Here is a 139,275-nt window from a genome sequence, read left to right as displayed (position 1 = left end):
GAAGTGGCAGCTGGGCTTCTTTGGTCCTTTGGTATCGTGTTGTCCATAATTTGCCCCAGCTCTGCAGGTACGCAGGTATTTTTAGTCCCTCATAGTTTCTTTGTTGCTGGAGGAGACGTCTCTCCAGGTGCAAGCACTGCAGCAGAGGGTCCCAGGTGCCAGGTCCCAGCGTGTCTCAGCAGCAGGCAATAATAAGAGTGAAGAAGGATGACACTGGGCTTAGTCTGAAGGCTGGAGGATACAGGAAGAGAGAAGAGAAGGCCTGTGGCCGAGGCCTTGAGCAGAAACGTGGGATCCCCCTCCCCCACGAGTCACCACCTCCCACCCGCTCAGCTCAGCCCTCTGAGTGCATGGCCGCTGTGGCTGAGGGAAGAAAAGGGGCCCCTGACAGCTGGAGATGGGTCGGGCCCTGCCAGCCAGGCCTCGGTGCTGCCAGAAGCCGGGCCTGGTTCCACGTCAGCACCAGACAAGGCCACGTGGTTGTGGTGGATCAAGAAAAAAAGAAGCCCAGTCAGTGATCAAAGATGGAACAAAGACAGAAACGTGAACGTGGTCCAAACCCCCAAAACGAGCCGGCACCCCATGCTGGCTCACGTGGGTGACTGCTGCTTCCTTACCGATTCCAGGTTTTAGCTTCACTTCATTCCTCCTGCTTTTTAGACAAGATTCATTAAGAAAGCCAATCATAAAATATCGCTGCTTCCAGGGACTTCCCTGGAGGTCTGGTGGTAAAGAATCCGTCTTCCAACGCAGGGGCCGTGGGTTCGATCCCTGGCTGGGGAGCTAAGATCCCACGTGCCCCGCGGTGCGGCTTCCAGATAGCGTGCAAGTCCAGAGCCATGCTCCGCTCCCTGATCCCTCCTCACAGCCACCTGACACACTGATCTCACAATAGACCCTTCCTTGACGGCCCCTCACGGACACACGTGGTGGGCATCCTCCCTTCAGCTGTGACTAGTAAACCACAGGTGTGTTCCTGGTGGGCCTCGGCTGGAGGTTGCTGACACGGCACGTTTGAAGGGGCCCTGTGGTTTTTTTGTTCAGGGAAACCAGGACGGAGAGAGCTCTGTGGTCATGGCCCCCTTTGCCTCCCCTCTCTGGACTGAGAAGAGTCATCAGCAGGGAGAGACGAGAGACACCCATCAGCTAAGTGATCAGGCATCAACATATGTCTTGCCCATCGCGAACTCCTGCAGTGGTGTTCAAAAATGTTGAGGATAAAAGACCCCCAACTACTGATGTTTTCAAGCATGAATCTTAACATGCTGTCCCCTGGCCCTAATCCCTCACCAGAGCTCTGGGCTTGTAGACCCCATTTACCCTGATGGCCAACTGTTCATCAGCCACAAGCTTCCTGCCGGGATTAGTGACATAAACGTTGCAAACTCTCCTCTCTCTGTGCTCTGAGAATCAGGCAAGAAATCAGGGTGACAGGATCAGAAGAAACTGGATACAATTGGAGAAGAACTACAATTAATTTTCTGGAGTTAAAGAGAAAAGGTATGATTTCCTTCCCTCGATAAGAGGGCGGAGTGGTGGGGGAAGATTGCAGAACACACTGGGATTGGAATGAGTCTTCTCATTAGATTTTAAGAATATTCTTCAGATCTGATGAAGTTTTCAGTGAAAACAACATTTCTCTTGTCATTTCATTATTCACTTCTATCCTAAGAAAGTACGTTTAATCCCAGGGGGCAGCCATAGGCCAAAAAAACACACTGCCGGAGCTGTTCTTCTTAACCTTTATTCTTGTCTTTCTCCCCCTGGGGTTAAAATGTAGCGTGGAGCATGGTAGGTAGAAGTAATGGACTTCAGAATCCTACAAGCCTGAGTGCAAACTCTGGCTCTACCGTTTTCTAAGTTGCGTGACCCTCGCCAAGTCATTTAATTCTCTCTAAGCCTATGTTTTCTCATCTTTAAGATGGCCATAGCGGCAATCCCTGTTTCACAGGCTTGTTCTGAGGATAAGATGGGATGGTGCCTGGATACGTAGCACTGGGCACAGTGCCTGGCACCTCGGAGGTGCTCAGGAGACATTAGTCATGGTGACGATTGATGTTATTAATGTTCGGTGTCATGAGTTTTATTTATGACTTGGGCTTATAGACTTTAGGCTAATTGTCCTATCTGGAATCAAACACAGCACAAGAGAACACATCACAGTAACAGCCATGGTTCCCGAGCGTGACATCAAAGCTTTTCACAGCAGAGGCAAGGACTTGGCACGACAACAGTCAGGACCACATCATCTTTTTTAAAAAGTTTTCTTTTCAGTTAATTCTGGACTTACAGAAACGTTGCAAAAATAGTACAGAGAGTTTCCATACACCCACCACCCATCTTCCCCCCCGTGTTAACAAATCATGTAACTATTGCATCGTTTGTCAGGATATTACCACCGGTAGAGTACGATTCAACTAAACGTAAGACCGCTTTACGTCGACATCCCTCTCTGTTCTGGCATCCCATCCAGGACTCCACCCAGGACCCACGCTGCACTCAGCTGTAATTTCCCCTTAGTCCCCTGTCCTGAAGAGTTCGTGGTCAGTTGTTTTGCCCAATGTCCCTCACTTTGGGTTTGTCTTATGTTTTCTCATGAGTGAAGTACATTTTTGGCAAGAATGCCACAGAAACGTTGTGTCCTTCTTAGTCATTGTCTCACACGGTTCAGGATGTGGATACTGATGTCTTGTTACCTCGGTCACTCAGTTCAGGTGGCTTCTGCCACCTCTACTGCGTTCTGCTTGCTCTACTGTGAAGTTCCTATCTTCCCTTGTAGTTAATAAATATCTTGGGGGAAATACTTTGGAACTGTGTAAACTCTGTCCCTCTCGAACTTTCACCCACTGATTTTAGCATTCATTGGTGGGTCTTGTCTACAACAGTTATCATGGTGATATTTGTCTAGGGCTGATTTTCAATCTCTCTCTTTCCTTCTGCATTTATTAGTTGGAATTCCACTGTACGGAAGGGCTGGCCTTCCTCCCCCATTTATTTAGTTAATGGATTATTTAGTTATGTTAGTGTGAACTCGTGAATGTATTTTATTCTTTGGGGTTATAATTCAGGACCATCGTCATTCACTTTTTTGCTCAAATTGTTCCAGTTTTAGCAAACCATGATTTGTTGTTGTTTAGTTCATTCCACTTGCTCCTTTCTTCCTTTTTGGTGTGATCTTTGAAAAGAGATTCAAAAGGTCAACAGGGATCAGAAAGGTCCCTCACCCCTGTGGTTAAACGAAACTATGCCCGTTAATTTACAGGATCTCCCGAGGAGAGGACCGCCCCCACAGGCCACTCCCTTGGCCAACTCATTCCAATATTGAAACCAGTGCTGCTCGGAAATATCCTTTCTGAAACGAATCAAGCTCCTTTGAAAATTTATTTGCTCTTGTTTCACTCCTAGGAGAGACCCAAAAAAATTGTTGGGAGACTAGATCATGGCATGTTGGCATCTAAAAAACCCAGGGTCGGGCTTCCCTGGTGGCGCAGTGGTTGAGAGTCCGCCTGCCGATGCAGGGGACGTGGGTTCGTGCCCCGGTCCAGGAAGATCCCACATGCCGTGGAGCGGCTGGGCCCGTGAGCCATGGCCGCTGAGCTCCGCAGCGGGAGAGGCCACAACAGTGAGAGGCCCGCGTACCGCAAAAAAAAAAAAACCCAAACACACAAACAAAAACAAGAACAAAAACAACCCAGGGTCAATTTGATAGAAACCAAGGCCTCCTAGTCTGCTTCTCCAGGGTCTGCCTTGTTTCGTAGATACGGCTCTGGGAGGACAGACTCCAGTCACCCTCACTAACGATCTCAAGTGCGTCTTGAAACTTAGCAGCCTCTTGAGAAGGGAGCCTTGAACGCTGATTCTAGCACTGTTTCCAGTTCCCGGACCCTGCACCCAGGAGACCCAAAGATGCTGGTGACCCGAGGGAGACAAGGCTTGTCCTGCCGGACTCGTGCTCGACCCCAGACAGAGTTGTGAGGAGCTGTCGTGCGCGCTCATCTATCAGGGTTCTCACACTTCTTTAAACTTAGTCAGCCTAGGCAGGGCAAAAGACCTACCGCATCGCTCCTGCTTTATAGAGAAAAAGAAATTGGAGAGGAATAAAGCTTTGGAGAGGAACGAAGTGGCAATCAACATGGTAACGTGGCAGCAGTTATGCAAACATAATAGGATCAACAAGAAAAACCAGACATTGCCTAGTACAGGAGCAGCAACTCAGAACTGACTCAGACTTACCCCACTGATCCTGGACACTGGGATCCCAGAGGCTCCCCTGCGTCAGGACACAGGAGGGCTGAGAAGCATCGCCAACAGCTGCGCGGCATCCGGCTTCTCAGAAGACCTCGGTAAACCTCAGTTATCCGGTGACTTTAGATTACAAGTGCCAGGTCATTAGTGAGTACGGCTCGCTGATAAGTAAGGATGGAAGTTAATTGCTTTTGAAGATGGACTTTTTTGCATGAGTTTGCAGCCTTTCTCAGGAAACCCTTGTCTATTGCTTTGCACGCTTAAATTAGACAGATGGATGGTGGTGGGGAGAGGGAAGGGGCGGCAGAAACGTTAAGAATAATCATCTCCACGAGGCTCCTTGGGTGTTTTCAGGATGTGCTTCTGCGTCCTAGCTGGGGGATGGGGGATGAGGGATAGAAACTGCCCCAGCGGCTCTGATTTACGCCCCTCACTGGCACATCTGTGCGATCCCACTCAGTCGCCCCTCACACCCCCTGACTCTCCTTCTGTCTGGCAGGAGCCGGCTTTGCTCAGGGGTCTCTCAATCCCGTCCCCTTCAGGAAACTTCCTTGCTCACCGTGAATACTTTCTTAAGGGTAAATCAGGGCTTGCTGTGTGTTAGGCCCTTTACTCAGACCTCCTGAAACCTCCCACAACTTTGCAAGGTGAGGAATATTCTCCTCTTTCTTTTTTTTTTAATTTTTATTTTTTATTGAAGTATAGTTGATTTACAATGTTTCAGATATACAGCAAAGCAATTTGGCTATACATACACATATGTATCTATTCTTTTTCAGATTCTTTTCCATTATAGGTTATTACAAGACATTGAGGGACTTCTCTTGTGGTGCAGTGGTTAAGACTCCGTGCTCCCAATGCAGGGGTCCTGGGTTTGATCCCTGGTCAGGGAACTAGATCCCACATGCATGCCGCAACTAAGAGTTTGCATGCCATAACTAAGGAGCCCATGTGCCACAATTAAGGAGCCCTCTGCCGCAACTAAGACCCGGCGCAACCTAATTAATTAATTAAAATTTTTAAAAAAGAACACTTAAAAAAAAGATATTGAGTATAGCTTCCTGTGCTATACAGTAGGTCCTTGTTGGTTATCTATTTTATATATAGTATGTATATCTGTTAATCCCAAACTCCTAATTTATCCCTCCCTCTCCCCTTTCCCCTTTGGTAACTGTAAGTTTGTTCTCTGTGTCTGTGAGTCTGTTTCTGTTTTGTAGGTAAGTTCATTTGTATCGTATTTTAGATTTAGGATGTAAGTGATATCCTATGGTACTTGTCTTTCTCTGTCTGACTTACTTCACTTAGTATGATCATCTCCAGGTCCATTCGCTTCTCCTCTTTCTATAGGTGAGAAAATAGGACTCTTGGAAGCTGGGCACCTTGTTCACGGCCTCAGCCTGGGAAGGGGTAGGAGCAGGACCCAGACCCTGGACCACGGGGCCTTGGAGCCCGAGCAGCCTCCACGCACTCTGCACATCCGCCCTGGTGGGGCTGGGGCTCCGATGACTCCACCCTCCGCCATCCTCTTCCCCATCTGTCAGCTCTTGTGCCCTGATGGGGGTAGGACTTCGCTTTGCTGTGAACCTTGACACTTCCTTTTCTGTGTTGGTGGAGACAATTATTTAAAAAATCAATTCTAGCACATTATTTAAAACTTCAAATAATACTAAAGCTTAAAAAGCTTTACTTCCTCTCCTGACCCCAACCCCACTCTCCAAACGTAGCCACTAATAACCGTTCGGCGAACACTTCTTCGGACTTTTCTATATGCAGGTAAGTGCAAGCGCGCTTGTGCATGTGTGTGCACGTGTGCGTGCGTGTGTGTGTGTCTGTCTCTGTGTGTCTCTGTGTGTGTGTGTGTGTGTGTGTTTGAGTGTCTGTGCAGAGCGGAGCGGAGCGGGGTGGGGGGGGGCAGGGGACGGAGGGCGGAATGTGGGCGGGGTCAAGTTTAGAATTACAAGTGCCCGAGGAGTGGGAGCCACACTTTAAATAGGCAGCACCTCCCTCCCCCCCGACAGCTCCTCTCCCCTCTGACAGGACCTCTGGTGGCAGCTGCGCTGAGGTTGGTGCTGTTTTCTTCTCTTTTGCTCCTGCTTCTGGGTCTCAGACTGTAGGTGGGTAGGATTCACGGGACCTACAGCCAAAGCGTTCTGGGACCCTCTCCTGGAAACTATGACATTTATGTGTCATGTGCAAAGACTATATGCTATTGTCTTGACTTTCTGGAACTGCAGTGGGCGCTGATTTAAGGGCCAATGTGATTTGGAGAAAGAGACCAGACGGAGAGGAAAGACATTTGGGTTTACTTCTAAGAAAATCAAGGCTCTCTTTTCTGCGACAAGATTGAAAGTTGAAAGAACATAAAACTTTTGACAGGATTAAAAGAAAATAAAAATTTGAGTGCCTGTTATACTATGAAGTGCATATATATATATATATATATATATATATATATCTCCTCATTTAATCTTCATGGCTAAGTGTGTCCCGTCACCCTCGCTTTTACAGACGCACAAACTGAGGCTCAGAGTAATTAGTTCACTTCCTTGAAGTCGTGTGGCCTCGGGTGCAGAGCTATGATTTGAACCCAGGCTTGTCCTTCAGTCGCACGATGCTGCCCTGAGGACTGGTACCCAGCGCGGCTAAGGGACTCAGGGGTCCCTAGGGGTCTGTTCTTCTAGGGTCTGGGGAAATGGAGAAGTGAGGGAGATGGTGCTTTATCATTGGAAGACATCCATCAGCCCCAGAACCTGCACAAGACATGAGGAGACCTTCTCCAAAGGACTGGGGAAGCTTCTGAGGGCCAGCTGCTTGGGTTTCTCCTTCTTAACCCACAGTCTTTGAAGCCCATTCATTTATCAAACACGCAATATGTTCCTGACCTCCCTCTGACTTTCTGGATCCCTCGGGGAAGCCCCGCTGGGAAGGCAGAGCCACAGGAGAATCTGTGGCCAGCTGGGGCTCCTGTGAGAAAATTGTGTTCATGCAAACGTTTCTCGGGGAGTAGAAAGAAGTGCGTGTACCCACTTCTCCAGAGAGGGGGCCGCCGTATACGGTCGGGGATGCTTACGCTAGACCCACCAGCCAGTATGACTGCGGGAGGTAAGTGAACAAGCAAGGCAGCGTGGGCTCAGGTCCTGGCTGTGCCACACGGCTGCACCCGTGTCACCCAGCCTCTCTGAACTGCAGCTTCTTGCTTACAAAGCAGAGGGAATACTGCTCACGTCTCAGAGCTGTGTGGATTGAACGAAATAACTATATGTAAAGCACTTAGTCTACAGTAGCTGTTCACTGAACGTGGGCCACATCCAGTCGCATCCTCAATCCCAGTACGAGTCTAGGAAAGGGCCAGGAAGGGTGTAGCACTACGGCTCTGTATTCATTTTATGTTGCCTTCTCTACTTAATAGAGCCGTACACCGGCCACCACCAAAAAAGAAAAAGAGCCCAGAGTTTGGGACTTCCCTGGTGGTCCAGTGGTTAAGACTCTGTGCTCCCAGTCGGGGACAGGGGCACGGGTTCGATCCCTGGTCGTGGAACTGAGATCCCCCATGCCGTATGTGCGGCCAAAAGTTAGCTCATCTTACGCAGAGTGCTTGGTCCCGCTCAACCACTCTCACCCCCTTGCAGGGATCCAAAAATACTGACATTTATTTTCCTATTACAAAATCAAACATGTTCTTCGATGAAAATGTAGAAAATATAGATAAGGAAAACATGCCTATAGCCCATCCACTGGTGGATATCCTAATCTTCATGCATACAAATGCTTTATAAGGTATTTTCCCAGCAAAATCATGTCATGTGTGCTATTTCCTAACTTTTCACTTCACGCATTGTGAACAACTTTTCATTTCACTACACTTTCTTCTGTAACACATTTTTTCATGATTCTATAGTAGTCCATCGTACGTGCCTTAATTTATTAACCTATTTACCATTTCTGAACATTTATATACTTTCCAATATTTGGCTGTTATAAACAGTGAACTTCCTCAGTGCTGAATCTTTACCAACCATCACAATTATTTCTTTAGGGTAAATTCCCAAAAGGGAAATTGGTGACTTTGAGGATACATTCAACTCCTATCCCTGTGACTGTCCCCATACATGGAATGGAGAAACTGAGGCACATGCTAATGCAGATGAAGCTGGCTGTAGGGTGGAAGGGAGAACTCCGACAACCTGGGGCACATGAACACCCCATGTCCACAAGCCCCACCCAAGGAACCTTCTAGGGGAGCAGTGTCTGTGGCTCAGGGTCAGCACTTTCTTCCTGACACATGAAAGGGACATATACTCTCAGCAGCTGTCACCCAGCCTTTACCAGCAAGAGATGCTAAGGAGGACGTGGATCTGCGGACAGGAGTAGGATTCATCTCTTCCAGGGCTCTGTTCCCTCGGGAAGTTCCTGGTGAAGGAAGGGGGCAGCTTTCCTTCCAGGTTTCCCAGCAGTAACAGAGCGCCCTGCTTGTTTTCCAGGTGGAATGGATAGCAGGGTCTCGAGCACAACCAGTAATGGAGAGACAAAACCAGTGTGCCCGGGCATGGAAAAGGCGGAGGAGGCTGGCGGCCTGCAGCGGGGGCACTGGAACAACAAGATGGAGTTCGTGCTGTCCGTGGCCGGGGAGATCATCGGGCTGGGCAACGTCTGGAGGTTTCCCTACCTCTGCTACAAAAACGGGGGAGGTGAGACCCACTGCGTCACCCTCGCCCCCCCCACCCCAAGGCTGTCTCCATCTCACGCACTTACTGCCCTCTGGGGAGTCCCATGGACGCAGAGGATAATGGAGTTGGAAAGGCCCTCAGGGCACTGCAGGAGAGACACCTAGACAGAGGGGCGACTTCCTGGGGGGTCCCTATTGTGGCTTCAGAGAAACATGGGTATAGGCTGGGAACCAGACGGATGGGAGTTTGGGTTCTGCCTCTGCTACTTACGCCCTGTAATCTCAGGCAAGCCTTACCTTGGGAGCTCAGGTAAATGCTGTCAACGGAGATAGTTCTACCTGCCCTTCAAGGCTGTTGTAACGCGTAGAGGTCGCGTGTGCAAAGGGCCTAACGGACGGTAGCTATGCTGAAGAGGATGTCGGCACCCAACTGTCCCATGAGGTCTCGAGACTCCGTAGCCGTGACTTCCTGTCCTCCCCCTGCTCTGTGACATGTGTCCCCCCATGTGTCACCTTTGATACCAGTGGCTCTTCCTTTAAGATCTCCCACTGAAGTGTGTGTGGGGGAGCATGAACTCTAACTCTTTCCCGCGTCTCTCCCGCCTCTCATTCTCGCCATCCCAGGCGCCACAGCCACTCCGCTGCCCCTGTTCTGGTCACTTTCCCACCGGGGCCTCCTCCAGGCACTCCTGGGCCTCTGGGGAGCCCCAGAGGGATTTGCCAGGTGCTGAAGTGCTCTGGCCGAGCAGTGGGCTCGGAAGGTCCCCTCGTTGGTGGGTAGAGCTTAGCGGGGCTGGGCTCCCAGGGCTGGTTTTATGGGAGGCTGCAGCCTGCGCTAGAGGAGGGGAAACGCCAAGGTGGGTCACGGGACAGGCCGAGGGGGTGGGAGTTCTGTGGGGCACGAGGCCTGGAGGGAACCCTAATGCCACACCTACCCCTTTGTGGGGTGTGGGGGCCTCCGTGTGTGAGCCCAGTCTCAGTGGTTTGGGGGAGATAAAGCCCACGATGCGGGGTGGAAGAGGGAGCATGGGAAGGGGGTGACACACAGATGCTCTGAGCCCATAGTCTTACTTTCAGGATTGTGGCAAGCGGGGATTGGCCGTGGGGTTGGAGGCTAACTTGTATTTTTCCAGAGGGGTGGGAATGGGCTGATGTGTTCCCTCTCCACAAGACTTCCTGGCCGGCAGCCTGAAGCCGCAGGACTTAGCTCGGCTGACATTGCGAGGGAAGGAGGGAGGTCCCGACCCAGCCCTGGACCCTCCGCCGGCTTGTTCAGACATTTAGGCCCGAGGGCGGAGGGACGGGGCTTGTCGTTCAGGGAGGAGAAGGAGTCTGGGGGCTAAGCCGGGCCTTGGGGCTCCGTGTCTGGAACCCGGTAACCAGCTTAGCTCCTCACGCGGCAGGAAGGTCGGGAGGTGAGCCGCTTTCCCCAAGCCTCTCAGGAATTGGGTGAGGGTGGCTGGGGAATTAGCAGGAGTGGCACGAAGAGGTGGGAGAGGGGTCCCAGGCTTGGTGCCAACCACTGGGCTGAGCAGGGAAAGAAGAGGGGAGCAGGGCCTGGGCAGGGCACACGGGGTCATCCTGTCGAGGGGAGGCCTACGTCTGAGCTCCGCCCCGGGGCTCTGTGTAGGCTTGTGCGGCCCAGGGAGGTGTGGCCGTGTCTCGGGGGAAAGGCAGGCCGGGAGCAAGCGTGTCCACGGCCCCTGGTTCCTCACGTGGGTGCTTCGGGGGGACCAGAGGCAGGAGGGTGGCCACCTCGTGCCGGGAAGAGCCTGCCCTCCAGCACGCCGGTCCCCACGAGCCGTTTCGGGGCTCACGGAACGGTCCGCGGAATCCTTAGGCCACCACCCCGGTCTCTTCCCTGATAGGGCACAAGGCCTCAGGCTTCCTCTTCTCTTTCCTTGATGGACAACAGCAACTGGAGGAAGTGCTCGGAGGGGCTCTGGGGCCGGGCCCGAGGCCGATGCCCGGGTTTGCTCTGAAGGGCATGAGTCAGCCAGGGCCACCGGGTGGACACGCGGGAGGCGCCCCTGCCAGTGTGAAGGGGACAAACCCGGGACCCGTGTGGCCTGTAGAGGGGCCCAGACAGGCCCGCTTTTCCGGGTTTTGGTGTTCCCAGAGGCTCAACCTTTCTGTCCCCTTTACCCCTCGTCCCCTCCCCCCAGAGCACGGGTCCCACACTTCATCTCGTCACCTTCTCGTCTCTTTGTCGAGAGGGGACGGAGGCCTCCTTATGACAGGACCCTTCACTGCCGACATGGGGAAGGGGGTGGGGAGGACGGAGACCGTCTAGGTTGGTTTGACCCCATCCTCCTGCTTTAGTGATTTTGTTTAAACCCGTGGTTCTCAGATTGGGGCTTGGACTCCTGGGGGCGAGAGGGACGTTCTGAGCAGCTTCTGCAGGAGGGTGCTGGGGTCACGGGTGTCATCAGCCTGCTTTTTTCTGGGCCCTTCCTTGAACTTCATAGCTGTAAGTAGCCACTTTTGTGCTTGGCTGGGGGGATAAACTCGGGACTTTATTATCATTAATGTTTGTTTGGTGGGGAAGTCAGGGAGGAAAACGTCCCCAAAGCGTAATTTCAGTTCCAATCTAAAAATATAAGTGATATCTTCTGCGGTTCCTTCCAGCTTTAACGTTTGGTAAATCCTAATAGAAGTGAGTCCCGAAGCAGGGAAAAGGCTGAGGCAAGCGTATGATAGAAGAACAGGGAAACGGTGAAACACTGTAGTCGAAAACCAGAGATGCTGAGAAAATGGTACCAAGAAGCCTGTCTAAAATCAGTGTCCATCAGGAGACGGGTGCAGGGGGCGCCCGCCTTAGCCACCTCCTAGATAAGCACCCGCCCTGCCGTCCAGGCCTTGTGGCCAGTCTACCCCGAGCACCTGCCCACCCCCCTCCCCATGGCTTTCGACAGTCAGGCCAACCAAGCCCGGACTGTGTCACCCAACGACAGTGACTTACCGTGGACCCACCACCTGCCAGGAATTATTCCGAGTTGTTGTGATAATCTATAAACAGAACAGACCCCTTCCCTGTCCCTGTGGGGCTTACACTCCTTGTCTGTCTGTGAGAGACAGACAATAAACAGTAAACACAGTAAACAAGAAAATTACATAGCATATCAGAGGTTCCTGAGTGCTACAGGAGGGGGGCTGCGGGCGACCACACCGAGAACGTTAGAGTGAAGTCTTGCCGGTGAGTGAGAGCCGGCCATGTGGATATTAGGGGGAAAGTGCTCCAGGCAGAGGAAACAGGTGTTAGTGGCCCTAAAGCAGGAGGTTGGCTGGCGTGTTTGGGGAGCCACTGGAGGGGAGTCACTTTGGGGGGGCAGGTCACCCAGGGCTTGTCAGCCACCGTGAGACTCTGGCTTTCCCTCCAGTGATGGGGAGGCGGGCCAGGGGTTTGAGCAGAGGGGCCAATCTTACACTTGTACACTGTCTGGCTGCTGTGTTGAGAACTGATTGCAGGGGACTAAGGGGGGAAGCAGACTGGTTACAAGACTAAGAAGCTTGGAGTCTCCTTGATGTCCTTCTTTCTCACATAACTGGTGGCTCTGCCCAAATACCCAAGTCCTGGCTGCTTCGGAACCTGGGCCTTCAGCCGGAAGCCCTCCAGCTCCCTGGACCCCGGCTACCGGCAGACTGAGTTGCCCAACACCCAGGCTGCCTGGGGCTGGAGACCCACGTGAGGCTACCGCAGAATGTACCACAGCTGGACCTCTCAAAGCCGGGATCTTAGAGGGAAGGGCCATAGCCAAGTAAAGCCCACCTCTGGATGTCAGGGAGAGGGAGCATGGGGACACCAATGTCAAGGGCATTAGATGGCCCCCGTTTGCCCTGAGGTTGTCCGTAGATATACTAAAGAACGAAGAGAAACAAGGAGCGATTTTCTTCATGTAAGAGTCACGGTTATTTTATGAGTACGTGACAACTGGTCACCACTTTTAGTTAATGAAGCAATGCCAAGTATTGGTCCAGCAGTGTTGATTACAGCATGTAATAGTCATGCGTGTTCACTGCTGTGCTGCTCATGTGGCATATCGTCAGTTTGTCCTAAAAAAATGTCACCTGGAGCCTTACAGGTGACGCCGCAGAATGTGTTCCTATTGAAAAGGGTGTCCAGCAGAATGATTCCTTTCCAGGATGGGCATGTGGTCTCTCCCATCCCATGGGGAAAAATGCCAGGACATTTTAGAATTTGGGCAAGGAGACTAAACGGGGGATTTGGGGAGCAGATAACTGACTCCATCCTCCGTCTCCAGGAGTGGCTCCATCTTTGAGTGGTGGTGACTGGGGCTTGGGTGGGGAAAGAGGCAATGCCCCAGGACTGCCTGGTGGGCACCCGCGTCCCTCCTGGGCTCTATCTCTTCCCTAACTCCCTCCCCGGTTTGGGGCCAGTGACTCGGCCTGGCAGGTGTGGACCTTGTCCCCTCTGGCCAGCTGCCCAGGAGCTCAAGGAGGCAGAGGGGGAGGGGCGCAGACTGACCACCGGACCCAGTGCGGTTAAACATTGGCTCGGTTCACTAGGGAAGAGCAGGGGGCACAAAGATGGGGATGAGGGGCTTGAGCCAGGCTGAAAACTCTCCCCCCTGCCCCCTGTCTTCTCTCTCTCTCTCTGCGATGTTTCCAGCTCCCAGCAGTACTGTTCATATCAGCCACTGGGTTCTCTCTTCCCTAATTTCCCCTTCCTGCCCAGCAAGCCTTGGGCTGATTTATCTACTCACGTGCCTGAATTGTTTACCATCTTTCTTTGCCCTTGTGGTCACCAAGCGTTTCCTTAGTGCCTGAATTACGGATGCGTGGACTAGAGGCAAAGAGCTGGAGAAGCCTATTCCCCACTAACTTTTGTTTTAGCAATTTTATGACGGTATAATTGGCTTACAACAACTTGCACACATTTGAAGTGTACCGTTGGATAAGTTTCGACATAGGTACACGCCCTTGAAACCATCACCACTATCAAGATAATGAAGGTATCCATCACTCCCCCAAATTTCCCCCTTCCCTCTCTCCCACCCCTGACCTCTGCTACCCCATCCCAATGCAACCAAAAACCTGTTTTGTTTTTTAAAAATATAACTATTTTCCAGCTTTATTGATATGTTATGGATAGTAAGTTTAGGTGTAGAACATGATGATTTAATACATGTATGTATTGCAAAATGATTACCACAGTAAGGTTAGTTAACACCTTCATTCCTTCATATAATTACCTTTTTTTTTGGTGGTGATAACACTTAAGATCTACTCTCTTAAGAACTTTCAACTATATAAGACAGTATAGTTCACTGCAACCACCATGCTGTATGTTACATCCCCAGAAATTGTTTATCTTATAACGAAGTTTGACCAACATGTCCGCATTCCTCACACCCCCAGCCTCTGGTAATCACCATTCTGCTCTCTGCCTCTATGACTTAGAGGTAAGCCTAAAACTTAGTTCTTCTTTTTCAAAGTTGTTTGGCTATTTTAGGTTCTTTGCATTTTCATATGAACTTTAGAATCCGTTTGTCAGTTTCTACAAAAAAGTCTGCTGGGATTTTGATTGGGATTACAGTGAATCTACTGATTAATTTGGGAAGAACTGACATCTTAATAATATTGAGTCTTCTGACCCATGAACATGGTATGCCTCACCATTTATTTAGGTCTTCTTTAATTCCTCTCAGCAATGTTTTGCAGTTATGAGTGTACACATCTTTTGTCAAATTTATTCCTAAATAGTTCATCTCTTTGATGCTGTTATAATGGTATTATTTGTTAAGTTGTAATTTATAATTGCTTGTGCTAGTAGAAGAAATGCAATTGATTTTTTATGCTGATCTTATATCTTGTAACCTCACTAAATTAACTTATTTATTCTAGCAGCTCTTTGGTACATTCCGAAGGATTTTCTTTCTTTTCTTTTTAAATACACTTTATTGAGGTATGACTTATGTACAAAAAGCTGTACACATTTAATGTATACCACTTGATGAGTTTGGAGGTAAACATATACTTGTGAAACCATCACCACAATCAATGTCATAAACACATCCATCACGTCCAAAAGTTTCCTTCTGTCCTCTTTTTTTCATTTTAATTTTTTGTGTGTGATAAGAACACAACATAAGATTTACCTTCTTAGCACAATTTTAAGAAAAAAATTCAATATTGTTCACTGTGGGCACTATGGTTAAAGTGGATATCTAGGATTCATTCATTTTGCAAAACTGAAACTTTATACCCTTTGGCCAGCATCACCCTGTTTCCCCCTTCCTCAGACCCTGGTAATCACCATTCTACTTTCTGATTCTATGAGTTTGACTATTTTAAATTCCAACGGATTTTCTACATAGGCAATCATGTCATTTGCAAGTAAAGCAGTTTTATTTCTTCTTTTCTAATCTGAATAACTTTTTTTTTGAATAACAGTTAATTCCTTTTATTGCCTTCTTGCCTTGACTAGAATCAATATTGATGGAGCCAATGTTGAATAGAAGTGGTAAATAGTAAGACTGGACACCCTTGTCTTACTCTCGACCTTAGGGGTTAAGCAGTCTTTCACCATTAAGTATGATGTTATCTGTAGGTGTTTTGTAGATGCCCTTTATTCCCTTCTATTCATCACTTGCTGAGAGTTTTTTTTTTTTTAATCAGAAATGGCTGTTAGATTTGGTCAAATACTTTTCTGCATTTATTGAAACGATTATATGGTTTTTCTTTTTAAATTTATTAATATGATCCACTGATTTTTTTTTTGAATGTTAAAACAACTTTGTATTCCAGGGATAAACTCCACTATGTATTACTTTTTTTATATATATTGTTGGATATCTAAAATTTTGTTTAGAATTCTGCATCTATGTTCATGAAAGTTTGATCTATAGTTTTCTTTTCTTGTCTTTATCTACTTTTGTTATCAGAGTAATGCTAGCTTCGTAGAATGAGTTGGAAAGAATTGCTTCTAAATTTTCTGCAAGGGTTTGTATAGAATTGGTGTCATTTCTTCCTTAAGTCTTTGGAATGTCCCCAGCCTTGCGTGAGTACCACCAGGCTCTATCTTCTTGAGGGATTCTTTCCTCTCCTTGGGTAGTGTCCTCACACGCATGTGCTGACCAGCACTCAAGCTCGTAGGGGACCCTCTGCAGGCACTTGGGTCTCTCTGTGCACGTCTCTCCCCCTGGGACTCTCTCCTGTGAACTCCCCTGCCCAGTTGCCAGCAGATAGAGGTCTATGGTGGAGCAAATGCCAGCATTTCTGGCATCAGTAGACTTGTCTCAGGCAGTGACTGTGAAAACAGAAGCAGAGAGGATTACTAAGGGAAATCTGATTTCAGTCTGCTAAAAGCCCCTCTCTAACATTGAGAGCAATCATTTCCTTGACAAAAATTATAGACTGTGGGCTGTGGGAATGCTCCTGGATATCTGTGACTCGGTGAGCTTCTTCTATGACCACAAGCTATGTGTTATTTGGGCAGCAACTGAAGTTGATGGGGAGCAAACCTTGGAAGGTATAGATGGAAACTTCAGAGTGAAGGAAGTGACTGGCTAGGTCCTAAGTAACTTGGTGACACCTGATCTCTGCCGTGGTTCCAGACATCTAGACAGATGTCCCCGCCATTTTGCGCAGTCCCCATCCCCGGGATTCTGACTGGAAGCATGGGGTGGTAATGGGAGGAGATGACCGTGGACCACAAGGAGGCTAGTGCCACGTAATGGACAGCCTGTTTCCCACCCGCAGGTGCCTTTTTCATCCCCTACCTCATCTTCCTCTTTACCTGTGGCATTCCTGTCTTTCTCCTGGAGACAGCACTAGGCCAGTACACCAGCCAGGGGGGCATCACAGCCTGGAGGAAGATCTGCCCCATCTTTGAGGGTGAGTAGCTCTGCGCCCGACTCCAGAGTCTCTGCACTAGTTATAGTTATAACTAGTTATAGTTATAAACCTTGTTTGGAATAACTGGGTGGTGTATCAGCAGTGCTGATACAGATAAGACTCTGTGTCTTTATGTTAAACCTTCCACCGTGGGCCCAAGACTGAATTACTGCCAGGGAATTCCCTAAAAAGAGAATTTTAATGAGAAAAAAATAATAATTCTACCATCTTTGGAATTCTCTGGCGGTCCACTGGTTAGGACTCTGTGCTTTCGCTGTCAGGGGCCCAGGTTCAATCCCTGGTGGAGGAACTAAGATCCCACAAGCTGCGTGGCGTGGCCAAATAAATAAATAAATAGATAAAATGTTTACATAGCACAGGGAGATCAGCTCGGTGCTTTGTGACCACCTAGAGGGGTGGGATAGGGAGGGTGGGAGGGAGACACAAGAGAGTGGAGATATGGGGATATATGTATACGTATAGCTGATTCAACTTGTTATAAAGCAGAAACTAACATACCATTGTCAAGCAATTATACTCCAATAAAGATGTTAAAAAAATTTTTTAATTCTACCATCTTGACACAATAGCTATTTAAAACTTAGGATGTTTTATTTCAATATTTCTCTCTATATAGGATTTTCTTTAAGATTCCATTTTGAAACAATTATATGTTCACAGAAAGTTGCAAAAGTAGCCCAGAGAGGTCACGTGTACATTTCACCCAGTGACATTTTCATTTTCCTCAATGGTAAAAATCTTATATAGAACAATATCAAAACCTGGGAATGGACATTGGTACAATCCGCAGACCTTACTCAGATCGCACCCATTTCCATGCACTTGCTTGTGTGTGTGTGTGTGTGTGTGTGTGTGTGTGTGTGTATGTGTGTGCGTATAATTCTGTGTAATTCTATCACTTGTGTTGATTCGTGCAAACACCACCGCTGTTCCGTGACCACGGAGATCTCCATCCTGCTGCCCCTTCATAGTCACACTAACCCTTCCCCTCCCCACCCCTATAACCTCTGACAGCCACTAACTTGCTCTCTATCTCTATAATTTTGTCATTTGGGGAATGTTACATAAATGGAATCATACAGTGTGTGACCTTTTGAGACTGGCTTTTTCTCTCGGCATGATGCCCTTGAGATCCACCCAGCTTGCTCTTGTATCAGTAGTTCATTCCTTTTCATTACTGAGCAGTATTCCATGGTGTCGATGGTTGTCCTATGGTTTATTTAACCATTCACCCACTGAAGAACATTTGGGTTGTTTCCAGTTTGGAGAGATTTACTTCATTATTTCTTTCTCTCTATATAAAGTTTACATATCTATTAATATGAAATATACACAGTTTCTGTCGTTTTTGTGTTTTTTTTGGCCACGCTGTGTGGCAAGTGGGATCTTAGTTCCCCGACCAGGGATTGAACCCTTCCCAGCACTGGGAGCGCAGAGTCTTAATCACTGGACAGCCAGAGAAGTCCCTCTGTTTTTGTTTTTTTTTTTTTTTTTTTTTTTTTTGTGGCGGTACGCGGGCCTCTCACCGCTGTGGCCTCTCCCGCTGTGGAGCACAGGCTCCGGACGCGCAGGCCCAGCGGCCATGGCTCACGGGCCCAGCCGCTCCGCGGCACGTGGGATCCTCCCGGACCGGGGCACGAACCCGTGTCCCCTGCATCGGCAGGCAGACTCTCAACCACTGCGCCACCAGGGAAGTCCAGTCCCTCTGTTTTTTAGTTAGTGTTATTTTCAATTTTTTACACGACAATCATGTGATTGCATAAACTTCCATCAAGGGGATATATCATAATTTGCTTAACAATTCTCTGTTCTGGGCTTTCTGCTTATTTTCAATCACTGATAAATTGATATTCTGCTATCATGTATCTTCGTAGAGGTAGCCTTTACCCCCCTTTTTTGGAGTTATTTCCTTGGGATAAATTCTCAGGATTAGGATCACTGGATCAAATGGACAACCAAGTTGATGTCCCTTGACCATGCTTATTAAGTTGTTCTATGGAAGTGTTATGCTGACGTACACATCACCGGACTTGAGTAAGCGTCTTTCCTCCGTATCTTTAACAGCTCTGAGTTATATCCCTGGCTCCCAAACTTGTCTGCACACTGGAATCACCCCAGGACCTTCCAAACATCCTGAGGCCTGTACCCCACCCCCAGAGATTGTTATTAAATTGGTCTGGGGTCTGGTCTGGGCTTTGGAATTTTTAAAATATTCCCAGGTAATTAATTCTACTACTATGTGGACAAGTTTGGAAATCACTGAGTTATATCGTTTGTAAACATGTTCACTAGTGTTGCAGGTGCAGAATGGTAGCTCATCATTTTTCATTTTGCACACCTACGATTATTAGGGAGGATGAGTGTGTTGTGAGGATGTTCATTGCCTGTGTGTGTGTGCTCCTCTGTGAACTGTCTCTTCCTGCTTTTAACGCGTGTTTTTTTTTTAGTTTTATTTTTTGGTTGCATTGGGTCTCCGTTGCTGCGTGCAGGCTTTCTCTAGTTGCAGCGAGTGGGGACTACTCCTCGTTGCGGTGCACGGGCTTCTCATTGCAGTGGCTTCTCTTGTTGTGGAGCACGGGCTCTAGGCGCGTGGGCTTCAGTAGTTGTGGTTCGCGGGCTCAGTTGTAGTTTGCGGGCTCTAGAGCGCAGGCTCAGTAGTTGTGGCGCATGGGCTTAGTTGCTCCACAGCATGTGGGATCTTCCCGGACCAGGGCTCACACCCGTGTCCCCTGCGTTGGCAGGCGGATTCTTAACCACTGCGCCACCAGGGAAGTCCCTTAACGCGTGTTTTTACATTTCAGAAATATAGAATTCCAGGGAACATTAGCTGTTGGAATCTCGGAGTTAGCCTTGTACATTTGTAAGATAGCTTAGAATCAGTGAACTTGCAGCATACAGATGAGAGTGTACAGGCAGCGGGGCAGGGCAGCAGGAGACGGGAGGAAGCCCGGCCTGGCCTGGGGGTGCTGCACGACGGGAGGGGGCAGCGAGCCAGGAGCCCAGACCCCATACCCCGTGTCTCAGGACACTCACAGGGGAGCACAGACCCTCTCCTGAGCAGGGGTGGGCGGAGCCAGAAACCTGCCCCGTGTCCCCAGCCCCGTGTGTCTCCGCCCAGGTATCGGCTATGCCTCCCAGACCATCGTCATCCTCCTCAACATCTACTACATCATCGTCCTGGCCTGGGCCCTCTTCTACCTCTTCAGCAGCTTCACCATCGACCTGCCCTGGGGGAGCTGCCGCCACGACTGGAACACAGGTGAGGTCACCTCCACCTGCTCTGCTGCGGTGACCAGGAGAGGGATTGTCCCCATATCCTGGTCCCCAGGCCCCATCCTTCACCTGGGACATGCTAGAAATCTGCCAAGGAGGTGACAGAGGTCTAATGTCAAAGATAAGAGCGAGAGTCCACCAGCATCACAGGAAAAAGATCACAGACTTTTTCAAAAAATTCATGTGTTGAATCAACGTTATTATGAAGATAGAACTGACTTCTTTTTGTGCATTTTAGCCCTTTATGGGTTTTGATTTGAAACGTGGTTAGTTTGATATATGGATATATTGTTTTCTCATTTATTTATTCTTCATGTCTTCTTTCTGATACTATTTTAGGCCTTTCCAACTCCCAAGTCATGTGGATTTAACCAGGGATAAGCTGTTTTGTATGGCATCAGTATAATTTACCATAGCAAGTAATTTTCTCCCATGATTTTCTTTTAAGACAAGAGCCTCTATGGCGATAGAACTACTAAGTCTAATGAATTGAAAGAAAATGTTCAATTAAAAATACAAATTAAAAATTTCTAGGGTAGTGCTTTCCAAAAGAACTATCTGTGGTGAGGAAATGTGCTTTGTACTCTGATGCGGTAGCCACTGGCCACATGCGCTATCGAGTACTTGAAACATGGCTAGTGCGTGTGAGGACCTGAATTTTAAAGTTTTTATTTAATTTAAATTAATTTAATGTAAATAGCCACACGTGGCCGGTCACTGCCCTGTTGGACCGCGCAGGTGGACACTGTCCTGCTCCCAATGTCCAAACACCTCTCGTGCCTGTCAGTGAGGTCCTACCTGTGCCGTGATGAACCTTTTCTTGTTCAGATAAGTTACTCAGTTCTGAGCTAGAGTGTGAATCTTTTATTCACTTGCCAGGGAAGTGGTTTTGCACGTTTATCCTGGTGTTCAAGGCCCCCTCGCCCTCATATTTGATGCTGTCTCTCCAGGCTTTCATTCCCTTGTCACCACTTTGTCCCACTACTTGTCAAGTGAAAAGTCAAATCTTGGAGGTACCGCCCCTGACACCCCAAGATCTGCTAGGTTCTTCTCAAGTGTGTCTGCTAGTGCCTACACTGGCCCCGGCCCTTGACTGTGGCACTCACCCCGCTTTTCCTCTGTTTGTTGCAAGATCTTGAGGGCAAAAATGGTGTCTTCATCTCTACACCTTTTGTACTTAGCATCATGAGCTCTCAAAAAATATTCATGGAATGAATCAAGTTTTTAAAATCTGTTTTATTCTATTATTTTCTTTATTATGTGTTTTTTCTTCCTTCCCCCTTCTTTCCTTCCTGCCTTCCTTCCTGCTTCCCTCCCTCCCTCGTCTCTCTCTCTCTCTCTCTCTCTCTCTCTCTCTCTCTCTCTCTGCACTAAAATCCGCCCTGCCGGCTTCTCAGATGGGGATTTTATCCAGGTCTCAGTGCAGTTCCTCTTGTAGAAAGTTTCTGCCTTTCTGGTGCCCAGGGGCTTGGCCTCAGGCCATCATCAGGCCTGTGTGCTTCTGGCTGACTTGGCAGGGGGAGCATCTCTGAGGCAAACTCAATACCCAGGGCTTTGGCTCCGTGACATTTTGGGCATTTCTCCTGGTGAGTCTGGAGTCCTCGGAGCCTAGCGTCTTGAGTAGCACAGGACATCCCATCCTGTCCAGAAGGAACAGCCCTTTTGGGTGTGCTGAGGCTTCAAGGAAAGTGACTTGGTTTGGAGGAGAGGGGGCTCCGCTAATATCCCGTGGTTCGGCAGATGTGTGTGGAGCCCTGGCTCTACCCCAGGCTCTGTTCCAAGTACCGGGGACATGCAAGGTGCAGAAACAGAGCTCCTACCCTCGTGGCTTTCATTCTAGCGGCAGAAGACAGACCAGAAACAAAATCAGTGCATCCCATGTGGCATGCTAGAGGCACTGCTGTGCAGAAAACTAAACGGGGAGGAGAGACTGGGAATCTTAGGGGTGGGGTGTAATTTTAAATAGGGTCATCGGGGAAGGCATCTCTAAGAAGGTGATGCTGGGTCATGCTCTGAAGGAGGAGGGCGTGTGGAGGCAGACACTAGGTAGGAGAAGCAGCAGTGCAGAAGTGGGGTGGCATCCAGGGGGCAGCAGGGCAGGTGTGGCCGGAGCAGGTGAGCGGGGGCGGGGCAGTAGGAGAGGGGTGGATGGAATGGGGCCTTGGAGGCCATGATGAGGTTTGGGCTTCTTTCTCTGAGTGTGATGGGAAACCCTTTGGAGGTTTCTGAACTGGGACATGACAGAGCCATGACATGACTGAAGTTTGAGCAAAGCCTCTCTGGCTGCTCTCTGGAGATTTGACTCTGGAGGCAAGAGCAGAAACTGGGCCCATCAGGGAGCCGGGAGCCGTGGTGACCTGCACCAGACTGGTGCTCATACCTGTAACGGGAAGAGTCAGATCCCAGATTTTCTGAAGGTGGAACATACACAATTTGCTGAGCTGGATCCCAGCCTTCATGTCATCACAGACAAGCGATGCCGGGCCATTTCTAAGAAGATCAGCTTTCGTGTGTGCACAGTGGGGAAACGCTCTCTGTCTTTATTGATATTTCCCAGGATTACTGTCCTAATAAAACGTAAAGAAGAGTGTGAACACTTTGTGAAAAGTCCATAGTCGTAGACGGGTAATTAAAAGCCACTATTTATGGAGTGCCGGGCAGTCTCCGCTTATCAGTCCTACACTGGGATCTTCTCATGTACATTTATTTATTTAAATTTATTTATTTATTTATTTTTGGCTACGTTGGGTTGTCGTTTCGGTGCTCGGGCTTCTCATTGCAGTGGCTTCTCTTGTTGCAGAGCACAGGCTCTAGGTGCATGGGCTCAGTAGTTGTGGCTCGCGGGCTCTAGAGCACAGGCTCATTAGTTGTGGCACACGGGCTTCGTTGCTCCACGGCATGTGGGATCTTCCCAGACCGGGGATCGCACCCACGTCCCCTGCATTGGCAGGCAGATTCCCAATCACTGCGCCACCAGGGAAGTCCCCTCGTGTACATTTAGAGACCACGGAAGTGAGTTAGAAAGCCACACAGCGAATAACCAGAGGGAGGCAGGGATTCAAGCCAGAGTCAGTCTTCTGATCTGTACCTGTGCTCTTAGCCCTCAGCTACATCACTTCCCCAGAAGGCATCTTTATTGTTCCTCAAAGGCCACTCTCTACAGGACAGTGGCCCAGAAATGTTCGTATGTTTGAAGCTGATGGCGTGCAAAGCATCTTTCCTGAGGCCGCCTGATGGTGCTTTAATGAGAATGTGCTACACCCACCCACCCCCGCCCCGGCTCCACCCCGGAGAAGTGGGAGAGGGTGCAGTGGCTTTGTTGAGGTCATTATGTGTTTCGTTTTGTGTTTTATTATGAGGCTGTTTTGTTTAGGCACCTTCAGCCCAGATACCGTGCTTCCCAGTCTCCTGAAATTTCGCCCCACTCTCTGCTCATGTTACATACTGGCCAGTGATGTTTCTCTCGCTCCCCGCCCCGCCCTGGACCCCCGGCAGAGCACTGCGTGGAGTTCCAGCGGGCCAGCAGCTCCGTGAACGTGAGCTCTGAGAACGCCACCTCTCCCGTCATCGAGTTCTGGGAGTAAGTGAGGCCCCTGCGCCATCGCAGTGTGGGCGGCGTGTCCCATAGACGGGCGCGGGGCTGGGGACCCCACGGGCTGCAGGGGACGAGTTTCTGCCTCCTCCTTTGGTGGCGCCGTCACCCGAGTGGCTTTTTCCCACCGTGCCTGTATTTGTGGTTAGGGCAGGACTCTTCCCGAGGCTCTCCTCACGCTGGGCCTGCGTCGCTCCCCGCCCCCACCCCCACCCCCACCCCTCCCACCCCCACCCCCACCCCTCCCACCCCCGCCCGCCATGTGGGTCCGCCCTCCCCTGCGGCTGCATGTGTGTTGCTTCTACTGCCCCTCCCCGAAATATTGGCATTCACCGGAGACATGGTTCCTCATATCAAAGCATCCTAACCCTCCGGTTGAGAAAATACGTGTTCGCACCCCCTTCTCCGGGTTAAACTGGTCCTCAGCCTGCCAGAGCAAACCCGCCTGGGAACAGTTTGTCTTTGCCTCCTCTCTGTCTACTCCCATCTCTGGGCTAAGCAGAGCCTCATGGATCAGGGTAAAGGAGCCGACAAGCTTTCGGACCAGAGCCGGAAGCCCGGCTCCGCTGCCCAAGCTGAGGCCGGCGGCACAGGTGCAGTCGCTCACCCTTCTCTCCCCAGGAGGCGGGTCCTGAAGATCTCGGACGGCATCCAGCACCTGGGGGCCCTGCGCTGGGAGCTGGCCCTCTGCCTCCTGCTTGCCTGGGTCGTCTGCTACTTCTGCATCTGGAAGGGCGTCAAGTCCACGGGCAAGGTCTGTGTTCGAGGGCCCCAGGCCCCTCCCTTCCCTGGGCCACCCTGCTCCCCCGGGGGCTCAGCCACCCAGGGGTTCCCCAAGTTGTACCTAGTCGGGGATGGGAGGGAATGACCCCACGAGGAGTTCACATGTCTCTCTTGCTTGATTCTGTGCCTTTCCTGGATTCAGTGGTATGTCCTTCTGGTATTTGGGGAACTGGAATAGGGGAGAGAGAGAGAGGACAGAGAGAGAGAGGCAGGAGGGACACGTGGGGAGGAGTCTGATCTTGGAATGCACCATGCGTGTGGGCACACCGCAGACTGAACACGGTTCACGGCTCCCCGTTTCATACAGCTGTTCTTTGGGAAAGCAATTCCGTCATGACTATTAATCTCAACACGACTGTCAGCCACCCCGAGACCCTGGGGAGACTCGCTGCCCTGGAGTGCATGAGGGCATCCCGAGTTCTCCTGGACTCCCGCCCTGGCGGCCTCTGACCAGGCTTCCCTCCTAAGCTGGCTGCCCGGTTGTGCTAAGCTTGTGAGCTCTGTGGGGACAGGGGTCATGTGTGACAGAGCTTCTTGTCCCTGACGACCCTTGCCACTGTTCTAAGCTTCTTGCTGGGAGCGTGCCTAAGTTCGCTCAGTCACTCAGCAGGAGACAGAGGGAGGGGGGAGGGCTGAAGGCTGAGTGCTGACCAGCTGTGGGGGGAGCGGGAGGGCGCAGAAGGGGTGACCTCTGCCGTGGGCTTGGCGGCTCCTCCGCCTGCCCCCTCCCTGTCCCCCCGCTGCTGGCTGCCCCAGTTCCTTACCTTCTCCTCTGCCCCTTGGCCAGGTGGTGTACTTCACAGCCACCTTCCCTTACCTCATGCTGGTGGTCCTGTTGATTCGAGGGGTGACGCTGCCTGGGGCCGCCCAAGGAATTCAGTTTTACCTGTACCCAAACCTCACGCGTCTGTGGGACCCCCAGGTAAGACGCACAGACGGGGCCGTCCCTGTGCTCAGCTGGGCATCTCTGCTCCTGGACAACCCCAGGCATCCACGCTGAGGGGGGTGTCTCCACGCATGTCCCCCTCCTGGGTTCACAGCTGCCAGGGAACCCAGGGGCCCTGAGGCCCTCGTGGTGTTTTGTAGTGTTTCTGGGGGGCTGTAAATGCGTCCTAACAGCCTTTCCCCCAGGCTCTCCCCTTCCACTACCTCCCATCCCCTCTGGGTGTCTCCTTTCATTTCGAGCAGCCTCTCTCTCTCCTGACCCTCCACTGGCCCCTCTGGCCCGCCCTCTGCCCACAACGCCCGCTCCTGGCCACAGCCCCCAGAGCCTCCCAGGGCCAGCTGGCTGGTGGTGCTGAGTTTCCTGTGTGCTGTCCAGAGGCCCCCGGCCCTTCCTTCAGGGTCCACCCTCCGGGAGGGGGCTGTCTAATGACGAGGGTCTGGACGGCAGGGCCTGCACTGAGAAGCCTCTGCCGGGGTCTCGTCTTCCCTTTGGCAGACGTTCTGAAGGCCAGCAAAGCCAGGAGGGGGCCGGGGGCGGAGAGGCCACGGGTGAGCACAGCCCAGAGCCCCGCCCGGCCCGGCTGTGGCCTGAGCCCGCTTCCCTGACAGAGGTCACCTCCCGAGGCCTCCTCCTGGGCTGGAAGGGCTGTGCCCCTGAAAGGGACGCCCAGCTCAGAGCAAACCAGAAATCGAACGGCTTTTCGTACGTTTCTATAGTAAGGCAGCGGCTGAGAGGTGAGAGGGGGCAACAGAGGAGGCAACAGCCCCCCAGCTCCCTCCGAGGCGGGGACCGTTCCCACGAAGGCAGTGGCTCCCCTTGTGCAGAATTTGGGGTGGCTCTTCTCAAGCCTCCCAGCACCCCCGGATGAATTACGAGCTCTTCCATCCTGAGTCCTGCGGCTGCCAGAGCTCCCAGAAGCAGCAGACCACTCGAGCCCGGAAGCCTCCCCAGCCTCGGCCCGGGCTCTTTCCCCACGACATCCGGTGGGATGGGAGCTCACCCTCCCGTCCCCGTTTCTGAGACAGATAGAGACACAGGGGCAGCCACCTCGTCTCCCCGTGGACCCAAGGGCTGCAGTCGGGCCTCGGAGCTAAACTGTAGGACCGCAGCTGCTGAAGCTAGAAAACCCCAACGTCATCTCTGCAAACTTCTCGCTGCACAGATGAGCAGACAGGGCCCAAGATCACGTGGAAGGAACGGCAGGCCGGGACCCAGAGTGCCGTGGTGGAATGCAGGCAGCAAGCAGGAGGTTGCGGGGCAGCAGAGCTGGGCGAGGCCTCGGAGGCCGGTGGTGGGTTCGGCTTGGATCCCTCACGCCGGAGGGAGCCGCTGCGGTTCTGGGGCAGTGGTGTGAACCGGTGGCTGAGCCGCAAGCCGCCTTCTCCTGGAGATCAGGCTGGGAGACAGGCAGGTAGAATGAAAGAAGAAAGGGAGAGAGGGTCCAGCGTCTCTGGAACTGACCTATGGCTTCTGTGATCGATGCTCTGTTTGTCCTGACCAGCTTTTTAGCTAACAACTGCTGAGCGTCCGCTATGGCCCTGGCATTGTTAAGAGGGTCACATACATTATTTCAGCTAATCCTCACCGCTGACCAGTGAGGTATCCCCATCTTATAGACAGGAAATTAAGACCTAGAGAGCTTAAAGAACTTTCCATCCGCACACCTGCACCTGGAATCCAGGTCTGCATGGTGACAAGTCCCACAGGTTTTACGGTCCTGTCTGCTCGTCTTTGTTTCTCTCGCAGCTCATTCATTCAGCAAAGATTTATCGAGCGTCCATTTTGTGCCAGGTATGTTCTAGGTGTAACGTTTGCTACGTAATAGCTGCCGGCAAATATGAAGAAGGTGGACCAGAGCGCCTTCAACTCTGAGAGTTAAAAGGCCGTAATTCTGTGTCTGGGTTACTGCAGGGAATAAGACCTCTTTCAGGCTTCTCTCCAGGACACCATCCTTCCAACCTGGGCAGCTGCAGGCTGTGCAGGCAGCGATGCCTTCAGAATCCTCTGAGCCCAGGGAGGGAGACGTTCCAAGAGCCAGGCTTGGTCCTGAGCTTCCGAGCAGACTTCCTAATGGCTGGTCCTGGCCTCCTGCTGAAGCCCACCTTTCTGTCAGTGAGCAGAGCAGCCTCTGCAGGGCGGGATGCCCCCCGCCAGAGCCCTAATGGGAAGTAGCTGGCGCTCCCCAGGAAGTGTGCCAATGCCAACCTGCATTTGCCTGGCACTTGAGAAAGCTGCAAAATTCCTGCAGCACAAAGACCAGAGTGCCTTTCTCGGCCAAGCTCTCCGTCTGGAGCGGAAGCCAGGCGGAGACACTGCTGAGTTTATCTCGTTGGCCAGGCTGCTGTGCGCTGGGGGATTGCTGCCTCACCCGGCGCCCCCAGCGCCGTCTCTTTCCCACTGCGGAGTGGCCCCGGGAGACTCCGCTGGTGCAGCGTGTGCTGGGTCCTGGCGCTTTTTCTTTCCCTCACCCTGACCCTTTGTTCCACTGCACTTTGGTAGATCGATAAGGACAGGGGCTGGGGACGAGGTGTCCAGAGAGTCCTTGTTGAACACCTGAAACCTCTACCTTAAGCTCTCTAAGGAAGGGTTTATTTAGGGAAGGAGGTTGGAGCCATTGATTAGAACGAGTCTTTTCATTTTGATGTCGTGCATTGAAACCTATGGGACCTTATTATTACTGGAAGGTGAGTTGCTTCTTTAAAATAACAGCAACGACAAATAGGCCAATAGCTGACACGTGTATTATGTGCTTACTGTCTGCCAGGCCCTTCCCTAAGAGCACAAGACAGTTTAGTCCTCACACTAATCCCACGAGTTAGGTGTAGCCTCATTTTACAGATGAAGAAGTTGGAGCTTAGAAAAGTTAAGAAATTTGCCCCAAACTACGAAACAAGCATGGAGGGGGAGCTTGGGTTTCATCCCAAGTCGTCTTCTGCCTTAATCACCATGATATACATTTCCCAAAGAATATGAATGATTAGTTTTAAGAGTTGATTTTTATTATTCTAGAATTAATTCTGAAGTGGGATAGGGAACTAATATTTCTTTATGTGTTAGGCATTTTACATACATTATTTTTATTTGTTATTTTACCCATTCTATTTCTTAATATACCCATTTGTTATTTTACTTGTTATTATACCCATTTTCCTGATGAGAAAAGTGAGGTTCAGAGAGGTTAAGTGATTTGCCTAAGATCACACAGCTAGTTATTAACAGAGTTAGGAACTGAACTCAGTTCAGTTTGACTCTAAAGCCCAGGCTTACATACGATTGCCTTCCTGAAAATAGAAAATGTAATAGTCCTTGGGGTTGGACTCAGGTTGAAAACATCTTTCCTGGACCTTCTAGAAATCCTCTCTTCCTCTGTCGCCCCTCCAAGACCTCTCTTTAGCCCACACTCCCTGAAGCGCTTTTCGCTTGTACTGTTGGGCAGTCTTCTGCGCCAGCCAGACACACCCTGGAGCTTTGTTCCCGAAACCAGGGCTCGCGGACAGGGCACGTGGCAGGTCGCCTGTGGGGGGTAGAGAATGGCTTGCCCTGCTGTCCTCCGGCCCTTCCCGCGGCCCCGCGGCTCTCCCGCCCCAGCAGGCCGGGCAGGAGCAGCTGCGAGGAGCCGGCTCGCTAGCCTCCAGCCAGTCTGAGCCCCGCACTCTGAGCTCTCAGGCCTCCTGCTGCCTTTTCCTCCGTTCTCCTCAACCTCTCCTCCCAACTCGGTCTTAGTCTCTCCCCCTCTGGGCGAGGTGACCTGCCAAGTCACAGTTTTTCTTGTTTCTGCTTCCCAAGCCCAAGTCTGCAACACTTCCTAACCGTGGGATCTGCACGTGCGCAGCCACGGAACATCTCCGAGGAAACAGAGTTTCCTGCGTGGACGGCGGGTCAGGCTGTAGCCTGGGCCCCGCCAGGCACGGGGAGTAGGCCTCGGGGGCCCGAGGCTGGGCAGGTCCGGGGCTGCGTCCTGGATAACCGGCCTGGAGACACCTCCCCGGCCCTCCATCCCAGCCTGGTGGGATCCTTCCTGTACAACCTTAGAACCTCTTGCCACAGCAACCCGCACTTGGGGCTGCGATAATGAACAAAAAGGAACAGTGACCTTCAGACCAGAGGCCACTGGGTCTTCCTGGGAGGACTCTCCTCGCAGAGTCTGGGGCAGATTTAGAAGAGGAAAGGATTTGAGACGTTGCAAAGGAACAACCAGGCTCCCCGAGGCACGTCCTCGGTCCGGGGCGTCCTCGGAGTTTTGTGGCCTGTCCTCAGCTTCTCTCCTTTCATTCCTGCCCTTTCTTTCTCCAGCTTCCGAGACCCCCTCTTCTTTCCCCATGATCATTTTTCCTGAGGTTTAAAGACGCTCCCCTTGGTGTTTTCGACCTTGCCTATTTCCTTGCTGGCCCTGGCTCCTCCCTTGGGGTCTTCCTCTGTGCTTCCTGCCCCGGACACCCTGTCCCTGGTGGCAGCTCCTGCCTCCCTCATAGCCTGGGGATGGGGGTCCCCATGGGCAGGAGGGGCAGAAGGTTAGAGACAGTCTCCCCCTGTCCTCACCCTCTTTCCCGCTCTGTCCCCATCCCTGCAGAAGTGGAGGGAGAGCAGGAGGAACGAGTGCCCGGGTGGATGCCAGTTCTCAGGGGCTGGAAGGCAGGGATCCCCACATCTGACTGGTCATTAGGGTCGCCCAGGAAGCTTTGAAACAATACAGGTTTCCGGGTTCTCCTCTAGGCCTAGTTCAGGGTCTCACCCGGGGATGCTGGCTGAGGAGTCTGCGTTCTGATGCTGTCGGCTGGCATGGGTTCCCTCAGACGCACCGCAATGCCGAGGAGAGTGGGCATTTGGGGGGGTGAGTGGTGAGAGAGGAGGGAGGTTAGGGGTGGTCACGACGGTTAGGGGTGTGGGGAGGGAACAGGTAGGGGCCGAGGAGCTGTACACAGAAGCAGCTGAGGCTTTGGTGCCCGTGGGCCCTGCGAGCCCGATTTTAGTGGAAGAGCGGGGGCCTGTTTGGGGGCTCACGAGGAGGGCGGACATGAGACAAGAAACGCGGACCCAAAAGTGTTAGGACACCAGCCTGGCGATGTCCGCGGCCACGGTTTGGTGCTCAGGTCCCCTGAAGGCAGGAGGTGCCCGGGGAGGGTCTGTGGCCGCAGGACCCCACCTCCTTGGGTCTGCAGCGCTGCAAGTCCCGTTCTCCTTGATCTTCTTTCCCTTTGGGATGTTATTCTAGCTGTTAAATCTAAATCATAACATGCACAGGCTGGGCCAGCCAGCTGAGATAATAACAAGCACAGCCATACCCTATGTTTAGCTGGAGAGCTATCTTCCCCCCAGGGAGTACAAAGCTCTTCACAGATGACTTCTGTCCATCCTCTTGACGCCTCGTGACCTGGGGCTCGCTCTTCCTGTTTTGCAGAGGATGTTGAGGCGCAAGGGGCAAAGCTACGTGCCCGTGAAGGCGCTGACGCAAAGGACCCGCATCCCCGCAAAGCCTGTCGCTGGGATCCTTCCAATCTCGGCACGCTGCCGGGGGACCTGGGGTGGGGGACGTGGAGGTAGAGCCCTGGGCTTTGTTTCCATTACAGAAAAGACGGGCCAGGCCCCACTCGGTTCTAGAGCACCAGCTCGTCGGCCTCCATCGTGGGTCCTTCAGTCTTTCTCCAATGCCTGATGCCCGTGCCATCCTGGGGGTGCCCGAGAAACTCCATCTAGGGGCCCGGGAAGTCGAGCGCATCGGAATAGCATGGCCGCGGGGCTGCCTGCGCGGGCTGAGGGCAGGGGTCTGCCATCCTGTGCCTGGCTTGGCTGTAGGCCTGTGTGGTCCGTGGAGCCCAGACAGCCTGGCTCCCCTGAGGCACAGCTTTCTCGTCTTTTCCCTGCATAGGTGTGGATGGACGCAGGCACCCAGATCTTCTTCTCCTTCGCCATCTGCCTAGGGTGCCTGACGGCCCTGGGCAGCTACAACAAGTACCACAACAACTGCTACAGGTGAGCGGGGGGCAGGGCCTGAGTGCCTATCCCTCCAGGTATGCTAGAGCAGGGGAGATTTGAGGGTGCGCCAGCTTGTGGGTTTCCCTACGCCCCACCTGCCTTCACGCCATTTTCCAACCCCCAGGGCTGCCAGGTGGTGAGAGGAGCCAGTGGCAGCTCGGGCGAGGGATTGCTTCCCCCAGGACGGGACGGTGATGGGTGGCCGGGAACCCCCAGCAGGGCCCAGCCTGGGGCTAATGTAGAGGGCAGTGGGCACAGGTGTGCAAGCAACCCAGCTCGGGAGTGACGTCATACAGAGCCTGGTCCTGTGTGCTCTGTACCTGCGCCCCAGCAAACACTGAATCCCCTCCCTGTGGTTCCCTCGGGCCCACCTGGCTCACGTCAGAGAATTTAAGCCAGTTTTAGTATTAGCTAAACAAAATCACATCATGCATTTCAAAATTGAATTTAGGTGAGTACAGAGCACCTGTTGCTTGGGTTCTCCGTGCCCCTCTGCTCTCCATTAACGTACCGGCATGCGCGGGGTCACAGGGGTAGTGTCCCAGGAGGCGCAGTGGCAGCGTGATGGGAAAGGGGAGCTGTGTGGCCATGGGTAATGTTTAGATTCTGTTACTTCCTTAGGGTCTCATTCTTGCAGGATGACCGTGGGTTTAGTCCAAGTCTGAGCCCATGGAGTTGAGGGGACAGAACCAGACCCTTGGGTTCCCTCTGCCCCTGCCAGGCCGGCGGCGTCACCTGGGGTTCCTGCGTCCCGGCCTGAGGTGCTGGCTGCCCCTCTGACCCTCCTGTCCCCACCTCCCCGCCCCGCCTGCAGGGACTGCATCGCCCTCTGCTTCCTCAACAGCGGCACCAGCTTCGTGGCCGGGTTTGCCATCTTCTCCATCCTGGGCTTCATGTCCCAGGAGCAGGGGGTGCCCATCTCTGAGGTGGCCGAGTCAGGTGGGTGGTGTTTTGGGGGGTGCGGGGGGCCTAAGGCAGGGGACTCTGTGAGCTTTGTTTGAACCTTCACCAGCCCGCCTGGATCTGCAGGCATTCCTATTGTCACCTACACTGGGGGTGACCTCTCAGTGGCTGCGTCCTGGGGAGACCTGGGATGGACTTAAACAGCAATTCCAGCTTCAAAAGGCGAACGGGTGTGCAGAGAACACTGTCCCCTGCACCCTGGCCTCCAGCTCCTCACCCTGGAAGCAACCAGTGTTACCAGGTTCATGGTTTTACTTCCAGAAATAGTTTAGGCTTTTATGAGAAAAAGAATACACACACATCTGTACGTACACGTTCAAACACGCGTCCGTATTACGGTTTCTGTCTCTTACACCTCGTAACAACCAAGTGATAACGTGCTGTATACATTGTCATGCATCCTGCCGTGTCTCGTTCCCCTTAGCGTGTGTCTCAGAGGTAAGTTAACTCCCGGCACGTGGAGTCTCCTCCTCTAAGTGCCTGCCTTCCCACCACGCGGTGCTGCTCTTGCTTTTAAATAAAATCACAGACGGATCCCCCGTCTGGGTAAGCGGCCGGTGTTTGCCTTGCTCGCCCCCCACGCCTGTGGGCCACCCACTTACACCTGTAACAAGATGATTTTGATCGTGGGGTTCACAAGCTCCCCCCGTCACACAGGGTGCCGAGCAACGGGAAGCTGACGTCGCTGGTTCTTGTTAAGAACGATGGTGTTTCTCTTTTACGAAGCACAGCCCTGTGCCAGGCTCGGTGCCGTGTGTCCGCTGGTGCGTGGGGCGGGTCCCAGCAGCTGGGAGACGGGCGGAGGAGCTGACCACTGTCCCGGGTCCCTCGGTCATACCCTTCCTTTCAAACGAAGCTTCCTATCGAGGACCCGGCGCTGGCATGTGACCTGTTCCTGCCGTTTGAGCCAGCTGAGGGCAGCAGGGTGTTTGAGAGGATGTGTGTCGTGGGTATTCTGAAACTCACGCCAGCTCACTTGCTGTGGGGCGACAGAAAAGGCTCGGGGAGCAGCGGTGGCCAGCGGTGGCCCCAGACCCAGTCTAGTCTTGGAGGTATTTTCTTTGGAACTTTACGGAAACCACACAGCGCTTGCCTTAGGGGGCAGGACGGCTCCAGGTCCGCCGCTCCCTCCTTTTACGCTGGGGCAGCTTCACAATCCGCGGCCTGCCTGGCCCCCAAGCTCTTTGTAAGTTTGACAGCTCTGGTTTGGGGGCAGTAGGTCTGGAGAGTGAGCCCTCAGGATGTGAGGCAGAACTTACAGGAATGCAGGTGACGGACCCCCGTCCTCTTCTCTTTGCATATCCCGTAGAATGCTCACAGCCTTCAGGTTCTGTTGCTGCCAGTGAGAAAACAGTGGGCGATGCGCTGGAGACTGGGGACCGGGTCAGGGTTGGGTGGCTTCTCCTGGGTGGGGACGGTGCAGGGGAGTAGCTCTGGGCTTCTGCTGTCCCGTGTCCCACACTGGGAAGCCCACCTTGGGGTGGCACTGGGCCGTGTCCCTCTCTCCCCGCCGCAGGCCCTGGTCTGGCCTTCATCGCCTACCCCCGGGCTGTGGTGATGCTGCCTTTCTCGCCCCTCTGGGCCTGCTGCTTCTTCTTCATGGTCGTCCTCCTGGGACTGGATAGCCAGGTATCGAGAGGTGGCCGCTCAGAGCCCGAGGGACGGTGGTGTGTGTGGCCTGGGGGCTGGGCGAGTGTCAGGCGCGATGCCCTGTCCGAGAACAAAGGAGCTTTGGAGGGGGGGTCCGCTCCGGGGCTGGCAGGAGGCTGGCAGGGCTGCCCCAGGAGCGAGGCACCAGCTGGTTGACGGAGCTTCTCGCGAGGGCTCTTGTCCTCCAGTTCTTCGCCCTCTCGTCCAGTTCGTGTGCGTGGAAAGCCTGGTGACGGCGCTGGTGGACATGTACCCCGGTGTATTCCGCAAGAAGAACCGGAGGGAGGTCCTCATCCTGGGGGTGTCTGTCACCTCCTTCCTCGTCGGGCTCGTCATGCTCACAGAGGTGAGGGGCTGGGCGGCTTGCAGGTGGGGCCCGGCGAGGAGGAGAGCCCAGGTGGGTGACTGCCACCTGGCGGGGGGGGGGGCAGGCTGCTGTAGTTTCAGGTCACCGCCTTCTGGGCTTTGGGGCCCGGGGGCCCCTTCCCACCCCAGGAAGCACTGAGCACCTGGCTCTGGGCGTGGCGGAGGGGTGCTTTGCCTCCACGGAAGCTGAGAGGTATAGACATGTTGGGCTGGGAAGAATCGCCTCTCCAGCAAGATCCCATGAGTTCCCAGGCAGCTGACCCACGTTCCAGGGACAGACTTCAAAGGCAGAAAGGGAGCCCTGGGGTGGGTGACATTCTGAGTGATGTCTCAGGGGAGGAGGGGGATGGAGCTCATCAGCCTGATGACACCCGTGGCGGCCCCTATTCTGACCCTCTGCCCAAAATGCACGCTGTCCTGGACTTTTGGGTCCCCCCCTGCGTGTTCTCAGGGGTGAGCTAACAAGGGCTCTCTCATGCATCTTCCTTCCAAAAACAATAATCAAACATTATTATTGTCCCATGTCTGCCGAGTGCTTTACAGCTTACAAACTACACTGTCCCTTAGTCTCTGTCTCCTGTGACCCTCCCCACCTCTGCTCCGTGCCCCGAGGGTGCCTGTTTCCTCTGGCTAAAGTTCTGTCTCTCTCCTCCCGGGCAGGGCGGTATGTACGTGTTTCAGCTCTTTGACTACTACGCAGCCAGTGGCACGTGCCTCCTGTTCGTGGCCATCTTTGAGTCCCTCTGTGTGGCGTGGGCCTACGGTGAGTGACTCTTCCCGTGGTCCTGCCCAGGGCCCTCGGACAAAAGAGAGACCTCACTGCTCACACCCACCTTCTCCTCAGACTTCTCTCCCTCCCAACCTCAAACATCTCAAGAATCCTACCTACATTGCTACCATTGGAAAAGCCCTCCAGAGGCGGCCTTGTCCACCCTCCTGGTGCTGGCTGCTCCCGGGCCACCCAGGTGGGCCCGTGTCCCATCCTACCCAGAGCTTTTTAGCCTTTAACAACCTTGATCACCAGAAAGTTCCTGCCTTTGCCTAAGCCAGGTTCTTCCCACTGCTGTTTATGCCTACGAATTCCATCCGGGGAAGGCTCTGCTCCCAGCAGGGATTGGAGAAGACAGCCACGATGTCTTTTACAGACTGTCCTTGCCCTTCCTGGTTGGTGTGGTCCCCATCCTGATGCTTTGGATGCGAAAGGATGTCCTTTCTCCCCCTTCCTTCTCTTCTTCGTGGCAGGTGCCGGGCGCTTCTATGACAACATTGAAGACATGATTGGGTACAGGCCATGGCCCCTTATCAAATACTGTTGGCTCTTCCTCACACCGGCTGTGTGCACAGTAAGATAACCTCCGGGGGGCTTCCCTGGTGGCGCAGTGTTTGAGAGTCCACCTGCCGATGCAGGGGACGCGGGTTCGTGCCCCGGTCCGGGAAGATCCCGCATGCCGCGGAGCGGCTGTGCCCGTGATCCATGGCCGCTGAGCCTGCGCGTCCGGAGCCTGTGCTCCGCAGCGGGAGAGGCCACAGCAGTGAGAGGCCCGTGTACCGCAAAAAAAAAAAAGAAAGAAAAAAACAAAAAAACGATGACCTCCGGGAGGAAAGCCAGATGAAGGGAGAGAGATGGTAGAGCAGAAGGGTAGACGGGCCATAGCCCTAGAAGGTACTTATCCGTGGGCATTGAAAATCATTTAAAAGTTTCATTCATCCTCCTGTTGGGTTCTAGAAAATGCCGGCAGGATAGATTCTTCCTTTCCGTTTCACAGAAGGATAAACTGAGGGCCAGAGCTGTCAGACTCAATCCCAAGGTGTGAGTCTAATGTGGCAGGTGCTTCGGGCTGCTGAGCACAATACCGATAAGCACCGAGATAACAGTAGCAGTTCCAGAGCACTTACTTCCTGCCGGGTACCAAATGCTTTACGCGTTTAACCCAGTCAATCCTCACAAGAACCCCATGAAGTAAGAATTACCATTATATCCACTTTTCAGGTGAAACGGAAGCCCCAGAGGTTAAGCAGTTCGCCCAAGCTGGAAGGTGGCCGAGAGCTGGGGCTCAAGCCCAGGCAGCTTGGCTCCGGAGTCTGGCCCTGAGCCGCTAAGCGCTGCTGCTCCGGCTTTACCTGTGTCAGCAGCACCCCCTGTGTGCCAAGTATGATGAGGCCGGGGCGACCCAGGCATGACCCCTGCCCTCCAGGTCCTCACGGCCAGGCACAGAGCCATGTCCCAGTTGAGGATGCCCAGGGGCACGGGGGCCCTGGAGGGACAGGGTGGGTGCCCCGGAAGTACCTCCTGGGGGTGTGGATTTTGAGCAGATGTGGATGGAGTTCGGAGGCAGACTGGCCCAGCTGGTCGGGGGGACCCATGCTCCCCCAGCCGCGTCTCTTCTCTCACCCTCAGGCCACCTTCCTGTCCTCCCTGATCAAGTACACCCCACTGACCTACAACAAGAAGTACCTGTACCCGTGGTGGGGCGATGCCCTGGGCTGGCTCCTGGCTCTCTCCTCCATGATCTGCATTCCCGCCTGGAGCTGCTACAAACTCAGCACCCTCAAGGGCTCTTTCAGAGAGGTAGGGAGCTGGTGGGGAGGAAAGCAGTCGGAGGACGAGCTGGGGCCCCCTTGCTGGCAGGTGGCTGCCTGCCTGGGTAGCAGCTGGTACACAGGAGGGCCAGGGACCCTGGTGTGGGGCCAGAGGGAGTGCTGAGCAGTCCCAGGAAGAGACAGGATGCCTCCAAGACACCACTGTGGTTAGGGTGTTGGCACCTGGACAGCAGGTTTGGCACCTCTGGGAGGCCGTGATGAGGGACGCTGGCAGACTTGCCCCCTCTCCGGCTCATGACGGACCCCTCCACTCTGCTTGCAGAGAGTTCGCCAGCTCATGTGCCCAGCTGAGGACCTGCCCCAGCGGGCCCGAGCGGAACCCTCTGCCCCGGCCACGCCCAGGACGTCGGAACTGGAGTCTCACTGCTAGGGGGCAGGCCCTGGGACGAGGGGCCAGTGAGCCTGGCTGTGGGGACAGTTGCAGAAGGAAGGCACAGAAGCAGCCCTGCTGTGCTTCTCTGCCCCGCACCACCCGGGGTAGACAAGATAAGAGGGGACATGCTGGAATCCACCTCTGAGCTGGGCATCTCCCACCCCAACTTCCCTGCTCCAGGGGTGGCTGGACAGGTGTGAAAGGCCAGGATCAAGAGCATCCCCTTTGAGAGGGGCCTTGGGAGGTGGGGTGAGGCTGCAGGCGGGGGCGGGGCGGGAGAGCTCTGTTTGGCGCCCTTCATTCCATTAAATCCACGTTCTTCCCACCAGCTGCTAGCAGTTCCGCTTGGTTTCTGCCCCGACCCACCCCCGCCTTGCTGCCTTGCCCACCTCCTCACTTTAAAGTGGGGCTTTTAGGGACTTCCCTGGTGGCGCAGTGGTTAAGAGTCCGCCTGCCGATGCAGGGGACACGGCTTCGAGCCCTGGTCCGGGAAGATCCCACATGCCGCGGAGCAACTAAGCCCGTGCACCACAAATACTGAGCCTGCGCTCTAGAAACCGCGAGCCACAACTACTGAGCCTGCGCTCTAGACCCTGTGAGCCACAACTACTGAGCCCTCGTGCCACAGCTACTGAAGCCCACGCGCCTAGAGCCTGTGCTCAGCAACAAGAGAAGCCACCGCAATGAGAAGCCCGTGCACCACAGCAAAGAGTAGCCCCCGCTCGCCACAACTAGAGAAAGCCCGTGCACAGCAACGAAGACCCAACGCAGCCAAAAATAAATAAATCAGTTAATTAAAAAAAAAAAAAAGGCGATGGAGGGGAGAAGGAGGAGGCACCTGAGCCCCCGCTGGAGGAAGGAGGAGGAGAGCGGCTGGGCTTCTTCCTGCCCGATTTCCCCTGCCGTCTCCTTGCCTTGACCTCGCCTGTCGAAACTGTGTGCGCCCGCCAGGGGCTTGGTGTCAGGGGTAAGAGAGCGGGACAGCAGGGACCGCGGGCGGAGCAGGGCACTACCCGGCTGGGCCAGAAGAGGGAGCCGCTGCCTCGGGACCACCACGCTGCTCCGCTCGGAAGGAACATGGATAGATGCGGATGCGGCAGCCCCGGCGCGGCCACGATGGCGGCGCACCGCGGGGACCTCCGCTCGGCTGCGGGGCCTGAGCGCGCAGATGCGCCCAGAGAGGAGCCAGGTGGGAGGCAGAGCCTGTGCGACGTCGGGGTCAGCGGGTCTGGCCTTGGCGCCCCCGCCCCCCGCCCCCGGCTCCCACAGGCGTGCGCCGCAGCCTGGCTCTGGGCAGGTGCCTGGAGCTGGAGCGGGCGCGTGTGTCCGGGGCCCACGGGGGAGCGGGGACACACAGCAGCTCTTCCCCCCGCATGTCTTCCTGTGTCCCCACCTCTGTTCATGTAGCTCTTCTTCCCGAGCTGTTCCTGGGAGGTGCAGGGCATTTCCTGGGCGATTTTCTTACGAGTCAGTTAATGGGAAAATGCACCGAAGTCTTCAGGTTTTGATTCTTCGCCGTTGGGAGAGTTTATTAAAATCGGTGACAGCAGCCCTGCTGTGTGTTGGCCTTGGCGGTTCCTTCCCGGACAGTGGCTGGGCACCCCCCAGTGTGCCAGGAGCAAGGCAGTCCTAAGACGGAAGAAATAAGTCTGCTAGAGAAACGTGTGGGCCTCGAGGTCCCACACCTGGCGTCTCCACCCGTCTGAGGACATTTCCAGGACACCTACTGCATGGTGCTGTGCTCAGGATTCACGAGGAGCAAAGACAGATACATCTCTTGAAGGACAAAGGATGACAAACGCTGTGGAGAGAAGCAAGGTCTCAGAAGGAATAAGTGGGCGTGGGAAGGATCCTGAGGGTCTAGGGTTGGGGGTCTGGGAAGGCTGTTCTGAGGCTGAGGTATGTCTCTCTCTCCATCCTAGCAAAGTTGCAGGGATCTGCTAGGCCCAGGGAGGGGGGTGAGCAGTTCAGTCACGGTGGTTTGAACCCTATTTCGGAGCTTCGCTGACGGTGCGGTACGGTGTGAAAGTAACCCTCTGGCAGGAGGCACAGCTTCTGGTCGTCAGCGGCCTCGGACCTGCTGTGTTTCTTGGTGGAATTCAGGTCTTCCTTTTTTGCAGATGGAGGTAACACTGGGCACCCCGCCCACACACGGGTTTGTTGTAGGGCTGGATGGGGTCACGGGTGTGAGAGCCCAACGGTGAGGTCATGAGACCAGTGGGGGGAGGGCTGATCGGGACCTGCTCTAAAAGCCAGGGGTCACGTCAGGGAACGGCAGCAGGAATACCCAGACGTGGCTTTGCCCCCTCAAAGGGGTAGTGGGGGCGGGGCCGCTTTCTGTCCCCTCTACTGGAGCTCTGCTTGGAAGGGCAGATTCAGATCCTGCAGGTCCCAGAGGAAGAAGACAGAAAAGGAAGGGGAGCCCTTTGTCTAGAGGCCACACCTGTCAGAGAAGAAGACCTTAGGACACATCATTTAGCTTCTATTCACCCGAATTTTCTCATCTGTAAAATGGGCTAACAACTCCTACACTTCAAGGTTCTTGTGAGGCAGGCATAGAGCCTCAGGTCAAGCGATAGCTGGAAGGAGAGAGGAGCGCAGCGGTACCCGGAGAGTTAGGACTGGAGCCCGTGGGGATTGGGGAGCCACGGAGGGGGCACTGAACCCGTCAGGCTGCCGTGGAGCCTCAGACCTCAGACCGTGTTCAGATCACACCCAGGTCTCAGATCCACATGTGCGCACACACAGTGCCTCACTCTCCTCAGATGAATGTGCATAGACCCAGACACCACAGTCTGCCAGGCGTACCCCTTTACGGAGGCTGGCAGGCCTGGTTTGGGTCTATGTGCTCTGTGACCTTGGGCAAGTTCATCGCTCCGATCCTTAATTTGCTCCTCTATAAAATGGGAATAGTAGTATTTACGTCAGTGTTGTTAGAGCCCAGTGGAGGGTGTAGGCACAGCTGCCTTGGGGACATATTTCAAGCAAATCCATCCTATTTTCCATGATTCCACCCTCCCCCCACCTCTGCATTGGGCTGCCAATGAAACAGAAAAGCCCAGAAAGAGCTCAGTGACATCCTTGCTGCCCCCTGGATTCCCCAGCCACAGGCATCAGGTTGCATTAGGCCCCAGAAAGAAGGCTACACATTTATTAACTAAGCATTTTTGCTAGGAGGCAGGAGAGAGGCGGAGCTAAAAGAACCTGCATCCTGTGGCCTGAGAGTCCTGCTCAGCACCAGCAGTTTTGTCCAAGAAAAGCAAGACATGAGTCCTTCCAAGCCCTAGTCTATCCCCTGTTTCTGGGAGAGCAATGCCCTTTCAGAATAGGGAAGACTGAAATCAAAATTCCCCTCAAGTTGCATCCATCCATCCGTCCATCCTTCCTTCCTTCCTTCTATCCATCCTTCCATCCCTCCATCATCCATCCAAATGCCTACTCTGAGCCAGCACTATATTAAATGCTAGAGGCAGAAACAAAGAATTATGAAAAGTGACCCCTGCCCTCTAGATACTCCTGGTCTGGGAAACAGTTTGCTGCAGTGGAACAAGCAAAGATTTTTGGAGCCAAGAGGCCCAGCTTCAAAGCCCAGCTCCCTCATTTACCACCAGTAAATGAAGCCTTAGGACACATCATTTAGCTTCTATTTGCCCCAGTTTTCTCACCTGTAAAATGGGCTAATAATTCCTACATTTCAAGGTTCTTGTGAGGACAAAATGGGGTGACATGTAAAGCACCTAGGCTGAGGTAGGTAGGTGCTCAGGAACTAGGTTCCTTCCACGCCAGGCCTTCTAAAAGTATGCACGGGTTAGAAGATGACTGTGGTGAGGAGAACATTCGACGGGTTTCACTGCAGCAAGATAACGGATTCATTATTTCATCTCGACACTGGGCCCTCCCCAGTATGGAAACAGGCCTGTCTTAGGTAGGCTTTACAGGTAACTTAGGGAGCCCTACCTGTTGTAAAATGGGGTCTCCTGCCCCCAAGAGTTCACCAGTTGTTCTGAATGCGCAGTGGGGGCTGAAGCTGCGGGGTTGGGTGGGCTTGAGTGAGGGAGTTCGGGTGTTAGACAGAGGCGAGGTCAAACACGGCAGCTCTTCTCTCGTGAGGTGGAGGGGAGGTGACATGTGTATCCCCAGGTCCTCGCAGAAAAGCCCCACACACTGTAGGCGTGAAGTAACACTTTTGACTGAATGACAGAGCTAGGAAATTCACCCTCTGCCCAGCCTGGTTTTCCTCCCTCTGGCGCCCCTTCCCGGAGAGGCTGGGTCTTCTGTTCTGAGTGGCTGCGGCCAGGTAATCACACGGACTTTGGTACCCCTCTGCAGCGAGCTGTACAGTTGACACACGGTGGGGATGGGGACAGGGCATTGCAGCAACTCGATCACTCCGGGCCCGCCGAGCACAGGGGAAACCGTGTGAATTCGGCCGGGGCCACGGCCCTTCTCCGCCCCAGCCCGCCTGGCTTGCTCTCCACGGGGAGCCTCAGGGAGATGCTGAGAGGGGCCTGAGACACTGAGCGGGGGGTGCTCGATGGAAAACTACAGACTGAGACTCGCGCTTCACACCCCAGCCCTGCGGGGAAGTTCTAGGACACACAGGGGAGGAACAGGCAAAGGGAAATTTCCCTTTCTCCTCACAGCTTCTCCTCCCCCCACCACCTGGGCCCGAAGAAGCGTCTTTATTATCCGGAAGGGGGCACTGTCTGTCCTGAGTGAATGGCCCCGGACGGTCCTGTATGAGCACCGCGAGGACATCTCAGAAACAGCGATGAGGACCCCGTTCTGGAGAAGCTCACCGGGCACGTCGTGGGGACACAGATATTTATTCAACAAGTACCAGTTCACCACTGATGGCCGTCAGGCAATCAGACAAGTCCCAGCTGTGTGCTGAGTGCCCGGAGGTCCCCAGAGCATCGTCACTGCTGCCTGGGACACTCCAGCATCCCAGCCCCTGCTTCCAGACGACCCTTCAGCAAACATCACCAAGTGCCCTGAAGCACCGACAACACGCTAAGCAGTCTCCCAGACTGCCTTTCGCCCTCCCAGCAACTCTGTGAAGTAGGTGTTGTCACGCACCCTTGACGGGTCGGTAGACAGAGGCTCAGATGCTTGTCTGGCCGACAGACAAAGGAGGCGTCAAACCCAGGCCTGTCTACCTGCAAACCTGGGTCCTTCTAGGTTCTTGAGGTCGTCTGGCACCTCCTCCAGGAAAATCCCAAGGCAGAGGGTTGCGGCTGTGAAGGCCCGGAGCCTTGCTCTGAAACCACAGGCGGCAGGTACTTGGTGGAAAAGTCCAGCGGTGAGTCACCTCCTCCCACCCCCGCGTCAGCGAGGCCAGTTCCCCTCCCGAGATCTCAGCTTCCAGCCTGGCTGTTGGTGGTGCCCATCCTACCGCCCCGGTGAGAGAGGGCTGTGCCCACCGGAGGAGAAGGAGCCAGCGCCAGAGGGGGCACGGTGAGATGGGGGGAGGGACAAGGGGCAAAGGTGGGGAGACGAGGGGGGCGTGAGTCTCCGAGCCCAGCTCTGGGGGGGTCGTCTTGGGACAGCGCCCGCCCGTGGGGGAGCTCTGGCCGGGAGGGAGGTGGGGAGGGGCTGGGGACAGAGGACTTGACTTTCTGAGCTTGGGTGTTGTAATCCTGGCTCACAAACTTTTGGCCTCAGTCCCTCCTGCTGCTGTGGTATTTCTCTGCCCCTCCACTTCCCAGTACACCAGCTCACACTCGAGTGTGCGCGCGCACGCGCGCACACACACACACACACACACACAGAGTCGCTTTCTGTCTGGGGGTCCCAGGACCACGACTGGATGGGATTCTGAGCTGGGAGGCAGAGAAGGAGCGAAGGTGGGGGACAGTTTCCCTTTCAGGTCGGGTCTCCTAGCGGCTTCCCTGGGACTCTGTTGGGGCCGCGAGGCTTGCGGGACCCAGGGAGCCAGACGGGAGGAGGTGAGCTCCTCGCAGAGGGTGCGGGGTGGGTGGGTGGGGCGACACCTGGGAAGGGGACTGGGTGGCAGTGTGTGTCCGTGCCGTGAGCGGGGCCAGAGGGAAGTCTGGTGTTGGGGAATCCTGGAACAAGGGGGTCACCCCAGTTCCTTTGCACCCTCTGCAGCATCTGAGCTGCTCAGGGACAAGCCTGGCTGGCGGAAAGTCCTGAGACGGGGAGGGGGCTGACTCCAGGGAGCAGGGGAGAGAGGAGCGACCCGGGCCAGAGAGCGAGAGGAGGGGGAGACAGACGGCGCCCCGCAGCTGGGAAGGAAGCGGCCAGCAGAGGGGCCAGACCCGTCAGCCTCCCCGCGGGCTCCACACAGGGGTGCAGACGGCAGGGCGGCCTGTGCCCCGGGGGGCATCGGGGGTGCAGGCGGCCCACGGGGTGTGAAGGACTCAACGGGGGTCATGTTTTGGTGCTGTGCACACAGGTATGTGTGTGCAAGGGGACGTGACGGGAGCGGCAACAGCGTGTGTGCTGAACGGGGAGCTGGTATGTGGGTGTGGGCTGAAGTGGGGCTGGGACATCCAGGGCCTGGGCTGCTGCCCCCGGGGGCGCGTGGAGGGCAGCAGCATTTCCACCTGTGTCCGCTCCTCCGCCTACCTGCCCAGACCCTGAAAACAGTGAATTTGGGGCTTGTCAGCCTCCTGAAGGTTTCCTCTGCTTCTGGAGAGCACTGGCGTGTGGTGAGGTCCAGGCTGCCCCACACCCTGCCCCAGCTTAGCAGAGCAGATGGGCAGCAGGGCAGCTGGTGCTAGGGGTTGGAGAGGTGAGAGAGCTGGCGTGAACCCTCGGGACGGTGGAGACTTCTGAAAGTCATCGTGACTGAGGATAACACTGTGTTTAAGCATTCCTGGCAAACGGGCCGGGGGTAGAAGGGCACAGTAGAGGGGGGCAGGGAGGGGGGCAGGAGGGTGGGGTGCTCTCCTTTGGCCTTTAATCCCCAAAAGGAGAGCTCAGTACAGCTTTTATGTCTAACGTCCTCCTGGAAAGTTCTTCCTTGAGTCTAACTTGAGTCCCGCTTGCTGTAAGGTAAGCCTATTTCCCCTTGACTTGCCATGGCCCTGGGCCAGCTTCCCTTTCCACATGCTCTTGCTTTCATTCTGCCATTCCGGTTTTTCACTCTTACCCATAAATCATGCTCCTCTCAACAGCCTTTTTGAAAAAGAACAAACTTGTCACGTGAAGGTCAGCTCATCTGCGTTCTCTTCTCCCAAATCCTGCGCCCATCCTGGGCTCTGGGCTTTGCTTCCTCAGCCTGTGTTCCCCTCTGGCTTTCCCTTCATTTACTCCTTTCCCAGGTGGGTCTCCCCCACCTCCAGCTGTTGAGGACAACTTGACCCTGAAACAGCTGCCTCTGGTCTGGGGACAGTGAGGCTTGTCTCCTGGCCACCCCGTTGGTGACCCTATGCTCGGACCCCGAGCTGGGCTACGCGATGGCTTGGCGAGCAAAGGCAGTATCTCTCCTTGTCTTTTATGGATCTCATGCGTATCCCCTGCCCTCCCAACACCACAGTTGAGTAGGGGTCATTCTCTCTTTCAGGGAGACTTAAAGCCCAGAGAGGAGGTGTGATTTGCCTAAGGTCACACAGCAACGTGTCCGCTCAGCTCCCCAGTTACTGTACTGGTAAGTTTGTTCAAACCATTCAAAAATGGTTTACTGAGCACCTGGGGGTGTCAGGGCCTGTTCCCTAATCTCTCTGGGCTTCATTTCCTCATTTAAAAAAAGGAGTTAATAGTAATTCTTCAAATATTTTTATGAAGATGAAACTTAATAATGCATGTGAGGATGTGTATGTTTTCAGCACAGTGCTGACTCAAATGTCAACTTCTTTTTTTTTTTTTTTAAGCCTTTTACTTCAAAGGACAGGGACACAGGGGCTGGTATGCTGTTTCAGTCCTCCCTTTTCTCTGATACCCCTCAATCTTGAGGGGAACAGGTGTTGGACAAGAAATGGAGTCAAGTTTTTTGTTGTTATTGTTTGGGGTTTTTTGGCCGTGCTGTGCAGCGTGCGGGGTCTTAGTTCCCCAGCCAGGGATCGAACCCGTGCCCCCTGCAGTGGAAGCGCGGAGTCTTAACCTCTGGACCACCAGGGAAGTCCCCCGTTAACTTCTACTATTACTAGCCAGGTCTGGACCAGCCCTTGGGGCTCCTGTTGGATGCTCCTTCATCCATGTTTCTGAGTCCATTCATTCATTGGATAATGATTCAGGGGTCAGTCCTCAGAGTCCCCCAGCCACAATTCTGTAGCAGTATCCACAGTTGGTTCAGGTGTCCCCAGGGGCCAAACCGCCCTGTTCTTTCCACCTGAGGCTTGGTTCTCAAAACCCCTGGGGTGTGGCTGATCTCTCTGAACCTGGAGCTCTCTTTCCTTCCCTTCCTCCCCCGCCCCTTCCTTTATATCAGAGGGTGAGGCCTTCGATTCCACGGGGTGCCTCTCTCCGCGCCTTCCCTCCTGGGCTGACCTTGCCACGGAAGCCTCCGAGTAGGTCCCAGTACCAGGGTTTCACCCCGACATTCTTTCCCATTCCTGGGATAACCTGCACTCTCCAAGTCACCTTCAAAAATTTCCATGACCTCGGATGGCCCTGCCACACCTTTCTAACTGACTCGGGCTTGGGCTGTTGCCTGAGTTAAAAGGACCAACAAGTAAACACAGACTCTTCTTTTAATAAAAAGAATCCCTTGTGTTTCTCTAGAAACTTGGAGGAGCAGAGCCCTTGGTAGCTCCTGGTCACTTTGGTTCCCCACTGCCCCTTGGAGGCAGAAGCGGGGGGCCTGGGGGAGAGGATCCTTCAGCAACCCGGCACGTCTTCCTGGCAGAAACAAGAGTGGAGGTGGCGGAGTGTGGGGAGGGAAGGCCAGCAAGGATTCTGGATAGAGCACGCATCGGTCTATCTCCCGGCAGCAGATAAACAGCCCGCGAGAGGGACAGGGTAGAGCAGAGAGTAGCTGCTCTTTAGCAGGGCAGGGAGTTGGGAAGGGCAGTGACCTGCCGTGGTGAGCAGTCACTTCTGGGTCTCCCTTGAGGGGACCGCTCGGATCCGGAGGTGAGCGCCCAAGTGAGGGCTCCTCTGGTGGCCACTTCTGCCACCAGAACCCCCGCCTGCTCTCAGGACAGAGGTTCAAGAACCAGGGTCCCCTCGAAGGCCGCTCCTGTCCCGACCTGGCCTTGTGCCCCACCCTCCTCTGCCCTCCCAATCAGATGCCCGGAGTTAGCTGGCTCCCATGTTTACCCAGAGGCAATCGATCACGCTGGCAAAGCTACGAGCACACAGCTGGCCCAGGGAAGACCAGGCAGTTACCGGGCCACACCTGCCCTTTGACCTCCTGTTACCCCCGACAGCCTTTGATCCCTTCTGGCCTGGAGGCCGGAGGCTGGGCGGGTGACACCCACTGACACTGAGCAGCCGGGCAGAAGGGCCAGCGGGGACGGCAGCTGACTGTGAAGATCAGAAGAGACTTGGAATAAGAGTCCCCGAGCTTGGGTTTCAATCCCAGTCTGGTCCTGAATGGTCTCAGGCAAGTCACTTCACCTGTCAAGGCCTGGATTTTTCCATCTGCAAAATGGGCAAACTAAGAACAAACTGCTCCCTGTTTGTTCTCAGAGCTGTGAGAGCAAAGTGTAACTTTAGGTGTAAATATCAAGAATTTGGGAGGAAAATCAATAGTCTGACACTATTCGACAGCATTCCAGCAATAATGAAAGGTTAGGATGGAGAGAGCGGGGGTGACGGGTGTCCTGGGGGCTGCCCAGCTCATTCCTTCTTGTCCCCGCAGGCCGCGCCTCTCCTGCCGTCCTGCCCACTCCCCTCTGTGGCCTCCCAGCCCGTCCATGGCTGCAGACGACGGAAAAGTGGCAGTCCCCAAGGATGGGCCTTCTGTGGTCTCCTGGGTCCCTGAGGAGGGAGAGAAGTTGGACCAGGAAGGCAAGGACCAGGTGAAGGATCGGGGCCAGTGGAGCAACAAGATGGAGTTCGTGCTGTCCGTGGCCGGGGAGATTATCGGGCTGGGCAACGTCTGGAGGTTTCCCTACCTCTGCTACAAAAATGGGGGAGGTGAGTTCACTCTGAGGTGGGGAGAGCAGCGCCCACCTGGGCACCTCCTGCCTGGGCAGTGGAGGGAGGCTGGCAGGGAGCTTGACTCCAGCATCCCCCCGCTGTGAAATGGGGATGCTTCCTCACGGTGAGCTCCTCGCAGCTCACACTCTGGGCCACCCTTGCCAGGCACCGTGCTCGATACAAAGCACAACACACTCCGGGTTACACTCCGGCAAAGGGCAGCAGACCACAGACAGATACGTCCACTGTGGTCTGTCACATGGTGGGGAGCGGACGGGCCAGAAGCAGAGCAGGGAGGAGGGGCGGGGAGGGGCGTGAGATGGGAAGCGAGGGGACCAGGAAAGGGTCCGTCCGGGAGGTGGCCTTTGAGCCCAGACTTGAAGGAGGTGAAGGAGCCAGTCTCAAGGATGCAGTTCAAGTGAAAAACATTCCAAACGCAGGGGACGGCAAGGGGACAATGACAGGCGGGAGAGGAGCCAGAGGTCGGGGCTCAGCCCCTCCGGGCCCTGCTCTGAGTGACATGGGAGCCACTGAGGAATGTTGATCAAAGAAATGACATTATCTTGTCTATGATTTTTTTTTTTTTTTTTTGCAATACGCGGGCCTCTCACTGTTGTGGCCTCTCCTGTCGCGGAGCACAGGCTCCGGACGCGCAGGCCCAGTGGCCATGGCTCACGGGCCCAGCCGCTCCACGGCACGCGGGATCCCCCTGGACCGGGGCACGAACCCGTGTCCCCTGCATCGGCAGGCGGACTCTCAACCACTGCGCCACCAGGGAAGCCCTATGATTTTCTTTTTTAATTCAAGAAACAGTTTTATATTTTTCAGCGCTGGTAGTAAAAATGAGCAGGGGCACGGTGGGGAGGGATCAGAGTCACCTTTGTAAGTGTACAATTAAGTGGTTTTAGTATGTTCACAGACGCGTGCAACCATTACCACGACTGATTCTAGAAAGTTTCCATCACCCCCCAGAGAAGCCCTGTACCTGTTAGAAGTCACCCCCGAGCCCTCTCTCCACCAGCCCTGGGCAACCACTCATCTACTTCCTGTGGCTGTGGATTTAACCTATTTGGAATATTTCACATAAATGGAAGAATTCATTTAGATGAGTTTATGTGTGACTGGCCAGATTCATTTTTGCCTTTTGAAAATAACTGTATTCCTCTTGTGGAAATGATATATGTGGATATTAGAAACATTCCAGAAAGGTAAAAAAGAAGGAACATTCCTGTTTAAAAATAACCAGTTTAGAAAATCCTTCTAAACACTGTTTCTATTTAATTTGACAAATATTTAGTGAACATCTACCACGTGTCTTGCTCTCTGTTTTACTTATTTATTTTAAAAAAAATATTTATGTATTTTATTTTTGGCTGCGTTGGGTCTTCGTTGCCGTGCACGGGCTTTCTCTAGTTGCGGCGAGCAGGGGTTACTCTTCGTTGCGGTGCGCGGGCTTCTCATTGCGGTGGCTTCTCTCGTTGCGGAGCATGGGCTCTAGGCACGTGGGCTTCAGTAGTTGCAGCACGTGGGCTCAGCAGTTGTGGCTCGCGGGCCCTAGAGCACAGGTTCAGTAGTTGTGGTGCACATGGGCTTAGCTGCTCCGCGGCATGTGGGATCTTCCCGGACCAGGGCTCGAACCCGTGTCCCCTGCATTGGCAGGCGGATTCTTAACCACCGCGCCACCAGGGAAGCCCCTTTTATTCATTTATTTGAGGTGGACCATTTTTTTAAAGTCTTTATTGAATTTGTTACAATATTGCTTCTTTTATTTTACGTTTTGATTTTTGGCCACATGTGGGATCTTAGTTCCCTGACCAGGGATCGAACCTGCACCCCCTGCATTAGAAGGCAAAGTGTTAACCACTGACCACCAGGGAAGTCCCTTGCTCTCTGTTTTAAAACTTATAGTTCTTACTGCAAATTGCCTAAACTGATGACTCCAAAGAAATAGAAATGGGACTTCCCAGGCAGGCCAGGGCTGGGGTGAGAACTAATGCTGGGGGAGGATGAGGTGGCTTATTCTTGCCCCGGCCGCAGTGTCACGGACATAGAGGTGGCTATGACCAAAGATGATCTCATCAGAACCCTTGTTCCACAGAGGAGGACAGGGGCCCAGAGACCTCAACCACTTGCCTGGGACCACGGAGCTGGCTGGCAGCAGCAGGCCTGGGCAGACTCACCAGTCCGTCTTTGCTCTCACATGTTGCTACTGGGAGGGCAGATGGTACAAGAGTTTGGGAGGGCAATTTGGAAATGCTGGTCAAAGACCTTAAAAATGTTCACCCCTGGGACTTCCCTGGAGGTCCAGTGGTTAGGACTCTGTGGCGCTTCCACTGCCATGGGCCCGGGTTCCATCCCTGGCCGAATGGATAAACAAAATGTGACCTATAGTGACACTGGATAGTTATTTAGCCTTGGAAAGGAAGGAAACTCTGATACATGCTGCAACACGGATGAAACTTGAAGACATTATGCTAAATAAGTCAGTCACAAAAGAATAAATACTGTAGGATTCCATGAGGTGCCTAGAATGATCAAGTCTGTAGAGACAGAAAGAGGAAGGGTGGGTGCCGGGGCTGGGGGAGGGGCAGGGGAGTGAGTGTTGAAAGGGACAGAGTTTCAGTTTGGGAGGATAAGAAAACTCTAGAGACGGATGGCGGTGATGGTTGCACAACAGTGTGAATGAACTGAAAGCTGCTGAGCTGTACACTTAAAAATGGTTAAAATAGTAAAAGTTATGTTACGTACATTTTATGACAGAAAAAGCAAAAAAAAAAAAGGTCCATTTCTCTTGCCCTCTGACTCAGCAGTTCCTCTGCTGGAAGTTTAAACTAAGGAGCAGAGTAGACAAGTGCACGAGAATGTGGGCAGCGGTCCTCACCGCAGCAGGCTAGCAGAGGAGCGGCCTTGTCTGCAGGGGGCCCAGCTCAGACCAGAGCCTGAGGGAGGGGAAATACCGTCTGAAAACGATTACAGGGAAAATCGTTTTCCCAAGGTGTTTTTGTTTGTTTGTTTCTCTCGAAAACGTAACAAACTTGATGATTTAATAAGCATATCAAATTATACAGAACACGTTTTCGGTTCCAAAAAGAATAAATGGACTAGATTTGTGAAGCACACTGAGAAAATACACAGGGCATATATTAGGGTCTCCATCTACATTATCATTCATTTCCCTTCGAAGGCCTTTCCTATGCCGGGTGGGGCGCGGACTGGAAACTTTCCGCCGGGCCCTGCTCACAGGCAGGAGAAAGCTGCTGTCTTGGGCCCCTGGGGGCTGCGGGGGGCGGCTGAGGGGTTGGCTGCCAGCTCAGCCCCCTTCCCCCTCCTCGGCAGGAGCCTTCTTCTTCCCCTACTTCATCTTCTTCTTCACCTGCGGCATCCCAGTGTTCTTTCTGGAAGTGGCGTTGGGCCAGTACACCAGCCAGGGCAGCGTCACAGCCTGGAGGAAGATCTGCCCCCTCCTCCAGGGTGAGTGCGTTCCAGCCACACACACACCACCCCCCCACCCCCCCACCCCCCCACCCCGGCCATCACCCTCCCTGCTTCCTTCATCCACCCTGTGCTGAGGGCTGCAGAGGAGCTAGGACGTGTCATCAGGCTTCCTGGGGCCCGAAGCTTCTAGAACCTGGGTGGAAGCAGTCTCCAGGAAGGACGATACAAAATTATAACTGGGCACAACATGAGGTGCAGAGTCTTGGGAGGAGTCCTTGCCGGTGAGGAACCCTGAAGCTGAGTCTTCACAGCTTCGCAGGAAACGTGCTCCCGAGCGCGTGGCCTGGTCCCGGACACGCCTCTGCGGGGTATAATCATGGTGATGACGGTGGTGAGGTGCCAGGGCTCACGTCAGCACGTCACACGCGTTTGCGTCCTCACCTAGCCCTCCAGGAGCGTCTGCGTTACCCTCGTAAGATGAGAAAATGAGGCCATTCGCTAACGCAGGTCTCCGTGGGTTTGTGCTGTGTCCTGGGTTAGGGACTAAGCTGGTCCCAGCCCCCGCCCTCCCTCTGGGGCTCTGCTAGCACTGATGTGAGCAGTGGGGATGTCCTCTTCCACCCTCTGTTCAGCTGATGGCGCCCTGGCGGCCAGTGGGAAACCCAGGGGCCTCCTGGTCCCCGAGCGGCTCCTCGCAGGGTTGCGGGGGAGGGAGGACTCTGCCTCGGACGCCAGGCCCTAAGGGGCCGGGCCCGGGACAGGCCTGTCTGGGGGCCGCCAAGCCTCCGCTGGACGGCGTGGACGTGGTGGAAGCACGCTGGCTCCTGAGCAGACGGGGAGCCTGACCAGGGGCTGGGCGGCGGGGCATGGCTCGTCTGGTGCTTACCCCTCTTGGGGCGTCAGATGGTTTTGTGGGGTCCTTGGGGGTCCATGTGGTGATTTGGGGGGTCCCTGTGGGGTCTCTGGGATGATTTCCTCGGATCCTTGGGGGTCCGTGTGGGCTGTGTGTGGTCCACGTGGAGTCTGTCCTCGGCTTGCTCCCTGGGGTCCACGGCCCCACCGAGGCTGCCCGGGTCCTTGCCTGATGCCCACACACGCGTGGGTTCCCTCCACCCTCCAGAGGCTCGGATGCCTAGTGAGACCCGAACTCAGGAACCTCCTGCCTCTGGCCTCGTGCCTCTGTTCCTCCCGTCCCTTGCGACTTCACAAGTGATGCTGATTGTCACAGAAAAACTAGAAAAACCAGAGAAAGAAAAGAACTTTTAAAAGTGAACTGAAATCTGTCACCCAGAGACCCACCTGTTAACCTCTGGACGATGCTCCTTCCGGAGATTCTCTCATGAAAAAACAAATGCGTTCAGATATACATCATAAAACTGGGAGAATGCCTAGGGTGGTGCTCTGTCACCTGCTTTTCTTACTTAGAAAGATAAGGAGTAAAGGGCCTCTCAGGCCCGTGAATGAGCCCCGCGGGGTCTCTGTGGCCCCTGTCCTTCCAGCACGGTGGGCGGCCCCCAGGCTGACGCTGGTCTCTGGGACCCCCTTGTTACTTCCCTCCCCCCACAAGGCATTGGCCTGGCGTCTGTGGTCATCGAGGCCTATCTGAACGTCTACTACATCATCATCCTCTCCTGGGCCCTCTTCTACCTGTTCAGCTCCTTTACCTCCGAGCTGCCCTGGACTGCCTGCACCCACTCCTGGAACACAGGTACTTGTCGTGTCGGCCCTGGGATGGGGCAGCTGGGGCCGGGCGAACAGTGATGGAGCTCCTGGCAGAACAGCCCCCAAGCCGAGCTGGGCGGGCACAGGTGGCCACTCTGCTGGCCGACCCCGTGTGGGATCTCCAACCAGCCGCCAGGACAGCCGACAACCCGGTGGGACAGTGGGTGACAAGCGGCTGCCAGGCGCTAACACCACCCAACGTCCGCCCACCGAGCAGTGTTCGCTGCGGGCCTACTGTGTGCCAGACGTTCAGGACCCGGCGGTGGGCCCGGTTGGTCCGGCCCAGCCCGCACCAGGGACAGTCAAGCGCTGGGAACAGACGCGCGGGCAGAACTGGCAGATTTCGACGGGTGACCACGGAAGGACGGGAAGGGGCCTGCATGGGGACCACTCCCGGCGGGGCCGTCCCGCGAGCCCATCCCCCCATCGCTGGGGAGTGAGGTGCACACGTGGGCATGGGGGCCTGGCCTGAGGTCTGGACAGGGTCAGAGGTGGCTGGCAGCATGGCCAGAGGAGCAGCCAGCTTCACCAGGACGAGAGCAGTGTGAGGCGCACAGGGACGGGGGCTGGTCACCCGAGCCACCCGAGCCGGGACTCCTGATGCTGGAAAGCGGGGGCTCCAGATGAAGCTCTGGGGACCGGGAATGCGAAGCCAGAGGGGGGTGGACGGGCTGTGAGGGCGCCTCTGCCCGCCTGGCCCGCTGCTGACGCCCCTCTTGCCCCCTGCAGAGCGCTGCATGGACTTCCCGAACCGCTCAGCAGCTGGTGCGGCGGCCCCGCCCGCGAACTTCACCTCCCCCGTCATGGAATTCTGGGAGTAGGTGCCCGGCCTGGAGGCCGCCTCCCGGGGGCCCCAGGCGGAGGGAATTTGGATGTCTGGGGCCCGGGACTGGGGGTGCAGGTGTACACCTCTCTGTGCATGCTTTCCAGCACTCACGTCACTAGGAGATGAGGGACCCTCCACACCTACCGTCCACACCCTCACGCTCGCCCCGCATCCACCTGTGTCCACCTGGGCTCACGCGCGCGTCCACGTGACTTGCATCGCACACATGCCTTCTTACAGTCACCCACCCGCACCCACACGCCCGCCTGCACGTAGACAGCCACGGCCGACGGCCAGCGCGAGCTGGGGATAGTCTGCGCCAGCTCCGTGTGCCCTGATGTCCTGGCGGGGGCTTGAAGTTGGCCGACGTGGGAGTATTTACACCACAGGAACTGGCAAATTTCTACACTCACGCCTGCACCCTCCACACGAGCACTTGCACCCCAGCGTCCACACGTGTCCACCCTTGCGCTTATACAAGTCTACCCGCCCTCACACTTACCTTGGCCCACAGGTACTCACCGACACTCTCCCCGGGGCGCCCTCCCGGCATCCACGCCGCCCTCATGCCCACCGACCCCGGCACACACGTGTTCCCATCACCCCAGTCACTCTTCAGATGCTGACGCCCATCCAGCCCCTCTGTCTGCTTCCCGAGCACCTGCTCATCAACTGCCCGTATGGGTCTCTGCTCCCCACGGGCTCGAGCTCGCTCGGCTCGCTCGGACGCTTACTGCCCTCACTCTCTGTCTCTATCTCTCTGACAACAGAGAAAGCTGAATGAGTTAGACAGATATCTATGGGATTACGTGGCCGTCTAATGGCCAGGGGCTTAGAGACCACAGGTGGGAACGTGCTGGCCATGGGGCAGGGGAGGGGTGGGGGCAGGGAGGCATGGACTCTGAGACCCATGGGGTCAGCTCTGAGGATGAGGACACCTGATGGTGGAGGCCACTGTCCCCTCGGCCTCACCTGGTTGTGTGTCTCCCCGTCCGCAGGAGACGTGTTCTAGGCATCAGCTCCGGCATCCACGACCTGGGGGCCCTGCGCTGGGAGCTGGCCCTCTGCCTCCTGCTTGCCTGGGTCGTCTGCTACTTCTGCATCTGGAAGGGGGTCAAGTCCACGGGCAAGGTAAGGGGTCCTGGCTCCGGGACCACTCTCTGTGGCCCCCAGGGTCCATGGGGACACACATGGCACGCCTCTGGAGACCTGAAAGAGAAAGCAGTGAAAGGGAGAGGCCTGCTGAGAACAGGGGACGTCGCGGGAAGGCAGGGTTTAGCTCAACACAAGGGAAGGCTTTCTTTTTCGGTATGACTTTCAAAGGCCTGTTTACGTAAGTGACGTGCAGAGCAAAATAAGAACCATGAAAGTCCCAGTGTCAGAGCTGAGCCACCAGCGGGCTGGAGGGGTGTCTGCTCATCCCTGTCAGCGTTTTGCTGGTCGGCTTCTAGCTTCCTTTATACGCATGTGTGTGTGTTGTGTGAATATTGCACAATCAGGATCACACACTCGTACGACGTGCTTGTCTCGTTTAACAACACACCAAGACCACGTCTAGGATGAAGTGGCAAATAGAACAGTCTTTGAGGTGGCGGGTTTCCAACCTCTGAAGGAGCTCAGGCTGAGGGTGGACACAGTGGCCTGTTGTGTGTACGGAGTTCACACTGGAGCATCATTTCCAACCCAGGGAGTCTGACATTGGTGCTCCACGCTTGTTACCGCCGGGAACAGACAGGGTCCCACCTTCCCTGATTAGCCCCTCCCAAAGCAGCCTCCCCCTTCCACGGATTGTTGTAATAATGATAACATAAAAATAGTAGTAATAACGACATGGACAGTGCCGCCCTTCCCGGGAAGGGGCAGAGTGGAGCCCCCCGTGTGTCTCCCGTCCCCCAGAGCTCAGGCCAATGCTGCTCCCCCAGCCTTAAGCCTGGAAAAGTTCAGTCTAAATTTCCCCACTGATCACTGTACAAACCTGCTCACCTTCCCCCTGGGCAGGGGAGTCCCACCCTCTCCAATGGGGCAAGGGGCGGGCGAACAGCCGGGATAAGGGATTAAGAGAGACCAGAATCTGGATTCAAAAAGAGTTCTTGAGGGCTTCCCTGGTGGCGCAGTGGTTGAGAGTCCACCTGCCGATGCAGGGGACACAGGTTCGTGCCCCCGTCCGGGAAGACCCCACATGCCGCGGAGCGGCTGGGCCCGTGAGCCATGGCCGCTGCGCCTGCGCGTCCGGAGCCTGTGCTCCGCAACGGGAGAGGCCACACCAGTGAGAGGCCCGCGTACCGCAAAAAAAAAAAAAAAAAAGAGTTCTTGAAATGTTACGGGTGGAAACTCATACCCCTCCCTGTCCTTCCTCCTGTCCCTTTGCCTCGCTGATGTGTGTCTCATCCTCTGCTGGGGAGCCCCAGACACCCCAGAATGTGTAAAGGAAGGGGTGGGAAGTTTCCTGTGCTCACCCCTCCTCCGAGGCGGCTCGCGCTGCCTGGGGAAGGGTGAGCTTGTTCTTCTCCCCTGCAGGTTGTCTACTTCACAGCCACGTTCCCCTACCTGATGCTGGTCATCCTACTGATCCGGGGCATCACCCTGCCCGGAGCCTACGAGGGCATCATCTACTATCTAAAACCAGATTTGCTTCGGCTCAAGGACCCCCAGGTAGGAACCTCACTGGGGACTGTTTCCCCAGGCATCTCCCGCCCCAAACCAGATCTGGAGTTTTGAAAACCTTTGATTGCTTTTCGCTGTTTAGAGGCAATCTGTGCCCACTGGAGGCAAAAGTAGATAATAGAGAAGAAAATTATGAAAAAGGAACTAAAAACCTCTCATAACCCCACCACTCAGCTATAACCTCTGTTAGCATTTTAGTATATTTCCTTCCAATATTTTTTTCTATCTGGTGTGTGTGTGTGTGTGTTTTCACGTAGTTGAGACAATTATTCGTGGAGATAAATATATTTTCACTTAAATTATAGTGTAAGCATCTTCCTTGTTATTAAACCCATTTGTAAATGTCATTTTATCATTTGCATAATGTTTCCTCCATCCCCCATCCATCCGCTCACTCATCCAGCCAGGATGTACTGCGGTCCCATAAGTCCAGGTACCTCTCTAGAGCTGGTGTGGGCAGCGGGCGGACAGACCCGGACATATGACCTCTGGGCATCCACACCTAGGGCAGGTGTCGGCCTTTACTCAGTTCTTCCCCGTTCTTGCACATTTAGGTCATGTATTCTTTTTTTATGATTGTACAGACAGCTGCGAGGAACACCTTGTGTTTAAATCTTTGACCACATCTCTGATTATTTCCTGACAGTAGTCAGACGTAGAAGTGGGATTAAAGTCAGGGAGTACGCACCTTTTGAGGCTCTTGACATGTGCTGTGGACTTTGACCACCCGTGTTGGTGGGTACCCTTCCTTCTGTAGGCCCATGAAGACTGAAGGAGAATTTATTTTGACCTTTGATAGGTAAAAGTAGTAGCATGGTGCCATTTTCTTTTTTTTTTTTACTAGTGCGATGTTGGACATTTTGCCCCTCTGGACTTGTCTGAGCACATTCTTTGCCCCTCCCACTCCCCCCCCTCCCCGTGGAGTCTTGGTGTCTTCTCTCTGTATTTGAAGGCCGTGGCCTCTGCCCACATGGCTGCCTGGGGGCACCTGCAGGTTGAGGGCAGCCAGGTCCTCAGCTCCGCCCTGCAGACAGGCCTCCTTCTCTGGTTCACCGTCTGTGGTGAACCAACTAGAAGTTACAGTCACGCGCACCGACGTGGTGCGTGCTGAGTGCCCAGGGCAAGAGGATGCGTTAGTGGGCGTAGGCTGTAACGTGGGCTCTGCGGGGACGGAGGGGCCGCTGGTTGTGGAGGTGTGGGGCGGTCACTGCTCCAGGCCCTGGCGGGCTCCCCCCATCTTCCCACCGCTTCCTCGGGGTCTCCTGCAGGTGTGGATGGACGCAGGCACCCAGATCTTCTTCTCCTTCGCCATCTGCCAGGGGTGCCTGACGGCCCTGGGCAGCTACAACAAGTACCACAACAACTGCTACAGGTGAGCGGGGCGCAGGTCCTGGGAGGGGGCCTTCCTCCGTTGTGAGCAGGGGCCCGAAGCTGTGGTCCCCTTTCCAGACCTGGTCTTTCTCCCTCCCCTTCTTCTCTTCACCTTCTGGTACCTGGTCTTGGGCTCCTTTCCCCCACCTCCTTTCCTCTGTCCTCTTTACCGCTCACCGTCTTTGGATGTCCCCCCCACGATGGGTTTCTTTCTCCCTTTTCCTTCCCATTTTCTGCAGGGACAGCATCGCCCTCTGCTTCCTGAACAGCGCCACCAGCTTCGTGGCCGGGTTTGTGGTCTTCTCCATCCTGGGCTTCATGTCCCAGGAGCAGGGGGTGCCCATCTCTGAGGTGGCCGAGTCAGGTGGGCGCTGCTTTGCTGCCTGGGGCCGGGGAGGAGGGGCAGGGGACAGGAGGCCAGGGGTCCCAGAAGCTGCATACTGTAGGAACCTTTCAACATCAGGCGGCCGTGCTAGGCACAGAGCAGAACCCCAAAACCAGGGGAGGGAGGAGGGAGGCGGGGACGGGTGGGAGGACGGACGCACGAGTGGAAAGCGTGCTCCCCAGAGCAGTAGAAGAGCCAGCCGGCCCTCGGGAACCAGCGCACGCACGCACGCAGGCGCGCGCACACGCAGGCACGCACGCACGCAGGCGCGCAGGCGCGCGCACATGCGCGCGAACACCGGGGCGGGCTCCTGATGGCGTCTGTACCCGGCAGGCCCCGGTCTGGCCTTCATTGCCTTCCCCAAGGCTGTGAGCATGATGCCCCTGTCCCAGCTGTGGTCCTGCCTCTTCTTCATCATGCTCATCTTCCTCGGGCTGGACAGCCAGGTTCGCCCCCGCCCCCGCCCGCCCTGCGACCCCCTTACTAGCTTCTGCGACCGCCGCCATAACCTCCCCGACCTCGCTGGCCCCCGACCGGACTTCCCAGCCCTGGCCCCGGCATCCGGGGCCTGTCCTTGAGGCTGGTCGGGGGACGCCCAGCCTCCTCTTCCGGGAGGGGCCACCTGCTTTGCTCCCCCAGGCCCGACCCTTCCGCGCGCAGATGTGGACGCGCCCTCCCAAACCTTCGGGCCGCCCAGCCCCGCGCAGCCAACCCTCGCGGCTGGCACCTTCCGTGGTGGAGACGAGGCTGAGGCAGGGTTGGCCTCACCCCGGTTCTGGGCCCCATGCACTCTGTGGGCCAGCGTGGGGTTGGGGAGCGAGGAGGCAGCGGCCCCTCTTACCAGCCCCCTCCGGCCCACAGTTTGTCTGTGTGGAGTGCCTGGTGACAGCCTCCGTGGACATGTTCCCCAGGCAGCTCCGGAAGAGCGGGCGGCGGGAGCTCCTGATCCTTGCCATCGTGGTCCTGTGCTACCTGATCGGGCTCTTCCTGGTCACCGAGGTGAGTGGCGGGGGCGGCCTGCAGGCTGGCGACCCCCTGACACCCTCAGAGCCACATTCCCCTCGCCTGCCCGGCCCTTCACTGCGAGGTTGGAGGGACCACATGGCGGAACCTTCCTGTGTTGGTTCCCTCTCCTTTGGTTTCAGGGGACAGAAATCAAACAAGCTGGCTGAAGCAGGAAGGTGAATTGTTTTGGTTAGGAAACAGAAAAGTCTAGAGATGCCTCGGTTTCAGGCACGGTTGGATCCAGCAGCTCCAATGGCATCCTCAGGGATGCTCCCCTCTATCTCCTGGCTTCCCTTTCCTCTGGTGATGTCATTCTTGGGCAGATTTCCCTCCTGGGATGTTACAGACAGCTCTGGGCAGCTTCAGGGTTCCCTTCTGCCACCAGCCAACCCCTGGGGGGATAGGGCTCTTTCCCTGAGAATTGGCCATTGCTCTTCTTTAGGCCTGGAGCAGGGAGGGGCGCACACTCAGAGTGAGGTGGCCGCAACTCGGCAACTTCCGGAAGGTGGGATGCTGGATAGACAGCACGGTGTACGTGCACCACAGTCCCCGGGGTCCTTGCAGATGTCAGAGATGTTGTCAGATGAGGACAGGGAGGCTGGGAGTCAGGGACAGGCGGGGCAAACTCTTTTTGGCTGCAAGGGATGAATTCCCTGGACCGGGCAGGGTGGCCTCCCAGATGGGCTCCTGTCATCTCGTGTGGGCTGGGGCATGTCCCCTGCCCCCCGGCCGAGGTCTCACTCTGCCTCTTGCCCCACAGGGCGGGATGTACCTCTTCCAGCTGTTTGATTATTACGCCTGCAGTGGCACGTGCCTGCTATTCCTTTCCGTGTTTGAAGTGATCTGCATCGGCTGGGTGTACGGTAAGTGGGTGGGTGGGGGAGGCTTGGGGCCATGCGAAGGGCAGGATGTGCCCAGGGTGAGGACGGGCCCGCCGGTCTCTGCGGGTCTTTGTGCTGCTGTCCTGGTCCTTTTTACTTGAGGAGTTTAGCCGTTGCTGGGAACCCAGGTGTTTCTCATGACGGCAGTGGAGCTGGACTAATGACAACGGAGTTCTTTGAAGAGTGAGAATGATTATAAATAACTGTGCACAGCTTTCTGGGTGCAGAGGCTGTTGGAGGCCTTCTCCCATGGGAATCCTAGTCAAAAGGGACCTCCAGGGCCACTTAGTCTGATCCTTCAGAGATTCCCACATGCGCTTTCAAAGTCATCACCCAGGCTTTGGTTGAACACTTCCATGGACAGGAAGCTCATCCCCGTGTTTTTGACGTAGCCTTTTCTGTTGTGGTGGTCGTGCATTTCTTTCTGATACTTTGGTGAATTCTGGCTTCCACTGACTCCCACCAACAGCCCCGCCCCCTCGGCACCGAGGAAGTCAGCCAGCGGTGCTGACCACATGGTATCCAGGCTGTTATCGTTCCTGATGACGGCGGCGGTGGCCTGGGGTGAGGTTAGAGGAGAAGCCTTTATGTTCCGAGCACTGCACTGCTGAGTGCCGAGTGCTGTCTCGTAATCTGCACCACAGCCCTTCACAGGGGAAACCGAGGCTCAGAGAGGTTGGGTCCCTTGCCTGTGCTCACACAGCAGGCAGGTGGAGGAGCCGTCATCATGCCGCAGGTCCCTCTGGCTCCACCGCACCAGCTGGGGGAACGGATTGTCAGTGTGCCAAAGCTCAGGGCAGAGAGGGTGCGTGGGTACCATGCAGCAGGGCCTCAGGACGAGCCGTGAATAGGAAGGGTTTTATCTTGCTACCTTAGGCCTTCCTCGTTGGCGTCCTTCCCACCCCACGTGTCTCCTACCTTTTCGCTCTGGTTTCCCCACTGCTTTTCGACACTTGTTCTCAGAGAGGATCTGACAAACTCGATCACAGCGAGGTGTAAACGGCTGATGATATGTCACACCTGCAGCAGCGGTATCTGCTTTTCACCTGGGGGGAGGTTAAGAAGCCACAGGGACGACTGTCTAGCGGTGGCATTTCGCAGTGTTCCTTTTGTGGTGGTGAGGGGGTGGCTAGAGGGCTCCCAGGCCTTTCCCAGTCAGTGGCTCTTTACTTCTTAGAAGGTGGAGCAAATGTGGAAACCTAAGGACATTAAACCAAGTGCAGGAGGCAGTGTTTCCATGGCCACAGCCCAGCCCCCTTCTGTGCTTCACTGGGAGCACAGAGGGGCCCCCTGGAGTCTGGGGTGCAGGTGCCGCCCCCGCCCCACAGGGCTCAGCGCTGGGCTCGAGCATCGGCTCCCTTGGTGTTTTGCTATTTTTACTTGAAGCCGAGTTCACCTCTGCGACGCAATAAGCATGTGTATAGCCGCTGAGCCCCGTTTGGGCTCACCCCCTCCTCTGTGTTAGGACTCGGGTCTTCATCCGCAGACCTGAGAGCAGAGAGACACTGGGAGGTTAGGGGCTCTCGGTTGGTGGCGGCCTCCCCGCCTCCAGTGTCACTCACGCGTCCAGATCCAGGTTCCCCACCACGGTGCGGGGAGGCGGACGGAGCAGGTGAGTCCTTCCCCGAGCCCACCCGTCGTCCCCTTCCTGTCCTCACATTCTCCCCCCACCCACCTGGTCAGGGGCCGACCGTTTCTATGACAACGTGGAGGACATGATTGGCTACCGGCCGTGGCCCCTAGTGAAGATCTCCTGGCTCTTCCTGACCCCGGGCCTTTGCCTGGTATGTGCCCTCCAGCACCACCACCCCCATCTCCTCCTGCCTCTAGCCACCTCGGGGCACGGGGCACGGGCAGAGTTCTGGGGCTCCTTCCCTCCTGCGCCTGCGCAGTTACCTGCAGGGGCTGCTTCGTGCCCTCTTATGTGCTGGTTCCCCGCCCCCCTTTTCTCACCCATCTCTTTGCTTTACCAGCACTACCATCTGGTCTAGTTCCTGCTCCATCCCTCCCTCCCTCGCACCTCACCTCCGTCTGTCTGTCTGCCTGCGTGATTTCCCAGCTGTTGGTCTCCCCTCCCTGCCTCTGAGCCCGCGGTCTGTGACGCACTTGTAGAGGGAGCCTCTGCTCTCCATCTCTAGAGGCGCCAGTGTGTTGGTGTTTAACTGCTCCGTCCCAAGGAGAGGGTTTCCCGGGCTCCTCCTGCATCTGCGTCCTCCCGCTGTCTTTCTAGGCCACTTTCCTCTTCTCCTTGAGCAAGTACACACCTCTCAGATACAACAACGTCTACGTGTACCCGGCCTGGGGCTACTTCATCGGCTGGCTCCTGGCTGGCTCCTCCATGAGCTGCGTCCCACTCTTCATCGTCGTCGCCCTCCTGAAGACCCAGGGTTCCTTCAGGAAGGTAGGGGCTGGGGAAGTGGCGCATCAAAGGAGGGCACCAAAGGGGCTGGACTCTGGGCAGGACACCACGGCCGGGCCAGCTCTGAGTGCCGGGCTGCCCTTCGGTCTAAGGGAATCTTAAGGAGAAGGACCTTTGAAGAAGGGCTTCATTTTCAGAAATGTTCAAGAGTCCTAGAGTCCTAGACCTTCAGCATCTGACCTCCAGCAGATCATCTGGGCAGGTTGACCAAGGGCAGCTGTCAAGGGGTTAAGGGGGAGAGTAAGTCACAAATAAGAACACAAGGTGCCAGACGCAGAGGGTCATAGAGCACAGATTCCTGCTCTTGGAAACTGGGACCAGCAGCCATGGTTCATCCACACAGGCTCCCGGCTTCTCTCCTCCTCTCAGCCCTGCCTGCGAACCATATGCAAGAGGCTCCCTGTTTAGGGTTCGGGACATGTCTTCCTGGAAGGGATAGAGCCAGTGTCCCACAAAGACCTTACATTTGTGGAAATCTGTCTCGCCCACAAGTCACAGAAAACCCAACGTGCAATAAGCAAACGGGCTTGGTTTCTTCTTACATATGAAGAGGACCAGAGACTGGGGCCCCTGGCATTTGGTCCAGCTGCTTAAGGAGGCCGTTAGGGACCAGACGCTTCCTCTATTCCTGGACTTCCATCCTGGGCATGTTGTCTTTTCATCATCATGCTTATCACCGCATGGTCACAAGAAGGTTGTCCTGATGCCAGTCATCACGTCTGCATTCAAAGCAAGAAGGAGGTGGCACCAGTAACAGCGGTAGTCGTAGGACTGCTACTAGGAGGGACAATGATAGACACTTACCGAGCGTGTGATAATAGCAGCGGTAAGAACAGCAACAACAAGAACAAAATAGACGCTCGCTGATCACTTAACCCTGTGCCGGGCACTGTTCTCTGAGGTGCGTGCTGTCACCTTACAGACGAGTCACAGTGTGGTTCAGTGGGGTGCCTACGACCGCGCAGGCGTCAGTAACAGAGCCAGGACGGGAGCCAGGCGGTTCACACGCTCGGTCACACGTTACTGCCTCTTCTCGCTTCTCGAGCTCTGTGCCCTTTCACTCACTCACGCTGTGTGCTGGGCCCTGGGGACACAGACACGAGGACACGTCTTTGCCTCTCTTGCCACCAGCACCACTGACTCCTCTTCTCCCCGCAGCGCCTGCGGCAGCTCGTCACCCCTGACCCCAGCCTGCCACAGCCCAAGCGACACCTGTGTCTGGACGGTGGCAGCAGCCGGGACTGCGGGCCCTCCCCAACGAAGGCGGGTCTCATGGCCGGGGAGAAGGAGACGCACTTGTAGGATGTGGCTGGAAACCAGGTGGCTACTGAGCCAGGAAGCTGGGTCAGGGCCCCCGTGCCCCCGGCAGACAGCCTTCACCTCTGCCCCCTCCTGCAGCCCTGCCGAGAAGCTCTGTGATGTCCGTGGGCATCCCCTCCCGGTGGGCTAGAGAGGGTGCCGCCGGAGCCTGCCTTGCCTGTTGGAACACCCCGTCTTATCTGTGAAGGAGGTGGTCTTTCCGGAGCCCACCGTCTGGTTAGAACAACTGCAGTGTGCAACAGCGGATCACCCACTGTAGGGAGGCTTCCTCTTAGCACTTAGGATCTCTGTGCCTGGGGAGGGTAGCGCCCATAGAGATACACGCCATGTTGCATGTGACAACTGAACACCCCACGCTGGGTCCTGACGCTCCACTGGAGGGCTTCCTCACCTGGCTTAGTGTCCTGGAGCCCGCGGGAAGGAACCAGAGAAACGGCCACCGTTGTCTTGCATTTTCCCGGAGGCGGTGTCGCAAGGTGTCCCCAGCTCCAGCCCTAGTTCCACGCCCGCCTTGCAGCGGTGTCCTTAACGCACAGAGCATTGGGGTGGTGGGGGCTCAGGAGGGCCCCCACACTTGGCAAATAGGCACGACCACGGGCCTGCACCCAGGACAGACATGGCTGGTCGGCTGCATGTTCTGTCCCAGCTGATGCCCTCCAGAGACAGTGCCCCCGGCAGCTCCCGACCCCGACTTCATGGATGAGGAAACTGAGGAACCCAAGGGACAAAATGACTTTTCAAGTTCATGAAGCTCCTCGGGGCCAGAGACACGACTAAAGCCGGGTGTCCTGCTCTCGGGCCGGTGTCCCTCCCACTGCCCCCTCCTGCCTTGTTAACAAGCACCCGTGGGTTGCCTGCCGTGTGCGCCAGCCTCCTTTCTGCTCATTGTGGCCCTGGGGTGGGAGGGAGAGAGCCCCCTCGCGCAGCCCGCCCAGACTGGCAGCCCTACCCTGGCAGCTCCTCCACTAGCCCATACCCCTCTGACCGGATTTCCTCCCTGGACGTTGGTCTTCGTGCCACTTTCCACTGCCCCTCCCCCAGGGTTTGCCTGGGCATCTGGGAGAGCCACCCCCTGACTCCCCCGGAGAGAGGTGTGGGGTGCTTCTCTCCCCAGGCCCCTGCCAAACCGCGCCAGACCCTTCCCTGGCTGGGGAAGGCTTCCTGGAGGAGGCTCTGTGGTCTTGTGTTCCAACGGCAAGGTGGGGGGGTCTGTGGGGGGTAGGCCACTTCTGGACAGTGTCCTGGGGAGAACCTGGGGTCTGGAAGAAGGGCCACCGCCTGCAGTGATGCGAAGGTAGGAGAAGTCACTGCCTGGTGACTGGAGGAACAATCTGTGGTCCAGCCAGGGTGAGCTCCAGCCTGACAGCCCCAGGCATCCTCAGATCACCCGCCATCCTTCGCCCAGATCTGCAAGGGCTTCTCAGCTTGTGAGAGCAGGGACGCTGGCGCCCTGGGCACAAGCAGACGCCCAGACCTGGGTTCTGGACATTCCCTTCTGCCTCGGACTGCTCGCGCACTGGTACTCACTTTTTTTTTTTTAATTTATTATTTACTTATTTGTTCATTTTTGGCTGCGTTGGGACGTCGTTGCTGCGCGTGGGCTTTCTCCAGTTGCGGCGAGCAGGGGCTACTCTTCGTTGCAGTGCGCGGGCTTCTCACTGCGGTGGCTTCTCTTGTTGCAGAGCACAGGCTCTAGGCGCGCGGGCTTCAGTAGTTGTGGCGCGTGGGCTCAGTTGTTGTGGCTCGCAGGCTCAGTAGTTGTGGCACACGGGCTTAGTTGCTCCGCAGCATGTGGGATCTTCCCAGACCAGGGCTTGAACCCGTGTCCCCTGCATTGGCAGGCGGATACTTAACCACCACGCCACCAGGGAAGTCCCTGGTACTCACTTTTATTGGCGAGTCAGTGGGTAAAGAAGGAGGTCCAGCAGAAGGGGATGGAGAGGAAGTCTGCGCCAGCCAGATCGCCCTCATTTACCAAACTGGGGACCTGAGTGGGGCAGGCATGGTGCCCTCTGCTGCCGCCTAGTGGCATAAGGGAACAGTGCCGCCTCCCCAGCCCTGCCTCCCACCTCCTGAGCCCCTTCCCCAATGCCCTCGCTGGACAGATGGACAGACTGAGCGTTGCCCCCTCCGCGTGCAAGCTGTCACCTCCGGAAATGAAAGCTTCCTACACCCCCTCCCCGTGGCCCCGACGGGTGTGCCCAAGAGAGTCGGCTGCCTTTGGGGCAGCCCAGCTGCCAGGGACGCGGGGTGAGGGCCAGCAGGCTTCTCGGCCACCGGCCACCTGCTCCGAGTGCTGCGTGCCGAGCAGCCAGGGCGCCACATTGCCTGCTACAGGCAGTCGGGCAGCTCTGTGCGTGGGTGGCGCACAGGCTGTCTCCAGCTCGCTGGGCCCCGGGCCTCACGTCTCTGAACACTGTTCACAGCCCCCCCCCCATAATTCACCTGCTCTCTCAGCGGCCCTGATCCCCACTTTACACTCACAGCCTCTCTGCTCTGGCATGGGGACTGCTGAAGGCCTGTGTCTGTAACATCCCTCCCTCTGACTGCTTTCCTGTCCTGGCACTCAGTACAGCCTCTGACCCGTGAGTCCAAAGGCGTCAGGATGGGTGGGTGTGGGCTGGAGGGAACAGGGCAAGGGAAGGGACTTCAGGCCACTGCACAGCTCATGGGAACCCGCTCGTATCAGGTCCACGGCATGGGCAGGGAGCAAGTGTTTCAACTCTTTAAAGTGCCCAGAGCACTGATTCAGGGGTGTGAGGGTGTGTGTGTGTGTGTGTGCGCGCGTGCGTGCGTGTACACACTCGTGTGCATACGGAGCAAATGCAGCTTATAACTTCGGGTGTTTTCGTCTCATCTCTGGCGCTGAGTTTTAAACTGATGGCCTGAACGGGCAGCTATGATTTGTTTGGCCAGTGCGGCATTTAAAAAAAAATCTAAAGTAAATGCCTTAGGCCCTCTCCATTTAGCCACAGGCTCCACCACTCCCTATTACCCTTATCCAACCTTCTCACACGTTCATAACCCGTGCCCTGGTGGAACAACCCAGAAACCTCGCTTGAGCAGAAGCGGGAAGCACAAGCCAGCGGTCTCCGGAGCCCCGGTGCCTCGGAAGGGGGTAGTTGTCAGACAGCCACCAACCCCAGCTTGTTCATGTGTGGCCTCCCATTCAGTAGACCCTTTCATGCTGTTTATTAATCCCGGGTCAATCCCCCTCCCACCAGGCCCTTCCCTTTCCCAAAGAAGGGTGCTGGCTAAGTTTATTTACAAACTAGGTCTGAAGTGTCAGGCCACAGAGCCCCACCCCCCACCCCGCGCCATGGCAGAGTGGACGCCAAAGCCCAGAAGAACTCGGCTGGACTTTCTGCAGATTGGGGTCACCTCTGTCTCCGACTCCATCAGTCCATCCAGATGTGCTCAGTAATCATCACCCTTCTCCCTTATTTTAGGCAGGCGCATCTTTACCTGACAGGCGCTCCTCCTCTCTATGTCCCTGCTTTCCTGGTGCCTGGAGCTCCTCCTGGGAATCCGCCACCACCCACATCCTCCCCAGGCTGGGCTTCCTGCCGAGCTGGCTCTCCAGGGCCACCGATGGTGTCCCCTGCGCTCACCTCGGTCCTCCCGTATGTCCGCCTTGCCGAGGCTGAGCCTTGGTGCTGGCTGGGCTTGGACTCTCCCCTCCTGTCTCAGCTGAGAGCCCCTCCCTCTGTCTGGGTGCAGGTTGTGCCGTGCAGGAGTGAGCTCAGGTGTGCTCGGGCCCCGCACCCCCTGCCCCCGGGCTGGGAGAGCTCTGGGAGCTGAGGAGGGCCTTGAGCTCTGCTGAGACTGGGGCCCCTAACCCTTTGTAAGTGCACTCTGCATTTGCAAGGTTGTGGTCTGTGTGTGTGAGGCCGGAAGGGCACCTGACCAGGGCAAATTGCCCCCCTACCCAGCCTGCCATCACCCTTTCACAGCTTTTCCCACCCACTCCACACAGAGCGCCACGAGAGAGGAATGGCCTGGGCTCCCCCTCCAGCTCCCCAAACCACCCTCCAGGTCCAGGCCACCTTGCGGCAGACCCTTAACTTCTGGTCGGGGCCTCACGCTGCTCTGCCCCGCTGGGGACAGAAACATCAGCTGTGCCCTCCCGCTCTGTGTCCGTGCTGCTCAGGGATGCAGGCTCTTGGGCCTCAGGTCAGGACCTCCCCTCCCCCCAGTCAGAGAGGGAGAATGCAGGCCGTTCAGCCTGTGAGCCTTGTAGGGCCTCAGCTGCCGAGGTGAGGGGACTGGGCTTGGGAGTGGGATGGGGGGCAGGAGAAAGGAACGGGATCATGTCTCGGCGGGGCAGGGGGGAGGCAGCGGGACACAGACGAGGAGGCCTGGAGGAGAGAGGTGTGGGGAAATATAATCGCATAATCACAGGGCTAGAGCTCAGCTCCCTGGAAAGGCCTGCACCTCATCCTTCAGTGGCCAGGGGTGCGGAAGGAGCTCCCTGGGTAACGTTGCAGCCCCTCCACCTGCTGGCCCCTCAGGCCTGGTAGCCAGCCTCCAAGACGGCCCGGTGACCCTCAGGGATGTGGATGGACTGCAGGTGGGTGACTTCTGCAGTGGGTCTAGAAGCCACTGAGGCATCCACCTTGATCTCTCCAATCACTCACCCTGGGAAAAGCCAGTTGCCATGCTGTGTGGACACTCAAGCTGCCCAACAGAGAGGCCCCCACGGAGCCACCCCCGGGAATCCGCCAGTGAGTGAGCCACGTGGAAGTGGGTCCCGCAGCCCCAGCGAGCCCGCCGACGACTGTGGGCCTGGGCGACAGAGGCTGCGACCTCATGAGGGGGCCCTGAGCCAGAAACGCCCTGCCAGGTGGGTCCTGAATTCCTGACCCAAGTGAGAGAGAGTGAACCGTATTGTTGTTTTAGCCACTGAGTTTTGGAGTAACTTGTTAGGCAGCGTCGATAGCTGATACAGCCCCCCGGCTTCCCCGGCTACATGAAGCACCCTCTTTGAGGGTCTGGGAAGGGGCGGCCTTGCTGCTGTTCTTCCTGCCTGAGTCCTTTGTCTTCCTCTACAACCTCACCACTCCTGACCCACACAGAGCCCTCCCTTGCCCTGTTCTGTCTGCTCTGGGGCCGGTGAGGGCCTGCTGCCCTCAGCCTCACATGCCCACTCCCTGACGACCCAGTGTGCCTGGCTTCCCTGCAGGGTTAGCTGCTCAGCGAAGTGACAAGAGCTGACTGGACCCAACAGGGGTGAAAAGCTTGTTAATCACCCATCAGGAAGACAGTGTGGCTGAGGCCGGCTGGTGCCCAGGCCCCGGGGCCCTGCATTCTAGTACCTTCTGCTTCCAGTCGGACTGCCAGCCAGCACGGCCAGGTCACTCGCTCTTGTGGTCTGAAGGGCCCTACTGTCATGCAAGGGGTCCAGGAGGTGAGCAGGGAATTGCCAGGTGATGCCACAGAGAGAGAGGGGAGCCCTCGATGGCAGGGGTCCCTCCGCGGGGTCAGTGCCCAACCCCACTGCTGTAGCAAGAATCCAGCCGAACTCCTGATGCAGCCGCATTCTGAGGCTTTGCTGCCCACACCATCTCACCGAAAGGGCCTGGCCCTGAGGCCAGAACTCCCACGATCCACGGTCACCAGCAGCGGACAAGCCCCTCCCAGCAAGACATAGACTCCCAGCTGCAGGCGCAAGTGCAGGTGGCCGGTCCAGCCTCAGCAGTGCATTTGGATCTGGGTCTGTCGTCCTGAGGAGGGTCCAGGAGGAGGGTGGGGACAGGGACAGAGGGTGGCTAGAGCAGGCCAGTGGGCCAGAGGAGGAAGGGCCCCTCACCAGCTGCAGGCTTTTCCTCTGAATTAATTCTAAATTTCCCCCTCTTGATGCTGTAGGGTTTTTACATAGATAATCAGACTGTCAGGAAATACTGATACTTTATTTCTCCGATCCTCACTGCTTTCATTTTTTTTTCTCGTCTTCCTTCACTTGGTAACTAGAAGTGGTGGTAGCAGGCGTCCTTGCCTCTTTCCCAGTTTGAAAGGAATTCTAACGTTGCACCACTGAGTAGGATCGTTGTTGTAGATTTTTGATAGATACTATTTATTTGGCTATGAAGTTTTCTTCCAAGATTGCTGTTTTTTTTAAAAAATCAAGAATAAGTGTTGATTTTTAGCGATTGCTTTTTCTACATCTTTTGAGAGGATCATATTGTTTTTATCCTTTAGTCTTTAATGTGGTGAATGATATTGATGGATTTTTAAAACATTTAACCATCTTTTAATTCCTGGGACAAACCTTAATTTGGTCATTGTGTATGGTAGTTTTGTAATTCAATGCTAGATTCAGTTTGTTAATATTTTGTTCAGAATTTGGCATTTATGCTCACAAGCAAGAGTGGCCTAGAGTTTTCCTTTCTCATATTGTCTTTGTCTGGTTTAGTTTTTGTTTTTAAGGTTACACTAGACTCATAAAAAGGCATTTGGGAATTTTCTCTTCTTTTTCTCTTCTCTGAAAGAGTTAACAAGAGATCAGAACTGTCTGTTCCTTGAATATATAGTAGAATTTTATAAAATCATCTGTCCTGGGGCTTCCCTGATGGTGCAGTGGTTAAGAATCCACCTGCCAATGCAGGGGATACGGGTTCGAGCCCTGGTCCGGGAAGATCCCACATGCTGCGGAGCAACTAAACCTGTGCACCACGACTACTGAGCCAGCGCTCTAGAGCCCACGAGCCACAACTACTGAAGCCCGCGCACCTAGAGCTGGTGCTCCGCAACAAGAGAAGCCACCGCAATGGGATGCCCGCGCACTGCAACGAAGAGAAGCCCCCCACTCGCCACAACTAGAGAAAGCCCGCGCACAGCAACGAAGACCCAACACAGCCAAAAGTAAATAAATAAATAAATTTATTTAAAAAAATCATCTGGCCTGGTGCTGCTTTTTAGGGAGGATGGTAAATAGATTTTAAACTACATATTCAAATTTCTTAAGGGTTATCCATCTCCAATGTTCTACTTGTTCCTGAACGAGTTTTGGTGAGATATTTTCTAGAATAATGTTCATTCTGTGAAGGTTTTCAAACTTACTGTCAGAGTTTATGGCTTATTTGTAGTATTGTCTCTATTCATAAGAAAATCTCTGCGGGACAACAGTCCCACTTCCTCACCCTCAAGTCCTTTCTCTGGGCCGACTCTCTCATGATCGTCTTACCAGAGGTTTGTCAATTTTATTAGTCATGACCTAGAACTAAATTTTGGCTTTGTTAAGCCTTTTTATCGTATATGTATTTTCTGTTTCATTATTTCTGCTCTTGTCTTTATTATTTCCTTCCTTCCTTTTGCTTACTTTGTGATTATCCTGTTGTCCTTTTTGTAACTTTTTTAAAATTAATTTTTTTATTGGAGTATAATTGCTTTAAAATGGTATGTTTCTGCTGTACAGTGAAGCGAATCAACTATAGGTATACATATATCCCCTCCCTCCCACCTCCCCCCCGCCCATCCCACCCATCTAGGTCACCACAGAGCACTAAGCTGAGCTACCGGTGCTATACAGCAGGTGCCCACTGTTTTACACATGGTAGTGTATTTATGTCAAACCTAATCTCCCAATTCGTCCCACCCTCCCCTTCCCCCGCTGTGTCCATTCTCTACATCTGCGTCTCTATTCCTGCTCTACAAATAGGTTCATCTGTACCATTTTTCTAGATTCCACATATATGTGTTAATATACCGTATTTTTCCCTTTCTGACTTACTTCACTCTGTATGACAGTCTCTTGATCCATCTACATCTCTATAAATGACCCAATTTCATTCTTTTTTATGGCTGAGTAATACTCCATTGTATATGTGGACCACATCTTCTTTATCCATTCATCTGTCGATGAACATTTATGTTGTTTCCATGACCTGGCTATTGTAAATAGTGCTGCAGTGAGCATTGGGGCGCATGTGTCTTTTTCTGTGTGTGGGGGGTTCTTTTGGGTTTTTTTTTAGTACTGTGGGATTTTAAAAAATTTATTTATTTAATTTATTTTTGGCTGCGTTGGGTCTTCATTGCTGCGCACGGGCTTTCTCTAGTTGTGGCGAGCAGGGGCTACTCTTTGTTGCGGTGCGCAGACCTCTCATTGCGGTGGCTTCTCTTGTGGAGCAGGGGCTCTAGGTGCACAGGCTTCAGTAGTTGTGGCTCACGGGCTCAGCAGTTGTGGCACATGGGCTCAGTAGTTGTGGCTCGCGGGCTGTAGAGCGCAGGCTCAGTAGTTGTGGTGCACGGGCTTAGTTGCTCCGCAGCATGTGGAATCTTCCCGGACCAGGGCTGTAACCTGTGTCCCCTGTATTGGGAGGTGGATTCTTCACCACTGCACCACCAGGGAAGCCCTGCATGTGTCTTTTTGAATTATGGTTCCTAAACAGTCCCCTTATCCGTAAAAGGAAGCAGCTAGGTCGTTACCGCCGACCTGGGTTCTTGGATTCTTTAATCAATAGAAATTGTTAAGAGGCCAGACAGCGAATTCAGGCAAGGCTTTATTGGGGCTCATGCTGCAGCAGCATGAGCTGAAAACAAATGACAGCTTCCCTCGGCGGGGGTAGGGGGGAGTAGGGGAAGCTGGCCCCTTAACTGGGTGGAGGGTATGGATGGATGGGTGGATCCGCCGGAGGCGTGGCTTAGGGGGTCTGCCCACCCCCCGGTGGTGCTGTGTGCAGGGATCGTGGCAGGTGGGTTTGGCCTTTTTGTATCTTATTGTTCATGATTTGCCCCAACTGTGCAGGCACCCAGTTGGTTTAGTTCCTTATAGTTTCTTTGTATTCTGTTGCTCGAAGAGAGCAGACATTTGTCCAGGTGCAAGCACTGCAGTGAAGGGTCCCACGTCCCACATCCCAGCCTGATTCATAACCTGTTTGCCTCCAGGTCTGACATTCGGGACTCTGTGACTCCCTGTGGGGGAGGGAGGCTGCTTCCTACCCAGCTGTCTCGGGAGGAAGAAGGACTGGGTGTTCCTGGGAGGGCAGCAGGTCTGTCCAGGGGCTTTGGGAATGTGGGAACATGAGCCAGCTCCCCTGGTGCTCTCCTTGCCTGTGGCCAGTTCCCACAGTTTTTCCAGAGTTTGCCCTGCGGTTTTAGGGTCATGGGAGCAGGAAGCACTGAGGTGCTAGGGGCTGGCTAGTGGGGTGAGGGCGCCTGGTTCTCTAGGGAAAGAAGCCACCAGACCTGCAGGGGGGAGGGGAGGAGGGGGTGAGGAGAGAGTTCCCATCCCTCATTCTTTGGCCTCCTCCGGAATGGAATTTTCCTGGCGGGACCAATTCTGACTCCAGGCTGGGGCCTGGGGCTGATACTGGGCCCGGAGGCCTTCCTGGGAAGGGGAGGCCTTCCTGGGAAGGGTCTCTCCCAAGGCCAGCAGTGCTGGCTGTGGCCTCTCCAGGCCAGGCTTTGCCCTGGGATAGGGGGCTCCCCCTGGCGTCCCACTCGGCATCTGGCCCAGTGGCCGTGTTCTCAGTGGCTCGCTCTGGGGTCCAAGGAGATGGAGCAGGCGGGAGGTGAGGGGAGCAAGTGAGGGGACCCGCTGTCAGGCAGCTGCCGGGTTGCCAGGGCCATGTGGAGCCCTAAAAGGAAGCAGCCCGAGGGTCAGGGCGGTGGGGAGCCAGGGACAGAGCTGACGTCCCTGCAGAGCCGCGTCCACGAGCGGTCAGAGAACGATGGGCCTGCGTGAGCGGCCCTGGGTGATTCCTCCAAGGGCCTCTCTCCCCGGAGTCTCAGCCCAGGCCTAGCCTGCACCTCCCGCTCTAAACCAGCCCCATCCAAATGCCTCCCCTCGAGGTGGGTCAGCGTTAATTCCATCCTGGTGTCCACATACGGTGATTAGTGGTGACTCCTGGAAAGCAGTGATCAGTCAGCCGTGTCTGTGAAGGCAGGGAAAGGGGTGTGTCTGCCAGCCCTGCTGTAGGAGAATCAACCTACGAAGGCCTCACCTAGTTCATGCTGAGATGAGAAAGGCCGTCAACCCCAGGACCAGGTGCTGATAGGCCACGGGGTCCATCCTGTTATTTTTCTGGATGGCCAGCGGGAGTCTGTGAGTCCACTTGGGAATAGGTGGACAGCGCGGCCTGCAGGCCAAGCAGGCCGGGGCTGGGATCCTTCCGGCAGAAGCCGCTCTGGGCAGCCGCTGCTGGCTGCCGGGGCAGCTTTCCTTGCTGCTGGGCTGGTCTCCCGGGCCCTCCTACTGCCGCGGGCCCTTCGCGTTGCTGCCGCCACCCAGCCTGCTGGGGCCGCCCGACCGTCCGCTCACCCTCCCTTCCTTTCCCGAGAGCCCGGTGACCGTCTGTCCTGGGTTTCCTAGGAGAGGCCCATTTTATTATTTCCTCAGTTAAGGTGGTTTTATTTATTTTTTTTTCAAGTTTTTTTTTTTTTTTTGATGTGGACCATTTTTAAAGTCTTTATTGAATTTGTTACAATATTGCTTCTGTTTCATGTTTTTTGGTTTTTTGGCCACGAGGCATATGGGATCTTAGCTCCCCGACCAGGGATTGAACCCACACCCCCTGTACTGGAAGGCGAAGTCTCAACCACTGGACCACCAGGGAAGTCCAGGTGGTTTTAAAATGCATTTAAGATTTAGTAAGTAAGTATATTTATATATCAGGAAATATATGGCAGACTGTCCTGGTTTCTGCCTCATTCCACACCTAGAGGTGGTCTCTGAGCTGCTCACCTGCCCCCAGACCCAACCTTGACCTTGTTGAATTTGCTGCCTCACAGAGGCTTTCCTTGACTGTTTGCTCTAACCAGCCCCGCCCATCACCTCTATCGCACCACCATCCACTGTGTGAGAAGATTGGTCCATTTGTGTATTTTGGACGGCGCCACCCAACATGAACCCCTGGAGAGCAGGCACTTTGCGCAGCCCATCACCGCGCATCCCCCACCCCTGGACCAGTGCCGGGCGCATGCCAAGCACCAGATGTTGCTAAGCTTGTTGGATTTTCCCTCTTCTAGCGCTGGCATCTTCTGACCCATTGCTCTCAGCCAGAAACCTGTGAAGCCTGGGCCCCCTTGTTGGAAGCATTCTAAGTCAGTGGCTGATGAGTCTGAGGTTCCCCCGTCTAAAGGGTCACTACAAGAAAGAGGCACTGACCATAGCTCTCCATCCGTATGGCGGGTGGACCCAGAGGGCCTGGGGCACCGGAGGCTGTCTGCCTTTCTACCGGAGGGCTGGCCCCTCCTCCTAGATGGCCTCGAGGCCAGAAGACTTGGAGAACGGTGCCCCTTCCCATGTCCACGCCCCATGTCCCCACACAGACAGCAGCAGTCCCATTTGGCCCTAGGCCCTCTCCCAGGCTTGGGCTGAGCCGGGTCCCCTCAGGGGTGCTCTTGAGGGACCAGGCCTCAGCTTCCTGGGTCAGAAAGTTCTCAGGATGGGACAGGTCAAAGCCGGCTCCAGGCTTCTCCTGGAATTTCCCGTTTCTTGGAAGGAGGGTGAGGTCATGTTCCTTTTCACTTTAATGGGGTAATGGGGCCCAGCCTGGGGTGCTGTCTGGATCTCTGTTCAGAGGTCTGGTCACCAGGAGAGCTGGACGCCCTCTTTGCAGGTGTCCCCGGACCAGCCATCCCGCCCAGTTGATTCTCTCCCTCGGTGCCTCAGCTTTGCTGCAAGGCTTCTCCTCTCCCTGCTGCCAGGAGACATGACTCTGGGGCAGGCCCCTGCCGTGGAGCCTGATCTGCGCCTTGCACGTGGTGTGAGTGCCGGCCAAGCACCCTGCGCCTCTCTCCAGCCCGGATTTCAGTCTTCTCTCCTGCATCACAGTCACCCACGCCTCTGTAGGATCTTGGCATCCCTTCCAGCTCCAGCAGGGAACCCGGCACACCTCGGGCTCCATAAATGTTTGCTCCACTCCACTCTGTGGCTCTGTGACTTTTCCCAACAATGTTCCGCCAATCCTTTCATCTGGGCCTGTTTCCCTCCACTTTAGGGAGGGTACACCCTGGGGCTTCTCGAGCCAGACAGTGTGATTAGAAGGTCGGGCTTCAGAGCTGACATCTGGTGAAAATCACCCGAGGCTGATGACCAAATGTGGTCAGTAGGACCCTGCCACCCAGCATACCCTCAGCCTCCGTCATGGAAAGCCGAGCGGGGCAGATGGAGTCCTAGCCCGCTCTCTTACCAGGCTAGAAGAGAGTGTGTGTGTGTGCGTGCGTGCGTGCGTGCGTGCGTGTGTGTGTGTGTTCGTGGGGGTCACTCTCTGGCCTGCCCGCCCATCAGATGGCTCCTGGCACCTAGCCCCATTTGTTTAGGAAGGGGTTCCCTAACCGTGTCACAGGGTAGCATGGAAGGGGTGACACCCCTGTGGCCAGAGGAGGCGTAGCTGCTGCCCTGGGCCCTTGCGATGCCGCCAAGATGTGATCTGAGGTGGAGCCCCCTCTTGGAGAATGAAAGAAACAGAACCGACACAGTTTGCTCAAGTGACATATTTCAATATAATCTCTAAAACTCTATGAATTGAACAGATAAAATACCTCTGGGCTATTTTGTTACAAAATATTTGCCATTTGGATTAGTTGCTGGGTGCAGCCGCCCTGCCTTTCTTTACCTAGAGAGGCTGCTCTCTGACGGGGGGCGGGAAGGGTGTGTGCAGGGGGAGGGGTGCGGCAAGGATGTAGGTACAGCAGGACACGGGGACAGACGGACCGACGGTTATCGGGGAAACCTATTGGCAAAGAGAGACGTCTGGCAGGCGGTTGGGGGGACAGGTGGGGCGGGGGCCAGGGGCCTGGGGCTGATCGCGTGGGTGCCTTTGCACGTAGGCAGCCAGGCTTCCAGGACATGCTCCAGCTCTGGAGTGGGCTGGCCCCAACGCGGGTGGGAGAGCTAGTTTCACCTCCCGCTCCTGATTCTGGAGTTGGGACTAAATGGATAAAACCGGGAGGGGGCCCGGTCCCCAAAGTAAGGCCTCGAGTGTCGATATCGCGGGGCTACCTTGGGGTCCTTGCGCGTGTGCCCAGGAGGCTGTGTCTGGGAACCCAGTCAGCACCCCACGGCTCCCCTGGCCTAGGGGTGAGCGGGCGGCCCGAGAGCATTTCCAGCTGGGCCCTCCGGGAGGGTGGAGACCCTGACGTGGCCGCAGCCACGGGGAGGACACGAGGCTTGTCACAGCTGTCTGGGGGCTTGGCTCTGGGGACGGGCACGCAGACGGGTCCCAACGTCAGCCTGCTGGCTGGTCAGGGGAGGGGAGTCACCGAGGCCGGGAACCCTTGCTTCCCCGACTGTGAGTCGGCCCCGCCGCACCCTGCCCCAGGCCTTCGGGCATTCAAGCCCCTCCCCGCTCAGAATTCGCTGCACACGCTGCTGACCGCAGGCTGGCGTGCTTCCTCGGCCAGGACGCCCAGTGCTGCCGGTGGGGCCCAAGGCAGCCACCGCGGCGACCGGGGCCGGCGGGGAGCCCCTACCCAGGGGAGGGCACAGAGATACCGGAGCATCTGGGCCCCCAGAGAGATGCTCCACGGACGTGCCAGCCCTGAGGCGCCTGCAGGTCCCAATCTGGAAAGTCTGGGCGTCAGCAGAGTGGGAGGGGGCACCGGGTGAGCAGGTGACAAGGGGCCCGGGAGCTGGGACTGTACCCCCATGGCTCCCACCCCATAAACATAGCCAGCCACTCATAACTCCTCTTCTTCTGAACCCACACCCCTGCCGCCCAGGCCTCGGGCACCGGGTGTGTGAACCGTGCGCCCCATCAGTCAGCCGCTCTGCCCTGAAAGGCTGTGATTGGAGCGACTGTGTGACAGAAAAGACACAGGAGAGGGGCCGGGACAACAAGGACGGGGGCGGGGCGGGGGGAGGAGACAGCAAGCGGTCACACGTTATGGACACCCGGCTGACGGAGACAGGGCCAGGATACACTCGCTAGGGGACAGCATAATGACGCCTGGCGATCACACACAGACACACGCAACTAGGTCACCTAGGATCTCTGAGAGCAGGGGGAGTCCGGCCTCCTAGTGGCCCGGGGGCCCGCAGCTGGGCTGTGGGGTAGGGGTTAGGGAGAAGCAAATGCACTCTAGATCAGTATTCATCTCCACCTCTCGGGATGTCTTGGACCTGGGCTCCGAGAGGGAGGGGACCTTAATGAAGGACAGCAGTGAGCTGTCGGCTCAGGACCAGAGGAGAGTCTGGCCTCGCTCGGGACCGACAGTCCCTGGAAGGGTACCCACCCCGGGATCTTTGAGGCGGGGCTGCCTGAGCCCTGTGGGGCTGCACAGAAGTTGGCTCTGATTCTGCTGGGCTCTGGGTTGGGCCGCGAGCCCTCTTGGCTCTCCTTGGCGATTTTGAAGGTGTAGGGACTCTTCCCCGCTGCTGCAGGTGGGCCTGCTGCCTTCTGGGGTGTGGCAGGGGCGGGGCTTAAAGGGCTAGTTTGGGACAGCAGCAGGGGACATGCCAGGCCTCTGGAGCACCTGCCGCTCTCGCCCACTTCTGCGTCCACGTCCCTCGTGGAGGCCACGGAAGTCATTCAGGAGGGTGCCTGGCCCTGGGCCGGAATCCTGCCTCTGCTGGCTGCATTCACCCCTAGGCCCACCCCTGCCCCTCCCCGTTTCTGCTCCGATATCTGGATCTCCTACGTATGTGTTTATGCCCTGGGCGCACTGGCTGGGTATGACTTGGGGCTAGAGAACAAGAAACTCTTTAAAAGGTGCATTTTGCAGATACGTGACCTGATTCCCTGGCTCTGTTGAACTGACCAAGAGAGAGCTGAGATGGGTGCCCCCTCCCATCCCCCCCTTTCCCAGGGCTCTCCTGAAGTCTCGGCAGCCCTGGGCAGGCAGCGCCCCAGCCCCTGAGAAAGCAGGAGAGGCCCTGGGAGGAGGGGAGTCTGTGGCCAGGACAGCCAACATCCCTGGGCGCAGACTGCCGGGCTTGGCGGGGCGGGGGGCAGCAGAGAAAGCCCCCTCCTCATGCCTCCCCCTGACCTGGCCGCTCCAGGGACCCAGGGCCGACTGTCCACCACCCAGCGTGGCACCCAGCGCTGGGGCGGTGAGCCAGACCACCTTCTAAGGCTTGGGTGCTGGCCACCCAGCCCTCACGCCTGGCCGACTTGGCCTGGAAGCCGGAGAGGCCCTCAGTCCCTGTTCCAAGTGGCCAGAGTAATGGTGGGGGGAGAGGAGGCCTGGCTGTGCCTGGCTGTGTTGGGCCCCAGGAGAGTGAGGGGGTGTCTGCAGATTTTGGGGGAGGGTCGCTCAACTGAGCAAGGGAAGCTTGGGCCAAGCAAACCAGGTGCCAGGGACTGGGATTCTCTCTCTGAAACGACAGTGGTGAGTGGCCAGGAAGGCAGCGCGCCGGGCGTGGGGAGCAGCGGGTGAAGGGGCAGCGGGGGCCCCGACGCAGCCCCCCGGGACAGCAGCGTAGGGGGGTTGCCGAGCCTACACCAGGCGCCGGTGCAGCAGGGAGCCAGGCGGGCAGAACTGGTGCGGGTGGTTGTAGGGGGGCGGGGCGGGGGGCAGGGGCGGCTGGTGGGCCGCCTTGACGGGGGAGCCCGGGCTGCCCAGGGCCGTGGAGGAGGACGCGGTGTAGCAGGATAGGGCCTGGCTCAGCAGGGGCTCCATGCGGGCCAAGCAGGGCTGGTCCAGGACGATGACCTTGACAATCTGCGGGCACTGCGCCAGGGTCCCGGGGGCTGTGGGCGGCGGCGGCAGAGCGGCGCGCTCCCCCGAGGGGCTAGGCTGCAGGTCTGGCACTGGCGCTCCCCTCGCGGCCCCCAGCCCGGAGTAGTGCTGGGACGTTTGAAGCCTGTTGTGAATTGACACCTAGTTTAGAAACAGCCAGAGAAGCGTGAAATGTTACAAGACTAAGTCCCAGCTGCTAGGACTGGCCACCCTGGGCCTCCCTTCCCCCCTTCCCCGGCCCCTGTGCCCACCAGGGGCTCGCAGCCCTCACCTCGGCCCGCTGCCCATCTCTCCGCCACCCAGAGGGCACCCAGCTGGCAGGCAGAGGCGCTGAGCCTGGGTGGAGTCCAGAGACGCTGTGCTCTACCCGGCCTGAGCGGCCTGGCTCCTTCTGTGGGATGGGCGGCTGGACCGATGGACTCAGGTCCTGCTGGGTGGCCCTGGGCCCCAGGTGGGCGCCCACCCGCCTTCCCACCAACCTTGAGCTGGGAAAGCAGGGGTATCTGCCTGCGCCCTGCCTCCCAGGGGTGTGCGGCGGACGCAGGGACAGGGTCCGGAGTCAGGTGGCTTGGAGCTTGCAAGCCCCTAACCCTCCCACCAGCTTTTTAAAGGGAGGCCTTCTCATCACGGTGAATCACAAAGGTGTCCAGACCCTGGGATGCCAGGGACCCCGAGGGGTGGTGTGGACCTGCCCCATCCTCCCAGACTCCCCAGGGCTGTGCCCACACATTCGAGAGCGGCCAAGGCCAGAGCCAGGTCCCCAGCTGCCCTTCTGGCCCAACCTGGGCCCTGGAGAAATCCATCCCGCTGCAGGAGGGGGAACCCAGAAAGGGCTCTAATCTTTCCCCCTTGGGCGGGGCATGAGGGGGTGGCCCATGGAGGGCACTGGGAACTAGCCTGGCCTCCTCTTGCTAGCAGGGGAGGTGGAAGAAATAGGAGGATTCTGGAAGGAGAGGGGTTTAATTCCTCATCCCTCCAGCTCACCAGCCTGTAGATACGACACACGATCCCTTCCGACACCTGGGCCCTTCAGGGAGTGGCTGAGACCCTTCTCTCTGAGGATGCCCTTGGGTACCACGACCCAGGCCCGCTGCTCAGTGCACGGGGGGTGGAAACCGAGGCTGCAGGGGAGGGGATCCTATGGCCAGGTCTAGACCAGGAGGGCCCTGCCCTAAACCATCTCAGAGCCCTAAGCCTGACCCTATTTACTGGCAAAAGGTGCAGTTTCAGGGACGCCCCCTCCTGGGTCCGGGCACTGCCCTGGTGGGCTGCTCGGCTCTCCAGCCCCGATCCTCTGCCCTTGGGTTTTCACAGGCCCCCACCGCCAAGCTCCGCAGGCTGCAGGCTCTACTCTCCATTCTCAGCCTCCAGCCTCAGCAGTGTGTTCTAAGCCTGAGCTTCCCCCACCTCCCAGTCAATCAAAGGAGCCCCGGAGCCCCTCAGTGCCCTGCCAAGCCCTGGGCTGGGCCGAGGGCAGGGCTGCGTCCACCTCCCTCTCGGGGAGCCCTCTGTGGTCCTCACTGGGACAGAAGGCCTCTGTCCACTGCTGCTGGGGAGGGGTGGGTGCGGCTCCATTCCCCACCTGCTTGTCTTCTGAGCTATTCCCTGGGAGAAAGTGGCCTGAGACAGCGGGGCAGGGCTTCTGCTCTCCGCCCCCAGACCTTACAGCTGCCCTTCCCCAGGCAAAGGCCTGGCCGCCCCAGTCCAGACCCTCCAAGCCCCGCTGTGGCCGCAGCCCTGGCCTCACCCTGCACCTCCTCTTCGCCTCCCCTTCCCCCCTCCCCCTCCACTGTCTGCACCTCCCTCCGGTCAGTAAGTGAAAAGCAGGAAGTGACAGCAAAACATTCCCTCATTCTGACCCCCTTCCCACCTCCCTGCTGATGAAAGAAAGAAGAGAGAGAGGGAGAGAGAGGGAGAGAAGATGGAACATGGGTGGCAGGCCTGACAGCTCAGACAGGCTGGAGAAGGGCCTGCCGGCGGGCGGCCAGGCAAGGACAGAGCGGGTGGAGGACGCGGGAGCGCAGGGTCCAGCCGACAGGCCGGCGGTGAGGCCGCCTCTGTGCAGGGGAGCAGAGGCTGTCAGAGCCCCGGGACTAGCCGGGTGGCAGCCTTGCAGATAGCCACGTGGCCCTCTGGGCCGGGGAGGAGGGGATAATGGTCCCCAGATCGCGGCCCTCCCTGGGCAGGCGGTGCTAAGCCACAGGCAGGGCTGGTAGAACAAACCGAAGGGAAGGGCTGGTAACCTCGTGTGTTTATCTGCAAGGCTGGAGAACGGGCAGCTGCAGCATGATGGGCAGAGGAGGGGCAGGGGCTGGAATACCCACCCTGGGGGCTTGTCAGCTGCTGGGGCAGGAAGCTCCTCCGTGCGAAGGTGCCTCCTCCAGACACAGGTGTGGGGGGGGAGGGAGAGGAGAAGCTGCGGTTTTCTGGGGTGTCCTGGGGCTTCCCCAAGCTTAGGCTGGGGGCAGGGCTCCTCCAGCTTGGAGTGAGGGTCTGTGTGAGCAGTGAGGGTCCCTGGAGGCCTGGCAAAAAGGAGTGAGGGGCTCACCAGGGTCCGAGGGGAGCCAGTGGGGAGGGCTGGGGCCCAGCAGGCCTGCGGGGCAACTGCATGCCCTGTCCCAGGTGGCCGCCGGGGGCCTGGCAGGCACCAGCTGCTGCTGCTACTTCTCCAGTCCCCTCCCTCCAACGTGGACAGTCTTCAGATGCAGCAGCCGCCCGCCCCGCTCCAGGAGAAGCCCTAAGACAACCCCACCCCCACCTCGCCTCACCTCCTCCTGCACATCCCACCCCGTGGCCAGCTTTCCAGATGGACCAGCTGTCCTGGGAGGAAACTGTACCCTCCCAGCCGCCTCCACTTTCCCCAGAGGCATCCAGGAGGGCAGGGTCTGCCCCGCCGTGCTCACTCGGGCAACAGACCTAAGGGGTGATTCTCGAAGGGGCCAAGCTCCCTGCTACAGAGGCTGACAAGATGTGGAGGAGGGAACCTTGGTCTCTGATACGGGAGCATCAGGACCACAGCAGTGTGTGGGGCGGCGGATTCGGGGGGCTGTGGGAGGGGTGCAATGGGGGCGTTGGGGGCTTTATCTGCACGCATTAGTATGGGAGCTCGGCCTGGGGAATGGGAGGGGGCACTGTGGCTTGATTAGGTGCTGGAAGAGTGGTATTACCCATGCTAGCAGTAACTTTTAATTGTATCTCTTGAAATTGGTAAAATGGTGAGTCGGGCTGGGGAGGCATTGATTAAAACCTGGGAAGAGAAACAACAGAGACAGTGAGAGGAGGGCAGGGGGCACAGACTCACTCACCTGGGCAACCAGGCCTCCACTCACCTCCGCCGTGCTCTCCGCCGCCTTCTCTGCCAGTGCCGCTTCCCTTTTGGCTTTGAATGCAAAGAGCACAGGGCTCACTCTCCACCTGGCCCCGTCCCCGCACAAAGCCCTGTCTCCGCCGCCCCGCAGCCCCCAACCAAGCCTCCCTGCAATTCAGTGCGGCGGCCGGAGGCTCCAGGACCCCCACCACTCCGGGGGCAGTGGACTGGGTGTCTTGCCCAGCTCTGCCACATACGAGCTGTGTGACCTTGGGCAAGATGCTACACCTCTCTGGGCCCTCATGGACTAGAAGGTCTCTGACGTTTTTCCCTGCTGGGTATTGTGGAGTCTCCTGTACCCACAGTCAGAGCGCCCCGTACGGACTGTGCAGGTTGGTTGTGAGGAGGCCTTGGTTCTCGGTCCCCAGAGCAAAAGGGGGCTCCTCTGTGTCTGTGGCACAGGCTCCGAGAGGGAGGGGCCCCGTTACTTTCCTGTTCCTGCTCCTTAGCTGAGTGGTGAGGGTTCACCTGCACGAGCCCCAGGGCAGGGCCTGGCACGAATAGCTGCTAATGGCTCTGACGGCTACCAGGGCCTCCTGATGGGCCTGGCACAGCACCAGGGACCCTGCAGACACCCGGGGACAGCGTGATGATTTTTTCTGGCTCAGTCAACCCTGACTCCCACCCCTACCCCCAGCAGGCACCCCAGAGCCCTCGGCCGGGGCCCCTCTGATTTCTCACACCCCTGGGGAGGGTGCTAGTTCCCTTGCTGTGCACATCCCTCTGCTTTCTGTAGCACAAGAGGAAGCTGGGGAGGGAACTGATGGACAAGGCCCCGGAGATACACATCAGGGCCTGGCCAGGGGCTGCAGCTTCCCAAAGAGGCAGGCTGGGCTGCAGAGAGTGGAGTGGGGCAGGGTGTCCGGGAATCAATCACAGCTGAGGTTTGACTCTATTACACAGCTGTGAAAACAAGCGTGTCCTCTGACCTTGTAGAAATAAAGGGCCAGGACTTCCTTGGTGGCGCAGCGGTTAAGAATCCGCCTGCCAATGCAGGGGACACGGGTTCAAGCCCTGGTCCGGGAAGATCCCACATGCCACGGAGCATCTAAGCCCGTGTGCCACAACTACTGAAGCCTGCGCACCTAGAGCCTGTGCTCCGCAACAAGAGAAGCCACCGCAATGAGAAGCCCGCGCACCGCAGCAAAGAGTAGCCCCCGCTTGCTGCAACTAGAGAAAGCCCGCATGCAGCAATGAAGACCCAACACAGCCAAAAATAAAATAAATAATGTAAATTTATAAAGAAAGGAAGGAAGAAGGAAAGAAGGAAGGAAGGAGGAAAGGAAGAAAGAAAAAGAAAGGAAGGAAGGAAGAAAGAAAGAAAGGAAGGAAAGAAAGAAATGAAGGGCCAGCTGAAAACCAGGGCAGGTGGAGAATTACAAACACATGGTGGCAGGTCAGACCCATACACCGAGGAGACACCACAGCGAGGGTCTCCATGAGCTAAAAGAGCCCCGAGTCTTGCTTGGAAAACAAACCTCCTCTCCCAGCTGGTGTGACCAGTCCTGTGATGCTGATACAGCATCTCAGCGCCACGGCCGTAACCGGGGGTTTGGAACCAGCATGGAGCCCACTGGAGTGTCTCAGCGCAAGCTGACGTCTTGCTGGGACCCTGGCTTTCCAGGGCCTAGCACGAGGCACACGGCAGGCACTCAGTAAGTGTTCATTAAATGTAGGAATAAACGACTGAATTAATTAGTGAACAGCTCTGGATGGTTCGCTGGGGTTTGCTGGGATGGGATTTAATTCTCATGCACCTCTCCTAATTCTTTTCTGTTTGGGGCAGATGGAGCAGGGGTGGGGGGGTGAGGGGTGGAGACAACTCTTCCTGTCTCCCTGCAGGTTGGGGAGAGGGGGGAAGGTAGGAGGGGGCAGTGGGAGCGGGTCTAGAGAACGTGGCCAAAGGTGATACAAAATCTGAAGCTGGCTTGACTTCTCTGGAGTGAAAATTCAACTTGAAGAAATCATTTGAGAAATTGGGTTTGAGGGTTCATCTGGGTTTCGGGGTGCTGACTCGGGCCTGGGATTAGAGAGTGATGTTGGCTCATTAGGGGAAGGTCTTGATGGGGCAGATCAAGATTTCCAGACCCTTCTGGCCACCTGCCTTCTCACCTGCTCCCAGCCACAGACACGGCACTTTTTCCTCACGTGGCTTCCCTTTCCCACAGCCCTAACCCCCGGTGTGCGGAGGGAACAGGTGGGCACTGGGGCCCTGAGCCTGATGCCTCCGGGGGAACAGTGACCTTTCTAAGTGGACACGTTTCTCTCTCACCTTCCCCCTCAGTCTCACTGCTAAAGACCCAGCAGATGAGGCCACGGAAACGAGCCTTTCCCTCACCCGAATCCCCAGGACCCCAAGGCCAGGGTCGCTGAGTGGCCTGCACGTGGGCCAGGGCCGCAGGTCTGGAGCTCACCTGTGGGCGATCCCTGCTTCGACCGTGGCTCCCCCTGGGCTCCCCCGGCCTTGAACGAGAGGGTCTTCGTTCCTTGCTGCTTCTCCAGCTCCCCTGGGGAACGGAGAGGCGCGTGAATGGAGAGGAACCCCGACCTCCAGCACACAGGGGGGAGGGGAGACGTGAGACAAGGGCAGGAGGAGGACCGACCTCCAGCACACAGGGGAGAGGAGACGTGAGACAAGGGCAGGAGGAGGACGAGGGGCTCCCAGACACGCGGCACCCACTCCACGTCAGCCTCAACGCCGGGGCTGGCAGCGCCTGTTCTGGCAGCCAGAGAGGAGGTGCAAGAGGTTGGTAAGAGGGAGGCGACAGCCTGGGGCTGCATCCTGGCTCTGATGCTGCCTGGCTGTGTGGCTTTAGGCAGGTTACTTATCCTCTCTGTGCCTCCCTTAAGGGGACTGCAGTGTCCACTTCAGAGTGTCATTAAGAGCATCACAGGAGGGGACTTAGGGGACTTCCCTGGTGGCGCAGTGGTTAAGAATCCGCCTGCCAGTGCAGGGGACACGGGTTCGAGCCCTGGTCCGGTAAGATCCTACATGCTGCGAAGCAACTAGGCCCGTGCGCCACAACTACTGAGCCCGTATGCTGCAACTACTGAAGCCTGCGTGCTGAGAGCCTGTGCTCCGCAATGAGAAGCTCGTGCGCCGCAACAAAGAGTAGCCCCCGCTCGCCGCAACTAGAGAAAGCCCATGCGCAGCAACGAAGACACAACGCAGACAAAAATAAATAAATAAATGTATTTTAAAAAAAAAGAGGATCACAGGAGGAAAGACATTAAGGCACTCAGAACAAGGCCTGAATGTTCCAGGGCTCAGTAGATATCAGCTCCTGTGACGACATCAAAGGCTCACGTGGTGTAGCAGCCTCAGCACCGCTGGTGCCGTGCAGCCAGCTGGCTGAGCTCCCCCGACGAGGAGGCCCCAGTCGCCCGGGGGCCCCGGCAGAGGTCTGTCTGGCTACTCGGCTTTAACTCCTCTCTCTAGACTGTAAACCTGTTCCTTCTGTCTTTTCTCGGTGGTGCTGGAGAATGGCTAGTTACCCTCCTTGGAGATTTGACAGCCGTTATTAAATCTCTCCTCCGTTCCTCTTTTCCAGGAGACATCGCTCAAGTTCCTTGTATTAAAGCTACTCTCTTGGGTCCCATTTTCTGCCTGTCTAGTCGTCTGTAATCTGGGGGCACCGGCCTGCAAACCCCAAACCAGAACCATTTGTGCCGATTGCCCGAGTCACACCATCAAGCAATACTCAATATTTTTACTGACGTGAGAGTGGCTCTCTCTCCCCAGAGGGGCCGTCTTGGCTTTGGAGAAGTCAGCGCTGTAATTACAAACAGGGCATCCGAGGAACCTGGGTGCCAGTCTTGTCCTGTCAATGACTGCGTGAATCTGGACAACTTCCTTAAGTTCTGTTAGACTCAGTTTCCTTATCTGCAACATGAAGATAATAATTCTCACCTCCTGGAAAGATGTAGCAACAGTTCATACAACAGGCTCGGCATTCAGCCCAGTGTGGGCATGTAGTAGGTGCCCGAGAAACGGGAGCTGTGGCTACTTTTTCCTGTTTTCTACTTCCTTTTTCCCTGCCTCTCTGAGCAGCCCTTCCTCTTTCCTCAGCTTTCTTCCCTTTCTCTCCAGACATGAGCCTGGTCCCTGCTCTCCTGCCCTCAGCACACGGATCTTGGCGACATCTCCTCCTTAGTACTTGGAGGGGCAGGACGTGCTGCTCCCAGGCTGATGGGGAAAGGGACTTCTGGCAGCCATGCTGGTGCCCACCCATGGGCTCTGTGCTCCGCGGCTGTGCGGACCCATCTAGGACATACTGACAAGAGGGTGTGTCTCTGAGAATGTTCTAGATCAACAGCAAAGGTGGCATTGAAAAGAGTCTGTCTGTTACACCCCTGAACTCACGTCGCCGACGGAGAGCAGAAGGGGAATTTACACCCTCCCTGTACCAGGTGATACTGAGTTAGTTTCACAGTCTGGTCTGGTGAGGTGGGTTTTTTTTAATTTAATTTATTTATTTTTGGCTGCATTGGGTCTTCGTTGCTGCGCGCAGGCTTCCTCTAGTTGCGGCGAACGGGGGCTACTCTTCGTTGCAGTGCACGGGCTTCTCATTGCGGTGGCTTCCCTTGTTGCAGAGCACGGGCTCTAGGCGTGCGAGCTTCAGTAGTTGTGGCTCGCGGGCTCTAGAGTGCAGGCTCAGTAGTTGTGGCGCACGGGCTTAGTTGCTCCTCAGCATGTGGGATCCTTCCAGACCAGGGTTCGAACCCGTGTCCCCTGCATTGACAGGCGGATTCTCAACCACTGCGCCACCAGGGAAGTCCCTGGTGAGTTTTTGTTTTAACCTGATTTCGTTGTTTCCTTAGGAAATTATAACAGAAGCTGCCCTCTCATTTTCAGGGTGGAAAGTATATGAACCTTAGAATCAGATGTCACTGCAACGGCCAGATCCTCCGCTTCTAACATGCACCTTAGACGCATCCCTTAACTGCTCGGAGTCCCATCCGTGAAGTGGGGGCCAACGCCTGCCTTGCAGCCTCCCCGTGAACACCTCAACAAACCACCTGGCACACAGTGGGTGCACCAAAGATGCTGATGAAATAGCACCGCCCTGGCGCATCGGCCCGTGCTCAGAAACTCCCACCGCCTTTCCTCCTGCCCAAGGGCTTTATACCAATTTAGAAATACTTTTCAACTAAGTGGCCATGCAAGGCAGACCTGGAGTCTGCTTTTATTTTCTGTTTTAGTTTCTGAATCCATTCTTACTTAATTTTCCTGTAAAGGCTCTTTGAAGCCGCTGCAATACTTCACCAGGAAAGCTTGCAGGTGGGCAGAGACCACAGGGCGTCACTGCTCTTTTCTTGAACCAAGAGGTGACCGGTAAACCACCGGGACAGATGAAGAGGCGCAGAGATTGTCTACAGTACCCGAACGGGAGCAATCGGGAACCGAGGCACTCCTTGGAGGCCAGAAAGACAACTCCAAGATGAGGGACAGTCAGAAAGCCAGACTGGACTCTTCAAGGAGATGACGTTATGAAAAAATTAAGTGGGGGGCTATTCTAGGTTAGAAGAGATGAAAACCATGAAACCCCGGGTGTGACGTGTGAATCTGGACTGGGTCAGGGGAGGAGGCTGCCAGGGAGGTTGGGTGGGAAGAAGTGCTCCAGGCTCGGACCTCCTCGGTTTGCAAGCCCGCCTTTAGGGCCGGCTCGCTCGCTGGTCCTGGTCAAACCCAGCAGAGTTCTCCGTTCCGAGGGGCCCACACGCCGCCCCACGGCCTGGCTACATGTGCACACGCATGTGTACACGCTCAGGTACCTTGCCTTAGCCGTGAGGTGTCCATCAGCCATGATGGTGCCGTGGGGCTGAGGCAGGGAGGGCTCTGGAGGGCAGGAGGGGCCTGGCTCGCCCACACACCCTCCGCAGGGGTGCAGGGAGTGTCTGTCTGCAAGCGGCCCTGCTCCCGCTGACCGGAGCCCGGCCGCATGGAGGCTCTGGGGTCACCGCGTCCTTACACTCTATCCGGATCTGCTCCAGCTCCGTCACCTCCGCGATGGACTCCTTCAGGTCCTCCACAAACTTCCGCATTTCGTCCAAGCCCAGGGCGCAGAAGTGCAGCACCTGCTTCTTCTCGGAGCCCGAGAGCGGGGTCACCAGTGTGATGCCGTGAGAGTAATCTGGAAACCAGACCCCAGGCCCCACAGGCCGTGAGCGGCTGCAGGTGAGGAGGGGGCCTCTGGAGCGCCTGCCCCTCCCCCTCCCCTGCACCCCCCGCCCTCTGCCACATCCACGGGTGACCGAGACTTACACTCGTTCTCAAAGAGGTGGAACTGCATGCCCAGGAGGCCCACGGACTTGCAGAAGGTGTACGTGGAGGAGCTCTTCTTCTTGGGGCAGAGTTTGAGAATCTGTCCAAGACAGGGGAACAGCCGTGCACTGACAGGTGTGCATGTGTATAAACGTGCCTTACACGCCTGGATGAGTGAACACCCAGGGCTCTTGTGAACACAAGTAAACACCCAAACCCCTCACAGGGTGGGCAGGCCACCTGTGAGGTGGGGGGAGAGCATCTGCACTGAATGAGGAGAGGCAGGGGGTCGTGCAAGGTCTGGGGAGCTTTTCAAGCAGACGATGGCGCCACAAGATGAAGGCCTGAGACGGACGGAGCCGGGAGTTGGCCTGGGGAGGCAGCTGGTGGGGCAGGGGCGGGCGGCAGAGGAGAGGCGTGGAGGGAGGTGAGGTCTGGGAGCTGGCGATGCTTACTCCGTGGAGGTGGGCCTCAGGCGGGGAGCGTTGGATTTGGGACGATTTTCGAGGTAATGCCAGTATGACTTGTGGATGGAGAAGGTATGGGGTTTGAGGAAGAGACAGAGCCAGACCGTTCACTCTGCTTCCCAGCACTTAGAACACTGCCTGGGGCATAGTTGGTACTCGTTAAATATTTGTTGTATGGATACCTGTGTTCAAAGAGCAAAGGCCGAGCACCCCACAGACGTGTGCGCGCGCGCGCACACACACACACACACACACACACACGCGCGCCCACACGCACACCAGCATCCCCGCTGGGCCCAGGGGCAGTGTGGGCCCCCCTCAGGCCTCCTGCACTTCCCAGGCTGTGGGACGGATGTGCAGCCCTGTACCCTCCAGCCCCAGGTTCCCCACAATGAGGGGGATGCAGAGGCTCTGGGACCTAATCCATTCGCACCAGGACCCGGGAACCATGAAGCTCTCTGTGCCTCGGCCTCATAACTAACAAAGTAGGAAGGATCGTATCTGCCTGGGCTACCTCACACCCACATGGAAAATCAGCCACTGGGTATGCAGCATCATGACATCTGGGGGGCAGGGTGCCCTCGGGGCCTCCGGCCCTCTGGGGGTCCCCACTCACCACCAGCAGGTCGTTGAAGAGGAACACCTCCCTCTGGTGTGCGGCCTGCTTCTGCAGCTTGTTCACATCCGTCACCTCGAAGAGCCGGCTGCAGCAGACCAGGCGGCGATGGGGCTCTGACAGCACCTGGGCCGGGGCACAGCGCTCACAGCCGGGGAGCCGCCGAGGTCGCAGCCCTCCTGCCCCCAGCGCCCACTTTGTCAGGTTGGCCCTGACCCTCCCTCTTTCCTCCCCCGGGCTCTCTCCCCTTCCTCAGCCTCCTTAGGGAGCAGGGCTGGGCCAGAGGGCTTCACAGTGCTGGACGCAGTGAGCAGATAAAAGGCAGGGAAAAGAAATCAAAAAGAGCCTTCGGGCTGTGCGCTCCGTCCCTCCGAGGCCTTCGGGCCGTGCCTCTCCTCTGCTGCACACCCAAGCACCAGTGTGCAAGAGGGAGGGGTCCCGGGGACACTGCGAATCTGCTCCTGTGTGTGAAACAGCCCCCTCAGGGGGCGTCCGCAAACCTGACAGAGGCTCTGACCTCAGCACAGCAGGCTCCAGCCAGAAAAGGCCGGCCCCGCACGACTGGGCGGAAGCGTCCGGCACAGAGCCTCAGACGAGGTCCCCAAACTGCTCCCTGAGCCAAGAATTTGGGGAGGTTAGGGTTAGGGCGATGGAGGCCAGGACCTTTATGTCTACGGTATGCAGAGCCCCTGCTGACGTCTACAGAGGATGCTCCCTTAAAAATCATTGCAAACTTGGAAAACGCTGCAAACTGCCCCACGGGCTACAACTCAGGGGCCACCCCAAGGACTTGAGAACCCACGTCTAGAGCCTGCTCTAGCCCATCTCCTGCCTCCTACTCTGTAGGACCATCCAGGATGTCCAGCACCCGTACCACCCCAAACCTCCCCATCTGGCCATCCAGATGCCTCGACCCTAGAGCACCCGGCGGCCTTTCTCAGTATTTCACTTCAACCTCTCCTGCCACAGGAGCCGGTCGCAGGGAGCGATGGGGAAATCGGGCAGGTGGAAGGAAGAGGGTGCCCCGCAGAGCACACGGAAGCACTGGATACAGTAACTACAAGTGAGCGAAGAAGGGGAACACGTTTCTGAAAGATGCGGAGGGCATGCCAGGAAGAAGGAAAGGGAAGGAGATGGAGACAGGGCCTCTGCGGCCCCGGGAGGGGAGATGATGCCCCGCAGGGAGCGCCACTCTGTGGTGGGCACTTACTGTCTTCATGCCCACGATGGACTTCTCCACCTTGGTGACATACGTGACGTGGTCCTCGTTCGACTTGAGCTCCTTCTGCTGAATCCTTTCGTAGATGCCAACCACCAGCTCCCTGGGGATGTCAGCCCCGTCATCCACACCTACGGCCATGGAACGGGGAAGGGGAGGGGTGTCAGGGGCCTGGAGCCAGAGAGGGCGCGCCCCCTACCTGACTGCCGCTCCTGAAGAATGGCCTTGATTCTGTCCTGTCCCCGCTCCGAAGCCTTCAGTGGCTGGCTCCCCATACCCGCTAAAGTAGGGATGAACTCCTTTGCCAGGCACCGGAGCTACTACACTAGGGCCCAGCACACGCCCCCAGCGCCCCCTCCTGCTGTTCCATAGCCAGAGCCTCCGCTCCCCCCTCCCAGGCCTCCTTCCCCATCTCTGAACGCGGCCTCCGTGGTCCTGCCTTTGCTACCCCGGTTCTCCCGTCTTAACAACCTCCACCCCAGCCCCGCCAGGAGCATCGCCGAGCATCGCTGTGTCGGTCTTCAGGCCCTCCCCTCCCCTCCGGTAGGGAGTGTGGAGCTCAGCGATTAGTTGTTGAGTGGTGACAAGATTCTCCCCTCGCTGGGAGCACGGGGTGGCGGTGGTGGGTGGGTAGTGAGACATTAAGTGAAGGAGAGGAGGGAAGCCCCCGTGGTGGTGCTGTGAGGAGACCGCCACCCATCTCCCACTTCACAGTGACCTTCAGACTCTGGTAGCAAGAAATACCAGCAGGAAATAATACCAACACGAAAACAACTTTCCCCAGAAGGCAGAAACAGAGGCAATAAAAAAAAAAGTCTTCTTTCTACTTTCTCTAAATCTTTCTTTAATGATTATACACTCCTTTTTTTTAAGAGGGAAAAATTAAAAATAAAACATCTTGGGCTTCCCTGGTGGAGCAGTGGTTGAGAGTCCGCCTGCTGATGCAGGGGACGCAGGTTCGTGCCCTGGTCCGGGAAGATCCCACATGCCGCGGAGCGGCTGGGCCCGTGAGCCATGGCCACTGAGCCTGCGCGTCCGGAGCCTGTGCTCCGCAACGGGAGAGGCCACAACAGTGAGAGGCCCGCGTACCGCAAATAAATAAATAAATAAAAATAAAATAAAACATCTTGGACAAGTGCTCTCCAAGGAGTTTTCCTAAGTGCCGAGAGGACATTACACCTTCTGTGAGCAGCCCTCTGTATTGACTCTGTTTCTCCCACATCTGAGTTTGGTTCTGAAAGTCGGGCACCCAGGGGCCTGGAAGAAGCCAGGCTGGGGTCAAGAAAGAGCAGGCCAGGGACTGAGCACACGGGGCTCCCAGGTAAAGACGGCAGGTTGCACCCCCTCTGCTCCTTCTGAATGCCCTAGAAAAGGGAATTTTTTTTTTTTTAAAGGCAGAGACGGGGGAAGAGGCAGTGGCACCAGGGGACCTGGAAGTGGGTGAATGAGTACGTGGATCAGCAAACCTGGGAAAGAAGACACAGAAGCCCGCAGAGAGGTTAGGAGGCTCAAAAGCACCAAGCGCTCTGGAGTTGGTGCAGCCCCTGGAGGTGGAGGTGAAGTTGGGCTCGAAACAGGAAAGCCGGTTGAAAATCAGTTTAGAAGGCAACTAGACATCCCCGCCCCTTCCTCCACCCCAGTCTTCTGATGGAGGCTTCATCCTCTGGAAGGGATGAACCAGGAACTCTGGGCTGGGGGACCCCAAGCCCAGCCAAGGGTGGGAGTCTGTGCTGAAAACTGGGGGATGGAGATGATATCTACGTATTAGGAGACCCTCTCAACCCATTTCCCACAAAGATCTCGGAATACCGGCAGATAGACTCATACCCTCTGCGCAACAGACTGGACATTTCTCTTTTGAAGAAGCAACCAGCACAAGAGAAAATATCTAAAGAATCTGCAGTCAGGTCTCCCAGTGAAACAGCTCAACTAAATCTTGCTGTGAGAATGTCCATCAGTCAGCAGCCCCATACATGCTCAGAGTTTTAATCAGCCTTTTAGTGGTTCACTGTTAAATCTGGACGGACAACCAGGTTTCATCAGAAAAAACATCATACCTTCAGAGATGAGTAAGCAGATACTGCATCTACAAAACAGGAACAAAATGCTATAGGAGAGGAGCACTTAGCAAAAAAGAGTTATTGAAAGTGAAAAATAAGATAGCAGAAATGAAAACTTAGTAGGAGATTTGAAAGATAAAGCCGAGCGACATCTTCAAGAAAGTCAAACGAGAAGCCAAAGATGGCAGATAGAGAGCTCTAACGATCAGAGGCTCAAACTGGGAGTTCTACCACCTGAATACTAGGAGTTCCAGAGGAGAGTATGGAAAATGGAGAGGGAAAATGATCAGATACAATATTTAAGAGGAGTTCCCACCTGAAGATAAATTCTAATTAGAGATATTGTATATTGGAGTATATGTATGCAGTTTTCCAAAATGATATAAGCGTATGCGAAGATGTCCAGGCAGTAGCCAGATGGGGCAGAACTTCTACACTTCACAGAATTTTTTAACACTTTACCAGTAGGGACGCAAAGGAGTCTGTACAAATAATTTGATCTGCAATTACTATTTGAGGTTAAATATTTTGTGAATATTAAATTATCAGGTCTATCTGTGAGTTAACCAACAACTGGATACAGCTGAAAGTACCAACTGATTTTCTTTTCTGTTTCTTCCAGTTTTATTGCTATACAATTGATATACAGTACTGTGTAGGTTTAAGGTATACAGCTCAATGATTTGACTTACGTAGATGATGAAACTGTAAGCAGCTCCTTTGCCCCTCTTCTGTTTGTTCATCCCTGTATTCCTCAGACCTTCATCATAAAGATGAGATCACTAAGCCACATTCAACCTAGTCCCTGATTTCTGCTTTACTAAATGTACAAAATGCCTTGCTCTTAACCTGTTGATCCCTTTCCTGGATTAGAAGGAGTAAGAATGAAGGATTAAGCAGTTAAAGAAGGACTAACTCTCTACCCCTAGGTCCCCCTTAGTAAATTTGCAGGTGGACCCCGAGGGCACAGGCGGACCACGTGGGTCAAAGAATCCAATTGCAGACGGACCACCTGAGCAACACAGCGTCCCAAGGAAAATCAGGAGAAGTCAGCAGGTCTGCATGCAATGGAAAAATGACAAAGAATCTGACCTCCTGCTTTAATGATTAACTGAGATCGTTTCCCCTTTTTCCCTTTAAAAATTGTCATGGTTGAGCAGAATCTTCAGAGTTGGTCTCTGGACAAAAGTCCACCTTCTCCCCAGATTGCCGGCTTTTCTGAATAAAGCATCTTTCCTTTCTATGAAAAAAAAAAAATGTTCCCACAATCAGAGGCATGTGTTTCTAGACTAAAAGGAAGAACGCAGTACCCAGCACAATGGATGAAAGGAGGACCATAACAGGGCACATCATGGTGAAAATTCAGAACACAAAAGACAAACAGAGGAACCTAAAAATGTTCAGGGAGAGTGAAAAAAACATAAGCAAGAGGTCAGGGATTGTAACAGTGGCAGCACTGACACCTAAAAATCAACGGAGCAATGCCTCCCAAATTCTGAGTTCAGTGTTTCCAACCGGGAATTCTGCTCCCAGCCAAAGTTTCAATCAAGACTGAGGATAGAAAAAGACACATCCAGACATGCAAACTCTTAAAAAGTTTGTCTCCAGTGTACCTTTTCCCTGGAAGTGAACTAAAAACGAGGAAGCGATGAAACCCAGGAAACCTGAATCCAACACACATCAGTTAGGAGACGACTTGGCTGGTAAACGCCATAAAGCTTATCTCAAGGCCCTGCTCACGGCTCTTCTCTCCTAAGTCGTGGAGCACGAAAGGGCCAGTACCACCCAGACAGCAGCCGTGGTGCCTGGGGCCCGGAGGTCACCCAACGGACGACGTTCCACAGAGGGCAAGGGGCATCGCCCAGGGGCTCTTGCCGCTTGCCGCAGGACAGTGGCAGCAGCTCCTGGAAACTCCCCCGATGCCTGGCATGCTAGCAACTTCCCCAGGGCCGCTCGGCAAGACCGGGCCCAGAGAGCGGCATGCAGTGCCCTTGGCCACCGGGGTGACGACCTAGCATCGGGGCTGAGGCTCCCGGAACGACCCAGGCAGCGTCCCCGCTCCTCCCGCCGCCGCCCCTCTACCTCGCAGGTTTCGGATGAAGTCCTCCAGCATCATCTTCCGGTCGGGCTTAATGTTGGGGCTATACATGTCGGTGTTGAGGAGGATGACGGCGAAGGCCAGGATGAAGACGGTGTCCGGGTTGTGGAACTGCCGCACCACCTCGGGGTTGCACATGCAGTAGCGCTGGCTGTGCGGGGAGACACGTGAGGGTGCTGAGGGCCCACACCCTCCCCGAGCTCCAGCGACGGGGGGACCTGGGAACGTGTCCAGCCCTCCGAGGGCTTAAGCCCAGGGAGGCTCCCCCTCCTGCCGCTGACTGCCGTCTGCCCCGGACCTCGGTCCCCATCCCCTCCGAGGGGACGGGGCAGCTGTCACACACCCAGAGACCCCCGGAACCCCACTCCCGGCCCCGTTCCAGCCTCACACAGACGCTCAGGAAAGATGTGCTGGTCGATGGGGACGGTGAGGTGACTGCAGGGAGAGCCCGAGGGGTCTGTCCCGCATCTTTACTTCCCTCCCGGCCCTCCAGGGACTCCTGGCCCCCAGGCTTACAGCCACTCTACTCCCCCCCCCAAGTCCCGGGTGTGTGCGAGGGGAGTGGGGCTGGGGAAGAGTCCCACCTGAAGGTCTCTATGAGCCGTTCCACCTTCTGGGCCTCGCCCTGCACGCGGATGTGCGCCTGGAACTTGCGCAGGGCCTCGTCCAGCTCCATGGCAGAGAAGTCCATCTCGTCCACCACGCAGCTGAGGCCGGGAGGGGAGGGGGTCGTGAGGGGCGGGGGCCCCGAACCTCGCTCCACCCACCAGAGCTGGGAGGAGGGCTGGGCCACCCGCCGGCTGGAAGCCCCACCCTGGTGGGGAGGGGGGACTTGGTGTCTGTGACCAACAAGGGGGGACTTACCCTACCCACCCCCAGGGTCTCCTTCCACCGCCCGCGAGGACCCTCGTTACACCTCCTCCCACCCGACGGCCCTGCGAGGGACCGCCTGAGGGCCTCCCTCCCACCTCCGGACCCTGGGGTCCGGGGCTGCAGCCAGCTGTCCGAGGCCCCAGGGCCAGGAGGCTGAGCCTGCTGCCTCCGAAAGCAGGTCCTTTCCTCTCAGCCCCAGGGTGCCCAGAGTCAGGGGTTCAAACGGTGAACAGTGCTTTCTCTTCTGTCCTCTCCAAGGCCTCTCGGGGCCTTTCTCCCTGGTTCCGCCCCGTTTGGGAACCTCCTCTTACACCAGCACCCTCCCAGGTCGGAGCGTCTGCAGACTCCCGGGCCTCCCTCCCGAGGCCCTCCCAGCCGCCGGCGTATCCACGCTTCCCCTCCCCGGGGAGCACCGCTTCCAGCGCCGTGAGCAGCGGGCCCCGTGCCCCTGAGGGCCACAGGCCCCCCCGGGCAGCGGACATGTCGCCTTCTGCACCCACGCGCTGCACTGCGCTCCTCTGTCCTGGTCATCGTACACCTGCCCCACCCTGCCCTTTCTCTGTTCCCACAGCCCGTGGTGGATGCCACCAGCGTCACAGCCCTGGACACCACTGCCCACCTGTCCCACCCTGAGCAGGCCCCAACTCCTCCGTGATCAGCTCTGGGGCTGCCTGCGGCCTGGGAGACTTGGGGGCCCCGCTTGACCCTGGCTCTGCTGTCAGTTTTTAGGAGAAAGCAAGGAGCCCCCGTGGCGGCAGTCAGGGCCCTGGTGGTCGGCGGCCCCGCCTCCCCCCACTCCTCTTGGGGGAAACAAGGAGGAAGGGGCGTCCCAAGGCCACTCAGAAAGGGCAGGGCCGGGGGCTCTTTCCCCCAGGACAGGGCAGACGGCTGTCTGCAGGCTGGGAGCCACACTCAGCTTGGTAAAGCCCGGGCTTCTCTCAGGCTTGGCGGCCTTCGTAGAGGATGGGGCAGGGACTGGGAGATGGGAGGCAAGGACTTGGCCCAAGGATGGGAATGGGCTGCGTCTCGGCACCTGAGACAGACAGCAGGTCCAGCAGGCGAGAGGGCAGCTCCTGTCACCTCTTCCCTGGGCCATCCCCAGGTGAGGGAAGGTGAACACAGGGCAGCATCCACAGCTGCGTGTCCCCCAGCCCAGCCCAGCCAGGCCAGGAGGGACGCATCGAGCATGACTGAGCCAGACAGGATGCCGGTCGGAGGGGGCGAACCGGTGTGGCAGGAGGGCCATGAGCGGGAGCCGGGGAGGGAGCCAGAGACACAGAGACAGCGAAAGATACGGGGGTAGAGAGTCAAGTGAGAGAGACACGGAGGGAGAGACAGAGACAGAGAGCAAGAGTAAAACAGAGACAAGAGGAGAAAGAGGGAAACCAGACAGAAGGGAGAAGGCAGAGCAGACGAGGGGGACGAGGCTCGGCCGGCTGGGCGGGGCAGGCCTGGTGTGCAGCAGCGGGCAGCCACACTGCAGCCTCTCGTCCTCGGGCCCCGCCGACTCCTGCAAGGCCCAGGCCCAGGCAACGGGCCCCAGCCTGGCCACCCCTGACACACAGGCCGGCTGCCCGGAGGACCCAGAACGGCCCTGGTCCCCCCGGTCTGGGGTCCAGGACTTGCCCGTCAGTCCATCCATCCCACCCCCAACCTGGCCCCCCTGCACGACTCTGAACCCCACGGGCCCGGCACCCTGTGTCCCTCAGTGGTGTCCTTCCCAGAACCTCTGTCCATGGACTGTCCCCCATGCTCTGGACCGGGGCTGACCCCACGACGGGCACCGAGGGAAGCGGCGGGAGGCGGCCGCAGAGCAGCCGGGAGCTGGCGGACGTGCCCAGCCAAGCACGGCGGCCGGCTTTCCAGCCCTTCACGCCGGTGACTGCTGCTGGCCGCTCCAGTAACAAGCCGGAGAGTCAAGGACCAGGGCAGGAGACTCAGCCGGGTGGAAACGCCAGCCCGCAGAGCCGGCAGCAGCCTACACCACCCACGGCGCGGGGTGTGCAGGCCTCTGCGGGCGGACACCTGTGCCAGGGGCTGGGGAGGCTCTACAGCCCACCTCTTGCAGGACCCCATGGCAGAGCCTTCAGGCAGCCGGTTAAAATGCAGGGCCCCGGCCCTACCCCGGATTTACCAACTAGACGATTGAGAGCAGTGCCTGGGAATCAGCATCCCTCAAACTCGCCAGCCGATCCTTAGAAACAGAAAACGAATGGCTGAGCCGAGCGCAAGGTCGGGGGGATGCTTTTAAAATGAGAGCCTGGGAGCTCACGGGAGCACGCGTGTCCTCTCGGCTCTCAGGGGCTTCTTTTGTGGTGGGGTGGTGAGGGAGGGAGCGTGGGAGGGAGAGACAGACAGCCCCACCCCTTCTCCACGGCACGTGCGCATACACACACGTATGCGCGCGCAGGCGCACACACGCACGTACACGCGCACGCGCGCGCGCGCACGCACACACACACTGATTTCCTGCCTTGCTCCCTGCAGTTGCCACCACGGGCATCGCTGTTTGATGGGCAGGTGGTCTGGGGTTGTCAGATCTTTGAGAAAAAATCTAGACGTTTTCTGCAAAACCCCCAGAAGCTGTCTTGAGAGGCGGAAAGACACTACTGCCTGCAAATCGTTTCCTGTCTGTAGAGCTGGGGGTTGGGCCAGGTGACCCCTTGCCCCACCATGACATTCTCTGATGAGAACCCAGACCCAGAGCCGGCCCACAGGCAGTCTCTGGAGGCGCTGCAGATGCTTGCAGGCAGCAGGGGAGGGCAGCGTCGTTTCTGGCTGGCTTTGGAATACAGCTCACACGACTGGCTGCTTCTCCCCGCCTCCCAGGGAACCAGTGCCCTCCTGGGGCAGGTGGCCGGGCCGAGGCCATGCCCTGGTGGACCCTCACCTTGTAACGGGGGCTCCGTCATCCAGGAATCACTCCCCACGGTCCTCGCCCCTCTGCACAGCGTGGCTCTCCTTTCCCTCCCTACGGTGCCAGCCTGCACCTGACCTTGGCTCGCTCTCCTCTCCTCTCCCCATCTCCCGTTCTTCCCGTGTTCTGCAGATCACTTGCACCTAAAACCTCCCCTCCTGTCCGTCTTCTTCTTCATCACCCTGAAATCCTGCTGGGAGCAGACTGCTGGCAGTTCTCCAGATCCTCTGCCACCTCCACCAGCACAGCCAACAGCCCTCTCCTCTCTGATCACCTTTAAGGTGAAAAAAATCACACGTTTCTGGGTGGTCGTTTCTGGTGTATAATCTCCCTATTTTACAGAAGGTAAAACTGAGACTGCAAAGGGGCTTGCTTGGTGTTCCCTCTGCTAGGGAGACCCTCCCCGATCTACGCCAGTGGGCAGCTCCCTCCGCACCTCCTTCACTGAGTATTTTTTTCAGTGCTTCACTAAGTGGGCAATGACTTCATCTCCTCAGTCCGGTGGGATATTAAGCCTCATCCTGTTATTTTTTACTGTATGAGGAAACCAAAGCTCACGAGAGAGCTGACCTTGCAGGGGGCACTGCACACATCGCGTTCCTGGCATGTTCCCTCTCAGGGGCTGTCGCTAATGCATCTCTCGCTGGGGGCTGCTCTCTCACCCAGATGCCTGGTGGGACCTGTGAGGGCCCAAGGAGGGGCAGTTGGACACATCACAGAGTCACGGGTGAAGGCCACTCCACTGTCAGCAGTCACATGACGCCATGTGGCCACCCTGCAGTTTCTGAGCTGGCTTGGTACACGGAGCCCACAGCAGCGGACCAAACCCCTGACCCCCTACCTTCTGCCTCCTGGGGCTTTCTCTGACCCCCAGTAGCTAACTTGCCCTCCCCCTGCCTCCCCCACCCCCCACCCCCCCGCATGCATTGAGCACCTCTGCATATGCAGCACTGTGCTAGGGACCTGGAATAAGTGGCAAACAACACAAACACAGATCCTGTCCCAGTGAGAGAGACAGGCATTAAGCTCAGAGTCAAAAATAATTATTCTGGGCTTCCCTGGTGGCGCAGTGGTTGAGAATCTGCCTGCTAATGCAGGGGACACGGGTTCGAGCCCTGGTCTGGGAAGATCCCACATGCCGCGGAGCAACTAGGCCCGTCAGCCATGGCCGCTGAGCCTGCGCGTCTGGAGCCTGTGCTACACAACGAGAGGCCGCGATAGTAAGAGGCCCGCGTACTGCAACAAGAGAGGCTGCGATAGTGAGAGGCCCGCGCACCGCGATGAAGAGCGGCCCCCACTTGCCACAACTAGAGGAAGCCCTCGCACAGAAACGAAGACCCAACACAGCAAAAATAAATTAATTAATTAATAAACTCCTACCAACATCTAAAAAAAAAATCTTATTAAAAAAATAAATTAATAATAATTATTATTTCATTATAATCGTGACAAGTTCTGTGTAGGGAAAGGACAGGGTTTTGTGAGGGGACAAAGGAGATGTACTTTTTATTGATGTGTCCAGAAATGCCTCTTTGGGGATGTGACATTTGAGCAGAGACCTAAAAGATGAGTAGGATCTGATTAAGGGAGGGGGAGGGGTGGGGGAGACATGATAAGATCCAGTTTGTTTTAAGATGATTTCTCTGGTGTTGGGCGAGAATGAATGAAAAAGGAAGGGCAGGAGCAAGAGAGAAGCAGGGAGCCATCAGGATGCACCTACAGAGGTTCAGGCTAGAGACGACGAGTCTTGGCTAAGCTGGAACAAATTGAATGGACCTGAACAGACCTGAACGGACCAGGCCAGCTCAGAATCTGAGAGACATCCTGGAGGGAGAACTGATGGGACAAGGTGATGGAAGGAATGTGGGCGGTAGGGAAAAGGAGTCGGCGGTGAGTCTCAGAGCTCGGGCATGAACACCTGGGGGCCTGGAGGTACTGGTTTTTGAGATGGGTGGACATACATGCTGGAGAGATTGAGACTTCAGTTTTGGACACATGAAGTTGGAGATGTTCTTTCATATCAGTTTAGTATCTACTCAATCATCGTCATTAGCACCCAAAGTCTTGCCTTTTCTATTTTACAAATTAAAACCCAGCCTCAACCCTTCTTTGCTCTGTAGTCACTAATTCTTTTCTCTACGCCTCTTTTTTAAAATATTTATTTATTTATTTTTGGCTGTGTTGGGTCTTCGTTTCTGCGCACGGGCTTTCTCTAGTTGAGGCTAGCGGGGGCTACTCTTTGTTGCGGTGCACGGGCTTCTCACTGCAGTGGCTTCTCTTGTTACAGAGCACAGGCTCTAGGTGCGTGGACTTCAGTAGTTGCGGCACGCAGGCTCAGTAGTTGTGGCTCGCGGGCTCTAGAGAGCAGCCTCAGTAGATGTGGCGCACGGGATTAGTTGCTCCGCGGCATGTGGGATCTTCCTGGACCAGGGCTTGAACCTGTGTCCCCTGCACTGGCAGGTGGATTCTCAGCCACTGCACCACTGGGGAAGTCCCTCTACTCCTCTTTGGAGCCAAACTTCTAGAAGTCATCCCTACTCATGCTATTTCCACTTGCTCAATCCCATTCACTTTTCAACCCGCTCCAGCCAAGCATCTACCCCAGCATTCCATTAAAACTCTTGTCTAGGCCACCAATGGCTGCCATGTTGCCAAGTCCAGTGGCGCCAACGTCTGTCCTCATCACACCGGCCTCCTGGCAGAGTCAACGCAGTTAAAGACTCCCTCCTTGGAACACTCCTCTCTCTTGTTTCCATCCCGTTGCCCTCCCCTAGGTTGACTCTCTCCTCTCCGGAGGCACCCCTCCTCCATCACAGGCCCTCCTCCCCCTGGCCTCTAACTCAGGGCTGCCCACCAGGTCCCTTCCCCCACTTTACAACCTCTTCCTAGGGGCCTCACCCATTCCTATGGCTCTGAATGCCACCACGCACTACAACTCTTAAGTGTAGCCGTGAGTTCACCCTTATTATTTTACCATTAGTCACTAACTAGTTAATTTTTGTTGTTGTTGTTGTTAACCTACAGTGTTCATAAGAGGCCCCCTTAAGTAATGGTGCTACTAAGCGTGGATGAGGGCTGCTGAGTGCAAAGGTCAGTCCTTGGGCAATCTTCACAAGGCCACAGGTTGTGCTGGCATCTCTCGCAGGAAAGTCAGGGTGGACATATTTTATGTTTTACCAAGTATTTAATATTTTAACTTGCTCTGAGTAAATATTTGATAATGTCTCGTTTGAGGAATTCTTCAGATGAAATGTCACCACACCCAGCATCGCTCTCCCCTCAAAGCTAAAAATATACACGTGTTTATTTGGTATAATCTGTACAGATTACTCCAGCGGGCCTGCAGCAAAGACATATTCACACACAAAGACCTAGTGTTCCGAATCCTCAGCAGCCCAGGAGGCCGTTCGCTGTGATCGGCCGCCTCTGTTCTCCGCCCACCCCAGTCACCAGACCCTGCTGCCTCTCGCTGCCTCTGGGCTCCACCCGCCTCTACCCTCCCTGCAGCCTCTGCTGAGGGTAAGGGCCACAACCGGTCCTTCAATAGCCTCCGAACCAGCCTCCCTGCCTCCAAACCATCTTCCGGAACGACACTTCTAGGACGGCCATTTGGCCCTGTCACTCACTCCTCTGCTTATACTTTTTCGAGGTTTCCCACACCCCTCACATGAAGCCTGAGCTCCCCAGCAAAGCACGGCCCTGGTTGCTCCCGGACTCTCCTGCCCCTTCCGCATTCTGACTCCAGCCCTGCAGCCTGGCTCTCCCACGGCCCCAGGTCTGCACACACTGCTCTTCCTTCCTGCCGCCCACCCCCAACCTCCAGGTCTGCCTTCCATCTCTCTGGAATCTTCCTGGACCTCCACGGTGCCTCTGCTGTGTCTCCCGTGTCACCCAAGCATCTGCCTGTCCTCCCACCGTGCCACGCGCTCCCTGACGCCTGGAGGCGGTCTCTGCATCCCTGGCGTCGGTCTCTGCATCCCTGGCGTATGAAAACTCAGTAAACATTCCTGGGGTGGATGAATGAGTGAGTGACAGACCAAACTCAAGAATGAACGGGGCTGTGAGCACACGGTCAGCTGGGGAAGGAGCCCTGCGGCCGGCGCCTTTGGAAGCTCTGCCTGGTGGCCCTGATCAGCTGGACCTGACCCCTGGACACGGCTGCCGAGGGAAGGGCCCCGTGGATTCCAGACCACGGGCAGCGAGGCGGCCTGGAGTGCACGTGCTTCCCATTTCCTTCAGCCAACGACGCAGGCCAGTGAGTGCTGAGAACCCGGCGACCTGGCCCTGAGAGGCAGCTCCTTACCTGCTGTCTGGACCTGCCTCGGAGGGGCCGCTGACTGGGGGTGATTGCGGAGGTGCTCTTGCTGGGGTGGGGGGCTTCTCCTTTCTGTGGGTTTCAGTGGCAAGGGCTGGGGAAGCGTAAGCACAGCTGTTCCCCGCATCTGTATAAACAGGTACAACCTTGCAGGAAGTTGCTCGTTCACACATCCGTGTGTGGCGTCAGTCTGTGTTGCAGGGAGATGAAGCGGTGGACACAACTGTGATCAAAATGAATTTCATCATCGCCACTATTTTTTTTTTTAACGATAGCAAGACAGTGTCTGGCAGACAAAGGAACTGGTTGGGAGCTGAAAATAGGTAGTGATAGCAGCAGGGATTTTTAATTGTCTGGAAGAGACAGCAAAGACCTGGAAGGTGAGGTACAGGCCAAGGCCGGGAAGAGGTGTGTGCGGTGCCCATGTGGGTCTCTGCTCCAGGCGGAGCCGGGGCCAGCTTTCAGGATTAGGATGGAAAACGAAGCTGCCCACCGCCACGAGCTGGAGGAACCCGGGTGTTACTTCTGCCGTTCTTGTCTCATCCGATTCAATTAAAAATGTCCCCACCCGCCAGGGAGTTATTTTTGTCAGTCGGAACTCATAACGAGCCAGACGAAGGTCGAGGCTTTCTGGAAGAGTGCAACGTGGCCAAGAAACTAGAGCAGGAGGACCTGCCAGAGTCCCTGGTGACAACACGGGGACAAAGAAAATCTTGTTTGAAGTCCTCAGAAGGGATGGCGGCTGGTGCACCTTGAAACCGCCCCCACACATCGGGAGTCCGTGTGGACGCGGAGGCTACTACCCTTTTGCTGGGCCCGGCAGCCCCCGGTTCGCCCGTGGTTCTCAAACATGAGGGCGCACCAGAACCACCCAGCTGGCTGATCAACTGCACAGAGCTAGGCACCACCCCAGGGTTTCTGAATCCAAGCGTCTGGGCTGGAGTCTGAGGATCGACGTTGCTAACGAGCTCCTGGGCGCTGCTTCTGTTCGGGGGACCAGGCTTTGAGACCCACGCTCTGTGCCCGTGACAGGGGTAGGACGGGAAGAAGTCAGGCCTTTGGTGTCAGGCACCCTTGGGTTTGAATCTTGTCTCCACCATATAGGTCTTCAGTTCAAGTCACTCAGCCTCACTGTGCCTCATTTTCCCCATCTCTAGAATGGAGCTAACACCTAAAACGTCCAGTGGGCGGGTGGGGCGGGGTGGTATGGGTTTTAGAAGAGACAATGTATGTAAAGCTCCCAGTTTATAACAGAGCTTAAGAAATGAGGTTCTCCAGGGCTTCCCTGGTGGCGCAGTGGTTGAGCGTCCGCCTGCCGATGCAGGGGACACGGGTTCGTGCCCCGGTCCGGGAGGATCCCACATGCCGCGGAGCGGCTGGGCCCGTGAGCCATGGCCGCTGAGCCTGTGTGTCCGGAGCCTGTGCTCCACAACGGGAGAGGCCACAACAGTGAGAGGCCCGCATACCGCAAAAAAAAAAAAGAAAGAAAGAAAGAAATGAGGTTCTCCAGACTTGTGGTTGCCAAGGCGGGGGAGGCGGGGGAGGGAGAGGGATGGTTTGGGAGTTTGAGGTTGGTAGATGCAAATTATTACATTGAGAATGGATAAACAAGGTCCTACTGCACCTTGCACAGGGAACTATACTCAATATCCTGCAACAAACCATAATGGAAAAGAATATTAAAAAAAGAATGTCTGCATGTATATAACTGAGTCACTGTGCTGTACCGCAGAGATCGGCACAATACTGTAAATCAACCATACTTCAATTAAAAAATATATATTAAGAAAAACAGAAACGAGTGTTCTCATTAGGGACCGAATCGGAGCTGACGTGCCCCGTGAGTAAGTAGATCTGTACTTCCCTCTAGCGCAGGTGTGAAGACTCTTTCCTTCATCGCCAGTGAACTCGCCTGAAATTGCATCATCAGACCCGTCAACTGTTTAAAACATACATCTATCAGAGAGAGGAAACTGAGGTAGCTCAGATCAATGCAGATTTGTGGATCAGTTTCTCAGCTCTGTTTTCTTCCCAGATGAGAGGGTGGGGGCCCAGCAAATAAAGGTGAGTCAGGGATGGGATGGCATCTGGTTCAGTTCAGTTACCCTGCCCCTGGCCTGGGCACTAGCCATTTCTTCTCTCTGGGCCTCAGTCCCTGGCCGGGTAGAATGAGAGAGCTGGACTAGCTGACCGTCTAGAGCATTTCTCAGCACCACGATTCACAGCTGGGCTCTGACAAGCACTGTAAAGGCATTCAGACCACGCATCTGTCGGGATGACGCACAAGGTAGGATGGTGTGGCGTTTAGGGCTCAGGTTATGGACCTCTCTGCCAGGCTTCAGGTCTCAGCCGCTGCTCAGCCCTGGGACTGTGGCAAGCGCCCCACCCTCTCTGTTCCTCTGTTCCCTTTATTTGGTGCAGACTCCCAGCACTGGCCTCACCGCGCTGCTGGCAAGATGGTATGCGGCTTTGCACGTAAGCCTCTTAGAACCGTTCCTGCTGGTACACGATACACGCTGGATGTGTGTGAGCTGCCTGCTCGCTCACAGATGGCCCTCCTGAGAAACCCGCGGGGAGTGACTCTCAGCAAGTCCCACGGCAAAGAGCGGCCAGTTTCAGCCACACCTGAACATCACACAGGATCCAGAGAGACCTCTCCAGAGCCGGGCCCTGGGTACTCAGGAGGGGAATGGGTGGTGGGTATGTTCATTTTTGTAAAAGTCCAATTTCTATGCAGCTGTGACGAAGCCAAGAGAGTCTCAACTCTGGAGTTTTTCACCCCACTCTGGGGTTCCAAGATCTCCGCCTACAGGAGCAAATGATTCTTTTAAACGCCAATGACTCTCTCCTGTTACGTAGAATCTCTCATCTCTGTGTGTGTGCGCGTGCGCGGTGGTGGGGGAAAGGGCACTGGAGAGGTGAGGGGTCAAGGTCATAAAACCCAAAGACACCACAGTTAGAAGAGACCCCCTCCTTCCATTCCTCTGAGTGGGGGGCAGCATCAAGTTTTCAGAACAGTGGAAATAGCCCCCAAAGTCTTCTACCCCTGCCTGCCTCAGCCTCTCTCCAGACCCGTCAGACCCGTCAGAGTGGGCCTGGGCCCCAGCCCGCTCTCCCCTGCCCCATGGATCTCCTCAGGAGCAAGGCAACCCTTCCGAGGCTACACACAGACGACACGCAGGACCTGCTCAAACCATTCCTTCCTAGCGAGGAGAGGCCAGAGCCTTCCAGCCTGCGGAGTTTGACAGACAATCTGTCTTCATTTCTCAATGTCCCCTAAGAAGAGCCAATCTGCTGCACTCTGGCCAGAACATTTCCATGGAAATGAAATGATGAAATCCGACTACAACGTCAGACTCTAATATCTAACAAAGAACGGGGCAGACACAGTGAGAGAAGGAACGCCCGGGAAACTTTCTTCTGGCTACTCAACCCCAAAGCTGCCCTTCCTGCGTTTCCTTGGAAACGACAGATGCCCTCCGCGCGGGTGTGAAGATCACCCGGGCCCGGAAAGAGACTGCTCACAGCCAGCACACAACGTTTCCCCATCCGCTGGCCTTCAAACCTGCTGAAGCGCGCATTTCAGAAAGGAAATAGAGCAGAGGCAAATTTCCCAGCCACGTGAAAACTGAGAGCGAGACGCTTGCAGCCCCAGAGAATCCTGATCTCCGCTGCCCTTTGTCTCCCACTGCCCTTCCCCCTCAGCACCAGGGGAGGACTTCCTCCAAGCTCGAGGTGGTCCCCTCCCTTCCCCGGAACTCTGTCTCAGACCAGCCCTGAGGAGTGGGAGGTTTCCCTGTGTTGGGGGAGGGAGCCGAGGGGAAGGGGAGGCGGGAGGGGTCTAATGCCCTGTGCTTTTAAGTGGGAGAAATAATAATAGAAATAGCTGACATTTTAAAAGAATGTACCAAGCCTCAGGCACTGAGTTAAGCACTTTATATGCACTTAAAAAAAGTTAATTCCTATGACTGGGTCTATTATCCCCATTTGACAAATGAGGAAATTGAGGCTGGTTTCTCCTAAAACAAACAAACAAACAAAAAACAAACGCCAACGACCAAAACACAACACCTTCCCAGGTCAACACTGGAATGGACGTGGCCCTCTGAGCTCAGAATGCCTCATATTATTATTTGATAAAGCCTCGTTGGATACATTCTTTCTTGGAATGGGGCATCCATGGAACCAGGACACAAAGGGATGGAGGGTCAGCTTCCCAGAGCACCGAGGGCCTGACCCTGGAGGCAAATGTCATCACCGCATCTGTGATGCTCAGAGGTGAATCAGTGGCTGGGACAGATTCTGCTTGGCCCAGCTCTTCCTCTCTTCCTGTCCCCCCAGGCCCAGGAGTGGGGGGAGGGCCCCATCCCTTCCCCTCCCAGAGACTTTCAGCCTCTCCCCTTCCCATCTGGCTGCATCATGGAGAGAGCGGTGGCTTGGGCTGTCTCAGTCTCCAAGGGGACGGGTGATTTATGTCTTTTATTCAGCAAACAGCTTTGTACAGAATGGATACGACAGGCTGAATGTCACCGGCAGGGGCGCGTGTAGAATCCCAGTGAAGCCTTCCCGGCCTGGACACACGGCACTGGGTGACTGTCACTGTGTGTTTTCTCTGGTGGGAGTTAGGAAGAGGCAGTGGATCCTGAAAGGTTCCGAGAGCGCTGGCTTGAGTGGCAGGGAGATACCAAAAACCCCAGCGTCTTGCTGCCCTGCCAGTGCCTGTCTCTTCCTGCTTCTTCATCCTCTCCAGGCACCTCGCAGCAGACAGACCAGGCCGTCGGCGCGCTGCAGACCTGGGGGAGGAGGGCTCCTTTCCGTGGAGCTGCCACGTGCAGGCCGTCTGCTGGGGCCTCAGAGCCCAGGGCCTGCACGGCTGCAGAACACAGCACGAGGGACTGAGGCGTTCACTGTGGCAGAATTGGGGCTCAGCTCTGTACTCGACGCCCCCTAAGCCCACAGTGCCCACTGGAGGCTCGAGGGCCCCTCACTCTCTTTCCACGTTCCTCCTCGCATCTCTCCCCGTTGAGACCTGGGTCTATAATTTCCCTGAGGCCACGAGCCAGGCCTGTTCCTCTCCCCGCGCACCCCGCCCCGACACGTACACACGTGGGATGCCCAGTGCAGCCCTATTCCCAGCATACAGTAGGCACTCAATATTTGCTGAATGAGTGGTGAATGGCCATCTCGTTCCCCCGTGAACGCTGGCACCCCAGCCCCGTCCTGGAGCCTGAGGGCTGCTCTGGGCAGCTCTGGCAGGATGACAGAGCTTGTTCAGGGCAAATGATTTCGCATGACGCCAGGGTGCTACAAACGCGCTAAGGATTAGGAAAGACGATACATTCACTGGCGCTGGAGGGACCTCTGAGATCACACAGCTCAACCCTCTCTCTTTGCAGATGAGGAAGCCTGGAGAACTGACTTGCAAGCGCTCCAGAGCGTGTCAGGAGCAGAGCAGGGGCCAGAGCCGGACTCTCGGGTCCAGCCACTCTCCTGCCCGCACACTGCCTTCTCATCCAAGCCTGAGCCCGCTCAGCCGCGAGCCCTAGATCCCAGCCCACCTCCCCTCTCGGCACAGGCGGCAGCGGCCGGTCTGCATCTCCAGCCCACACGATCGCCCAGGCAGGATGTGGAAATTAGTCTCCATTGTGCTGCTCAGCACACCCCGGGCTGCAGAAACACCGTGTGTTCCCAGAGCTACAGATCAACAGGGGCCTAGCAGGTCAGGATTCCGGGGCCAGGCCACATGGGGTCTGGAAAGGCAGAAGAGAACAGACGAGGCAGTCAGGGCCTGGGAGTGAAGCAGTCACCCCTGCCCCAGAGCAGACGGGCAAAGCCGGGTCACCCAGGGGATGTGGGGCAGCAGGAAGGAATGAAGCCATCCGGCGCAGCAACTCTACTCCTTCGCCAGTGGAAAGGGGACAAAGGCAAATGAAAAGTTCATGCCGGACAGATGAACCAGATGGAGGAAAACAGGAAAGGAAGGAGACGGAACACTTGATCTTTCTCCTCTTCTGCCATTTCCTCAAGGCATCCCCTCGGGGCACCCACACAGCAGGGGTGGTGCGATGGGGAAGGGGAGCCAGAGGGAGAGGGGGAAGGTAAAGAAGTGCTGTCCATTTAGGGGTTTAGGCACTCAGAACACCAGCTCTGGGAGGAAGAGCTGATTGCCCAAAGCCACCGAGAGTCAGAGGCAGGAGCTGGCTTCTGTCAACTAAGGGCCATCAGGGATTTCACGGTTCCTTGAATGGGTCCAAGCCCCCTCTCTTCTGACTGCACTCAGGTAACAGCTATCCCATCATGAATTTAGCAATGTGACAGGGACTCCCGAGCACAGCAGATCTCCCCTCCTAACCCAGCCCCTCCCACCTGCAGGCACGGAAATGCAGGCCCGGAGAGCAGACACAGCAGCGGGGCGGCTCCATATAGAGAAGCCAGGTGTCTGAGTGCCACCCAGGGGACACTGACAGGGACTCCGGGCTTCTACGCCCTGAAGCAGGAGCCCCCAGCCCTCTGTAGCCCTGGCTGCTTCAAGAGCAAGTACGAAAGGACGAGGTTCTCCCAGGACTCCTGCAGACTGTACCCAAGGAGAAGGGGGTGGGGAGAGAAGTGGGGAGGGCTCCTTACAGAATGGTGACCTTGGAGAAGGAAGTGAGCTTGGGGCGGGGGCCCAGCAGAAGAGAGGAGGGGCATCGGGAGAGGCGTGGGGAGAGACGGTCCAGAGCAGACTTCACGGAGCCTCGCCCCCTCTCTGCCAGAGGAGAGGGGGCTCCAAGGCCCTGCCCCTCCACCCCAGGGAATGCTCCCCTTGCCCTGGGGCTCGCCTACCTATCCACAGCGCCACACCCAAGAAGCAGGGCGCTATAGCAAAGGCGGCCCCCTCACTGCCAAATCCCCCACCTCCTGGACTTCAACCTTGGTGGTCAGTCTACCTTTATGGAATCATAGTACTTTCTGGCTCTAAAACCCCTCAGTCTAACCCCTTCTTTTTCTGCCGCATGTTTCCCCCACGATATAAAGCGGACACTCAGGGGCTGGGGGCTGGACGGGTGGCAGGAGAGGGTGCTGAAGGGCCGGTCCCCCAGGCGGAGATGGCCCCAGAGCTGACGGCCTTCTTTTTTCAGGTTCACTCTCATGCCTTTTGGTCTCCCTTGACCATTTCTGTGCCAGCCCCAGCCGCGCGCGTCCCCAGCGCCAGCCGCGTCCCCATCCACAGCGCCTACAATGCCTACGCGGAGGAGCACCTTGGCTCAGTAAGCGGCAGAATGACTGGAGGGGAGGCAGGTGATTGGCTAAGGACCATGGGGATGCTGGCTCCTGGACCAATCAGGAAGCCACCAGGACTGGAGCCAGGATTTCTGGGAATCCACCCAGACTTTAGAGGTCCTGTCCTCCCCGTGGCCTTCCCCAGCTGAGGTCCCAGGCCGCCCAGGAGATCCGGGAGGGTGGGCCAGGAGGGCGGGGAGGAGCCCGAGGCGGGGCACTCACTCGAGCACGTCGCGGTTGAACTGCTTCTTGCTGTTGCCCAGGAACTCTCCGATCATCTGGCGGCTCAGGCCCTTACGCTGGAGCAGGAAATGGGCCACTCCGATGGGCGTGTCGGGGATGAAGCCTCGAGAGATCAGGAACTGGATGCCCTTGTCCGGGTTTCTGGGGTGGGGTGGGGAGGGGAGGAGGGGTAGAGAGTGAGGCAAGTCTCCCCATGACGCCTTTTCTCCCTTTCTTCCTGCCTAGGGAACCCACAAAAGTGCCTGGAGGTCCTTGGGCAGCATTCCCAGGAAATGTCAGCATTCCTTCCACTGCAGAGGGGCTCCCCTTAAAAAGCCCCTCTCGCCACGTTCTCCTGAACCTCCCTGCACAGGAGTGAAGATGGTGCGGGACTGGGGAGGTCTGGCCAAGTAGATTCCAGAGCAGGTGGAGAGGTGTCCCTTCCGTCTTCCTGCCTCAGTCCCACTGGATCTGACCCTGAGGTCCCCAAGCCCTTCCTCCCACCTGTATCCTGCTGTCTACACTCAGGACCCACGCTCGAACCGGAAGGGCAGAGGAGACTGGGAAATGGAGGTGGGATCTCCTACCACACCGCTCTTCCCTGTGTGTGGCAGACACAAGGAAGACCCAGCTCTTCAGGGTTGACTTTCCCAGGCTTGAGTCTGTGTGTGGGTGTGGGTGTGAGTGCTGTGTCTTAAGGCCCATGTGCTCCCAGCTTGGTCTGCAAATCCATGCTGCTCCCTGAGCTGAAGCTTACCGGTCCAGGAGAAGATAAGTACAGAAATAGAGGCTAAGCCTTTAGACCCTTTTATAACACGTTGACATTTTCAGGACAACCAAGCATGTGACTGTTTTTCTAGCAACTCATTTTAATTGTATTTTACAGAAGTGTCAGCCCACAACATATTGGGTAAAAACCCAAACTGGTCCTTCACTATAGATAATTTGAGAACCACTGTCTTGTGGGATCCAGGTACGTGTGTGTGCAGAAGTGAGGGTAGGGCTGTGCTCACCAGGGTGGCAGCCTGAGATACACGAAGCAGCGATGGGAGTCACACAGGTCTGACTTCACCCGGCTCTGCCGCTTACTAGCTGTTTCACAGGGCTCAGCTCACCTGTGTGAGCCTGTTTCCTGGTCTGTAAAATGGCATAATGATGCTCTCTCTAGAACTTGTTAGGAAATCTGCAAATGTTTTATGTCAGGTGAGCTATGAACGGTAGCTATTCCCCCTAGAATAGAAGCTGCTTGAGACCGGGGGATGTGTCTTCCTCATCTTTGTGGTTTCCGTGCCAAGCACTCCAAACATAACTTCTGAATGAGTAAATGAACACACAGGTGAATGGTTTCTGCTCAGTCCTCATTGATTAGGCAGGAGGGATGCCGTGTTTCCCGGCTCAGGGCTATGAAGGAAGGGGTGAGTGGAGGGTGGAGACGAGTGCCTCATGTACTTGAAATCTCCACAGGACGGGCAGGTGTGTTTCCTCTGCTTGCCACCAGCTGTATACCTCTTGGTTGCAAGGAAGTTCTGGCTGGGGGCTCTGAGCTATGGTGGTTGTTCATTTCTCTGCTCCCACACCCCTGTTCTCTTCTGCTTCACCTCTGCTTGCTTGACACTCCCCTCCTATCCGCCCCCCGTACCCCCATTCCTTGCGCCAGGTCTCTGCTCCCCCCACCCTTTCCTCCTTTGGTCACTGCCTCTTCTCTCCGTGTCATCAACCCCATGAGATTGATACTCCCTGCTTTCTTAACTTCATGTCCTACCCGAATGCTTTCTGCCCAAGCCTTATACTACTTGTACTATTATTTACTTAATAGTGCATTTTCTCTGAAATTTTCTCACTTTTCAAAGCCTAGCTTCATCTAGCAGTACTAGTGGTTAAAGCATAGGTTTGAGGTGTTTTAACCCTAATCTTTAACATAAATTCTTATCAATTAAAAATAAAATGAGGGGCTTCCCTGGTGGCGCAGTGGTTGAGGGTCCGCCTGCTGATGCAGGGGACGCGGGTTCGTGCCCCGGTCCGGGAAGATCCCACATGGCGCGGAGCGGCTGGGCCCGTGAGCCATGGGCGCTGAGCCTGCGCGTCCGGAGCCTGTGCTCCACAACGGGAGAGGCCACAACAGTGAGAGGCCCGTGTGCCGCAAAAATAAATAAATAAATAAAAATAAAATGAGTATTCCCACACTATCTCAAGGATCAGGCGTGGCCCAGAGGCCACCTGGGAGAACCCTGGGACGATTCGGTCCATTCCCGGGCCCGCTGCTCACCCGTAAGTGCAGCCCCTGCCCCGCACCTCCTGGAACTTACATGTTGAAGAGGTTGAGGCCGATGCGGTAGAGCCGCTTGCGCAGGGTGTCGGTGGAGAGCGTGGGAGACTTGCAGCTGGCCGGGTTCTCGCAGTGGTAGCGCGGCAGGCTCAGGATCATGGCCTGCAGGGCCTCCTTGGAGGCCGAGGCCGACGCTGCCGATTTGGTGGACGCGCTGCTGCTGCTCAGCTGCTCCGAGCTGTCGCCGGCCTCGGCCTCCGCCCCTTTCCCCGCCTCCTCGGCCTCCTCCTCTCCGTCTTCCTCCTCCTCCGCCGCCGGCACCGCGGCTCCCGGCGGGCTGGCGCGCAGGGCCCCGTCGGCTCCCGCCTCTGCGCTCGCGCCCTCGGCGGGCACGTCCTCCTGGCCGGCGCTGGGGGCCTCCAGGGCCTCCTGCCCGCCGGCCTCGTCCTGCTCGGCCTTGCCCGCCGCGGACTCTGCAGGGGCTGAGGCCGTCGGCGCGCCCAGGCAGTTGGCCACGGACAGAGCCGTAGAGGAGGAGACGGAGATGTTCCGGCTGGCGATCTGCACGGTGACGTCCCGGAAGGCCATCATGAGGGTGCTGCCGTGGCCCTGGGGCGGGCCGGCGGGCTCGGTGGGCTCGGCCCACTCCCCCGAGTGGGCGCCCTCGGGCTCCCGCGCCTCGGTCTCCAGGCCCGGCGGCCCCGTGCCCGCGCGCAGGGCCCTGTGGACCTGGTAAGCGCCGCTCTCCTGCAGGGAGCACACGGTCTTGAGGCTCCAGGTGCTGAGGGCGTCGTCGATGGACTTGGCCAGGGACTGCACCTGCTCGGTGAAGGAGTCCTCCAGTTCGGTGAGTGTGCCCGCGATGGTGGGCGGCAGGGAGGGCGAGCGCGCCAGCGGCAGCCCCGAGAGGCCGCAGCCCTCCAGGAGCGCCCTCTCGGCCGCCAGGCTCTCGGCCGTGGGCGCGCGCGCCTTGCGCAGGGAGATGCGCCGCGGCAGGCGGCTCTCCAGGAGCGAGTTGCGGATCTTTTCGAAGTTCTTGCTGAGCTGGTACTGGCGGAAGGCGGTTTGGATGGTGCAAGCGGCGCGCCGGGACACCAGGTGGCCCCCGTACTTGTGTTCTAGCATTTCAATCTGCAGCGAAGACAAAGAGGCGCGAGCGCAGTTAGGGAAGGGGTGTGACAGCCCTTGAGAAAGACGGCGGCGGCGGCTGTCGACTGGGGCAGGGGTTGAGCTGCTAAACTTCGGCGGGGGCGCGGGAAGGCGCAGCTTCGGGGCACTGAGGGGCTCATGTCTGAAAACCCTAGCACGCCATGGCCTGAGATGCCAGGGCTCCCAGAGGTGTGGGATGTATGATTGGATTCCGGGATTGGTGATGCCAGGGGCAGGGGACGGACGAGGTGCGAATGGTAGGGGGCGGTTATTTCCAAATGTTCATATCAGAGATGCATACGGTGGAGTTCATGGCTGAAATGCACGACATCCTGAATTTGTATTAAAATACTCCATCAAAAGAAGTGGGAGGGCTAGATGAAACTATTAATAAAACTTGTTAGGGCTGGGTGGTGGTTAAATGGGAGTTTATTACACTATTCTTTCTACTTTTGTGGGGTTTTTTGGTTTTGTTTTGTTTTGTTTTTGCTGTACGCGGGCCTCTCACTGCCGTGGCCTCTCCCGCCGCGGAGCACAGGCTCCGGACGCGCAGGCCCAGCGGCCATGGCGCACGGGCCCAGCCGCTCCGCGGCACGTGGGATCCTCCCGGACCGGGGCACGAACCCGTGTCCCCTGCATCGGCAGGCGGACCCTCAACCACTGCGCCACCCGGGAAGCCCTTGTGTGTATTTTTAAATAATAGAAAATTGAAAATTAAATAGAAAGGCTAAAAACCATCGCTGCTACTCCTGTACACCTGCTTTCTTTCTGAGCATTCGTGTCATGCGTTGGGGTAGTTTCCTGTTCCGGGAGCCTCCTAAGGGTTGGGGTTGGGGTTGGGTCACCTCTGTGTTCCCAGCATCCGGCCCAAGGACTGGCACAGGGTAGAGCTCAATAAATGTGAATTTCATAAAAAGACAGGTGGGTGATGGATGGATGTTTCAATAAGGGGAGTCCCTCCAGGCTACCCTGCTCCACAATTCCAGCCACCTCTGTTTCCAGCAATGGGAGCTGTTACAACCAGGGCAGGGCTTGGTGGGGCTGGTTGGCAGGGCCCGGGGTGGGGACGGCACTGCCTCATCTGGGCGGATGTGAACACAGGGGAACTTCTGGTACTGGCCAGTCTGCCTTCAAGGCCCTTCCTCCCCTCCTCTCAGCTCTGTCCCCCATCTGTGGTCTTTTCTCCTCCTTGGGTTGCTGAGCTCTCACTTTTTCTCTCTTATCAAAAACCTCTCAGGAAAGGACTAGAAAGACATTCCCCCGAGGTGTGAATGACCAGTAACAGTTAGCAGTGCTCCTTCCTAGAGATTTTTGCACTTAAATAACAGACAAAGCCTGTGTGAAGGGGATGGACAAAATGGTAGCACTGGTGGGTTCCATAGTCCTTAGGGAAGCCTGGGAAGTGAGAAGGTATTCCTGGGCCCTGAAACTATGTATTCCCAGCCGTACACTCCACTTACACAGAGCAGCCTTCCTGCACTAAGAATCGGGACAGGTGGCTGAAATTAATAACTCCAGGCAAGAACAACGTCACTCCTCCATCCTCCCCCACAACGTCACTCCTCCATCCTCCCCCAGGATCATGGGGGAGGGGTACAGATACAAAGGCCAAATTTCATCCCCCAATACAAGGAACACTTCACCGCGCTTCCCGCTCCCCCAGGGACTGCAGCTGGAGTGACTACTTCCCAACTACCCTGGCAGCCCCCTCTGTCCCTTCCCTGTGGGTGCCCCACAGCTGGACCAGCAGAGACACCCTCCTAGCCCAGGAGACCTCATAGATACAATCCCAATGCCCAGGGACAAGCCCAGGTAAACGGGACCTCCTCAGTGTGTGTCCTGGGCTCTTCCTGTCTCACCATCCAATGCCCTTTCCCATCCCCAAGCCTAGTTTATGCTGCCTCTCTCCCCACATCCAATGCTTCTCTCTGAAGAGACTTGGAAAACGTATTCATATTAAGGTTTAGAAGGCCACTGAGTCTTCCTATAGGACTCCTCCCAGAAGCACTTGCAGTTCACAAGGTGCAAGGCCTTAAGCAGGAGGCAGGAAGCTCTTCTGGGACTCACGGCCCTGGTGTTGCAGGGACATCCAAGGCGCTCTTCTAAAGCATGCCAAGTGTGTTAGTTATCTCCTGCTGCAGAACAAATTACCACAAAGGTAGCCGCTTAAAACAACACCGTTTATTTCCTCGCAGTTCTGGAGGCCAGCAGTCTGGGCACAGCTCAGCTGGGTTCTCACCAGGCTGGAATCAAGGTGTCAGCTAGGACTGCAGGCCCATCTGCGGGTCGGGGTCCTCTTTCAAGCTCACTCCTGTTGGCAGATTTCAGCTCCTGGAGATCTAAGACTGAGGCCTCAATTACCAGAAGCTGCCTGCTGTTCTCTGCCACCTGGTCCCCTTCACAGCGTGGTCGTTTGCTCCTTCAAGGCCAACAAGAGAGCCTCTGTGTGAGGCCTCACTGCCTTTAAAGGGTCCACCTGATTCATTCAGGCCACCCGGGATGACCTCCCTTTTGACTAACTCAATGTCAACTGATTGGTGACTTAATCGTAGTAGTGACACCCATCATATTCACTAGTCCCGCCCACACTCCAGGGGAGGGGATTATATAGGCATGTCCACCGGGATCAGGCATCTCTGGGGCCCTCTTAGAATGCTGCCTGCCATACCAAGTGGACAGTTGCCTGTGGGCTTTTATCTAGGTATGACCTCATGTACCCAGGGGCCCCAGAGAAACACAGGTATCTGCCTCTGATGCCTTCTCCTCCTGCTTCTGCAGAAATCACACCAGAAGGAAGAGAGCATGGTAGCTCCTGAGGCCCAGAATCGGCCTTGGCAGGAAAGTCCTCCAAGGGGAAGAGTAGAGAGGGAGGGGAGCTGACTGCTCACCTGCCTCCTTTTTGCCAGTTCCACCTCCCATTTACCCCTCCCCAAGCACCATGAGCAGCTGACCCCAGACAGGAATTCACATCTCCTTCCTCCCTGGCCTGCTCATAGGTCTAGGGAAACCCCTGGCCCAAGAGCTTCTCTTCAGATTATGAGATGCTACTGGCAATAGAGGGAAGGTATGAAATCCCATTGCCTGAAGTGTTTCCAGAATGGTGAAAGGTCCACCCCCTGGCATGGTGTCATCCCACCTAGAGGCACAGGCTGGCTGAGATAACTGAGGAGACTTCTTCTACCAGCCAGTGTCCACGCTTCACCCAAGGAGAGAAGAAAAGCAGATTTTAAATTCCTGAGTCTGTTGCCTCGGATCCTCCACTGGACTGTGAGCCGCATGAAGGTAGGCTTTGCCTGCCATGCTCACTGCTCTATCCCCAGTGCTTAGAGTACATAGTAGATCTTCAATGAATATTTACTGAATAACTTAAAACCTTCCTAATCTGACCGTAACTTTTCTCTCTCGGGCTGATGATTTCACCCTCTCTGGCCTCCTTTGTAAGTTTACTTCATCCCCTAGTCTCTCCTACTTGCATTTCCAGCCTTTACCCTGGTTTTGACTCCTTTCCACCAGCCCACAGACCCTCCTTAATGTCCCAGGCTGAAACATGACCCTGCTTGACTCCCCTGCTCTGGGCCACTAGCCCAATCTCTGTATTTTTCCACCAAACCTATAGGAGGACCAGTCTGCCCGCTCTGCCTCAGTCCGTGAGCACGTGCCGAACCACTGGCCCGCCCTGGTCCGTGAGCACGTGCCGAACCACTGGCCCGCCCCGGTCCGTGAGCACGTGCCGAACCACTGGCCCGCCCCGGTCCGTGAGCACGTGCCGAACCACTGGCCCGCCCCGGTCCGTGAGCACGTGCCTAACCACTGGCCCGCCCCGGTCCGTGAGCACGTGCCGAACCACTGGCCCGCCCCGTGTGCCCTGACTGCTTGCAGCTGCCTCCCGCTACCACCAGGCTAATGAAATGACTCTCAGAAAGGTACTGATAACCTTCAATCACTAAATCCCATCCTCAGCCTTCCTCCCCATCCTTTCTGCAGCTTTGATACTTTGTCACCTTGAAACTTTGTCCTCCGCTCTCATGACCCAGTCTATCTTGGATTTCCTGTCTCCATACAGCTCCTTGAGCCTATATTCTGACCACAAGGTCCCTAACCGTGCTAGTTACAAGTCATATGTGTGCTCTCTTCCGTTCTCCAGACACATTTTAATGATTTTCCTGTGCATTTCTGGATGTCTTCCTTGACTTCTATGTTGGAAGTCTTTAGAGCAGCCCCCTGGTAGCTGATAACTAACAGCTGAGGAAATGAGAACTAGCTCATGCAGAGCCTTCGTGGCAACTCTAAAGGTGTCCCGCCGGCTAATGTCTTCTCACCTCTTGTCTGAGAACCTCGTCTTCCATTGTAACTTCACTCTGATAGGTGGATGAGCAAGCCCATAGGGGAAATACCCAGTCCCAGATCTGCCTCTTCCCTGATGGTTGACCTTGGGCAAGTTTCTTAACGTCTCTGAACCTCAGTTTTCTTATCTGTTAAATGAAGCTGATCCTGCTGACTCTGTAGCTTGTTGTGAGAATTAAATTATTTCCCGTAGCACCTGATACACAGTAGGTGCTCAATAAGTGGTAGCAGTTTGATGTTGACAGTGATGATTCTGGGACTCTCAACTCTCCATCCCTGGACTCCATCCTAGACCTACATTTCCAAGAGCCCATCGTCTGCCCCGGCTCACCCAAACCAGCTCTGGATGATGTCCTTATTCACCTAACAGCACCCTGGCTACAAGGTCATCCAGTTTGGGGACCTCGCTTTTGTCCCTGGGTCGGCCTTTGCCTTATCCTCTGCATTTGTCAGGCTGAAAGTCCTATAGCGCCCCCCCCCCATGCCTTTTGCAATCATCCTGAACTTTCCACCAGACTGTCACCACGTGGGGCTCTCCTGGACCCCCCATTTGGACCACTCTGACAACCCCCCATCCACCTTGCACTATATTCCCCTGATCAGTATCCTCAGAGAGCGGGTGTAAACACAGGACTTCCGGCTTGAGACCATTGCCCTAAACAAGTGAAAACACCATCTCCTGGGGGTCTGGCGCTGAGCAGCCTGGCCCCGCCTACCTCCCAGCCCCTCCTACTACGCGGAGTCCACACTCACGCGCCAGCCCCGCCTCCTGCTCCCCCCTCCCCCAACTAGGCTTTCCTGCTCCGCGGATCTCCCGCTCAGCCTCCCCGCAGCCGGCTTTGTCCTCCCCAGCCTCACCTCCCACTCTCATGCCCTTTCCCCTTTCTTCAAATGTGCCTCCTCCACGAAGCCTCCCAGTTCCCCCAACCAGAACGGGGTCTCCCTGCCCTGAACCACGCCCCCCCAGAAGGTTGTTTCGTGCTTCTCTTTGACACTCAGTTTCCCCTGCTAATCTTGGTGACACTCATCTAACTTAGGCTTCCCTCCCCTCTCCCCTCCCCAAGACTCCATTAAGCATAAGTTATTGGAGGCCCCGGATGTGGCCTTCGCATCGTCTGGTGCACGGACGGCCTCAGCCCAGAGCCTGGCCCGAAGCCACAGCTCAGGACTGTCTCTGAATTCAGCTGAGGGATCGTCACCGTTTGTCCCCATCGCCTAACACAGCTGGCTGCCACTCATCCTGGCCTCGTGCCTGCTGCCCCCAGTGTCCCCACCGCTTCCTTCGCATCTCAGCACCCCAGACGGTGCGTCACAGGCGGCCCAGCGTAATCCGCCTCTGCATCCCCCGTGCCCAGCGCTGAGCCAGACCCGTGTTTGGGGCTTAATCAATGTTTGCGGTCGTGAACTAAACTGAACTCTCTCCTCTGCACCAGGGGAAATGCAGTCCAGGCTGTCTTCTGGGTCTGGGCTTGGAGCCAAAGGCTGTACCACCGGCCCCGCCCCCCATGTGCATTCCCCTCCCCCCATTGTCACAGGCCTTGGGGAATCGGTGGTTCCCCGGGTCAGCTCCATCCGCCCCAGCCAGGCCGCTCTCACCTCCCTGACCCTGTTCTTAGCAGGGCCAGGCCAGAGAGCTGAGGGACCAGCTCGTGGGAGGGAGGGGTCCCTGGGCCCACCGGCCAAGGAGCAGCTCCGCCCACTTCTCTCGAATACCCGTGGGTCCTGGGTAACTGTGGCCTCCCTCCTCCCAGGAGAGCCATCCCTCGGCTCCTGCTGGCGGGGCTGGCGGCTGTCTCGCTAACGAGCCTTCAGTCTTCATCAGAACAGGCTCCCTCTTCCAAGCTGCTGCATGGCTAAGCCCGACAGGGCCTCTGAGGGACGTTGGGGCACCAGGCCCGGGTGAGGGGGCGGGGACGGGTCCCACGTGCGCCAGGATTTCTCAGTTGAGAAGATTAAAGCAGTACGTAGTGTGAGTCTGCAGACCTTGGCGAGGCGAACCTCACACCTCACCTGAGGCTCCCGGGCAGGGTCTGGGGAGGGGAGAGGAGCCCGCAGGACGGGTGGCCTGCACTGAGCAGGGTTGTTCTTCTCTGTGTGCCCACCTCCCTGCCCACCGTCCAAAACACAGAAAGTGTTCAGCATGGCAAGGGGCACAGAGGCCTGCTGGGGAGCAGGGCTGCCCTGGGACCCTCTCCCGATGCAGCCAGGTAGGGGCGCTGGGGAAGAGCCACGGCTCAGCTGCTCCCTGAGCCAGATACTCCCTCGGGTGGGGCTGCTCCAGGAAGCCTGCTCTGAACCCTGGTCGGGCAACTTGCGCCGTGCCAGGATCCCGCAGTGCCCTGCACACCGCTTCCGCAGAACCTACCCCTTCACCGCGGTGGCAGCAGATGGGGAGGGTTCTGGGTTAAAATCGTGGACTGTGGGGTCTGTTCTGGTTGCACCGGGGTGCATACCTAGGAATGTGTCCTTAGGCAAGTCACTTAACATCACTAAACCTCGGTCTTCTCATTCCTAAGATGGGGACAGTGAGAGTCTCAGGCCGCGGGGACATTGTGCAGATGGGGGGGAGGGGAGATGGCGCACAGAAAGTGCTGCAGTGCTGTTAGTGTCGCCTGTGCCGCCCTGTGTCAGCGCCCACCACTGGCACCGGAGCTCCCTGAGACCCAGGACTGCGTCTTGCGCATCGCGGTGCCCCAGGCCTCGCACGGGGCCCAGCACAGCAGCTGTGCACCGCCGTCCCCGAACTGAGACCACGAGCAGAGCAGCACCCTGGTGCATCTTGCCTTCACCGCCACCCTCGGCAGGCTGGTCCACTGCGGCCCTCACGCCCGCGGTAGCGCTCTCACCTTCAGAGCGGGACAGAGCCTCAGACACAAGTGAGCAAACTGAGGCCCAGAGAGGGACGGTGACCTGGAAACATGGCCACCACTTCTCGCCTTGAGAGGCACCCCATGGTGAGGCTGGACCCTGAGGCTTGGGGTCCAGGAGATCTGCTCTCCAGACAGAGAGCGGCTGCCACCCAGGACCCGGACTCAGGAGCAGGGCCTGGATGCTGTGAACACAGCTCCACGGCCGCCGGGCTTGGACAACACAGAGACCTATGCAGTTTGGACATCCCAGATGGGCTCCAGTGGGTGCTACCCGACAGACGCAGAGAACAGGACACAAACTCCCTAGAGAACTTGAACTTGGAAATCACATGCATGCCCTCTGTATCTTTGCCATGGCCACTTCCTAAAGGAACCTCCCCGCAAGGGGTCCACATGCTCCCTCCCTCTAGGGTGGAGCCCCAAGGATCACCTTGAGGTGAAAGGGCAGAGCAAGCAAAGGAAGACAGTCTCCTCCCTGTGGGGCCTCGGGGAGGGGGCCAGTCGGCGCACGGTGCTCGGGGACAGAGGACAGGGAAGCCTGGGGGCCTCGTTCATTCATTGGCTCATCCATCCCTGTGCTCCTCCAAGGCGCCAGGCTGTGCTGGGCGCAGGAACAACGCGGGCATGGCCGGCAGCGCCCGGGGCTCACCCCCAGGCAGTGCTCACTCCTCCCCCGACAGTGGAGGGAATGGCACCCCAGAGGCATTCGGAGCACAATCTGCTCACTCCGCGACAGCCTGGGCATGACAGAGCCCCTGCCCTCACGAGGGGGATGCGGCCAGACGGCAGAGCCCGCCGTGGGCACTCAGGAACGGCATACTCCCCGGCTCGGGGGCTCTGAGCCCAGACTGAACTGTGAGTAGGGATCACCCAGGTGATTGTGACGGGGGATGGGTGGGGAGTGTTCCCAGCAGAGGAAGCGAAGTACGTGAGGGCTCAAAGCACAGCCAAGAGGCTCAGCTGGAGCCCCGAGTGGGAGCAAGGCAGGATGTGGGGGCGGAGCTGGGGGCGGCAGGGCCTGAAGTCCTTGTCCCCTAGAAAACGAGGGGCCGTAGGCGCCTCCGTGTGGGGTACCGTGACCGCTGTGATGCAGCTGCGGTGTGGGGACTGGGTCAAAGCAGAGGGTCTATAGGAGGCTTCCCCAGGGGCACACAGGCCTAGGGCCGGGGCGGGGGGGATGGCAGGAGAGGATGGGACTTGGGAAGAAGTGGTTAAGAGTAGCATGGGGGGTGGGGGGCTGGATCAGACGCGGGGCGGAGAGAGGAGCCACGGAAAACACCTGGGAGTTTGGACTGGCCGATGGAGCGGGCCCGGCAGGTTGGTGAACTGGGGAGATAGTGATTTTGTCCCAGATCCCTTCCAGCCCAAGGACCACAGGATGTGGGTGACTCATGAGGGTCACAGGAGCAGAATACTAAATCCTAGATCTCTAAGAAACCTGAGATGGAGTCAGGACCTGGCCCAGGCTTCATGCCCATCCCCATCCCCTTCAGGTCACTGAACTGTTACTTTCCCCTCTTCATCCTTTGAGCATCGTCTCATGTCAGGCTCTGTGTCGGGCACCAGGGGTGTCATGATGGATGTCTTTGCCCTGCCTTAAAGGAGACGTCAAGTAAACAGGAATGGTGATCCTGGGCTGAAGGGCTATGTCGGGGAACGCCTGGGTGCTGTGGTACCACTGAGAAAGGACATCCAACACAGCCTTGGGAGGGCGGGGAGAGCTGCCAGCGAGGAGGAAGGTGCGGGAGAGCAAGTCCTAAAGCAAGAGAAGGAGTGAATGAGGCCAGTGCAGGAGTAGGAGGGGGGTAGGAATGTTAGCAGTAGAGGCAAAGGGCTGTATGAGGCAACTGAGGCCCAGAGAGGTTAAGCAACTTGCCTAAGGTCACGCAGTTCATCTGCAGAAGAGAGAGTTGTGGAGCTCCATCTTTTGTAAACGTGTGCTGTGTTTTTAGCCACTCTGCTCCCCTCAGTCCCTTTCTCCCCTCCCCTTCCCACCCCTAGCCTGTCTTGGCCTGGAGAGCTACAGGGGCCAGGGGAGGCGGGCTATTCCCCAGGGCACGAGGGCTCCACCACACCCGTACCAGCCCTCATCTTTCCTGCCCCACTGCTGCTGGCCTGACATGCAAACCCATCTACTAGAATTATGCCCAGCATGAAAAAGGTCCACAGTGCCCGTCAGAACCCTGCACAACCCTCCCTATCCCACTAATCAGTTAGAATTAAACTCATTCCCTGCCCAAGCAGAAGCACCAGTTTCCTTTGGTGTTACTAACAGGATACTCCTTAAATTGAACTGTATTCTCTTTGGGGAGCAGGTAGGGACCATGTTTTTTTTCTTTTTGGTACCCCACTCCCTCATTGCTTTACGCATCGCAGTTACTCAAAAAATATTCACTCGCTAAGCTCTTCCTCTGCCCGAGGCACTCTGCTGGATGCCAGGGGATGGGATGAAGAGGACGCGGTCTCTGTCCTCAAGGGGCGGAGCCGAGCGGAACTGAGAGGAGTTCTCATCTGTACCAGCTGGCCGTCCACATCACAGCATGGGTTCCAGATGGACGGCCTCCTCTACCTCAGAATGGGCCTTCTCTACCTCAGAAGCGGGGCAGCCTACATTTTTAACAGCTCTAATTGTTAACGGAGCTAAAAACAAACCCCTTCCTCTCCTACAAGTTTCATGCATTAGTACCACTATTTTTACCTGGAATGATAGAAAATAATCTAATCCAGCCAATTCACATTCAGCTCTTCCATGTCTAAAACTGGTTTTCATGTCTACAGTTTCCCCGTATGACCCCAGCCAGTTGTTCTCTGTCTTAGAAGAACCTTAGAACCTCAAGATTCTCTTTTTCCCTCTTAAATGAAACCCCTAGAACCAGACAGCCTGACCAGTAACTAGTGTGGGGCTCCAGGCAGCTGCCCCCTTGCACGGGGGGTTTTATCCACCCATCTGTGAAGGCTGCTGGACCCATATCATTGGCAACCGCTTCATGGGCTATTGACGCTTCTTGAGCTTATAGTCAACTGAATCCCGAAGGCCTCTCACCCGCGACCAAGCCTGCTCATCTTATAGTAGTGCTGTGGGACTTTCAAAGCTAAGAACAGAACTTTAGATTTTTCCCTCTTTCATCTGATTTTTTTCCACTTAAACAATATTTCCTAATGAGTTTTTTTCTTTTTTTCAAATCTGGGATTCTGTCATCAAGGTATTAGCTTTTCCCTTTCAGCTTTGCATCAGTCCTTTTTTGAAATGGTTGACCTGGGCAGGACCAAGGACAGTGCCCCACTCAATGACCCTGGCATTGGCACTGATAGAAAAATCAGTGTTTTTTGACAATTCCGTTTGAGAATGGCCCACCCGACTATATTGTCAACTAACCCACTTCCTATCTTGTCCACGTAGATATCACGGGAGACTTTGTCAAATACTTTACTGAAGCCTGGTGCACCGCCTGCAGCCCCTGACCTTGGATAATAGCTCGACATCTATGCTGAAAGGAAGAAAAGACTGGTTGGGCTTGACTCAGTCTTAGTGACTTTTCTATTAGCTTCGCTTCGAAAACTCACAGTCCGTTGGGTTAAAGAATGGTTCTTTAGAACCTACACCTTTTAGAGCTAGAAGGGACCTCAGAGATGATTCAAGATCTAACTCCCAATTTGGCTGATGAGGAAACCAAAGCCCAGAATGCTTAACTGGCATTTTCCCAAGTCACAGAGGAACTAGAATAAGAACAAGGATTGGATCCCACATCTGTGCTCCACGCTCAGTGCTCTTTCCTAGCAATATTAAGTCATAAACTCTTTCTCTAAATGCGTTCGCACATACACACACACAGATCTTCCTTCAGGTCCCCTAATTTCCCACCCGTACAAGCCATGCCGTTATCATTTTGGAGGGTGCAGCTGGGACCCAGTGACTGACTATACTTTCTCCTCCTGCTTCACAGAATGGAAGCTGGAGGCTCAGAACTCCTCAGTGCAATTTGTTCTCCAATAAGGGGGTCTTCGGACTCCCGCAGTCCGGGCTAATCCTGGGACTCCTTAGTCTACCTGGAGGAGACCACCGTCTTCAAACCTCCTGTGAGCCTGTGTGTGCTGAGCAGGGGGCTGGCCCCTTGGGTGGGCAGGTAAGCTGGGCCGTCTCTTCTGGGGTGGGAATTGTGTCAGCAGCTGGTCTTCCTGCAGTGGTAAGAGGGGCAGAGCCCTGAACACGCTGCCTGTGGGCCTGGCATTACAAGGGTGACCCCTGCCACGGAAGGCTGGTTGCCTGAGGAACTGGGCTGCAGGGAAGGGCAGTCACTTGGTCCAGTTTGGGAGAACTAGAGGCAAAGAGGTCTGCCTGCAGCAGAGGCGGCCTAGACAGGGGCATCCCTGGTACCCTGGACAGTGCCCGAGACAGGGCCCTCCACCACCCTTCCCACCCCCCTCGGAGGCCCTGGGTACCTGTTTATTCTTTATGTCAAGGGAGAGTTCGTAATCGGAGGCGGCAGGGGCGCGGGCGCAGAGCGCAGCTGCCGGGACAGGCTGCTGCCTGCTGGGGGAGGCCGCGCAGTGGAGGCCGGCCCTCGGGGAGGCGCCCCCCGCCCCCGGCCGCTTCTCCTCCTCCTGCAGCTCCTGGGCTTGAGCCTTCGGGGCGTGGGCACTGGGTCTGCCGGCCGCCGCCGCCGCCGCCGCCGCCGCCACGGAGTCCTCCGTGCCCCCACCGGCCTGGGCGCAGGAGCCGTCACTGTGAACGAAAGGCAACTGTGCTCGGTTGGGGGTAGGGGCGGGGTGCATGTGAGTGCGGGGGAGGGGGACTGGGGCCCTCTGGCAGCGACGGGCCTCACCAGCGGAGGGGCTGGTGGGGGCCTCCTGCGGTCCCCATTAGGGAAGGGCCCCAGCCCTGGAGGAGAGCCTGAACTTGTGGAGATTCCCCCGGGGGGCAGAGGGAGGGAGTGGCTGGCACTGGCCGCAGCTCAGGAACCTGCTTAGAAGCGGTAGAGCAGGTGCTTAAGGGTAGACTACCTGAGTTCCAGGCTGGGCCCTGCCTCTTATTGGCTCTGGGGCCCTGAGCAGGTTACATAACCTCACGTTTCCTCTGTTTCCCCATCTATAAAGCAGGAATAATACTAGTGCCTACCTCATAAGGATGCTGGAGGGCTTAAGCTAGTTAAAGTTCTTAAAGCCGTGCCTGGCCCATGGTCCCTGCTCTATGTGTGTTAACTACCGTAATTACCCATGGCCTGGCCCCTGGTCCCTGCTCTATGTGTGTTAGCTACCGTAATTACCAATGGCCTGGCTTTCTGGCCAGTGGCTGAAGTAGCTGGGAGGAAGCTGATCCTCGCTGAGCCAGCTCCCTCTGTAGACTGCCCAAAGGGGCTGGGGGAGGAGTGGTGCTTATAATCCTGGCTTGGGTTATGAAGTATCTGTTCTTCCCCAGCCCCTACTCTCTTCCTGTGGAGCCAGCAGCAGGCTGGCCATAGCTGCTGCCCACCCGCCTCCTCTAAGATGACACTCTGGCTGCCCGGGGGGCTGCTACACTCAGGTTGCTCCCCTCCCCGGCCAGCCTCTGAATTCTGCCCGTCCCCAAGGCCCAGTGCTGAGCCATCTCCTGCATGAAGACGTTCCAGTGTTTCCAGCTTTCAGGCTCCATCTGCTAGAACACCAGAGAGTCACCGCCTCCTTCACAGAGGAGAAGCATCTCGGCTCACGGTGTGGGCTCCAGTGCAGCCCCACTACTGTGTGGCTTTGGTCAAGCGGCTTTTTCCCTGACCCCTGGTTTCCTCATCAGTATAGAGGAGGCACTAGTACCTGCCCTACGGGCTCATGCAAGGCGTAAGGGAGTCAGCGTATGTGAGGTGTTTAGCACAGTGCCCGGCACAGACTAAATGCTCCGTAAACCTTAACTCTTATTTCCGCCATCTCCCTTCCCCGCCCCCACCAGAGCCCGGCGCTTGTATTCTATGCGAATCCCTTCTCCCCAGTTAGTGCTGAGCAAACAACGAAGGCTCAGTAAACACTCGTTGAAGGATGAATTGAAGAGAACCCAAGGCTACTGGCATGGCCTCCGCAGTGGACAGTCTCTAAGGTTATCTAGCTCATCCTTCCCATCTCCCTTTTTCGCATATGAGGAGTGGGGGCCCAGGGAGGTGGGCTGGCTCTGGTTGAGGGCCAGTCAACCTTAGGGCTTATTTCTTCCACGGCTTTGTCCCACGTAAGATGCCCCCAATCGTGCCAGAGAAGGGACCTCTTCAAGCTCTTGTTTCCACCCAAACTTTGGAGCCTCCTGGTGCTAGAATAAGCAAGGGTGGAGTGAAGAATCCTCTCTTCATTCAACTTCTTCTGTCCCCCCCAGCACTCCCCTGCACCCCACCAAACATAGATAAAGAAGAGCTCACTGGCCAGCCCTAGCGACGAGCAGCCTCAAGCTCCTTGCCACTGCATGATTCTTTGCTTGGTCATTTCTTCTGTGGCCATCAACTAAGCTGTAGAGTTGGATGAGCTCTAAGTACGTGGCTTTTTCACTAGTATCACCAGGAAGTTCTTTTTAAGATCTAACTTCAGCTCCTCTTGTGATAGGACATGGCCATTCTTCCCGCAGAGCCCATGGAAGTAGCCCTTTCCCACTCCCAGCACAGCTTGCCTCCTGGGGACAGCATTGGGTCTCACCCATCTCTGCTCTGCACTGTCCTTGGTACTGATGCCCAAGGCTTCTTAACCCTAAAAGGTTTTCAAGACTCTTTAGAGACCAAACACCTTTAAAGATAGCCCTTTGCTCCCTTTATGCTGCTGGAGGATGCTTGGCAGGAGGTTCTCAGGAGTTGGTGCCCCTCAGTAGCAGTGCTCCACCAGTGATAGTGGAGGCTGGTGGACAAATACCCCAGCGTCCTTGTCTCTGGGGCAGGGCAGCTCTGAGACACATTTCACACCATCTCCCACACGTGCCCCATGGGGTTGAACCCCAGTGGCCCAAAGCAGTGACCTGATCATTAATGAACCTACATTGGCTTCCTGCTCTTTTGTGTCTCATCCGCCACTCTCCTGTTGACACTTCTTGGGGTCACCTGGTCCCAAAGACACTACTTACGTTAAAACAAAACACACGTTTAAAATAACCTTTTTCGTGGGCCACCACTCTGGATATGGACGACGGCTCCAAGGCCTTCTCACCTGAGCTCATCCGTAGGGTCTGGGAGACAGGAGGCCCCCACTGTCATCTCCAGCATGTGCACGTGCACGTGCATGCACACTCACACACACGGACACTCACACACACACAGTGTTCTAACTAGCGCTGTGGCTTCGGGGAGCTCGTGTCCTCCTGAGTCAGTGTCTTTACCTGCCACCTCGCAGGAGCTTACTCATCTCCAGGGACCCTCCAGCTTGGATGTTCTGGGAGCTTGGATTCCAGTGCCGAGGCCAGACCACCAAGGCCCACCAGTCCCAAGGTTCCAGGCTCTCTGGCTGGTGGAACCAACTCTGTCTTTGCCCACCTATGTGCACAAGGACCTGAGAGACTGTGCCCCCCCAGGTATATGATGAAAAGTTTTGGAACGGGGACCCCATCCTTGTCGTCCTTCCTTCTAATACTCCACAGACTTGTGTGGTAGGAGGTGGTGATGGAAACCCAAGACTACTGTCAACAATATGGCAAGGTTTAGGCTTGTCAGTGGAGGACAAAGAATATGGAAGGCAGACCTGGCTTAGAATCCTGGTTCTGCTACTTATGATGTGGCCTTGGGCAAATTACATAATCTCCTTGTGGCTCTATTTCTTCATCTGCAAAACAGGCATCCTTGTAATGCCTTTACAAAGTTGCTGTGAGGGATAAATACAGTGGGCACAGCCCCAGTACACTGCCTGGCACACGGTAGTTGATAGCAATGGTGGTTGTATTCTGAGCTGAAACCCTATAGCATGGAGTCCCACAAGAATGCCCAGAAAAATAGCACGGAGCATTCCTAAGTGGAAGAGGTTCTCAGTATTTAGCCTTCCTGTCAACCTTCACAAAATTGAAATAATAGGGTTTTTCCTCGTTCCTCGTGGCCTTTCCCAGACCCCCGACTAACTCCCAGGGTCTTTAGGGAGAGGAGTGAAGATGGACTGGCTCCCACCACTGTTCCCCACCCACTGGAGAAAGGACACAGTGAAGAAGAGCCTTGGTCTTGGGCATTTCCAAGTCATGGGATCCGTGGCCTCTGAGGAACCTGTGTGTATTCACGCCCTGGTGGGGCCCACCACGGTGTGGGGCGCGCCCTAGGTGGACGTCTGTCCAGTGCTGGTTGTATGGATTTGTGCTTTGCGCACAGGGAGAGAAGCTCAGATCTTCAGCCCAGGCTGTCATAGCTGGAAGGGCCATCTCTCTCAATCCACAGTCTCTTACGGAACTGGAAGTCCATTGTTCCAGTGCCCAGAGCATCACTCCTCCCAAGACACCGGCTGTGTCCCTTAAGTTTCCAGAATTTGCCAGGCTGACCTCACGTCATAAAGCCGGCATCCCTAGTGGGTCCAATTTCAGGCAGCCTGGCGCGTGGACAGGAATCGTGTGAATGGGATTAACTCTATGACAGGCAGAGCTTCTTTTAAGCCCCTGGCTTGAGCTTCTGGAGAGGAATCCTGATGAACTTAGCTGTCCTGGGCTTCATGTCCAGCTGCAGAAACAGACTCCTTGAATGGTAGTCCACTAGCCTGGGGCAACTTAAGGTCGCTGCTGACATATGGGAGATGGTAGTCACAAGAGTCTTGCCTGGGTTGGGGCACCCATTTGAAAAGGGAAAAGTAGAATGTGGGTGTCATCAGAATGAGAGGTTCTTAGAAGGCTTTGGTTACACCCACATGACATTAGGCTGATACACGTACAGGGGCCTAGGCCATCCACGGAGGTTATGCCACGCATGAGAACACAGGGCGTGAGTATGGGAAATGAAAGTCTTTGAGAACTTGGGGGAACAAGCAGTTTCTCAGAGGATACTACATGCACACAGGACCAGAATGATCTGTGTTGAAACTCAGCATCGTCAGGGGAGGGTCACTCATGTGGGACACTGGCTTGTGCGCAGTGGGATTCCAGGTACCCACTGAGCAAGCCTGGTCCTGGCACGTATAAGACTCCCCTGAGGTTCCAGTGACCACCCAGCCTGTCTCTCGTCTCTGCTATCAGAATTGACTTCCTAAAATGCGATGTATTAACGCCAATCCTCTGCTCAAAACCCAGCAGTGACTTTCCAGTAATGCCGGATACAGTTCAGTGTTCTACTCATGTCCGTGTGGTACTCAAGAGCGGTCATGATCTCACCCCAATCTCCTTTTCCAGCCTCATCTCCAGGAGTGACCTAGCCACTCTGTCCACGCTGAAACTCTCCCCAGATCTGCCACACACCCTCAGACCACCATGCCTCTCCCGTGATTTCCTCCCGCCTGAAAGGCCTCATGCCCCTAACCCTCCCATCCATTCTTTCTCTGCCTTGTCAACTCTTTCAGGGCTCACTCATTGCCCCAGGAAGAGTCCACCCCACAATATGCTCCAGTAATTCTTGGCGCTTGCCTCTGTTTTAGCGATGACCACCTTGTGCCCTAATTATTCATTGATATGTCTCTGTCTTCCACCAGACGGTGCTATGTACACCTTTTTGTCACAGGTGCTTATCACAGTGGACTGGCTTTTAAGTCATGTTTAATAAATGTTAAATGGATGGAGGGATGGGTGGGTGGATGGGTGGATGGAGGGAGGGAGGGAGGGAGGAATGGATGGGTGGATGGGTGAATGGATGGGTGGAGGGATGGAGGGAGGGAGGGAGGAATGGATGGGTGGATGGGTGAATGGATGGGTGGATGGAAGGAGGGAGGGAGGGAGGAATGGATGGGTGGATGGGTGGATGGATGGAGGGAGGGAGGGAGGAATGGATGGGTGGATGGATGGAGGGATGGGTGGATGGATGGAGGGAGGGAGGGAGGAATGGATGGGTGGATGGCGTTTGATCTTTTACACTTTCCCAAGGGCAGAGATACTGCGGTGAGCTTGGTGAGGTACCACCCAGACCCTGCTTCAAGGACTGCTTGCCCAGCTCTGGGGGTGCTGTTGAAGATGGCCTTCATCAGTCAGCTGCCCCCCACCCCAGTTCCTTCAGGAACTGCAGTGAGCTACTGGGCCAAAGTCAAATCCTCCCCAGGGCTATCTGCATGCAACAGCTGACAAAGAGGGGACGTAAAGGCTCAGCCGTATGACCCAACATGGGTTGGCTAGGTCACTCTCCCTCCAGAGCCCCCGTGGGATTAGCCGAGGCTCCTGGTGGACCTGCAACACGGTTGACTTCTCTCTCTGCCCCATGCCGTGTTCCTGCCCTCCCTTCCATGGGTGTTGATCCCAAACACCCTCCAGCAAGCGTCCAGCACCCTGAACTCAGAATCTCCTTCCCAGAGGCACCAGTCAGCGATGGAGACCCAGCTTTTCTTTCTCCTTCCTTTTCCTTGTCAGCCAGGATTACCCTGGTCTCCCTGCCCCCAGACCTGCAAAGCCTTTCTGGGCTCCGGGTGTCTTTGATAAAGACTCTGGACTCTCTTCCCAGAAAATGCACGTGATTTCATACACGCCAAGCTTTACCTCCACTTTCAGAGGCTTTACAGACTCCGCGGATCGGGCTGAAGACGCCCTCCCGGAGGGATGATCATGGATTTTGTCCATATGCTGAGAGCTGCGCCAAGCGCTGCAGGCAGCTCTGGTCACACAGAGGAAACACGAGGGCTTTCAGACACCGGTCACTGCTCCCTCAAAACCGACGGATCCTCGCTCACGGGTGAGAGCGCTTGAGTGGAGGGAGCCCCTGGTCCTACGACTCACTAGTCAGGTGATTTCGAGCGAAACACTTCACTTTTCTGCACCTCGGTTTTCTCATTTGCAAAATGGGGGTGTGAATATCTCCTTTCCAAGAGGGTGAGGAAGACGAAGTGACCTCCTAGGCTGGTGTGCTGGCCACCGTGGAACATACGTCCCTAGGAAGGATGAGGGAGAAGGAAGGGCAGCTGTGCAGCCCCCGCCAGGGAGCTGGTCCCGGCAGATGTGTCCTCCCCGGGCTCCCAGGCAGACCCTTCCCGGTGCCAGGAGCTGAGGGGACAGGAGCTACTGCAGAGCCTGTGAGGGCCAGGGAGGGGGGTGCTATGCCTGGAGAGGGGAAGACTTCAGGGGAGGGGGCCCCCAGGTCCTGGCACGAAGGCAGAGAAAGGCAGGAGGAGGAGCCTGGAGGCCCAACCCCTGCGGCTGGTTGGTGCGGGTGATGGGGGGGGGGGTTGGAAGCAGGGCCGCTTTCCCCTCCCTGCAAAGGCCGGAGCAGCAATTACCAGAGACGCAGCCAGGAGTGTTTTGAAGGCTGGAGGACTCTTTGGGCTAGAAGATTCCCCCAGAGGGCCTGACCAATTGCACTAGATTATCTCGGTCTCTGCCAGCCTTTCTTAAAGCTCTTCTGGGACAAAGAAACTAGGCATTTTCCAGACAAAAGCTAACAAAAAGCCTCACATCTCAAGATTTTTCAGCCTTTACTAAAACACTCCTGTCTCTCCCTCTCCTGAATCGATAAAGTGATCTCAGGTGGTCAGAATAAAGGCCAAGCAAGGGGAGTCAAGTGTCCTTGGGTGTCCCAGATGGTACTGCGGAGAGGTTGCAGTGAACAGAGGTCCAGCGTCAGGAACAAATTCACTCGCCGCCCATTCCAAGCACAGGCTAGGAAATGCCGGCCGCCCTGCACCTTCCTGTTCACACCACACGCAGGGTCACAACAGAATCCTCGCCGCCTCCCTGACCCCGCGTCATCTAAGCTGGGCCACAGTTCACGGTAGGATGCCCTGGAGGAGGGCGGCCGTGTCTTCCCTGCTGCCCACTTGCGGAGGCCGCCCTGCCTTCATTGGCTGTGACACATCCCAAGGCCCCGAGACAGTGAGTTATTGTCTGTCCCGGCGGCTCCTTGGAGACTCCAGGCTTTGACTGCACGGCTGCTCCAGAAGGTACTGGCTGCGTTGCTTTGTCTGGGGGGGTTTCTTGTTGAAGACATCACACTCCTCCTCCGGGCCTGTGCCCTCCCCAGACCCAGGCCCAGTCACGGTGGGGCCCCAGAGTCCAACGTGGAAACGGCCCCTGCGTAGCCCACTCCTCGGCGGGACGCCAGCACCAGGGAGGCCTCACCTAGAAGCTTCCTCAGGACGCCTCCCTCACAGACTCACAAGCTGGGCCACACGGACTAACGCCATCTTATTGCCCCTGGAAGCCTAATATTTTTGAGCGTTTGTTTTCCTCCCAGTAGACGTGGATCTGGAAGCAAAATCAGGCTCTAAGGACGCCCGCCCCACTCGCTGCCTGACACACCGCACACAGCTCCCAGGCGCATGCCCCTCTGAGCCCCTGAATACGCCTCGGGCTTTCTCACCTCCCGTGTCTGCCCACATTCCCATCTCGCCCACCCTGAGGCTGCAGCTGCAGAAGTGTGGCCTGTACTCTGTCCCTGACACACCCCACGGTCACCTCACAGCTGCACTGAATGGTTACAGCTAGTGAGCTCTGGCTTGTCGTCCACGTTTTCCTTTTATTATGAACTATCTGATACATGCAAATACGAATAACGTGCACGCGAGGTTCAGAGAAGAACCTTCGCTTGCACCCAGCTCAGGAAACAGCCCATCCGTACCCGCCGGTTCCTCCTTCTCTCCTCGGAGGAGAGCCTGCCCTGGATCTGTGTTTATCGTCCCTAGCTTCTCCTTAGGGGCGAACCTCCTCCTGTCATGTTGCATAAGCAGCACTGGCTGCTGGGCAGGGGCACTGCCAAGTGCGCCTCGTGCTGGCGGGGGCGGCTCGGGAGCTCTCAGGGTCTAGCAGAGCCCAGGAAGGGGCAGGAGGCCCTCCCAGGGGACGGCCCCCAGCCCCCAGCTCCAGGCCGGACTGGAAAGATGGCAGGGCTCTGACACAGCCAGGCTGTGCCCGTTCCTGCAGCAAGGAGGGCTTTCGAGTGAGATAATGGACTTGCTCCCTAAGGAACCCTGCTTCCGGCCCTGTGTGGCCAGATGGGTAACGATTTCCAAAGGCACCATGGGGACCGTCCGGAGCCATGCAGAAATAGCCCATGGAAATGCCAGGTGAGGCTGGCAGAGGTGGACTCGGGAGAAGCTGGCAGCCAGGTCAAGGGTGTGAGTGCCTTTGGGGTCCCTGAGAGGAGGGAGCACGCGAGGCGGTGTCAGCACAGCACGGTAGAAGTTACAAACGCAGACCCAGCGCCAGGCAGCCAGGCTCTGCCATGCACCTGCGTGTGGCCTTGGGCAAGTCTCCTAACCTCCTTGGGCCTTACTTTCCTCTCTAGGAAAGGATCGCAGTAGTAATGTATATGAGATGCCCTCAGCCCTATATAAGTAGCAACCATCGTTTTCCTTTTCAGGATTTACAGCATGTTATTTTGTCAAATAAGATAAAAAGCAAAAGCACCGGCTTCCCTGGTGGTGCAGTGGTTACGAATCCGCCTGCCAATGCGGGGGACACGGGTTCGAGCCCTGGCCTGGGAAGATCCCACATGCCGCGGAGCAATCAAGCCCGTGCGCCACAACTACTGAGCCTGAGCTCTAGAGCCTGCGAGCCACAACTACTGAGCCCACGTGCTGCAACTACTGAAGCCCGCATGCCTACAGCCCATGCTCCGCAACAAGAGAAGCCACCGCAATGAGAAGCCCGCACGCCACAATTAAGAGTAGCCCCAGCTCGATGCAACTACAGAAAGCCCGTGCACAGCAACGAAGACCCAACACAGCCAAAAATAAATAAATAAATTTGTAATAATAATTTAATTTTTAATAATTAATTTATATAAAAAAATAAAAGAACCAGACAGACGGCTGTGGTTAAAATCCCACCTCTCACTAGCTGTGTGGAGCTGGGCTAGTTCCTCAACTCCGCTGAGCTCGTTTCGTCCTGTGTAAGGTGGGGATACCTATGTTGCTGGGAGAGTTAATAAAACAATGACCATAAAGCCTCTGGCACCTATCTGATGCTCGGTAAATGCAGGTTTCCTCCCCTAATCTGGGCCTGTTGTGCTTCCCTGGCTTCTGGGCTGCTGTGCTCTCCCCGGAGAGCGAAGACCTCATCTGGTCCTTCTTGGATCCCTCCAACAGCCCTGTGACGGTGGCCCACACAAACCATGTGTGGACAGCCCATCCCAGAGGTGGGGCATGAGACCACGTCTCTCCATTTCCCTCCTCCAGGTCCACCCAAACCAGCCCTACCTCACCCAGCAGAGATGTTTCCTACGTTTCCTTGGTCCTGAGCCATTTTCAGGGAAGGCTATCCTCCCACCTCCTCGCATTCCACCCCACATCAGGGGAAAGGTCTCTGATGGCCTACAGGTGCCTGTGTCAGTCAGGTGTGTGCTTGCCAAAAACCAGGAGTCTTGGGACACAAGAGATGGCAATGGCAGAATCACCAGCCGGGTAGGACATTGCTCTAGACATCTGCCAGGTTACTATGGAGCAAGATTCCTTGCCTGTTTCTTTATGGTCACCTTCCTTATCTTCACCTTTCCTCCTGGAAGTCCTTCCTAATGTCTAGCTTCAATCTTTCTTGCTTCAGTAGAAACCACTCCAAGCTCACAGTATCAGAATGGCCAGGCAATTTCGCACATGCCTGTGGGTTTCACGGGTCATCTCCAAAAGTGTTTGGGAGGAAGGGCCAGCAATGCGGGACACAATGGCTTTGGGGAGAAGCTCCAGAGCTCCCAGCACGGGGAGCCACCCCCTTCCAGGCAGGGCAGTGGTCAGTGCCAGGCCATAAACCTTTCCCTGCGGGGGCTAAACTGTCTCCTCCTCTTAAGAGGAAGCCAAGCTGTCGTCTGGCTAGAAGATGTTCCTGATAAAATGTCTCTGCCCTTAATCGCATCCTCGCTGCACTGTGACAGCCCAGTGCTGGGTTAAATGATTTCCTCCCCTGCCCTGACGTCTAGAAATCTCCTCTCCAGGCCTGTTGGCCCTGCTTGACTGTCATTCATCGGGGCTCTTAGCTTCTTTGATCCCTTCCCCAAATTGGTCCCTCAGTTCTTGAGTCACCCCCCCACCCCGCCCTGCTTCTCTCTCTCGTTCTCTCTCCAGCCAACTCTGTGTGTCACAGGCTAGGCTTGAGTAGAAACATCTGAAAGCGGCCCCCTCCCCCATGCCATCGCCTGCTGTCCAAAGGAGGGACTGGACCCTCTCCCTGAAGGGCACAGCTCAACGACCCTGAGCAAGATGCAGGGTAGTGGGTCCCCTCCTGCTTACCATACTAGGGGCTCCTGCTGGGACCCCATCCCCTGAAGGAGTCGGCCCACTCTTTCTAAGTATTTCTCAGTCACACCTGAGTTTCTAGACCCCTTCTCCTGGGACTCCTGGATCTTAACTGATGTCTCCCTCTGTGCTCTTGAAAAATCCAGCTTTAAAACAGCTAGCATTTATTGAGTGCCTACTATATACCAGACACCTTTGCCCACGTCATGTTGTTGAATCCTCCCCATCACCCTGTTGTCCCCATTGGACAGATAAGAAAATCGCGGATTCGAAAGCTTCAGTAACTGCACCAAGGTCACAGAGTTTGTAAGCGGCCAAGCCAGAACTTGAACCTGGATGTGAGTTACTCTGTCCATGCTCTCAGCTGCGCTGCATCCTCGCGCTTCCTTGAAGGCTTCCTGAGCTCACCTTCCAGCCCAGGCACTCCTATCCCACCTCGTCACCCTCCTCCTTTCCGACCTAGAAGGGAATCCACAGAATCTGGTGCTCATCTCTCCGCCCTCAGAGAAGAAAGGGAATTCTCTGTATTCCCTTGTATTGTAGAGTTCTTCGTTGGTCAGTAATTAAGAGTCTCCTGTTTACCAGAACCGTTTCTTGTTACGAATTAGTAAATTCATACTAATGTGATACATCAGTCTCTCATGAATTTGTTTCTGGTGAGTCAGTCCCCCTGGAATCCAAGAACCACAGGGACGCCTAATTGATTCTCCAAACCTGCAAGGCTACAGCCTAGACTTAGAGCCCGGTGCCCACACCAGTTCCCGCCAGCCTGCGGGGGGTGGGGGGCAGGAGGAGGGGGCCCCAGGCCCGTCAAACAGTGACAAGAAAGAGGCGCCCTGCCGCTCCTCTGTCTGCACGGGCTCTGTCTTCACCTCCAGAACCTGAGCAAGTTGCTGCCCTTCCCTGAGCATTTCCTCGGCTGACAACTGGACGCAGGGATTCTCGCCCTCGTGACTTTGAAGGTTTGTGGGGAGGATCGGTGGAGTGGAGGGTGGGAAGGAGCCTGTCACCTGGCAGACGCTGCATACAGTGAGCTGAGGCTGAGGCTGGCTCGCCACCCAACGCTTCCTCGTTGCCGGGGGCCCAGTCCAGCTCCCAGGCCGCGCCCTGGGGAGGCGACGGGGATGGAAACGAGACAGGTGGTCATGCGAGGGCAGTGGGTCATGCTTGTGAGGTGAGGCTGGTCTCCTTTAAAACTGCCTTTTGTGTTTTCACAGTAAGTGAAATGGAGAAAGAAACCCCCTGGCCAGACAGGGGGCACATCTGCTCACAAAGCGCAAAGATGGAGGAACAGCCCCTCCCCACGCCCGCTGCTCTGCGCTGAAGGCAGTTTGCCGCGCCCACCATGGACGGAGGTCCTCAACCCCCAGGGCTCCCTCCTGGGCTCCACTCCAGGGCAGCGCACTCTGGGGGTCTTCACAGCCCTGGCTCAGGGTGCAGGACCCCAACCCCTGCAAAGACCTCTGGAAACGAATCTCTGGTCTCCTCGGAGACGGGACAGCTCCCCCCTGGCCTTTCTGCTGCCCGTGGCCCTCCTGACGTGAAGATGCAAGGACCCCAGAGATTGGTGGCCGGGCAGGCCGGGTGGGCCTGCTTCCACCCCTGCGCTGCCTCCACCCAGGGCCACGAGGGAAGCTGAGGCCTTTCTGTGCTTCGCTGGGGAAGAGCATGCAGTTCTGCAGCCCCAGAATGACCTCCCCACTTCCTCGGGGGGTGGGGCAGGGTTCCCAGCAGCCTTGGAGCCTGGATGCGACTAATGCAGCCGGAAAGGACTCAGTGGCCCCCGAGCCCAGCTGTTTGAAGCCTAAACTGTATCGATTTGAGAATTTAATTGCTCTGTGATCCCTGAGTAAATTCTGGCTGGTCCATTGATCAGGCCTCCGGCCGCTGTGGGGAGACAAGATGCGGTGGTTGCTGACGCAGGGCTCTCCCTGCAACACCGCTCCTGGCTGGGTGTCCCCTCCTCAGGGGTCCCAAGCAGGGCCCCCGGCCTGGCTGGTTGGCGGGTGATGGGGGCAGGGGCACCAGGAGGGACTGGTCAGGGCTGCAGGCTCTCCTTGGCTACGGTGCCCTGCGTGGGAAGGGCAGGCAATAAAATCGTTTTTTCTTTCCTGGGGGGAAAATGTAAAACCCAGCCTAGAAAAATAAACCCTGGCAGGTTGCACACTAATATATTAACGGTGGTTCATTCTGTATGACTGCCTTCCATTTTTATTTTCTTCTTTATACTTCTGCATTTACCACATTTCCAACAACTAGCAGTATAACTTATAATCAGAGAAAATAGATGTTATTTAGGATCAAATGGAATGGCTGGAAGGATTGCTCCTATGCTCCTAAAGAAAATCCTAGCGGCAGCTCCGTGGAAAGCGGCTGCCTGTCGGAGTTCAGCCTGGGCTGACCTTCCGGCTCCAAAACTAGCTGGCAGGGGTCCCTCTGTCAAGACCCCAAACTTCTCTCCACCGTCCAGTCCTTATCTGCAAATGGCCACAGCGCTGTCACACGGAATGAAGCGAGATAAAGTACTGAGTGCTTAGTGACACGGCCCTGGCATGTTCCGTAATATTAGTGCCTCTTCCATCCTAGCGGAAGGACCCAACACGCAGCGTGCCCCCCAGACCCTCCCCCTCCCCAGGGCTGGGGGTGGTTCTGTTTCCTGCCCAGTGGCCCCCTCCTGACCCCTCCTCCCCCGCCACCTCCT

At 56.1% G+C, this 139,275-nt stretch overlaps 3 protein-coding genes across 3 annotated transcripts; 2 read left to right on the top strand and 1 right to left on the bottom strand.

Moving 5' to 3' along the window:
- The first annotated feature begins 4,869 nt into the window (after positions 1–4,869).
- On the top strand, positions 4,870–37,458 carry SLC6A13 (solute carrier family 6 member 13). Its single transcript, XM_060164356.1, has 16 exons — positions 4,870–4,892; positions 5,593–6,018; positions 8,727–8,933; positions 16,634–16,768; positions 19,908–20,048; positions 23,558–23,642; positions 24,276–24,408; positions 25,225–25,359; positions 31,250–31,353; positions 32,171–32,295; positions 33,836–33,948; positions 34,178–34,315; positions 34,996–35,098; positions 35,578–35,678; positions 36,734–36,904; positions 37,199–37,458. The coding sequence occupies exons 3-16, from the start codon at positions 8,732–8,734 to the stop codon at positions 37,304–37,306; spliced, it is 1,794 nt and encodes a 597-aa protein (XP_060020339.1). The 5' UTR covers positions 4,870–4,892; positions 5,593–6,018; positions 8,727–8,731; the 3' UTR covers positions 37,307–37,458.
- Positions 37,459–47,133: 9,675 nt separating this feature from the next.
- On the top strand, positions 47,134–63,542 carry SLC6A12 (solute carrier family 6 member 12). Its single transcript, XM_060164357.1, has 14 exons — positions 47,134–47,356; positions 50,696–50,830; positions 52,362–52,502; positions 53,246–53,333; positions 54,341–54,473; positions 55,860–55,994; positions 57,275–57,378; positions 57,617–57,741; positions 58,096–58,208; positions 58,624–58,761; positions 59,528–59,630; positions 61,332–61,432; positions 61,879–62,049; positions 63,226–63,542. The coding sequence occupies exons 1-14, from the start codon at positions 47,134–47,136 to the stop codon at positions 63,367–63,369; spliced, it is 1,854 nt and encodes a 617-aa protein (XP_060020340.1). The 3' UTR covers positions 63,370–63,542.
- An 18,603-nt stretch (positions 63,543–82,145) lies between these two features.
- On the bottom strand, positions 82,146–114,081 carry LOC132529306 (IQ motif and SEC7 domain-containing protein 3-like). Its single transcript, XM_060165646.1, has 11 exons — positions 112,997–114,081; positions 110,691–110,852; positions 95,685–95,807; positions 95,085–95,251; positions 90,934–91,073; positions 89,724–89,849; positions 88,641–88,740; positions 88,348–88,509; positions 84,790–84,882; positions 82,338–82,387; positions 82,146–82,255 (listed from the first exon to the last, which is right to left on the bottom strand). The coding sequence occupies exons 1-11, from the start codon at positions 114,079–114,081 to the stop codon at positions 82,181–82,183; spliced, it is 2,283 nt and encodes a 760-aa protein (XP_060021629.1). The 3' UTR covers positions 82,146–82,180.
- Between the last annotated feature and the right edge of the window lie 25,194 nt (positions 114,082–139,275).

This window comes from Lagenorhynchus albirostris, chromosome 11 (genome assembly GCF_949774975.1).
Source record: "Lagenorhynchus albirostris chromosome 11, mLagAlb1.1, whole genome shotgun sequence".
NCBI lineage: Eukaryota > Metazoa > Chordata > Mammalia > Artiodactyla > Delphinidae > Lagenorhynchus > Lagenorhynchus albirostris.
The sequence above is the reverse complement of the archived record's forward strand: the minus strand, read 5'-3'. Positions and strand labels throughout refer to the sequence as shown.

Bases quoted from the DNA above. Each gene is read 5' to 3' on its own strand.
- SLC6A12 (XM_060164357.1), top strand. From the start codon at position 47,134: ATGGCTGCAGACGACGGAAAAGTGGCAGTCCCCAAGGATGGGCCTTCT. The intron at 53,334-54,340 runs GTAGGTGCCCGG...CCCCGTCCGCAG, and splicing joins CCCGTCATGGAATTCTGGGA to GAGACGTGTTCTAGGCATCA. The intron at 54,474-55,859 runs GTAAGGGGTCCT...TCTCCCCTGCAG, and splicing joins GGGTCAAGTCCACGGGCAAG to GTTGTCTACTTCACAGCCAC.
- LOC132529306 (XM_060165646.1), bottom strand. From the start codon at position 114,081: ATGCTAGAACACAAGTACGGGGGCCACCTGGTGTCCCGGCGCGCCGCT. The intron at 91,074-95,084 runs GTAGAGGGGCGG...CCATGGCCGTAG, and splicing joins CTTCATCCGAAACCTGCGAG to GTGTGGATGACGGGGCTGAC. The intron at 82,388-84,789 runs GTGAGCTCCAGA...TTGCATTCAAAG, and splicing joins GAAGCAGGGATCGCCCACAG to CCAAAAGGGAAGCGGCACTG.
- SLC6A13 (XM_060164356.1), top strand. From the start codon at position 8,732: ATGGATAGCAGGGTCTCGAGCACAACCAGTAATGGAGAGACAAAACCA. The intron at 16,769-19,907 runs GTGAGTAGCTCT...GTCTCCGCCCAG, and splicing joins GATCTGCCCCATCTTTGAGG to GTATCGGCTATGCCTCCCAG. The intron at 35,679-36,733 runs GTAAGATAACCT...TCTCACCCTCAG, and splicing joins TCACACCGGCTGTGTGCACA to GCCACCTTCCTGTCCTCCCT.